The sequence below is a fragment of the Macrotis lagotis genome, chromosome 6 (genome assembly GCF_037893015.1).
Source record: "Macrotis lagotis isolate mMagLag1 chromosome 6, bilby.v1.9.chrom.fasta, whole genome shotgun sequence".
Classification (NCBI taxonomy): Eukaryota; Metazoa; Chordata; class Mammalia; order Peramelemorphia; family Peramelidae; genus Macrotis; species Macrotis lagotis.
In genome coordinates, this window is record NC_133663.1 from 103,710,372 (window position 1) to 103,854,550 (window position 144,179).

Below are 144,179 nucleotides of genomic sequence, written 5' to 3' on the forward strand. Positions count from 1 at the left end.
AAGAACCTGAAATAATAATAATAATAAAAAATACTTCTATCTAATAGCCCCTCGAAAGGTAAATCGTCCTGACTTGGCTTACTGCTGCTATTGCTACTCCCTATACCAAGATGTGCAGAAAGACTGTTTAAGCTTGAGACTGCAGAATGAATTAGACCAAATATTAATTTGTATCTGGTTAATCCATCTCCCTTCAAAACAAAACAAAAAGGACATACTTTCTTCGCTTAAAATATTTACCATTTTTATTCATCTCCAAGATTTTTTTTCCCCCTAAATGAAGAGGATTGGGAGGCGGCAGTGCCATTGGAAGGAGATGCTGAATAGAAAGAAAAAAGAAGCACTTGACAGCACAGCCCTGTGAATGCAGAGACTGTTTCCCTTTTAGCCACAGACAGAGTGTATGTATGTGTGTGAGTACTGGGTGGATTTTTTCGCTTTTCCTTCTTTTTTTTTTTGCCTCCCCCAATTCTGAGCATTCAACCATGGGTTGCCTGTTGATTTCCTTTCTATTGGAGAGGAAAGCAAACTGAAATTAAACTGCATCGAGCAAAGTGCTGTTCCCTGAGAGGATGTGGTGGTGGCGGCTGCTACTGGCCTGTCTTAGAGAAATCCAAGAGTGTGTATGCGAATGAACATAGACTGAGATTTTTTTCTCCTTTCCTGTACACATATACGCATACACACTGCTGCTGCTGATCTGGTTGGGGGTTTCCTGGTTTCGAGGGAGCATTTTTCAAGACGAGAGGGCGGAGGCTGGTAAAGGGAGGAAACTACAAACCCGGACACTAGTTCTTTGCTCTGCATTCCGCCCCCCACCCCCCACCCCTTCCCCTCCCTGGGGCTGCCTGGAAAGGAAAGGGAGAACTACGCCTGCCAGCGAGATGCAGTCCGCCGCCGCCGCCGCCGCCGCCGCTGCAAGCAATGCAAGATTAGATCTCTAAATGCAGCAAAATACTCCCTGAAAACCAACAAGCCCGCGGGGCCACCAGACGTTTCTCTGTACACAGGGGAGAGCTTCACTTCTATTTCCGAGACTGGCCTGTTTCCTTTCCCTTATCCCAGTCAATCTCTTCACGGGGGATGAGTAACAAGTAAGGATTTCACTTTACAATCCTTCTTAGAGACACACCTCCCCGCTCTCTTTATCTCTCCCTCCGCCTCTGTTTTTAATAGTATTCCCGAGACTGTGTGCGAGTGGCTTTTCAACGCACTGGTGGAGGGGGAAAAGAAAAGAAGAGAAAAACCTTGCGTATTTTTAAAAAAAAAACCCTATTCTCTCTGCCTCCTCCCCTTTCCTCCTCCCCCCACCCCCACCCCCCGCCCCGGACAATTTTTTTCCCCTTCTTATCATCCACCTCATCACTGAAGTTTGTGAAGCCTGAACTAGAGCTGGGGTTTTCCTCTGGCTCCGAAGCACTTGTTTTACCCCCGCCTTCGGAAGCTGCTTTTCTTTTCACTCAGTGACCCTTAAGCTACGGTCCATTTGCTGCTTCTCTCTCTCCGGGCAGATGCTGTAGCTCAACAGGTTCAAGGAACTTGGAAGAAATCAGAAGAGCCTGAATCCAAGAGCAGCTAGAGAGAGAGAGAAGAGAGACAGAGCCTGTCTCACGCACACGCACACACACTGACACACACAGAGCCCTGTTGTGTTGCACGCTCGCGGCACACACACACACACACACGCACACACGCACACACGCACACACAGACAGGCACAGTTCTGCAGCTCCTGCCCCCACCTCCTTGGGCTGGGATGTACCTTTCCATCTGTTGCTGCTTCTTGCTCTGGGCTCCCGCCCTCACGCTCAAGAACCTCAACTACTCGGTGCCGGAGGAGCAGGGGGCCGGCACGGTGATCGGCAACATCGGGAAGGATGCGAGGCTGCCGCAGCAGGGGCTTCTGCCCCCGGAGCGAGGCGGCGGCGGCGGCGGCGGGGTCAGCATCGGAGCCGGGCGCGGCAAGTCCGGCAGCTACCGGGTGCTGGAGAACTCGGCGCCGCACTTGCTGGACGTGGACGCCGACAGCGGGCTCCTCTACACCAAGCAGCGCATCGACCGCGAGTCCCTGTGCCGCCACAACGCCAAGTGCCAGCTCTCCCTGGAGGTCTTCGCCAACGACAAAGAGATCTGCATGATCAAGGTGGAAATCCAGGACATCAACGACAACTCGCCTTCCTTCCCCTCCGACCAGATCGAGATCGACATCTCGGAGAACGCCGCCCCGGGCACTCGCTTTCCGCTCACCAGCGCCCACGACCCCGACGCCGGTGACAACGGGCTCCGCACTTACCTGCTCACCCGCGACGACCACGGCCTCTTCGCCGTGGACGTCAAGTCCCGCGGAGACGGCACCAAGTTCCCGGAGCTGGTGATCCAGAAGGCGCTGGACCGCGAGCAGCAGAATCACCACACCCTGGTGCTGACCGCCCTCGACGGCGGAGAGCCGCCCCGTTCCGCCACCATGCAGATCAACGTGAAGGTGCTGGACTCCAACGACAACAGCCCGGTCTTCGAGTCCCCCTCCTACCTGGTGGAGGTGCCCGAGAACTCCCCGCTGGGCACCGTGGTCATCGACCTCAACGCCACGGACGCCGATGAGGGCCAGAACAGCGAGGTGATCTACTCCTTCAGCAGCTACGTGTCAGACCGGGTGCGGGACCTCTTCTCCATTGACCCCAAAACTGGCCTGATCCGCGTCAAGGGCAACCTGGACTACGAAGAGAACAACCTGGTGGAGATTGACGTGCAGGCCCGGGACCTGGGGCCCAACCCCATCCCGGCCCACTGCAAGGTCACGGTCAAGCTGATTGACCGCAACGACAACGCGCCCTCCATAGGCTTCGTCTCGGTGCGCCAGGGGGCGCTGAGCGAGGCCGCCCCGCCGGGCACGGTCATCGCCCTGGTGCGGGTCACCGACCGGGACTCGGGCAAGAACGGGCAGCTGCAGTGCCGCGTCCTGGGCGGAGGAGGGGCGGGGGGCGGCCTCGCGGGCAGCGGCGTCGGAGGCCCCGTGCCCTTCAAACTGGAAGAGAACTATGACAACTTCTACACCGTGGTGACCGACCGACCGCTGGACAGGGAGACGCAGGACGAGTACAACGTGACCATCGTGGCCCGGGACGGGGGCTCTCCCTCCCTCAACTCCACCAAGTCGTTCTCCGTGAAAATCCTGGACGAGAATGACAACCCGCCGCGCTTCACCAAGGGACTCTACGTGCTGCAGGTGCACGAGAACAACATCCCCGGTGAGTACCTGGGCTCCGTGCTGGCACACGATCCGGACCTGGGCCAGAACGGCACCGTGTCTTACTCCATAGTCCCCTCGCACATCGGCGACGTGTCCATCTACACCTACGTGTCGGTCAACCCCACGAACGGGGCCATCTATGCGCTGCGCTCCTTCAACTACGAACAGACCAAAGCCTTTGAGTTCAAAGTCCTGGCCAAGGACTCGGGCGCCCCGGCTCACCTGGAGAGCAACGCCACGGTGCGGGTGACTGTCCTGGACGTCAACGACAACGCTCCCGTCATCGTGCTGCCCACCCTGCAAAACGACACGGCCGAGCTGCAGGTGCCCCGCAACGCGGGGCTGGGCTACCTAGTGAGCACCGTGCGGGCCCTGGACAACGACTTCGGGGAGAGCGGGAGGCTCACCTACGAGATCGTGGACGGGAATGAGGACAACCTGTTCGAAATAGACCCGTCCAGCGGCGAGATCCGCACCCTGCACCCCTTCTGGGAAGACGTCACCCCCGTGGTGGAGTTAGTGGTGAAGGTGACGGATCACGGGAAGCCCACCCTCTCGGCCGTGGCGCGGCTCATCATCCGCTCGGTGAGCGGCTCTCTTCCCGAGGGTGTGCCCCGGGTGAACGGCGAGCAGCGCCACTGGGACATGTCCCTGCCGCTGATAGTCACCCTGAGCACCATCTCCATCATCCTCCTAGCGGCGATGATCACCATCGCCGTCAAGTGCAAGCGGGAGAACAAGGAGATCCGGACTTACAACTGCCGCATCGCAGAGTACAGTCACCCCCAGCTGGGCGGGGGCAAGGGCAAAAAGAAGAAGATCAACAAGAACGATATCATGCTGGTGCAGAGCGAGGTGGAAGAGCGAAACGCCATGAATGTCATGAATGTGGTGAGCAGCCCCTCCCTGGCCACCTCCCCCATGTACTTTGACTATCAGACTCGCCTCCCCCTCAGCTCGCCCAGGTCTGAGGTGATGTACCTGAAACCTGCCTCCAACAACCTGACTGTTCCTCAGGGGCATGGGGGCTGCCACACCAGCTTCACTGGCCAAGGGACTAATGCAAGCGAGACTCCCTCCACTCGGATGTCCATTATTCAGGTAGGAGACTTTTAGCATAACCTGGGACTTGACTTTAAAGCTTTGTTTTTGGAGTTGTCCTGACACCTATCGAACAGGATTGAGACACTGCCAGCAGCAGTGAAACCTCTGGTTTACATTCTCAACACTGTGTGTGTACATATTATAAAGATATACACAGAAGTATCCTCCATGTATGTAAATAACAGCACAAAAATTACAAGATGTAAATGTCTTGTTTCTGTTGCTTATTTTAACTTGTTTTGAAAGATAGGATTCATTTAAAAGTCATTGAGCAGTGTTCAGTGGTTGTGGCTTGTTTTGTTTTCATTTTTTTTAAATTAGTAAATATTTCACTTCATAACAAACAACAAAGAACTCTCTCTCCCACCTTTGGGAACTTTTGTTTGATTTTAAGTGGTTCTTTGTTAACACTGCAAAAAAAATTTTTTTTTTAAGTGTCATGCTACAAATTGAAAAGGTTGTCATAATGGAATAACAAAAACAACAGTCAGATTTCCAGTAGCCTTGAATCAGTGTGAACTGTTGTTTACGCTAATGTATTTAAATATAGTTTTGCCAAAGCACATTTTAAAAATACATGGATCTGATTTAATATTCAGCTTGAACTACATCTTAATTCACGATGGTAGTTTAAGCGTTCAAATCACAGTTATGCTTTAAAACTACTTTTTTAAAAGTTTGGATTAAAAAAGGCTCTGGATAATGACTATCACTATTTGAAATCTCTTACGTTGTCCAGTTGTTTTTCTAATATTCTTTTCTGAGTCTCTGGAGAAGTGAACTGAGTATAACAGAAAGAAGTGGCAGACTCATTTTGTGTTCCCTGAAAATGGGAGGAAAAGTTGCACTATAGTCACTTGATGTACCAAAAAGAAAAAAATTAGAATGCATTTAAATTTATGAACTGTATATTTGATATGAACAGAGAATTTCAAATTCCCAAGTACTTTAAACAGATATGTGTATATAAATACATATATATATATATATATATATATATATATATATATATATATATTACACTTTAAATTAAAGGCAATTGACACATGGCAAAGGGAAAAATCCTGACCTTTGATCCAGCATAGGTATGTATTTTGAGGACTGCAGGAAAACTCCCTCTGCACCAATCAATTGGAGCTATTCCTTAAAGCCATTGTGGAGTTGTATCACAGCAGTAACTTCATTTTATGCTTATCGTGCATTTGCATTGCTACCAATTACTTTAGTGGAGAAATACTTGAAATCTAAAATTGAATTTATAAGAAAGTGACATTTAGGGAAAATGAACAATGTGGGGAAAGAAGCAAGATAATTTGATTTACACTTATGTGCTTTAAAAATCAAATAACTTTTAATGGCACTGGTTTTGGGTAGTTTTATTTATTGTTAAACTTGAGTGCTCAAAATGCTAAGTCCACTCCTTTTTTGTTTTTGTTTTTGAATATAACTGTAATAGTTACTAAAAAGAAGCAAATTATATTTTCCCACAATCATGTAATGTCTCCGTAAAGTAAAGTAACTGATACATGTACTGATTAATGCTACTGAATACAAAACTATCATTTGTAGTGTTAAATCCCAATGATTGGAGATTTTTTTTACAGTGTTTACTGTATGATTAATCATGATTTTTTTTTGGAGATCTATATAAAACTGAAAGAGGAAATTCCTCCCTTAAAAAGGTGTTTTGTGGTTTCTATGAAAGTCTTTCTGTGGCTATTAAATATGCTTTTCATGGTCATCTACATCTCTAAGAGAAAGAGTTTCATGCTAAAAAAAAAAATATATATATATATGTAGTCACCAGAAAAATGATACATTGCCTTCATTTTTGAAAACTTCCCTGTAGAAAAGTCATAACATGGTGGATAAATGCCTGGTCTCTCACCATCTATTTCTAAGAGTCAAATTTTAGTGGAGTTCCACTGGAAATGAAACTGAAGTAACAGATAAAATATCTAGCCTAGCCAGTCTGAGGAATTAGAATGGGCAGGATACACCTGGGATGGAATCAGTCAGATCATTTTGAGGGGACAAACACTTGGGAAGACTTTGATATGTCCTAAATTACAACCCAGTCAATAGTTCCTTTTTTTTTAAAAAATCAATTCCAACACAGAAAATTTCATATCTGGTTTGAAGAAAACAGACTATCTTAATTCTTTCATCCTTCCCCTCTCACCCATTATAATACATTTCAGCAAAACATATAACAGACAGTGTTCAGGGTATTAGTTTTAGTTTTAGAACTTGAAACAAGTTTTGTTCCAGATATATCATCCATTGGTGTGGGACCTCCATTAAAGCAGATCAGCAATTTATTGACCCTTATCTGGGATGAAAAAGAGGTACTGAGAGGTTGTATGATTTGCCCAGTCATACAGAAAGTCAGATCCTGTGTAAGACTTGAACTCAGTCTTTCAGAACTCTGAGACATATCCTCTATCCTCTCATACTATTTTTGTCAACATAATCTTCATCTTCCTTATTTTTTGCAAAGTGTTCCTCCTTCTGTTGCATCTATAAATTGTCAGGAATGCCTTCAGACACCATTGGCAACTTGCCTCTTTTTATTGCTCACCTGATCTGTATTGGACACTTTGGCTCATTTTGCAAACCTATATTCAATTACCTTTTAGGTGTACATGGTTTAACCCTCAAGATGATGTATATGATGCAATAAATTTAGGACAATGAGTGATATAATTAATTAATTTATTGTTTTGCAAACGCTCTAAAATGGAGCATAATGCTTTACATGCTTAGGGACACCATTTTATTTCAAGTCTATGAGTGGATTATATGCTCTTAAACTGACCTAGCAGAAATACACAAGCCTGAATAAAAACTTGATATGAAGATCTGGAGAGATATTATAACTATGTAATGTGTGTTTGATTTACTTAAGAAAGCAAAGGAAGTTCAATGCTTGCACTGAGGGCATGCATCTGAGTAAGTTAAGAACAGAACTATTAAATCTCACATCTTATGTCTGTACAAAGTAGAGTCATATATAAAACTATTAGGAGAGCTTTGGCAAAGCTATAGTTAATTAAATTCAGATGTAATATTAAGAATTCTATTCATGCCACACCCAAAATAATGCACTTTTACATTCACTGTTAACATTAGAATGAATTCCAATACACTATTTGTCAGCTAGAGAAGTAGAAAATCAGACTGCACAGTAGCATGATGATGGAAAAGAAGATAAATTGAAATGCACTTTTCATATTTTCTAATTATAGTCCAAAGATTAGCCAATATACATAAGAAGTAAAAATATCTTTTAATATGTTTAATATGTTATTTCATTAATTAAATAGATGATTAGGAAGCATATTATGACCACTTCATTTGGGAAGCTTTGATGGGACCTTAGGAATTTGGGTCAAAGTTAACTATTTTACTAGAAAAGATCAAATGGAACTTTAAGTGTCTTCTTTCTACATCTGACAAATATATACACCTTAGGGAATCCTCTTATGGCATGCTAAAATGAAGTATCAATCATTTTTGATACTTCAAAGCAGCCACTATTCATACTTTGTCAATAAAGGCAATAAATCTCAAAATAACTCTATCAGGAGCTGATTTGAAGCGAAGATAGTGCTGGAGTAGCTGGGAGAATCCCAGATTTTCTTGCTGTTTTAATGTTTTCAGGCTTTCTGTAATATTACTACAAGTAGCTTTTATGAGCACCCAGAGAAGGAAATGTGCTGAGTCACATTTTTAGTACAACTGAAATAACTTAAATGAAAAAAAGTTTCCTCTTCCAGTATTTTAAAACTCCCATTTCAAACAACTCTCATTAACTTTAACTTTATAGACTTTGCAGAAAGAGAATAACATCTTCTTGATCTATATTCATGAACTTTTCAGTCATAGAAAGTGAACTTCATGTTTTCTGAGAAAAAATGCATACTTGAAATTTAATCTCTAATGCTTGCACAAAATCTAAATGAAAGAAACTGATTGAGGATTAGATAAATGAACTGTGGAAAGAAGAGGCTTATAAATAGCTTTTGCACTTTTGAGTGAATGGAGGTAAAGGGAAACTTCTGTAAGGTTTAATGATTCCACTGGACAATGTTTAATGTAACACACAAAGTGAATAAATGATTTTGAGTTGCTAGATGCTAACCTGAGGATGTGGTACAGCTAATTCTGTTGGGCATAGGTACCTATTCACTCCTTTCAAATCCTCAGGAGCCATAAATGTTAAGTTTGGAGATTCACTGGATTCATACTGTATTAATTATATAGAGTTCATCTAAAATATTTTTCACTTTTTTAATATAGTAAACTAATCTTTCTGATCTTTTGCTCATAAAAGATAAGTTAGCTGGCAGATTTACTCACTGATTGCATAGAATTGTACAACCTGGCTTTTTACTTTCTCATAGCAGTTATGGGATTATGCAATGAACCTTAAAGGTAATATATATATAGTCCAGTCTCCTCATTTTACCTTAAAACAAATAAATGGGGGAAAAAAAAACCCCTGAGACTGAGCCAAAGATTGCAGTGATAGTTGTTGCTATTGCTCAGATCAGATCTTGAATTTATTCACTCCTTGTCCTGTGCTTTTTTAGACTAAAACCCTGAGGCATCAGATCCATTCTTATTTTGGATGTCTGAGGCTTGTTTGGGTTTTGAAAATCCTTTGATAAATCTCCACATAGACCCTAGCTTGGTTGTTGGTATAATTAAATGCTTGAAACAAGTTCTTAAATATAGATGGAGTTAAAATGGCACTGAGAGAAAAGGCTAGTTATCAGGCTTAAAAAAAATTGACAAAGTGCTGTATTATCCTCAAAAGTTTTTAAGGAACTTTTTTAGAGTGAATATAAATTATTATTTTATAATTATTATTAATCATTTTAGAAACAGAACTCTGCATCAGTGTTTTTCAAATTTTATACTTTCAGCACATAATAAAGTATGAAATATTAGAAATAAATGATTATTCAAAAGGAGTAAAAAATTCATAGAATTATTTGATTTTCAAATATTTAATTTGATAAGTGGACAGCCTTCAATAACATTAGCAAAATGGTATCTATATATCTATTATATGTATATATATTTAAATATGAACCATATGTAACCCTCTTGTAAAAATTCCACAATTTTTTTGAACTGCTTTCAATCTCACCTAAAGAATTTTGAAATTCCATTGAAAATTAAGATGTATTAGATTTTTAACCCAAAGAATCTTAAAGTTTTATGAGGCAAAATCTGATGAATAAATATAATTTCATTTGGGAAAGGTCATAGAAACATATAATTTATCTTCTCCACAATCTGAATGTAGTGAGCACATAAAATTATTTTTATATATTATTCTTAAAGCCATCTTAACTATCAAGTAGACCAAAGGATTAAATCAATTTCAGATATTCAAGGAAAAAAATCTGAAATTAACCTTTAAGATTTTATCAATTTCCCATTTAAAACTAAATTCTGCCATTTATTATTCCTACAGATTAATCTGGACTATCAGTTTTTGTTTTTTAGCAATGCATAAATTATATAATAAAGCATTACACTTTTCATAAGTAAATAGGTACATGAAAACATTTGATCAAAATATATTATGGACAAGATCAAAACTATTGATCGCTTGTATGATTGGTGAAAAAGAAAAGTCATCCTGAAATATAATGTAAGACATCAAAATGTTTGTTTTTCCATTTTTTAAGGAAATGAAACCTATATATGTATTTGCATGTGTATATAGAGTGCATACACATTTACTTATTTCAGCACAAATACACTCCTATGCTTATTACTCATTATATAAATAATTTCATTATATCACCAGTTACTAGCATAGTTTTCCACTCCAGAGGTCAAAGTCCCTCAAGAAATAGTTTGGGAACTTAATATTACTATTATATTTGAGTCCTAAAAAAATTCTAAATTTAAATAAGTTAGAAAAAAGGGAGATAGCTTTAAAGATCAGAGAATCCTTTATGTAATGATATTTATAGATATGCTTTTAAAGATAAATATATCAAGAAGACTATAAGATATATATGCATAAATATACATTGTATACATTCCCATTTACACAAGCTTTGGAAATTAAAGTTCTTGTTAGAATAATAAGTAGAGAAGAAATAAACTACTTAATTTGGGCTCCTAACAATTCTAAATGAAAACTTAACTCTTTAAAAAGTTGGCAACTTATGCAAAATACTCAATAGCAGGGAAATTCTTACTACTCCCCAGCTAATCATATTAGTCATTGCTTTAGAATGTTCCCTACAGTCATGCTGTTCTTTAAGAAACCCCATAGAGCACTACCTCCAAGTTAGATTTTGCAAGACACTTGATTATACACATACATGGTGTGCATAATATATACATGTATATGTTATTATACCAACACAGACATAAAAACATATAAGAAAATAACAGACATGCAGACACAGATGGAAATACACATAGGTGTGGATACATGCATATATGTTTGCAAGCACTTACTTTAAATAATTCCTTCACTCATTTTAGTGTAACACAAATTACTAGTAACTTGTCACTGTTACTGAAGATAGGATGGTTTTTACCCTTCCCCCAGTTAAAGTTAATCAGTCCTTCCCTCATCTACTGATAATCCACTTTAGCTATGATGATACAGACATTTATGTCTTTCCAGTGAATATAGTATTTTGTGGTTAGGTACAATCCTCATTGGTGATTTTGACACTGACATATCACGCTTCTTTGGTTACTTAAAATAAATCACCTTTAATAGGTAAGATTATAATGGTATCAACAGTCTCTGCTATGACTAAGCAAAAGTGTACTAGAGTTTCTTCTGCCTTCTGCAAAACTGCAAATCCAGTATTTTCAAGGTAAAATAAAAAAATGATCAAAATTAAATGCACCATTTTTCTGTGTGGGTGGCATCATTTCTTGATGTACTGTTAGTTGTTTCAGTGATAGACATATGAAATGAGTTTCAGACTGCGTTTGAGAAAATCTATTGATATATGTGTTACATAGTTTTATTTGTCTGTTCCAGTCTTAGTGACACTGTGATTACTGGTATTTGCAGTCCTTGCCCTGGAATTCTTCCAGGCAGTTTTATTGTATTGAAATGGCTCTTACAGTTCATTGAGCATCCAGCATAACATTGCTGAATATGATTGGCGCGTTTGCATATATTTATTCGAAAAAAATCAGGCAGTTAAACTGCATAATTATGGGAAAACGAATCATAACAATAAAAGACCATTTAAGTTAACAAGCTTTGTGATCAAAGGATAAATACAGGTTGGATAAATGAGACTCTAGATGTAACTAATCTACATAAATAGGCTTTGGTCTGATTAGAGGAAAGGAATATATTAAAATAATTTAGTGGTATTAAAAAAATTTTGCTTCAGTCATTTTTATAACATCAAGACTTACACCATCTTATTTTTTTTCTTCTTCTTAAATTTCTATTCAATTCAATAGCCAGGAACACTATTGATGGTGGAAGGACGATGTGAAGCAGCTCAGGTAAACAAAAATACCATTTCATAAGTTTTCATTTAGTTTTTGAACACACTGTGTGTCCAAAACGTGTAAGGTTTTAAAAACTTGAAATGGCTTTTTGATTGATTTTTAATTAAAGAAAAACATTAAAGGGACAATTTCTTGTTTACTGTCTTTATCAGCTAAAAGCAGCCTTTGTACTGTTTGAAAGCTGAAGCATTAAAAATCAATTTCAAGTCTTCAAAGCTATAAACTCTTACTTGCTTTGTAGATATATATTGTTTTCAAAACCATTGCATGCATGCTTGTCAAAGAAGTTAAAATACACAGTAAATAATGGCTTTGTCATAATTGTGAAAGATTTAAGTGTTTTCTTAATGATAGCTAATGACATCTTCAAAAGTAACTTAGGAATCATACTGTGAAGTCTTCAAACTATTTCTTACAACAGTGTTCCCTTTTCTTAACTTTTCTTGGCAGTAATTAAAAAATAAACATGGTAATTCAAAGCTAAGACATATTAATCAATATTGATACTTATAATATTTCTACCTGCATCATTACAGATTACTAAGCATCCATTTAAACATAAAAGTGTAGCTTGCTGTTCAATAAAACATGCTGAAGTACACAAAATTGAATTAGGAATCATCCCAAGTGCCAATATTTTAACTCAGTAAAATAGTCAAGCCACAAATCTTTTAATGTATATAGATGTGAACTTCCACAAGGTACAAAGAATCTTTCTTATTAAATGATTCCAACATGCTTCTGTAAAAATTACATAGAAGTCTACCCATTTAGCATAAAAAGAGTTGCTCTCAGAGCCTACACAGATTCAAAGTATATATATATATATATATATATATATATATATATAGTTTTGTTTCACTTAAACAGTTAACTCTCCATTTTCTACAAATGGACAAACAAATATATTCCCCTCAAATCTGTTATTTTCATTTAACTTCATAGTGAATCTGATAGTAGTCTATTAAGCTAATTTTGATGATTGAATATTTGATAGATTTGCTGTTTTGCATAACACTTGTATAATTTGATATGCAGATATGAAGATCATAAAAACAATTCAGCTTTAATGATCATGAGCAGGATAATCTAGCCATAGTTGTATAGTATCTAGTCAGTATGCTTTTTACTTTGATCTCAGCATTTCATTAGATCAAAAATAATAAGAATAGGCATGTCATTTAGAAAAGTTTAAAAACCTAAAATATTTCTAAAAAAAACTTCAAATCAAATAATTAGAATGGATTTGTTTGTTTTTTAAAGAGAAATCTTCAGTACTTCAGTATTTAACCATATGCTCCTAATTGGTTTCATTGAATGCATGCATATGTGTATATACACACACACATATATGTGTGTATATATTTATGTCTGTGTGTGTATTATATACACACATACATACACAGCAATTCATAGAGTTTTTAAATGGGCTTTAAAACATTATCAGATGTTTAGTAGGTTACCAACAGGTAATAAAAGAAGCCACCTAAATACAGATGAATTCTGCTGTCATATTTTCTTGGGATAGAAGTAGAGCAGAAAAGCTTCAGTTTCTACCATGGAGCTATGGATATACATCTTCCTTAAACTTACATGTCCTACTGTCAACCCTTAGTATTGAGAATAATGATGAAGAAAAAGTGTAAGTCATGAATAGTGCAGAGTAATCAACCCTCCATCATTTTTATTAATGGCGGTGGGTATTAAAAAGTACACTTTAACTTGAATTCATGTAGCATTAAGGTAAGGGACTAATCAGTCAACTGTTTAGCCAGTAGGTATGAGATGGTAATTGTTTGCTTTCTGATTGCTCTTTCCCGGTCTGCCCAATTCTATCTGTTTTACAAATGGGCTATTTTAGTTTTAAGCCAACTTCTGATCTCTTGCTGTTATGATTGCATCAAAATCATGGACTTAAGAAATTGCATCTCACTTTTTTTTTTAACGAAGGAGTTTAGAAAGAAATGATACTGAGACAAAGTATCATTTTCTGTTCTATGGACTATTGCCCAGGTGGATAAAATAGATTTTTTTAATTGACCAAAATATTATTTTTTATATGTCTTCAATGTAAACATCAAATAATAACAGTATGCTGGCATTTGTGTGGTGGAAATATGTATACATATCTGGATCAGTTCATAAACTAAAAGGGCACATTTCTGTCAAACAGACTTAAAAATGACCAAGTAGGATTTAAAGTATGGAACTTTTATATTTTGAATTTTGGCATTTGCATTCATGATAATTATTAGCTAAATTTCCAGATCTTGACCTTCTTAGTGAAGCTACTGTTTATCCCCAGATGAGAGTAAGAGAGGAAATAGAGAATTTATGCTGTTAAACAAATATAAACCACAGGAATTTGGGATAGCTATTGGTGCAAATCTATTGTAAATTGCTTGCACTGGTATTAGATGTGGCTATACCAACAAATGAGGCAATAGGTCCACATATTGAGAAGCTTGGGGAAGAGAGGAAAGCATTTAAAAGATACTTTTTCTGTTCTGATTTAAATTTTGAGCAATAGGCTTTCCACAGTATTTTATAATCAAGACAATTACATAGTAATTTGGGTTAGAATGCATGCCCAGTTTCCCATCTCAAAACCCAATTTGTTACCACCTGTGGCTATTTCTATTAAAAAAAGAAACATAATTACTATGAGTCTCAGCAGTCTAAGAGTAAATTTTTGCAATTACAATACCTCCCTTGGGCAGATGTGTGAAAATGGCAGATTAATTCCTGCCAGGATCTGTCTGTTCCTTGTGTAGTTTTCAGTTTGCAAGTGGTTTGGTATAGCCTACTCATTAGAGTGGCACTGTTTGCTATGGTTAAAGGTTATGTCAGTGTTTCCATAGTAAATCTCTAGAAATAGAGATCCACAAATCTCCTATTAAATTTTGCTCTAGGCAAAAGTTGACATGTAAAGAAGGTCTTAGAAGGGAGTAAAAATTCACTCCTAACTCCCTCAGCCCCCCCAACCTTTCCTACTGCCCTCTTCAAGATTGAAGAAAAGGAAATTGGGCTAACTGCCAGTGTTGAGGCAGTCAGAATTGTTTAGCAGGCAAGTGCTAAGAAGCCCTTTGGATCTTAAAAACACCCCTACAGAGAATATGTTAAGGGCTATCTGTGATCTGATTTTTACCCAAAGAATATTATGTTACTTAATATTTCTGATTTTAAATAAAAGGAAGCCTCTTTATCTCTGTTTATCTATTTCTTTTATAAATAAGTATGTATTTGAGGAACTGAAGTGCACTGGAAATACTTCTTCAAGGGCTCTGTAAATTATTACTGTGTCAAATGGTACCTGATTTGTAGTGTAAAATTTTAGTGTGTGATCTTAGAGAAAGAGAGAAAAGAAAAAAAAAGAGAAAGAAATGATTTATGTTTCTTTATCAATTGAAGGGCATTTCTAACACTCCATCCTAGTAATGAAAAGAGGTACCAATTGTCTAATATCATGGAGGTATTAAAAGAAAAGGCAACATTGCTATAATTTGTGAATACTAGAGTAGTTTAAGAAAAATGGAATTAAAATCGATATTTTATTAGAGGGTGGTTTCCATAAAAATATTAAAATATTGGCTATTGAGTTAAAATTTATGAGTATTTTCCATGGAAAACACATTGAATGTAATTTTGAACATTGTATATTAGACAGCAATGAAAGATGTATCTTGTAGTTTGGAGTAAAAAAAAATCACATTTAAAAATTGACATAGCTTACTATTGTAATTTCAAAGTATATTTGTGAATACGTTTTTCAAAATAAACACAAATATCCCAGTATAAATTTAATCGCAATTATACATGTAAATCATTGAATAATCAAAGTCATCTGTTAGATGACTATTGATCTATAATTCTCAACTTCAAGTCAGAAAAATCCAATACCTTGCAAACGGTCTATCCACGAGATATATTACTGTATTTGGCATAATAATCATCCTTTCTTACTGGGGGTTATAAAATGATTTTTTTTAAAATTAGGCATAATTCTCTTCCTACATAATGTGATTCTTTGTGAGGAGGCTTTATTTAGTGCACAATCAAAGAAACAAAGTGTTAGTTCTATAGATATCATTGATTTTATTCTATATTATTTAAACCTTATTCCTGAATGCATTAAAGGGTGATTCTATGTACCTTTTATGAAATGAATTGAGATTATTTTTAATGAATAATTTGAAGAACTTTGAACTCATAAATTACAGATGAATAAGTTCTATAAGATTTTATTTCATATTAAATACTGATGCAATCTGGTGATAAGAACACCAAAAGCCTCATCATTTGCCATCGTGCTACTGGATATTTAAACTTCAGCAATATCACTCCATCATTATTCAGATATATTCATCAGGTTTTTTTATTCAGTCATTTCAGTCAGGTCTGACTCATTTTGATCCTATTTGAGGTTCTCTTGGTAAAGGTACTGAAGCAGTTTTCCATTTCCTCTTATAGCTCATTTTACATATGAGTAAGCTGAGGCAAATAAGATTAAATGACTTGTCCAGGGTCCACATGGTTAGTAAGGGTCTGAGAGTGGATTCGAATCTTCCTGACTTCAGGTCTGGTACTCTATCCATTGTGACACTTACCTACCACCATTAATCAGTTTACATTCAGGTTTAGGAAAAAATCCATATATGTACTGAATGACCACAGGGCATAATAACCATGTACTAAAGATGGCTCCCAGAAAACTCAATTCATTAAAATAATATAAGAACACAAAAATAAATGATTAAAACCATGACCGGAAAAAGCTCAGCTTATAGAAAGCTAAAAGAGAAATTTTATTGTATTTACTCTTCAAATTTCAACTGGACTTTGAATATAGTACAATCTTAAAGTTAACTTTGGGGAGGGAGCAGAGAATATGATTTTATGTAAAGATAGAACCAGAATTATAATTTATATTGAGCTAGAGAAGAATGATCACACTTGAATTTCATTTATTTTCCTAAAAGTTTGGGGGCTTACACATCAAAAGTGATGTATAGCAGAGATAATAAATTTCAAAAGGTTTGGAGTCAAAAGTTAAAGAATTGTAAAAAAATCAGAAAAAAAGATTGTCTAAAAATAAATGGAAGGGAAAATGAGATGTTTGAGTAACTTTGCCTCTTTCCCATCTCTGCTCCCCCAATTTCACTTTTACTTGTAGTATTGTCAGCATACCAATAATCACTGCAATTCAGTGCTAATCATAATTTTACTCCAAAATATTTGAATGTTTGAAAGAGAGGTAATACTAGTTATCAGGAATAAGGTTGATGCTAGATGCTGTCTTTTAACATTGCTTCAGTAAAGAAGTAAGAATCTACTGTAGTCTGAGCAAGAACTATCTTAGCGTCTGCTATGTACATGCTTCCCTGCTGACACTTCTTTCAATATATTCTCTGATTCTGTTAGTCACCATTGGTGTCATCCACACATAAAAACCTTTATGACTGCAAGACCAAAACTCATGTTCAGCATAGCACCATACTTCTTCCCCTAGGGACAGAACAGAGACTAAGACTGTGATTTCCTTGATAAAGGGAAAGTGCCTCTTATACCTGTCCATGTCAATAGCTTCTATGTAACTTAAAGCATTGGAGAACTACCTAGGACATTGAAAAATTAAATAACTTGCCTGATTAAATATGTATATATATATATATATATATATATATATATATCAGAAATTAGACTTAGACTTTAACCCGAGTATTCTGGTTTCATAATACCACCCCCCCTCTTTAGTTAGATATGTACAATACACACACACATTCTATCTTTCTAGACATATCGTATATGGATGCTTACAGATCATAGGTTGGATTGTCCATTCAACTACAAATCATGATCTAGACATGATTTTTTTCCTTTGTGGATAGTTAGAGTGAACTTTTGAGTGATTGTGGATTTCATTTTTGTGATTTTGCAGCATTCTAGAGTTTGATACAATCAGCATGATATTATTATCTGTGAATAAGAATATTTGGAGCATCTCACTTTTCTTTAAGCAAGAGATTTTCCTTTGCCATGAACTTTTCCCTCTATCTATGTCATTGCAAGGAAGAAACTGTTTGTTGAGAACACATCTACCTGATTTTTATTTTATTTAAGTTTTTGCAAGGCACTGGGGTTAAGTGGCTTGCCCAAGGCCACACAGCTAGGTAATTATTAAGTGTCTGAGGTCAGATTTGAACTCAGGTACTCCTGACTCCTTGGCTGGTGCTCTATCCACTGTGCCACCTAGCCTTCCCTACCTGATTTATTTCTCATTTGGTATTGATTATCAAAAGTCATCTTTTGCTATATCTTTTGAAGAGTCTAAATTTAATTTTGACATATGAAGATGTGATTTGTTGGAGTTTTGTTTCTATGTATATAATTTTAGGGAATAAAAATGCTGAAAATATACCATTGTTGATTCTTTTGAATCACATACCCAATAGGATTACTATGAGGCTCAAATAAGATAATGTAAAAAAAAAAGCACTTTTAAAAAACCAGTGCATATTATAATTGTTAGGGAGTGATAAGAAGAGCAATAATAATGCTTAGTATTACACTTATTATCTTGTTCCCTTCATCTTTTTTGATATAGTTCAGATAAAAACTGTCCTAGGACAAGATTGTATTCTGAAATTGTTGTTATATTTAATGACCTATGGAATATTGAGCAAGAAAATAGAATGACAGCTCTTTATAATTGAATAAAAGTATTAAAATGCAGTCTTAATTTCTTTAGATTCACTAAAAGCATGATAGTACATGATGATAGCTAATATGCTCTTTATCTTGTTCCAACATGATTTTATTTATTATTATATTTATTTTTAGGCCTAGTTATTCCATGGATTTGAAAGGGAGGATTCCTGTGTTATTGGTGATTTGTAGAGCACTGGAAAAAAAGTGTGTTTTATAAAAAATGAAAATTTTGCCTTTTTATCAATTTTTGGGGCAGAAATCTTTATCTCATAGCAGCCTAAATGTAATTATAAGAAGTAAATAAAATACTGACAGTTTGATTCACCTAAGAAGCAATAAAATAAACTCCTCAGACTGATTTTCCTTTTCCTGTTTATTCTGCAGGGCATAACAATGTGCATTCTTAAGATGCTTTAGGGAATACAAACTTCCATCTGCTGCTCCTTAAAGGGAGGGTTGAGTTCTCTTATTCTCTCAAAAAAACCTCTTTTTACAGGTTTATGCCACCTGGACCTTTAATCTGAAGTAAGAGAATAAAGCACATTCTCTTTGATCAAAGGTAGAATAAAAAAGGGCCAAGTTTTGAGTTTGTGAAGCACAGGCCTTAATATAAGGGAAGTCAAGTTGAAAACAGTTTACTGCTTGGACAATCATGTTGAAAGATATTATTTCATTTCTAATTTCTTAGGATTTATGTTTAGTTTCATTTCAATTTGATGGATTTATGTTGATCACCCCTTTATGTGCAATAAGTGCTTAATTCTCATCTATTGCAATGTTTTTATTCAGGCACCAGAAGTTTTGTATTAGTATTAGTAACTTCTATCATTTCCACTGATTAAAAGTCACTGCATATTTTTGGAAGTCATGATCACAAGTAAAGAAATGTATAGTAAGACAGAATAATTTTATTTGATTTTTTTTTTTTTGGAATTGATGGGGTAGAATGGCTGAAGGAAGAGAAGGGAAGTGGTAGGTCTGTTACAAAGTAATGTGATATGAGTGACGGAAGACTGGTGATAACCATTCCGGTCAGCTAATTGCAATAAACATAATATCTTGTTAGGAATACTAAGGCAGAATCAACATGGTGAGAAACATAGATAAAAGGTGCATTAAAGCATTTCAAATTCAATCATTAGATTTCATTGCACCCATCTGCTACCAGGGAATATAATTGGTAACTTGATTCATTGACCTTTAGCTGTCATTTTCTACCAGTTTTTAAAATCTGCATTTTCAAGTTAGGCTCCTAGAGTTAATTTGATTGGAGCAAAACCCAGTACATTTTAAATGAAGTTACTTCTTTTAACCATACACACACACACATACACACACACACACTCACACACAAAACACACACACAAACACACATACACACATATACACACATTCAGACTTAATGGGCTGTTGTATATTCTACTAATCCAGTCAATGTAGTTATTTAATACTGGATGTGGTTAAAAGCAACTAATGTTCAACTTCATTAAGGCTTCTATTAACTAGAAGGATTGCTGAACTTTTTACTCTTATTTTATGCATGAACTGCTACCTCTCATTAATTATTTCCAGGGGTCCCTATGACACTAAAATTATACTTACAAGCTACAATTACACCAAGATTATATAGCATGACAGAGGAACTAAATATGTACGAAATTATGGAGTACTTCAAGTATTTTTCCTAATTAAAAAAAATTCTATATCTCATTTCTTTTCTGGCATAGATATTATGTCTTACATGTAGTAGATCAGAGACTCGTCCCCTAGGAGAGCTTTTTTTTTTTTAAAAAACTCTTTGGTACATGTTTGGGATATCCAGAATAATGACAGAATTCCTTGGATAAAAAGGAAATGAGCTAAGAAAAAGAAGTTTGATTTTCTCTAAGTCTTGGTTTGCTGCTCTGTTGTATGAAATTTGTATAATGGGAAAAGGAAAGTGATTAGACAGGTGTTTCTTCAGCCTGTGGGATCAAATTTCTTGAAATATTTATATAGTGAACAACTAGATGTACACAACATAACCTTATAATCCCATTTCACAGCTTTTCCAAATACTGCAAAGCTCAATAAATAGGAAGCCGATTATATTGGCAGCATAACTCCATTAATAGGATTCAGATCTGCCTTATTGACAAGCTAGTGCTGTTAATATGATTCAGTATATTAAATTGACAGGGGAAAACACAATGATAGAATCCATCTGCAGGCTAATTGACAGGGAAGCTCTTTCAAAAGGTTTTTAATGTGGTTTTTATTGACAATATTGTGTCAGTAGGTACATGCCTTTGGTGAATGATGTAAATGTAATAGATACTGTGCTGCTACTATGTGAGAATGAAGGGGTTATTGTTGTATATCCCAGATTTCATTTTCACTTTTCTATAGGGCACAAAAGGCCTATACACATGATCTTCACCAACCTGCACTCTTAGTAGCATCTCAAAAACAAAGGCTTCCTGCAATTTGATATGCTGTGGAATTATTTTAAATGTGTTCATCAGTTCTTTAAACCAATAGAGGCAATTCAGAGTAATGTAATAATGTGTCATGATTTTCATTATGTTTATTTATTGATGCTACAATAACAGGAAGAACTATTGTTAGGCTTTCAATAAGAGCTAACGTTGCACTATGGTATTGGGGCCCCTTTTGAATATGGGAGGTATTCTGATAGTTTAAGAAAAAAAGAACCAGGGGCGGCTAGGCAGCATAGTGAATAGAGCACTGGCCTTGGAGTCAGGAGTACTCTGGGTTCAAATCTGACCTCAGACACTTAATAATTCCCTAGCCCTGTGGCCTTGGGTAAGCCACTTAACCCCATTGCCTTGAAAAAATAAAAAAAAGAAGAACCATGTTCTGTTAGACTTTTAAAACTTTATATCATCTGTTCCTTTTCTTGCCTTCCCTTATATATTACACTCCCTAGTCCCCCTCGTCCCAAGTACTCTGTAGTCCAGCGACACTGATGTCCTTCCTGTTCTTTACACAAGACCCTTTATCTCCTGACTCAGCAGTTTCACTGGCTATTTCCCACCCCTAGAATACTCTCATTCCTTATTTCCTCCTCTTAGCTTCCTTCAGATTTCAGCTAAAATCTCATCTTTTTTTCCTGAAAAGCTTTTCCTGATCTCTTGTAAGGCTAATGCATTCCCTCTATAAATTAACTCCAGTTTATCCTGTCTGTATCTGATTTTTACATAGTTTTTTACATGTATTCTTCTCTATTAGAATTTGAACTTCTTAAAAGCAGGGACTATCTGGCACAAAATAGGCACTTAATAAATGCTTGTTGACTGACTGATGTCTAAATTTAAAATAAATAAATAAATAGAAAGAAAAAAGAAAATAGAATCTTGTATATACAAATCAGTTTTTTAAAAAGTTATTCTTTGGACTTTGTGGAGCAAATACTTAAAATTTTGAGTTACTTGAAATTTGTTGGAATAAGCTTTCAAGAACAAGAAGAGGAAAAATAGGGGATAATGTTCTTTTTTTTCAAAATGCAAGGCAAGATGGTAAAATAGTCTTGGTTGAAGAAGTGGTGGAAAGATTATTATTCTATATTTGTCATTAATTTTCTTTTGGGAGAACTACTGTTTGTTGTTTGTTAATATATTCAGAAAAAGCTAATTCATAGATTGGTTAGCAAATAGAAGACAGACATCAGTATTGTCCATTGATAATATCATCAATAATAGTTTATCAAAGAGAGACCAGATGGGAGAATTAACCTTTGGACCACAAGTCTGTTAGGCTATCACTGATATTTCAGAGATAATGCCACTCTCAAAAACTCTCTGCTTCCAGTACTATTAGTTGAGAATATTCTGTTGTTTGTTGTTTGCTTGTTTCAGTTATGTCTGACTCTGTGTGACCACATTTTGGGTTTTCATGGCAAAGATACTTCTAGAGTGTGTTGTCATTTCCTACTCCAGCTCATTTTATAGAAAGGAAAAATTAGGAAAACAGGTTTAAGAAATTTTCCCAGTGTCACATAGCTAGGAAGTAAGTATCGGAGGTCATATTTGAACTCAGAGAGCTGAATTTTCCTGACATTATGTCTAGCACTCTATTCACTAGGCCAGAAAGTCTTTTTTTTTTAAATTAATAGTTATAGAGGTCAGCAGGAAAGTCATAGCCATCATAGGGAGCATATACTTTTATATGGTAGATGGCTCCCTCAAAACTGATTATTGCTTCTCCTAATTGTTTTGTTTGGTTTTGTTGTGAGGTAGGCAGGGGGAATTTGGCAAATCCTTATTGCCATTATGAAGTCACATTTCCTTCTGGCAAAAACAAAAGCTAGAAAAAAAATTTCAACATGTCAAATCTCATGGTATTTTGCACCCAAAGGAAGCTACTTTTATTTTAAGTATACTTTACTTAACAGAATTTAGATTTAGAGCAATTGAAAGTTGAAATTATGTGATAATGTAATACTTATTTTGCTGTTGTCATTCATTGTTTCAGTCATACTTGACTCTTTGTGACACCATTTGAGGTTTTCTTGGCAAAGATAAGGGAATATGAAGAACTAAGGCAAATAGAATTAAGTGACTTGCCCATGGTCACATAGCTTGTATGTGTCTGGGGATATTAAACTCAGGAAGATGAATCTTCTTGACTTCCAGGCCCAACTCTCTATCTATTGCTCCACACAGTACTCAACATAATCTTTAAGATCTCAAAATGTAGACCTCCATCATAGGTAAAAAATATTTTCCAAAGGAAAGAAATATTGAGGAAATTATTTGGTCATGCCATCCTTATTATTTGCATAGGGGCAGCTAGATGGCACAACGGATAGTGTTGGCCCTGAAGACAGGAGGACCTGAGTTCAAATTTGACCTCAGACATTAACTAACTGAATGACATTGGACAAGTCACTGAACCCAGATTGCCTCCCATCTAGGGCTATTTCAACTAATCTTTATATATGACCACTGGAGTCAGATGGTTCCAGAGGAGAAAGTGAGGCTGGTGATTTAGCACAGCACCCCCTCACTCGAATCAAACTCATGTGCTTGTCATGGCATTGCTCTCCTAATGCTATGGGCTTCTTTGAGAAGGCAAGAATCATCATCATTTTGTTTGAATAAGCAGACTACACTGTCTTGACTATAGTTGATCACTCTCACTAGAACTAATTGGGCAGGATACAAAGAAGACAAGGTAGATAATGGTCTGTACTCAACAGTGATATCTCCTCATTTATTGATTTCAGGAAGCCTAGAGACCTTCTAATATCACTAATGTTTTAAAAAATAATGAAACACTCCTGATTTTATACTTTACTATAAGGTATTTGGGCTTCATGCTGGCAAGTACACTTAAAGAAAACATGAGTCAATGAAGAAAGATAGGTTAATTGAGAAAAGAGGAATAAAGCAGGAATGAAATAAAGAGTAAATCCTTAACTAGTTAGTGCTTTAAAGGACCTTAGATGTGATCTTTGTCTAATCTTTTCATTTTACATATGAAAAAATTGCTAACTATAGAGAAATACAAGACTACTGTAGAAATTGCTGATGGGAAGTTACTTTTGCCTTAAAATTATTCTTTAGCCAGGACCTGGATCCTGAGTAGATTTTTTAAGCTGAAGAGACTTATAGAATTTGCACTATGATGATATCCTTGAAAATTCCCTGGATAGATTTGCATATCATTTCAGAACCAAACCAATATGCCCATTTTGTCCTCTTCTCTTGTTCCTCCCCTCAAAGAGGTGCACAGAAGACTGCGAGAAACTTGGAATTGGTACATGTAAGTTGATTTGAATACCTTGAATGAATTTGCTTTATTCCCCCAATATACAAATTTAATCCAGAGTAAGGGCAGGTACCTCAGAAGGAGAATATTAAATAAAACCACAATGAAAACTGGGTCATGCACAAGTGCAAGTTATTCCTTGTGTCACCTGCTGAGCCTGTGGGTATTTATATGTCACAGTGATACTATATTGTGAAAATAGTTAAGACAACAGAGGGAAGATCAACACGTAAATTCTGTATGATTAAGGCCAGTCTCTAGGTCAGTACCAAAACGATGTCTCTCTGGACAAGACTGGGTCACTGAAAATCTTTTTAAATATACTCAATTATAAATACTAGAACACCAGGGTACTTAATGTCTCTAAGCACATTTTGCTTGCAGGTGTTTTCTCTGGGAGTACTGAACTTTCTTATAGTTTAAATGGTGTGGGATAGAATATAAACATGTTACAGACTGTTTAACAGTAAACCCTTTTTAAAAGTATGTTCACATAGATTTTTAACCCAGGCACTCATTACATAAGGGACACTTTAGAACCTTGCAGAAGAGGAAAATTCCAGCATGAAAAATAAACGAATCATTAAATATATATATTTTAAGTCCTGGAATTGTTTTCCCCCTAAACTGTTAGCTGATTTAGCTTTCTAAATAGGCAAAACATTCATTAATAATTTATTTAAAATATATATTCCTTTATAGAAAACTAATTGTGTATTTCTCATCTAGGTTTATGAAATAGAATTGAAAGTTGTATGATAAAGTCGTTAACAGAAGCATTCTTTTCAAGAAATCTGCTACCTCTTAAAATGTTCATTTTTTCTTTTTAGACAAAAATGTATAATGTAGGTTATAAACAGTTTCCAACAAAATCAAGACCATTGTCTGTTCTTTCAAAACTAGATTTGGAAAGATATAGGTCTATTGTTTTGTAAAGTGCCATTATATAAGATCACTCATTTCACAAGAGCAGAGAAATAATTAGGATTAAGATCTTCAGGAAAAGAAAAATGTAGATGCTTGAATTACATATTAAGTGACTGTCAGATAAAGAGAAGAGATGTTTCATTTTATTTTCTACTAATGTTTAATTTATTAGATGTTAAAGTCAGTAAAGATATTTTACTTCATTTTAATTTCAGGTAAAAATTCCTATGTATAATAGATTTGCACTGATTTATACTCTTAAGCTCTTATTCTTATAATTCAGAGGGAAAAATTATTGTTTTTGTAGCCATAACACTTGTAGATGTGACAATTATATCCCAGAATAATTTATCCAAATGTTTGTGTTTTATTTTTCCAAATTTCTGTGATTTTCTACTTAACATTTTCCCCCTGCACAGGTTATGAAAAAGGGAATGCTGTAAATCTTCTCCTTCATTTTTGTTAGAATTTACAAATTATTTCAACAAGTTCACAAAACTGTCTAGCTAAAACTTTGTTCTAAATAGGATGTTTTGGGGGGTCTAAAGCTCTTCACATTTGTCAATTGTCAGGGTTCTCTCAAATGACTTACAAATGATTTTAAATATCTATTAAAAACTGTAAATTTATAAATGCTGGATGAATAAATAATTCATCATCTAGTAGAAGGGCTTTCATTCCTCCATATCCAGAAAGCAGTAGATTATCAGTCATTTAATCAGTCAACAAGCATTTATTAAATTCTTTGTGCCAAATATATAAACGGAGTCTCCTCCCTCTCTCATGCCCTCCCCCAAAATCTCTGCATTCAAAGAATACATCTTCTAATTAGGAAGATAGCATGTTTCATACATATATACATATAATATAAATAGTATATTAAGGTAATCTGAAAGAGAATGGCATTAACAACTGGGGCAGAAGGAAAAGACACTTGAAGAAGGTTGGATCTGACATGACAAATGAGAAAAATCTCAAAAGAAGTAAATAAGAAATTCATCTCTAACCCATTTCAGTGTTAAATCCTTTTATTTCTTTTCTTTTTGCAGGACAATTTTCTTGATTTACTATTGATATATGGTAACTTATACACAATAAAAGATATATGCTGAAAAGCAATTTATTTAATAACCATTGATTAGTATAATTTAATTTACACAATTTAAGATAAGAACAAAATAAAATACACAATTTACATAAATAAGTTTGTAATTTAATTAATTTACAGTTCAGATCAATGATAGACAGCTGATAAGATAGATCCATCAATCAATAGATAATGAAAGGGTCAGCACTGCATAGTTGGCTTTGAAGCAAGTAAAGAAGGAAGTCAAGAATCAAGCATTTATTAGGTTTCTACTATATTGCAGACACTGTGCTAAATATTAAATAACTCATTTATTCTCATAGCAATTCTATAATATATGAGTAATACTTTACCCAGGGTCACACATCAGTCTGAGACCAGGTTGATCTTAGGTCTTCTGGATTCCAGGCTCTGCTATCTATCTATCTATCTATCTATCTATCTATCTATCTATCTATCTATCTGTCTGTCTGTCTGTCTATCTATCTATTTAGTTTTTGTAAGGCAGTGGGCTTAAGTGGCTTGCCCAAGGCCACACAGCTAGGTAATTATTAAGTGTCTGAGGCCAGATTTGAACTCAGGTCCTCCTGACTCCAGGGCCGGGGCTCCATCTACTGGGCCACCTAGCCTCCCTCTGCTATCTATTTAGTGCATCATCTAGTTGCCCAAGTTCAGTCTGTGACAGATAATAGCTGTGTGATTTTGGACTAATCAGTTAACCACTTTGTACTCTAATTAGCTTTCTAAGACTGTATATAAGGGGCTGACCTCTCTTAGATGATAGAAGAGTTTCTTATTCCAATGAAGTTGTATAGTTCTTATTCATGCATTCATCTATTGAAATGTTTATTAAATATCAATAGCTATTTACACAATTTTATCCTATCTGGCCAAAAGATTATTCTACTTTTCAATTGTAATAAATTTAAAAGTTTTAATTAAAAAGGAAACACAAATGCTCTGGACTATCTTGGACTTTGACTACAATCGAAAATATAACCTTTATTTTGCCTCGAAAATTTTGAAATTTCTAAATTTTCATCTTTACAGTGTGATTGTAATCATCAGAGTGATGATTATTAGGTAGTTTTCAGCAGTCTTCAGGGTGGCTCAACACTGCTGACCATTTCTAATGAATAAACAGCATGGCAGTAGATGTCAAGATACTGGACAATGTTATTTTTTTTTCCTGTTGTGAACTGGCTTTGAGGTGGGCCACTTTTTTTCCATTAAAGATTTTATTTATTTTGAGTTTTACAACTTTCCCAGATCTTACTTCCCTCCCCACCCCACCCCCACAGAAGGCAATTTATCATTCTTTACATTGTTTCCATGTTATACAACGATCCAAATTGAGTGTGATGAGAGAGAAATCATATCCTTAAGGAAGAAACAAAGTGTAAGAGATAACAAGACCAGACAATAAGATATCAATTTTTTTATTCTAAATTAAAGGAAATAGTCCTTGGACTTTGTTCAAACTCCATGGTTCTTTATCTGGATACAGATAGTATTCTCCATTGCAGACAGACCAAAATTGTCCCTGATTGTTGCACTGATGGAATGAGTGAGTCCATCGAGGTTGATCATTGCAAGGTGGGCCATTTTTGTAAAGTGTTTTAAACCTCTGAGTTTTCATTTAAAATTAGACAATAATTCACAGAAGTGAAGAACTGCAAAGTGGGAAGAGAACAAGAAGACCATCCAGTCCTACTTGTATGTGAGCATGAAACCTATGTCTAAAATTTCCAATAAACAGTCATTCATGTTTTTGCATTTCTTTAGTGAGGGGAACTCATCACCTCCTGAAGCAGCTTTCTATGCTTTTAGATGACTCATTTTTAAGAATTATCTTTGAATCCAAAGGTGTGCTGACAAAAATTTAACAACTGACTCTGGGAGGAGAAAGATGGGTACACTCTTAAATTTAATCTGCATCATTAATATTTTCTTTGTCCTCTTCTTAAGGCTACCTAAACAGCAACACAATAAATCGAATCCAGATTTGTATCATTTATTGATTTCCAAGGTGTAAATGTTCACACTCCAAGATACCTCTACTTGGATCAATCTGTCTCTCAGTAATTTTCCACTTTTGTTCCTAATTCTTCCCTGTGGGACTCTCAAAGACACCCTTATTCTACATGATAGCCCTTCAAATGGTTGTGATGACTTTTATTTATATCGCAATCCTACTTTCCCCCTTAAAAGTTCCTCATAAATCATGACCTCTAGGACCTTATATCTTCCTGTTCACTCCCACTCTAGATACTGTCCTTTTCATCAGTGTTCTTGTCTTTTCCAAAATCTGAGGCTGTGAATTTAAGAGCAAACTCTGTATTCAATTTGATCAGGGTGGTGTGCACTGGGACAATCACATACTGTAAACTGGATTATTATTTCTTCTTTTAAAAAATAAGTTTCACATTGCCTAATTTTTTCTTTCTTTTTGCTGCTATGTAATATTGTTAATTTTTTATGCTTGTAATCAATTAAAATTCAAAGTTCTTTTTCAAGCAAATTGCTCTCTAATCTCACTCCCCATATTAAACTTGTGAAGTTTTTTGTTTTCTCCCCAAGTAGAAAATGTTATACTTTTTCTAACTAAATTTCATCTTAATAGAATCAACTCAAAGTTAGTCTTTCATGACATTTCATGACATGATTTTGTTTTACTATATTTTAGTTATCTTGCTTAATTTTGTTTCAATCCATATATTTGAAAAGTATTTCATCTATGCCTTTAGCCAAGACAGTGATAAAAATATTAAATAGTATAGGACGAAGAACATATACTTGACTAGAAACTTTATTTCAGTTTTAAAAAGAACAGTTAATTGATACAGGACACTTTTGCCCTTTCAACTATTTTTTTTTAAATCTATTTTATTGGTCTATTATTCTAGGTCAACTAGGTGGTATAGTAGATAAAGCACCAAGCCTGTAATCAGGAAGATAAGTCTTTCTGAGTTCAAATCTGACCTGAAATAATTTACTAGCTGTGTGAACTTGTGTTAATCCTCTTTGTTTCAGTTCCTCATTAGTAAAATGAACTGGAGTAGAAAATGGCAAACCATTGCAGTATCATTGTCAAGAAAATCTCAAGGCCACAAAAAGTCAATATTGAGATGACTCAACAAGAATAAATTGTTCTATTTTCTTAAGAGATTTCTAAGAGACTGTCTATGATTCACAACACCCTTGGGATGAGATCAAAATTTAATTGAAAACTATTTAATAGAATAAATAAAAGTGCAATAAAACATAATATTTAATAAAATATAGACAATATTAATATGTGGTTTTCTAAGTCAATATGCACCTTCTGGGGTCCATAGATACAATCTGGTGACCCCCTTTTCTATTTGAGTTTGACTCTGATGTTCTGGATACTTCTTCAGGGATCATGCCACATTTTTACTTTCATCTTTTGATAACTACCCTTGTTTAGATCTTGGTATACATGTATATTATTTTTAAAAATAAATTTTCATTTATATCTTTTGGGTTTTTTTTTTTTTTTTTTGCAAGGCAAATGGGGTTAAGTGGCTTGCCCAAGGCCACACAGCTAGATAATTACTAAGTGTTTGAGACTGGATTTGAACCCAGGTACTCCTGACTCCAAGGCTGGTGCTTAATCCATTACACCACCTAGCCGCCCCTATATCTTTTGTTTTAGTATCACCCATATTTTCCAATATATTCTTCCACTTTGCCCTTACCAGAGATCAGAAATACTAAGATATTTCTTATAGCAAAGATAAAAACATTCAGGAAAGTTATGCAACACAATGAAAAAAATGAAGCTGAAGATGTCTTTTTAATAATTGGTTTGTCATTAAGTTATCTATACCTCCATATTGGTCTCTTTAAATAGTTCAATTTCACCCTGCCTTTTTTTTTTTTGATGAGTGGGACAGAGGGCTTTGGAATTAAATTCTTTGGAATTTACCATTTTTCTGGGATGACTTCCTATTTTGAACTTTAAGAAATAGGATAATGGACATTATTTCTTTGAACCATTTGAAATTTGCTGTTACAAATTTATGAAACTTATGACACAATACCCGATACAATACCTTTCTCTCTTCTATCACAAAGATAGCAATCACTTTTTTTCAGTCCCTAGATTCTCATCATCTCTACTTCATTAACCAGTTGCTCTTTGCTTGTGAGATTCAAGTCCATAGTATTCCTTTTAATGACTTTCTTTATCTTCTTAAAAATGAAATTATCACTAAATCAAGCCCAAGATTTATTTGGTGCTTTGTATTTCCAGGAGATAGCAACATAATTGAAATTTCTTTTATATCATGATTCTATATAAAACTTCTGAATTGATTCTTTAATTTATCTATTTTTAGTTATTTTTGCTATTTTTCTTTCTACATTTTTCTCACTCTCTTTACTATCCAGCTTGATTAGGATTTGCATGTAGTTGTGTCACTGTCCCCATCCAAATTCATTTTGAACAAATTTGTGAGCGTAGAGGCTTCTCACTAATCCTTGTTAGGTATACTCAATCTCTGTACAAAAACACAAAACATATTTTCAGATACTATCTTGTTTGTTTGTTTGTTTTTTTGCAAGGCATTGGGGTTAAGTGACTTGCCCAAGGTCACATAGCTAGGTAATAATATTAAGTGTCTGAGTCTGGATTTGAACTCAGGTCCTACTAAATCCAGGGCTGGTGCTCTATCCAGAGCACCATACTATTTTTTTAATAAAATATTTGCTACCCAACAAAATCTCAAATTTTAGAAGCCCTTTGAGGGCTTAACAAGCACTTTTGTGATGGATTGTGCCTAGAACTTCTTCTAAGTCCATCTTAAAAAATGATTCCTAATATGGTCACATTCCAAGAACTGAGAACCTGGAACATGAAATAATCCACTTTTGATCATTCTGTTGGAAGTACAACTTTGGCATTGCTATTGATGGAAATATATGACTGGAGGAAGATTCATATGCATAAGCCTGGAAGGGTTGAAAGGATCTGGAATGGGATGTAGGACATGTGGACTCTTAAGAATAATACTTATAAATAGATCAGATTCTATATTGAAGATGTGAAACATTAGGTACGGGAATTTTTTTTTCATAACATTGATAATTCAACTCTTCAAAGACATGTGATTTTAGTCATATGTACTCTCTCTTCCAACAAAGTTTACAGCCATAGGTGGTCATCATTCTTTTACTGATACCTTTCTAAACACAATTAGTCAGGTCTTTGGAGGATAGAAAAATATTCTTATATTTGTAGAATCCATATCCAAGATTCTTCTAGTTTGGAAATGTGTCAGATTCTTCAAAACCAAAGTTATTCCCCTGATATGAATGAATATGAAAGTAGGGATTTAGTGGAGGACAATGAAGTAGCATTAAAAAAAGTCATTTTAGAATCCCAGACAATGCCATTTGTCCTATATGCCAAAGGCAGCATAGTAAAACACTTTTCAATGCATTCTCCCAGACTCCCAGCTATTCCCTAAGCAAAATTTCAAATGAATCTTTGACTCTTCCCATTTTTCTATTAGAATAAATTTCCTCATTTTTTTAATACAGTGTCTTCATATTGCTTTACCCAAATAACTCATGTTTGAATTCCTTTAAAATTTCCCAGCACTCCTCATCTCTCTAAGGGCTAGTCCCTCCCATTTGACTTGGATTGACTTTATATATGCTTTATGGATTTTTTTTGTTTTTGTTTTTTGCAAGGCAATGGGGGTGTTAAGTGACTTGTCCAAGGTCACACAGCCAGGCATTTATTCATTGTCTGAGGCCGGATTTGAACTCGGGTCCTCCAGATTGCAGAGCCTGTGTTCTATTCACTGCGCCACCTAGTTGCCCCTGTTTTATAGATTTTCAATTCATTTTTTTTGATTGGTTAATCTGTTCATACTTTCTCTTCCCCAGTCAAAACTCCATGCTCTCATTTTCCAATGAATAAACAGTGATAACTGTAAAGTTTGTGTCAGAAATAAGATTAGAGATACTTTTGTCCAGAAAGAGTGAATCTTTTTCCCCTTCCACTTTTTTCCATCCACACTTGTCTCTGGAAGTAAAATGTGTGTCAATCTACTAATCAAATGACAAACTTTTATTAAGTATTATAATATGCTAGGCCCTGGCATAGACATACAAAAAAATAGCATTGAGCAAGTTCCTTCCTACAACGAATTTGCATGGTTTGAGAGGGGAAAGAGAAGCACAATATTTATTAAGTACTTAATACATTTAAAGAAAGGCAAAAATATAGCCCCCAAATTCTAGGTGATCACATTACAATGGAGAAAGCAGCATGCAAAGATTGTTCATGCAGGGTATATACAATGTAGAAGCAAGATAATATCAGAGGCAACATAAGCAAATACATTTGATTGTAAATTATAGCAATAATCTAGTTTCTTCACCATTCTAAAAATTAAAATACTCAGAAATTTTTTGAGTAATTTAAAAACAAGGACTTAATCTCTATGGGATAGTGTTCATTGGTCTGGGGGACACTGAATAATTGGAAGTGTTTGATCAGAATTCCTGCATTTATCTCTTTTACATATAATAAACTTATTTCATATCTTTGATTTTCTTAATTTCTTTCATATTTGTAAAGTGATCTTTTCTCTGTGATTCATAAATCACAGAATTAAATTGCAATGAAGATGTTAACAGTATAAATAATCGCATATAGAACTGATTTTTCAACTTGGTAGAGCTTTCAGTCTTTCACCAACTTTCTTAAAATTCATGATCTATTAATTAACCCCATGCTTTCTCTAAATATGTTGGGTTCTTACGTACAAATTTTAGATTAGAGGAAACTTTATTTTTCTATTATGAATGAGGAAAGAATTTTTCAGATTTTTATCTATTCTTTTTGTAAAAATAAACAACCCCCCCACAAATGTTTACTACACTATATTTGTGCAAAATGTATTATTTTAGAAATCACTGATAAATATAGTTATTGCCACACTTCATGTTGTATTAAAATATATTTCCAGAACCATAGTTGCTGTCAGATACCTTTATAAGTGGTGTCTTACAAAACTATTGTTTACTCTTGCTGTGTAGAGAGAAGCATACCATATATTCCATGGAAGGCAAAGCCATCAGGAGCTATGTCAGTATGAAAAGGCTTAAAGTGAATTATTCACCTCTTAACACTCCCTTGTGTTTGCTCCCTGGCAAAAAGAATACTTGTTATCAATGTAGAAGTCAGTACCTGTAAATTACAGGAAAAGTTCACTCCAATTTTCTACGCAATGCTACCTGTGAATACAATCGAAGCTCTCCATAATCATTGGCATTTTTCCTCTTTCTTTTCTTTCTTTCATTCTTCCTCCCCTCCCCCATTACATGTAGAGATAGTTTTCAACATTCATTTTTAAATAAGATTTTTAAATAAGATTTAAATAAGATTTTTCTCTTCTTCACTTTCCTTCCCCAGCAATCTGGTATAGGTTGAACATGTGCAGTTATATAAACATACTTTAGTCATGTTGACAAAGAAAAAAACAGAATAAAAGAGAAAATCTGTCAGAAAAAAAGAAATTGAGAAATGCCTCTTCACCTATTTTTTCCAAATAGTTTACATAGAATTATTCTTTATATTTAGAAAAATTCACTTGTAGTCTTGGAGTCTGGGAGATTTTTCCTTAGGAAGCTCATTGATGACTTGTTCAATTTATTTTTTTTAAATGCTATTATTTAAATATTTTATTTCCCTTCTATTAATCTGCACAGTTTACATTTTTATAAATATTCATCCATTTCACTTGGGTTTTCAGATTTATTGGCATGCAGTTGAGCAAAATAGCTTTTAATTATTGCTTTAATTTCCTTTTCATTGATGGTGAATTAACCCTTTTCATTTTTGATATTAATAATTTGATTTTGTTCTTTCTTTTTTAATCCAATTTACTAAGGGTTTATCTTGTTTTTCCATATTCTATATTTTTCCATATAACTAGAATAGTTTACTAGAATATAACTAGAATAATTTACTTACTTTCAATTTTATTTTAAATTTTTTAAAAATTTTATTTATTTAAGGCAATGGGGTCAAGAGTGATTTACCCAAGTCAGGTCCTCCTGATTCCAGGGTCAGTGTTCTATCCACTGTGCCACCTAGCTGTCCCTAATTTTATTAATTTAGCAAAGATTTTTCAGAAATTCCAATTTGGCACTTAATGTGGATTTTAATTTGGTCTTTTTCTAGTTTTTTTAAAAATTGCATGCCAAATTTATTGATTTACTCTTTATTTTATTTATATTAACATTTAAAGAAAAAAATTCCTCTAAGTATTTTCATCCCATAAGTTCTGGTATGTTGTCTCATGATTGTCACTCTCTTTGATGAAATTATTGTTTCCACTTTTGGTATTTGACCCACTCATTTTTTAGGTGTTTTTTTGCAAGGCAATGGGATTAAGTGACTTGCCTAAGGCCACACAGCTAGATAATTATTAAGTATCTGAGGCCAAATTTGCACTCAGGTACTCCTGACTCCAGGGTTGGTGCTCCATCCACTGCACCACCTAGCCACCCCTTGACCCACTCATTCTATAAAAATTATATTATTTGGTTTCCAATTAGTTTGTAGCATAATTTTCCATGGTCCCTTTATCACATGTAATTTTTACTGCTTCATGATCTGAAAGAATAGATTTAATTTTTCTGCCTTTCTGTATTTGATTGTGAGGTTTTTATGCCCTAATTAATACATGATCAATTTTTGTATAGATGTCATGTACAGCTGAGACAAAGTTTTATATATATATAATATAATATATGTATACACACATATATTTTATATATATATATATATATATAATTATCCCCATTTTATTTTCTCTAGAGGTCTAGCTTTTCTAAAATTCTATTTATCTCCTTAACTTTTATCTTATTTATTTAGTTCCAAGAGGGGGAGGTTGAGATCCCCCCCTCAATTAATGTAGTTTTACTATCTATTTCTTTCTGTTACTAACTGCTCTAAGAATTTGATTGCTATATCACTTGTTGAATGTATATTTGGTAGTATTATTTCTTCCTTGTCTACAGTACCTTTTAGCAAGATATGGTTTCCTTCTTTCCTTGTTTTTTTAATTAGACCTGTTTTTTTCCTTTTGCTTTGTCTGAGATCAGAATTGCTACTCCTGCTTTTTTTTTTTTTCTTAAGTGGTAGCTTAATATATTCTACTCCATTTTATTGCCTTTACTCTGGGTGTGTGTCTCTCTACATTGGTATGCTTTCAAAGGACTCTGCTTCTCCCTTCTCCCCCACCCCGCATTGTAGGAACTGTCTGAACCTCTTTTTAAGCATAATTACACCTGAGTATGTGGTGAGACTATTATCACACATAATAATACAGTCTGGTATTGTCATTAGAAGCATTTATTAAGTCACCATCAGAATAAAACCAGTTACAAAACTAAAAACAAACAAAAACAGCATTTAGGAATATTAGAATTGTTTTGGCTCACATAAAGACTTGATCTCATACTAGAGACTGTTAGAAAGAGTAATAGAAAGAGAAAGTGGAAAAGAGTGAAGTGGAACAACAGAGAGATACAGACAGACACATAGAGACCGGGACAGAGATAGAAAGAGAAAGACAAAAAGACAGAGACATAGAGAGATTCAGAGAGAGATAGTAGTGAAAGAGAAGACAAGGTGATAGCCTCCTAGGTTTCTGCTTCAATTCATTTATATTTACCATTTACAAGATAGCTAGCTAAACTTCTGGGTGACAACTGTCATTGCACATAGTGAAAATGCTCTGAAAACAGCCCGATCTTTTTGAAAGTAGTTTTGTATTTCAATTTCATTGTCAGTTTTACCTTGACTTAATTTTTTATTGTTATTTATTTATTTATTTATTCATTCTCTTTTAAAATTTTTATAGTTCTGTTCTTATATTCTCTTTCCTTTTGCTCCTTTTAGTCATTTTTGTTTAAATTTTCTCCTTCCTTCCAATTTTTTCTGCGTGCCAATTTTGTTTCCCAAGTCTTTTTTATAAGAGACTTTTCTTTATTCTCTTGAATACTTGAAGATCATGAATGGTATCATCTTAAAAAGCATAAAACAGTTGAGTAAAAAGAGGTATAAAAAGAACATGACATGAGTTCATTTTTTCCCTTTTCTTATATTCTAATTCAAGCAGAAGATGGGAAGATACATATAGATTTATATACATACATACATATACACATTTGCATATAAAAAGTTATAATCATTTAAAACTTATTTAAAATTGAACTAATTTTCTTTTTTGTTTTGAATTATGAATTTAAGATTTTCATTTTATTAGTTATACTTTCAACTTTTATTATGAAGATCATGAATTATACCCCTTACTAATATAATAAATAAATGTTTGAAAACATTTCAGACCAGAAGAAAGTTTGGGATCCTATAGTATAGATTCAAATATAATTGAAGTTCTTTAAAATTCTAGAGCTCCAGTCACCTGGAATATTCTAAGGCTAGCCTAAACCTTCAACATACAGTATGTAGCTATTGCTTGAATTTTGATTCTTCCTAAATGTACACTTGTGGCTAGCATTCAATTTTAGAGTTCTTTTTCCCATTGATAACAGTAATGTGTTGGCCTGTGTACATGGTCAAAAAGATCTGTGAAAAACCTTCAAATTAAGGAGTTTTACAGAGCTAATTATAAAAATGAAATGTTTGTTGCACTCTATATACAGATAGTTTTACCTTTGGCATTGGTTTCCACCTTTTGGCATTGCTTTTCACACATCAAGTTTACCTTAAAAGCATCTATTTCCCCATTATGGAGCCCAGGCGAATAATGCAGCTCTGAAATTAGAACTCAGTGTAGTATGTTAATGAAAACATGCCTGAAATTTCAAAGATTGGTGCCAACAGAGTAAAGTGTGAGAAAAAAATTAAACAGGACATTCTTCATTACCTTCTTCTTTGTGTATAGCTTGCAACAGGTAATTGGAAAAAAGAGAAAAATTGCCTAGCTCAGCTTAGCCCATTGGGTGATTTCATTACATTACCCAAACTTCCAAGCAGGAATAAACTGTACAAATACCTTAAAACTTTTTTTTTCTAGAGAACTTTTCTATTCAGCAGAGTAATTCAAGGAAGTCAAATACTACAGAAGTTTGTGGAGAGGTAAAAAGTACCATTATATTTTGAATTAATGGTGTATTAAAATATTTAGAATAGGAAATTTAGCCTTACCTTGGGTCTTTTGCTTTAGTAATTGTACATTTTCCAAATTACTGGTACTAATTTGCTGGGGGAGATTTTTAAAAAGCCATAGCTGCTCCCAGCATAATGACATGATATGAAGTGATGCAGAAAACAAGAGATGCTTTGTCTCTAAGTCAGCTGCAAGGAGAAATGATGTGTATGAATGTACAGTATAGGGAGTTCAGTGAAAGATCTAGTCTCTTTCTCCAAAAGGACTCTGGTAGACGATACAAGGAGAATTCAGTTCTTTTTGGCAGATCTCCACCTTAGCCTGGGTACTGTTAAAAAAAAAGATGAATAGAAAAAAATAGTAGTAGCACCACTATTTGGTCATTTGAAGTGTGAGTTATACTTTAGAAATAACATGTATTCTCCCCTTATTTTTGCATTATGATCATTAATCAAATTAATATATATGCATATTTATTGTATAGAAGAAATTAACAGGAATAAGAATTCCAATGACATCATTCAGGTGTCATTTTTATACTTTTGACATGTCTATTAATAAGGATGAGAAATAATTAGAGACATGTGATCAAACATATGTGCAGAGCTTGTACTTGTTATGGGTATATTTTGACAAAAAGACTCCTGGAAGATCACCCTATTTTTCTTCAGTGAAGACCAATGCAGTAGATTACTTCAAATTATGTTACCTCAATAAGGGCATCAGAATCCCCACAGATGATATAATTATGATTAAAACCAGCATTATTAAACAACTCACTTTTTAATATGCAAAAATCAGGTCATTTTCCCACTCCTCCCACAAACATTCAATCTTAATATCTGACTAATGAAACAACATAAACAGTGTCATCCATCAGGTTCCTAACAGAGAATGCCAGTTATGACAGCCTCATTGTTTACTTTAGCAGGTAATTTGTGGACCGGAATCATTTAATTGTTCCGAGTACATAATTACATGCCAGCATTTTCCAATTTAATTAAAATGTACAAATCTGAAGATTAAGGGAATTTTTGAATTATTAATCATTTCTCCACTAGGAAATCTTGTTGCTCTGCAGGAGATTTGTCCAGTGTACAACTATATGTATTTTTTTCCTTCTTTTTCACAGACAGACAATTTTCCCGCAGAGCCCAATTACATGGGCAGCAGGCAGCAGTTTGTTCAAAGGTAAGGCCTATTAAATAACTTTCTCAGCTTCCCCATTTGCATTCTTGTCAAAATTGCTTTGCTAGACACTACACTTCAGATTGAAACTAGTGGAAGCAACACTTTGTCATCTTTTCTTCTGTGTATTACAGTAGCTCCACGTTCAAGGACCCAGAAAGAGCCAGTCTAAGAGACAGTGGGCATGGGGACAGTGATCAGGCTGACAGTGACCAAGATACTAACAAAGGCTCCTGCTGTGATATGTCTGTTAGGGAGGCACTCAAGATGAAGACTGCTTCAACTAAAAGCCAACCACTTGAACAAGGTGAGTGAAGTCTCCTAAAGTCTATAAAATGTAAAGAAAACTTAAGCAATCATTATAAACCTATGAGTCCTTCTGTCACTATTTATCAGAGTGGAGTGACTTATTGATACTATATCAAGGGAAATAGTCGATTTTGCAATTGTCTCAGAAAAAATCCCAAAGTTATTAATATTTTAGTAACAACATAATATATGACTCCAAGGGCCTTAGCCTTTCATCTTCTCCAGAATTCTTCTTTAAAACAACAACGAAGACTCAAGAAATTAGTACTTATACAAGGTATCCATGCTGTATTGAGTTGGGTAAAATTTGTGCCATGTTTCTCTTGAGGCAAACATGGAATAGACTAAATAGATATTTTATACTATGTATAAATGTATTTTTGAAAAATAAATAGGCATACATATGACAAAACTTGCTAATATTGCAAAATTTGATATGGGGAAAAAATAAAACCCATGTTGTATCAGAATTTCCTTGTCCGAAATGTTTAATAATTCAAGAAATACAGTATATAGTAATCATATTCTGATGACCAATAAAACATCCATTTACAATTAATGGAAGTTTCTATAAACTCCATAAATTATGAATTAAAGTATTCATTGGACAAAGATGATGATCTTTATTATAAATGTGTTTTATTTCTAAAAGAGTCAATATTATTTATTTTCCTAGCATTGTTTTATTGATTTTAATGCATTTTATTTTTAAAAGAAGTAAATATTTGCTTATAATGTCACCTAAATATAATTAAGCCATTAAGATTAATTAAGATGATTTGGGTGCGGGTGGTTATGGCTTTCTTGTCACCAGGGGGAAAAAAGAAGAGCATAGTATTGTTTTTCTGACTTAGCCTTTGGAATGTTAATGATTGACATAAGATATTATCTAGAAAGTGATTTGTAGTAGGAAAGACTATTTAAAATTGAGACTTTATACTTACAAGCAATATTTATTAGTTGGAACTAGGTTCTTTTTAGTAGCGTCTGATTTGTAATCTTAATCATAAGCAAATATACCATTTCTTTTTTATTATCAAGTTAAAGAGATAATTTATTTATTTTTTTTGCTGTGTAGCATATTTAGAATGGGGCAGTAAAATTATCCTGTATGGCTAACTTCACAAAAGACCATGCTTTCCAAGTAATAAGAATGAGAAAGATTATTTTTTTTCTGCCTCTTTACAGCAGTGGCTTTAATTATAATTGGATACTGATTTGTATAGTGTAATTGTTTAGAAACAATTTAAGTATTGAGGAGTTTCCTAAGTTTCTTCATAAGTGATTTATAATAGGATCTGCAGATGTTGATATGAAAAAAAGACATATATGAAATGAAAGATTGTGCTTTCACTAAATTAAATATATGGCTTCCATGGAAAAGAACAAAATTATGGCCTCATAGCATATGAATACATATACATATTTCACATGAATAAATGCATATATATTATATATATCTGCAATGTTGTCTTCAGGTACTACACATAAATATATTTCACCAAATATTCCTATTACTTATATTTTAAAAATTGCAAAACCAGTAAAAGGTTTGCATTCATCAAAAAGCAGTTCATGTTTATTCACAGGAATTTCTCATTTTTTTGTCATATATAATTTGAACTCTGGGTCTTAAGAGAGAGGAGCTAGCAAATATCAGAAAAAAATCACTATGGCTAGAGAGCAGAGTATCTTTGCTACTTGACAATACAATTTTAGCATAGGAACTGAAATTCTGCTTCCAGCATTGATATGGAGATGTAATGATACTTAGGCAGTTTATTGATTTTTTTTTCCAAGACTCAATTGTGCAAAAACAAGGTCTTACAGAATCAACCGAGGATGAAATGGACCTGGACAATGTTTTCCTTTTAAGAATAAAGACATCCTTCTTTATGTGAAAAAGAGGAAACATCAATAGAAATGGATTCCTTAAAACAAATAGTAATTTCAGGGACTAAACTACAAATATGACAGAAAACTTATAAATTGGAGTCCAGTGAAGTTTTCAAAATATAATACACACAGAAAAAGGAAACTTGCCAGTTCTTAGGAACCACTGCTCTTAGTACATTTTGGCTATGAAAAATGAGTGACTTTGTGTTATTACACAAATCTGCAAAATGGGAAAACATTTTACAAATAGCTTTAAATCTGTGCCACTGTCCACTGATCAGGCTGAATGACTAAGCTGAACCCCGGGAGGGGGGGAGTCACAATTTCTTCCACAGAATAGACAATTAATGTTTATTAACTGCTAAATGAAGTGATATCACACTTATTAATTGACCTCACTTTACCTAAAATTGCATGTTTCTATGATGTTGATTTATATGGCATTATGCAGTTCCCCAAGGTTATTTTAAAGGCAATAAGAACTGCTGTGCTATTTTAAATAATATTTTTAAATGTCATATTTAATTGATTTAGCATTTTTATATGTTAGGTATTAATTAAGAGAAATGTTTTGTAGATGAATAAAATGATGATAAATTTAGAACCTAATTTATATATGTAGATATATATGTCTGCATACCTACACACACATATATAGTCTACATATCTACATCTATATCTATATCTATATCTATATCTATATCTATATCTATATCTATATCTATATCTATGTCAGGTAGAAGACAATATAAATCTATGCATTTTAATCCTGTTTTTAATCTTCTAGAAATTAAGATAAACTTTCTCTCATATCTCAAGAAATCTTTGGCATTTTTCCCTATGTTATATTAGTATTTAAAAGTTTTTAGTAAGGTCCCATTCCCCCTACCCCCCCTTGAACTTGACCAATTGGCTTATTGTTCTTGATTAAATGTCATTATTTATGAATGATTCTTAAAATTGTGCCTTGAACATTTTTATACATTTAGGAAAATTTTTCTTTAGTTTATATTAAAGCATGGAATCAGACTCGTTACACTTATTAAATTTTGTGCTAAAATAAGATATTTCTCTTGAAATGTCAATATGTAAAATGCCTGGAAGTTCTATAGGTAGAGTCTTGACTTATAAGAGAAGCATCATATAGTTTGAATTTGTGTTATCTTTAGTTTATTTACTTATTAATATTCCTCATTTTTTCATAGTGTTTAGTTTTGGTCATCTTGGCCGAGTCATAAAAACAGAAATTTTTGTAACTTCATTATTACTACCAAATTGAGGATGGGGTATGAATGAAATACTATTGATGTTGATAGATCAGTGTATATTGCTAAGATGGTTCATCAATAATCACCATAATTCTGTAGCTGGAATGGGAACTGTTAGGGGTTATTAATTTTTGCTTATTTATTTTGTAAAGTAATTCAATTTCATTTCTTTAGAAATTGTGCTTGGTTGCATTATTTTAAATGGTCAGGGTGGAAGTTCTACCCCTCCCCCCAATTTGTAATTGGAATGTCTACTTAATGACTATTTTTATATTTTATTTTATTTTTCCAATTATTAATCACTAAATAATAATAATATAACTCTATTATCTGGATAATGTTTCCTTAAAATCATCATTTTAAGTCTTTTTAATAAGTAACAGAAATGAAGACTTATTTTTAAGAAATTATACATTTAAAAATTCATATTTTAATAAAAAAGAGAGAATAGAGGATTGCAGGAAATGGAGCAAAAATATTCCCCCCCTATATATTTATATATGCATTTATTTTGGGGTCAGTGAACATTTCTTGATCAAATAAATCAAAATATATAAAATATATATATATGAAATGTTATTTTTATGAAGAATAAAATCTTTAAAAAATGGAGAATAAAAATGTATTCAGTTTACATGGTTGATTTACCTTTGAACATTATTGTGGATTTCATTTCTTTAGGGAAACTCCTTACATTTGAGCCATTTCCTAATCATGCCCTGTAAATTATAGGCTTTTGACTGCCAGATGATACTTTTTACCCTCTAAGCAAGATTTCAATAATCACTGACTGAAAGTCAGCACTCTTCATTGATTCTCCAATAATAAATGTGCAGTCTTCAGAAATGTTGACTGGCTAGTCCTTTGAGCTCCTCATTGATAACCTAGTCTTAGTCTCAATTTCCCCACGGATAATCAGTCCTCTAATCTCTGCATAATTGACTGAAATCAGGGCCTTGAAGTCTGAAGTCAGTGGAAAAGAATTCTAAGTTGTTATTTTTGTTATCCTTTAATGCCGGAAAGGACAAGGGCTGCTGCTCTCAGCTTTCCACTACTATGATGGGCTGTTATTAGTTTTTTTTTCCTTCTGGGAGTATTTATGGAACTATCCTATTCCTTGGAAGATCCTTCCTTCAGCTCTTGGTTTCATTATCATTTCATTTCATTTACTTTTCTATTCTGTCATCCTCCTGGCTCTATCTTTTGTTACTCGACAGTAATGTGGCATAGTAGATGGAGTTTAGATTTAAAATGAGTAAATCTGAGTTCAGATTTTGTTTCAGTCACTTGCTAGCTGTGGCACCCTGGGAAAGTAATTTAATCTCTCTTTGCCCCCATTTTCTCAATTTTAAAATGTAGATAATAAGAGTTGTAAATGAGATATCATATGTAAAGCATTTTTGAACCTTAAATTCCTTTACAAATGTCAGCTATTATTATTATTATTATTATTATTATTATTATTATTATTGTAAAATTTTGAGAATGGGATCACTAATAAAAACCCAATAAGACAAAAATAGACAAAAATATAAATATGCAAGTAATCTACAGAATTGCAGGACAAAATTTATATATGTGTATATGCTTATTTAAATTGTTTGATTCTGTTTCTAAATATGCACCATATTTCTCTATCTTTTTCACAGATCACATTTTAGATACTGAAATAAAAGTATATATATATATAGTGTATAAGATGTGTTATGTATATATAGATATGTATATGCATGTCTATACACATGCACACATGCCACACACATGTGTATATTATATATATATATATATGTACACCCACATATAAACACACCCAGCAGATGCACACACATTCACTTTATAGTCAAGCAACAGTTAATTAATACACAAAAACTACAAGGCCTGTGATCCTTCATATCTGTAATAAGACTTGGTGGTACAGTGGATGGAGCACTGGCCCTGCAGTCAGTAGGACCTGAATACAAATATGGCTTCAGATACTCAATAGCTTACTAGCTTTGTGATCTTGGCCAAGTCACTTCACCCTAATTTCCTCACATCCAGGGCCATTTCCAGATGTCTAGATTCACATCTGACATCTGGATCCAGAGGAAGAAATTGAAGTTGGTGACTTTATACAATGCCCTGTCACTCAAATCCAATTCACTTGCTTGTCATGACATCACCTCCCTTTGAGAATCAAACAAGACAGGATTATTGCAGGCAAAAAAGTATTTATACCTCATGATATAATTTTAGTAGGATCGGAAATACTTGATATCCTCTATCTTCATACTTTCCTCCCAAATGCTTACTTAGTCAACTACAATATTATAATTGGCATTACATAAATTCAAATGCCCTTTTGAAGAGATGGCACTATGAAAGATGAATTTAAGAATACAATTTAGATGAAAAAGGCCAAAGATGTTGCTTTGGTGAGTACTGGGAAGACAGCATTTCTGAGTGTGGAAGATAATACAAAGTAAGGAAATTTAGAGCAATCGCTAATACCTATTTCACAATTTTGTCTAGCACTAGTCAACCTAGAAAAAACAATCTTTTCATAGGTCTCCCATGTCCTAATCCATTTTCTATGGTGGTGGTGGTCTTATACAGCACATAGAATATATTTGCGGTGGAAGAGTGCACAACAATCAAAGGAATTAGGAAAGATTTTATGGAGGAAGTTACCCAATGAACCATGAAAGAAGGCAAGTATTTTTAGGGTTTAAGATGAGGCCCAAGTTAGTTAAAAGGATGAGGGATAATGTAGTTGAGATGGAGGATCAAATTTGAGGAAAGGTTTTAGTAAAATTTGACTGGAACTTAGAGTTTACAAGGGGATAATAGTATGAGGCAAATCTCAAAAGATAGGTTGAAACTAAAATAATTTATTAGGGTTTTAAATAGAACTTTAAAAATTAGATAGGAATTTGTAATTTATTCCATGAGCAATAGAGAGTCTTTAAAAGTTGTTTTCTTTCTTTTCTTTTTTTTTTTGGTTAGAGAAGAGACATGGTTATATCTGTAGAGCATAGGGAGAAGATTTAAACAGTTGTATTTTAGAAGAGTTTCAATTTCCTTTTTCTTCACCTATAAAATGGGGAACAGTATGAGTCTATTACCTATCTCAAGGTTTTATGAGAAAAATAAAAATGTTATTTCAATCTTAATGAATTATGTAAATGATTCTTCATTTTCCTCTTTTACCTCATCCTCTTTCTTCTGCTTTTTTCCCTCCTTCCCATTCCTTCTCTTCCTTCTTCTTATTATTATTGTAGTAGTAGTAGTAGTAGTAGTAGTAGTAGTAGTAGTAGTAGTAGTAGTAGTAGTAGTGGTAGTAAGAGCAATAATATTAAATATTTATGTAACAATTATTATGCACCAGATACTTTGCTAAGTGCTTTACTATATCTCATTTGTCCCTTACAGTTAGGTATTCTCCCCATTTTATAGCTGAGAAAACTGAGGAAGACAGCCGTTAAGTGACTTACCAACTGAACTCCAGTCTTATAGATTCTAGACCTTTCATTCAAGGAGAAGGAGGAAGAAGAGGAGGAGAGGGTTGCTATGATAACTCTACAAAATGGATTTTTAAGGTCATGGTGGATATCAACTTTAATATTTATCTGCATTAAAACACTCTCCCTTATTTCCTCATTGAAGAAATTGAAAATTACTCCTACAGGAAGTGAACAAATTTTTAACTCAATAGTTTGCTTCTTTTAAAATGATTCCTAGGAGCTTCAGAGAAAATTTTATTATATTATTATTATTATTATTATTCCCATTATTTTATTTAGATATCCAGGAAAAAGTGATTACTACTGAATTTATCTGATGTTTCAACTCTTCTGCATTTGTTGAATTTCGACTCAGATTCTTACCTAGCTGAGTATTATCATTCTAATTTCTAAGGAACTCCGAGTCTCCATCTTTCTCCATATTAGATTCTTGGTTAATGACTATGAAATTTTAGAACTCTCTCGTGGGTGCCCCATTTGAAAAGTTTGAAAGACACACTCTCATTTGACTAAGAACATCTCTTTGTAGAATTCAGTAGTCAGCAACATCAAAATCTCACTTATTCCTTACTATGCAGGGTTTTGTAAAGTATTTCATGATTTTACAGTAGACTTAAAGCGGTTTTCAAATTTTTTTATTTTAGAAAACAAAGTAGTGTTATTTAAAAAAATAGTTTTAAGGCTTCCAGTGACTGAAAATATTTAGAACTTTGATGTAATATCCCAGGGTTTTCCACCTAATTACCAAATTTTAGGGTTCAGTTTAGTAGTGTCATCTTCTTGTAATCAATATTTCAGAGAGTGCTGATGCAGATTTTCAAATATGGTCAAATTATGACTAAAATATTTAACTTTGGGATCTGGACTAAAGGACTAAAGGAGCTTGTGCACCTTTTAATTGTTGTAATGAGAATACCAGACTAGCTTCAATTCATTGTCAGGTTCAAGAATCTTAGAGAGATGACTAATTCTGTGGATTTGTATTTTTCAATGGAAGCTCTAAAGATATAATTTTCCAGAAAAATCTCACATTAAATACAGAGTACCTAGTCTGACAAGGCTTCCCAGTTCCTCTGAAATGCTAGGAAGATTTTTTTTAATTTTGTATTTGTTATCAATATCATCATTATGGTGATTTTCTTAGTTTTCTTTTACATGGAGAAGTGGATAAGGAGAGTATTGGCAAATAATTTATCTAAAGTCAAATAATTGTTCTTATGGACGTTTTGGAGGAAATGTCTATCGCATCTTTCAGCGTTAATATAAAAACCTATGATACTTTCTGATTCTTTTTTTTTCTATTCATTCCTTAAAGTACAGCAGGGAATTAGATAAACTGAATGAAAGAAAACTAGAGTACTTTTAGTTCAATATATTTAGATGATGGATTTCATATGAAATGAATATGGACTTTCTCTATCAGCAGAGCTACAGTAAATGAATTTAGTTCAGCCAAAATCCTCAAAGATCAGTCCATTCTCATTAAGTGAAATTTGTAGTTAGCTGAGTGTTAAGCAGGAAATTCTTTGGGTGTTAACAGCTTATTGTTGAAAATCTTTACAAGATAAATGATTCCTTGGCTTAAGTATAGGTTGATAAATAGAATTAAATCTTTCTTTAGTAAATAAGTTATTACAGTATTATATTATAGACTGTAATCTATATCTATATTAGTGATTGATATTCATTAAGTAATTTAATTAATATTAATTAATGATTTTGGTTTTTTCTGTGTTTTTTGGTAGAGAAATATGTGGAGATCAATGAAGCATAGGTAGAAATTGGGGGGTACAAGAGACAGATATTTAATTATATTAAAAACAAATGTGCAAAGTTATCCAGGTTCCACTAAAGGCAGTTTTATTTCATCTCAGTTGCCTTTTTTTAAAACTATGAGTGAGGGCCATGCTTTGTTTCATGAATTTCCTCTATAGTCTCAATAAAATAAGTTGCCTATATATCTTCATTTTGCACTCTTGTCATGAAGGAGAAGGTTGGGCATACCGTATTATATACCACCAAGTCACAACTCCTAAAACTTGCAATTCTTTAGAAAAGCAGCTATAACATTTGGAAAGTCCCTTTGAAACATGCCTTTTTGTTTTATTCAGTTGTTTTAAAGTCATATCTAACTCTGTCATTCTATTTTTTTGGCAAAGATACTGGAATGGTTTATAGATGAGAAAGTGAGGTTAACAAGGTTAAGTTACTTGTGTCTGAGGTTAAATTTGAACTCATGAGGATGAGTCTTTCTAACTTCAGATTTGGCACTCTATTTACTGAGCCACCTAGCTGCTTTTTTGTTTATTTTCACACAGTTATAAAATCAGAGTTGCAAGAAGTAGTACTAATACAATTGATTCTTGTTTAATTCAGGATTCTTTGGAACATGATCTCCAGGCACTGGTAATTAATTTTCTTTCCATATTCACCCTAGGAAGGATATGAGGAGGGAATACTTTAGCAATATCAACTCTGAACACATCTATTGAGATCCTCTTAAAGACTTTTTAAACAAAACGCTCCCTTCTATGAATTTGGATTTTTTAAATTTCATTTTATTTTTGGTAAATTGTAAACCTATGGAATGGTACTAAATTCAAAAGCTGTATTAAGATTGAAAGAGTGGGATACACATGATAAGAAGAGCTAGCAAAAATCCACTATTCCTGAATCCTTTCTAAATATATAGCAAAAACAATTATCAGGTATCTTGATCAAGAGATAGTACATTTCAAGTGCAAACCTAAAAGTGATATATAAATGTGTTATCATCAGTCACAAATCTTACTAATAATCAAATATCTATATTGTAGAACTTTTGTGAGGAGTTGAGCTGGTGGTATAGAAACTCATTTCATTGATATAGATCAACATTTATGATATTTAGAGTAATAGTTCTTAAGCTACAGAGAGTTCAAAATATTTGCTCAGGGTTACATAGCTGTTCTGTATTTGATGCAGGCCACAAGCCCAGGTCTTTGTAACTTCAAGTTTTACTTTCTCTACCATGTTATGCTTTTTTTCTGTATAGCAAATGTCTATTATTATCATTATTGTAATTACTTTTGCAATCTTATATATATGAATATATACGATATTTCTCCTTCTTCATGAATTTATGATCAAATGGTCAACATAATCCTACAGTTTAGATATCAAGGTATTATATCACCTCAATTTACTGAATTAATTTGTTACTCTTCCCTAACTCAGAAGATTTTTTTAGGTTTTTGCAAGGCAGTGGGTTTAAGTGACTTGCCCAAGGTCACACAGCTAGGTAATTATGAATTGTCTGAGGTCAGATTAAGTGTCTGAGGTCAGATTTGAACTCAGGTCCTCCTGACTCCATGGCCAGTGCTCTATTCCCTGGGCCACCTAGCTGCCTCTTAGAAGTTTTTATTTTATACTATTTAATTAATAATCATAAGAAGAAACTAATGTTTTAAAGGGTACAATATTTATATCATATTATGCCAAGTCAATTTTCAAATACAAGATTTGAAAGCATTTTAGGGAGAAATCTCCAGTGAAAATGAAATACTAAACTATTGTACTATACTACGTACTTCCCATCATCATTAAATAATGAAGGGTATATTTTTTTTCCTGTAAAAGTAGTTGTTTTGTTTCTGATTTCCTAGAAAATTCTAATATGGGAAAAGTTCAGTCTATATAAACAAGAATCAATTGAAGTTGCAACTCAACATTTTCATCTGTGCTGTGCTGTGTCAAAGAACAAATTATTTCAAAACTTTATCTCGGTTCTTAAGATATGGAGTCTTATTTCACATTTGCTATGTGGTCAACAGTTGTGGTATCTGATGCAGTATCTGGGCTTTCATTCAGAGGGTTTCAAATTCTGAGAAATATAGCCAATGTTTGTATTTTTTGTTCTGAGCTCAGAGAGCCTAACATTGCTCCATGAGATTAAATCACTCATATTAGAGGACTATGTCTGCCTTCTAAATGTGGCAAGCTCAAGTCACCCATTTGCATCTTAGAGGGAATTAACAATTTGCCCTACTCAGGCCAGACAGGAAAAATAAAAGAAATCCTTTTGTGCTTTAAAAAGTCTCCTTGAACAGCTAGCAGCTTCCCACAGAGATGAAAACTTAACAGTGCTGGACAACATTAATGACTTTGCTAATTCAGAAGAATAGTAATATTCACTACCTCTGACTGAGTTTATTGAACTTGTTCATATATGAGGCAGTGAGTTCCTTAAGGAATTTTATTAAGTAAATTCTTTAAGGAATAATTTTAATAACAGTTAATATTTGAATAATGTTTTATGATTTTAAAAGTGATTTATAAATATTATTTCAATTATCTCTACAACCCTGGGAATTAGTTTATTAAGCCCATTTTATAGACGAAAAAACTGAGGCAGACAAAAATTAAGATTTGCCTAGGGTTACATAATAAGAATAGCCTTTATTTATTTTTATACAGTATTTGTTAATTATCAAGTATTAGGCTAAGTGTTTTCTTTTCAAATATTATCTCATTTGAGTCTCACAACAACTCCAGAAAACAGTTGCAAATTTATCCTCATTTTTTTAAGTTGAGAAAATGGAGGTTAAATATTCTTTAAAGACTTACCCCAAGTCACATAACTAGGAAGTGTCTGAAGTCTGATTTGAATTCGAATCTTTCTGACTCCAGGCTCAACACTCTAACCACTGCCGGAATTACCTGACTTAATTAAAATGATTTGTTCTGTTTAGTTAGACATATAGGTGAAGAAACTATAAAATGGAATCTATATAACTTGAATATGGTAAATCTTTGCCTAGTCAGAAGAAGATGAATATTTTTATTTTAGGCTTGAAATAAAAATAAAGTATGAGAAATCCTTTACAACAATCTGAGTCAAACCTACAAACATAGGTGATGACTTAGGAACATTGGATTTTCCATTCATACACAGCAGCCAATAAAATTAGCTTTAGGACTTGCAATTATTTGTTCCTCAAACTAAAAGATTAATTAAATTACATTTAATTTTGTAATTTTTGCTTACTTTCCTTTTGTTAAGAATCTTTGTTAGCTACAGGAGAGTTAACTCTTTTGCTAAAAAGTGCCAAAAGAAACCCAATCCTTGAGTAAAAACAGCAATTTTAAAAATTCAGTGTCTATATTTTGAAGTGTTTTTTGTATTTTTTTACTTTTAATTTATATTTGTGTATATAAAACATTTTAAATTTGGGAAATGCATATTATACTATGAAATACTCCCCCCACCCCTTATCTCCTTTGCCTAGGTTATTTTTTTTAATTTTAATGATCTTTTGTTTTTCTGGTCCTACAGAATGTTTTGTTTTTGTGCTGTTCTTTTGGCTAGCCCACAAAGATTGTTAAAAGATAACACTAAATAGGTAAGAAATTCGTGTTGTACCAGTAGTGTCTTTATGACATACTGAAAAATCAAGGTACTATGTTGAGAAAACTTCTTCTAATCCAATAGAAATCAATTAAGTTTAGAAAAAGCAATTGCTCAGTTTGCTCAGTTGTTGCTACTATTGATGATGTTCCAAATGTTAATACCAGGAACATTTTACCAATGTCTGCATATTAATTTTAGGTGTGCCAACAAGGTACCATCCATTTTCAAGAGTGAATGGATGTCACCTTCACTGAATCATTGAATTAAAGCTAAATGGAGTCTTAGGGGCAGCTGGATAAAATGTTAGTCTTGGATCAGGAATACATCTTCCTCAGCTCAAATCTGGTCTCATAAATTTATAAGCTATGTGAACTTGGGCAAGTCATTTAACATTACTTGTTTCAGTTTCCTGATTGGTAAAATGAATTGGAGAAGGAAAAGGAAAAGTCCTCCATTATTTTTACCAAGAAAACCCTAAAGTGTCACAGAGAGTTGACAAGACTGAACAATGAATTTTATAGACTATTTAGTTCAACCTCACTTTATAGCTGACAATGTGGTTTAGGAAGATAAAAGCAAAATTACAAGGTCACACAGATTGTGAGAGGAGTATGTGGAATGAGAACCCAGGTTCTTTCGAATTCATTTTTAGTGCTCGTGTGTATGAGATGATATAGGTTAACTGATCCCACTGCTTTTGACTTTATTTTTAGAGGTGACCTCCAAATTAGTATATGACTCAGGGAAGAGTATCTATTTTTTTTTATTTATTTGTATAACACTTTGTGTGAAGAAAATACTTTTCATCTATTATCTAATTTTTTTTTCCTTCACAAACAATTCAAAGGCAAATATAATTTGCCTATTTTGTAGATTTTGAAAAAAGAGAGACTTAGGAAGATTAAATACCTTGTCCAAAGTCAATATTTAGTCAGTGGCAGAGATTCATGTTTTGTGGCTTCAAATTTGTTGAATTTCTTCCATTAATATTGTTATGAAGGACAATTATTTTTATTGGTGTAAGCAAAAACTATCAATAGATCCAACTGTTCATGGTTCATTTGAATAGATTTAAAAAAAGGTAAAAAAGCAAAATAAAAAACCCTAAAGTGAAGAAGAGTGCTTTAATATGAAAATATCCAAAAAAGTGCTTCTTTGAGCCAGTCAACAAGCAAATCAGTCAATATGTATATATTAAGTGTTTACAATGTGCCAGACTTTGTTCTAAGTTCTGACAATAAAACAAAAATAAAGTACAATATTTATTCATTAGGTTCATGAAGCCTTATGGGAGAGATAAGACATAAATAACTAGGTAGATCCAAAATCTATAGAGAGCACAAAGAAGGTAATTTGAAAGGGGAGGAAATTAGTGCTAAGGAGACTGAGAAAAATCACCTGTAGAATGGGGTTTTCAAATTGAGACTACATAGAAGAAACTAAAGAGCTTATCAAGTTCTCACCCACCTTACAACTCTCGTATAGTGCAGCTGGTTCCTAAATTTCAATACACTGAAATAAAAAAAAATGAAATTTACACCCAAAATAAAATATATACACCTAAAATATGTATAGCAAATTCGACTATCAATGTACCCACTCAGATACCCACAAATGTATTGGTTTTATATGCCATGATAGTAATAATGTTAAAGGATTACTAATATTTATTCTATTGACATGTTTCTAATTATGCAGTGAACTGTAATTTTTCTAAAAATTGTGTTTAACATAGAGATGCATGTGCTCACATATAGACTTACTCTCTGTTTTAGTTTCCCTTCCTTCCTTCCTTCCTTCCTTCCTTCCTTCCTTCCTTCCTTCCTTCCTTCCTTCCTTCCTGAAAGAGTGGTGCTAAGAGAGGCTGGGCATTTATTTGATTCTTCTCCAAAGTAGTTAACTTTGCTCAATGAACAACTAGGTTTATGACTAGGGACTAACCCTATTCAGTGAACAAAAATATTTAACATTTTTGAGTACAGTCTATGTGGCTTAGTATAAAATCATCGCCATTTTAAAGGAAAAACTCCATAGTCATATATTATCCTATAGTAGTTCATTTATAAGCAATAGGATTGCATAATCACATGATCAGGCAGGGATAAACATAAAAATTATCCAATATTTTGCTCCTTTTCCAAATGCTACAGAGGTAGCTCCTCTGATTATGAACATCCCAAATGCCTTCCATTTAGAAACGGCTACATATTTTCATTTTAGTATTTGTCATGATTGATCCATTTGTTACATGCAAAGTTAAAATGATCTTTCCGGAGATCACAAACTAAGTCATGCGGAAGAACGATTTAATAAATCCTGAGAAAGGAATATTAAGGTGCTGGCAATCCCTTATGTTTTAAGTGCCAGATTCAATGCTAAGCCATTCTTGTGGATCATTGGACATTGCTGGCAGCCCTAAGACATAGACAAGCAAAGAAGAAAGCAAAAGAAAGATGATAAAAAATCATTGACTTATTTTGAGAATAGAATCAGAGAAATGAAAAAAGAAAGAGAATAAAAAAATTAACAGAGCATGGAGAAGGATGTCACCAAAATTTTTAGTCTTGGTTCCACTCTGTGTCACTAGTATCATGAAACAAATATCCCTGAAAGGAGACGTCAGGGAGAGATGGATGATCATGTAGTAATGCAATTTTGAATGACTATAACTAATAAGGGATTTAAAAAGGATTAGTGCGTAGTATTAAATGCATGTATAGGCAAATGTTTCAGGGAATATGTACATTATAGAAAAAGTAATTAAATTGATATTGCGAATCGAGTGAGAAATGAACAAAATTAGAAATTTTTCTATGGGGAGCTAGCAGGTAGAAAAGTAGATGCAAATTTTTCCAGCCTGAAGAGAAGCTGTTGCTATTTTTAGTTGTGTATGTAAAGGATTCACAGAACTGGGAAGTGATAGTTCATTTTTACCTGACTGAGAAGACTTACATCTGCAATACATTAATCAGTTTTGGATAATCAGACGATATGCATTCATTTGAATGAAATACACAAATGATACTGGGAATAGGAAAGTAATTGATTTAGGAAGAGCCTTCAAGTAAGTTAAGAATATGTATATGAGATGACAAAGGGATTGAGATGTGAGCTTCAAATGTTTATTAGAAATAAAGGGTTAGGCATAGGAATGTGAGGAGATCAACTCAAGACCTGAAAGGGCAGCAAATTACTTTTAACTGTGGAATTATTTTCAAAAGAATGATATCAGTAATTATTGCTTTTTGATAATGGGGAGCTATTGGAATAGGTTTCAATAGGAAAAAATGAAGAGGTCACTAGGTTGGTCAATGGATAGATAAATTACTGGGCTTGCAGTCAGGGAAGACCAATTCAAATTTGGTTTCAGACACTTATTAGATGTGTAATTCTGAGTAAGCCATTTAACCTTTTATTGCCTTAATCCACTGGAGAAGGAAATCGTAAACCATGCCAGTATATTTGCCAATGAAATTTCATGGACAAAGTGGTCCATGGGATCCTGAGGAGTCAGCAATAATAATTACCTCTGTATTCATGGTACTTACTATTTAAAAGGAATAAACCAAGTGAAATAAATTTAGCCAGAGCTTTTTTTGAAATATTAAATAAGCAATGTTCCCAAGTTCTTCTCAAAGACTGAGATTGCTTCAAATTCTGAGTGGGTAAAAAATGTAAAAGTTTTAAATAGGTTTCCAGAGCCTAAGGTAGCTTCTAGATAACACTTGCTTTTCCTAGTCTCTTAATTTGCAAAATTTGCCATTACTAAATCTATAGAGTTTATTTAAAGGTCAGGGGAATCTGCATTTAAGTACTGACTATTATTTGTATGGATCCTGTGACCCAGAGCACATGACAATTGCTGTAAGACTAAAATTGCAGAAAAGTTGCTGATCTGTGTAAGAAAAGGTAGCCTCCTTACCAGGATGGCTATAAATTCACAAATTTGTAAGTCTAACAATTTTTTTTTTAAAAGTCATTTAGGGGAGGCTAGGTGGTGAAGTAGATAAAGTACCGGCCTTGGAGTCAGGAGTACCTGGGTTCAAATCTGATCTCAGACACTTAATAATGACCTAGCTGTGTGGCCTTGGGCAAGCCACTTAACCCCGTTTTCCTTGCAAAAACCTAAAAAAAAAGTCATTTAAAAGTAGGCTAGATAAAATCCTAGAAATTAGGTACCTATGTCCATAATGAAAGTGTTTTTATAAGATAACTGATTTCTAAACTTATTTTTTCTAGTGTTTAAGTTAAAATTGTAAAGAATTTTGAATACATATCTAGTTAAAATTCTCTGAAACTTAATAAAAACTCCAAATTTATCATAATTATGGCCAAATTATTTAAAAATGATCCCCTTTAGACTTGATCTTGAAATCATGAAATCAAGATATAAGCATTGTGTAAGATATGTAATTATTGAAGTTGAAAACTTGTATTTATACAATGATGTTTTGCAAGCAATTGTATTATTAGGTCTATTTTGAAGAGTAATTGATGAGAACAGAAACACTCTAAAGAAAGTCATTTGGGAAAATCTTTTAGATTCCAAAGAATCTTTTTTTCACTTAAAATAAAAATACTGAGGCATTTTTTTGGGGGGGGAATTTGGGGACCACACATTTTTGAAACATTTAAACATTTCATTTTAAATTTATGTTTGATTCAATACTTTTGGGATCTATAAGTGTTTTGATATAGTATTTTTTTGCTAATATAAGTCCAACCCCCCCCCCCCATAACCTAGTGGATGTTTTTTCTGATTACCTGACTGAAAACTCAATCACTCTGCTATCAACCTCATGATGATCTTTCCTAATTGGAGATAGGCTCTTGGTATTATAGATAAGGTCTCTCATCAGATTTATGCTTGAAGTTGGTAGGAATCAAATAGTCCTTGAGAAACTGCAGAACCTATTAAATTGTGAGGCATCAAAGGAAGACTTTAATAGGAATACAGTAAAGGTAAAAGTTTATGTAATTTTTGAGAGGGGGATTCTCTGAGATCAGAAAAAGACTTTGTGGAGGAATCATCATTTGAATTGGACTTCAGTAGAAATAGAAAGAAGGGAAAAGTAAATGATTCAAGTATAAAAAGAATGTAAATTAAAACCTGAAGGCAAAAACATATGATTGCTGTGTTCAGGGAAGTTAGCAAGAAGTAATGGACTTTACCAAGGATCAGGAATGCAAAGGAAGGCAAAATTAGACCAGGTCCTCAAAGTGCTTACATTCCAATGAGGGAGAAAAAAATGTAAAAACTAGGACAATGTGGGGTCTCATTTGAACAGAGCAGGGGATCATATGAAAAGAAGAAAAATGAGATAAAAATGGAAAGAGGAGAATGTTTATTGTCTTTGGGTAAAGTTTGACTTTTAATTAGTAGAAAACAAAGTCAATGAAGATTTTTGAGCAGAATTATAGGACCATGTACAAGGAGGACTGGATTTTAGTATAAAGGAAACAAAGGTATAATGAGGAAAATTTTAATCTGTCAATCAAACATTTAGCCAAAGCCTTCGTTATCAGGCATTATAAAAGCAGAAGCCGAGCATTACCGCTGAGTCTAATGGAAGGAGATAATAATATGTGTATGGCCAATTCTTTGTGACTCCATTTGGGGTTCTTGTGGCAAAGATGCTGGAGTGATTTGGCATTTTCTTCTCTAACTCATTTTGCAGATGAGGAAATTGAAGCAAATGGGGTTAAGTGATGTACCCAGCTAGTAAATGTGTGGTACCAGACTTGAACTCAGGAATATAAGCCTTGACCCCAGGCCTGGTATTCTATTCTTTGAACAACCTAGCTGCCTGTATATGTACATATGTATATACATATTTACATATATGCATGTATTTAAGAAGGGAACTCCTATTAGAAGGTAACTTCAATAGATGATGTGGGCAGGTTGTGGAGCAGGAGAAGGTGTTACTTGTCAGAATGTGGAGAAGGACAATATACATTTTGTTATTTCACTTGCATAGCAGTTGATAAATTTAATAGTACATTAGATAAATTTTACCAAAGTTTTAAACATAGGAGACAAAGTAAACGTTGGTCTCATTGGGCAGGGGTGGGGTGGGGGTGGAGAATGTTGTGGGATAAAGATGTTTGAGAGAAAAAGGAATATTCCTTCTTGACATGTTGACTTGGAGGCACAAGTGAGACACCAAGATAGAAATAGTCATATTTTGTTCTTGGCACCGATCTGAATATCTTGAAACAATTCTCAGGTCCTTTGTATTTGTGAATCACCTATATAGATATACCACCTCTCACCTATAGGAATGAATAAGATTGTCCTAGGGTGAAGTGGAGAGAAAGAACAGAATAGTATCAAGCAAGGAATCTTGAAGTTTTTCTACTTTAGAGTTGGCTATTGCAAAACAATAACAAAATTTTAGAGATAGAAGGAACCCCAGAGAAACTCCACCTCATTTTACTCAAAAGGAAACTGAAAAATTCAGAAGTGAAGTAAGTTTCCTCATTCTCAGTCAAGTGTTATTTGTGTTACAACAGGTTGCTGTCTCATCTATACACAAAAATTAAGCTAGAATTGTATTATAATATTACGGAAGCCCAGGACAACTTTATAAAAGGGGAACTTTTTTCCTGTAGCATTGAACAAAAATAATATTAAACAATATTTTTCTTGTGACTCTTAAATAAATGAGTGACTCTTAAAACAGTGACTCTTAAATACATGAGAAGGAAGGCCATCAGAGTAATAGAATATTTACAAAGAAGCACATAATATTTTGTTTTTTGTGATTTAATAATTTTATTTCACTTTTTTCCCCTATGTTTGGCAAATCATATATTGGGTACTTGCAAAATAGTTAGAAAGTAAGTGCTAATATTATTCTGATATTATAGGGAAGAAATTGAAGTAGAGAGAAGTTATGTAATTTTCTCAGGGATATACAGCTAGCAGGATTCAAATTGAAGTGTTTCCTCAAAATCATCCCCAGTTAGTAGTAGTAAAAATTCTCAGGGTGTTTTCCTCAATGTCAATATGAAATTTGCCTCTACAAGTTTTTTTTCCTGTTGCCTTTAATTTGACTCTCTTGATCCAAGAATAATCTGTCATTTTCTTCTTCTGTATGAGCATCTTTATAACACTTAAAGAAAACTATTACATCCTTTCTTGTCTTCACTCTTCTTTAGGTTAAACATCTTATCTTGTGAGTAACCCTTGAATGGAATAATTTCCAGACACTCACCATAACAACTCAGCTCACATTTATATATTTAAGGTTTACAAATTGTAGTATTATTACAGTTCTGATTTGGCAAACTATGTTCAAACAATGTTTCTTGGAAAAATATTTCTACATAATAATACAAAATAGAGCACATATTAAAAGACAATAAGTAAACATAACTACACTAAAGCCAGGAAAACATGGGTTCCATCCTAATATGTTCTAGCTCTTTTAACTCCTGTCAATTCACTTACACTCACAGTGTTCCTAGGCAACACTCTAATATAGCTGCTGAAGAATAGATTTCCATTATTCCCCATAGAGCTCCATTCTCCAAAGAAATTGCAGAAAAAATGTTTGTGTTAGGAGTGTCATTGGGTTTTCTTTAAGAAAAGGGTTTGATATAAAGTGTTAGATAAGTGTGATCTATTCCTTCATAGGAGACCAAAAATAATACTTTTGATCAGTTCTAGTGAATATAAATATAGTGAAAATATATATTATCCCAACATAAACTTATAAAACTGTTTTCAAAAGGAAATACTTGGGTTCTTTGTTTGCTATTAAAAATTCATATTATTTGAACTTTGGGAAAGTAAAAATGTTTAAAAATATTAAATTTGAAATAACATGAATTTGAATTTATTCTTCAGAAGAAAGGTGGAATTTTTTATTTATATGTAAAATGTCTTGATATCAGTGGAAAATTTTGAGGATTGAATTTTAATATAATGATAATAAAAATTGTATATAGTGCATTAAGATTTATAAAATACTGTTTATAAACTCAGTCAATGGTCAAATAAACATTTGCTAGATTATTTGTTTAGGATTATTCTTTCTAACATAACCAATTTAAAATTTCATAGTAAAAATTGTTGCTTTAACAAAGTTAGATTTCAATTCTTTCACGTGCTGTGTAAACTTAAATAACTTAATATAATTAATATAAATAACTTAAATAACTTAAATAAACCTCTCTGGACATGAATTTTGTCTATAAATCATAAGAGGTTGAAACCTTAATGTCCCTCCAGCTTTAGATCTATGACTTTATTCATATGTGAACTCTTAGGGAAAAAATCATACATACATATATATATATGTATATATACATATATATATATATATATACTATGTATAGTTTATTTTGTTAGAATTCCATAAAATATAAATAATGAATTAAATATTAAATTTTACAAAACAGTTCAAATTCTATCAATATTAATATGCATACATAGTACTATGAAATCTTTATAGTGGAAGGAATTTTAGGCTATATGGTATGTACCAAAATCTTTGAGCTATTAAGCTTCAAACTGAACTAATATTTTGGGACACCCTGTAGAGTACATTTCTCTCTTACTAGATTAAAAATACTGCATCTAAATTTTTTAAAGTTATCAATTATTTAACAAAATATTAAAAGTCTAACAATAAATATTACTGAACTTCTTTTTGTTTTGTGATGATCTGAAAGTGAAGATTCTTTATTTAAACTGCTATTTCAACCAAGTTCATTATTTTTATTAGTGGTCTCTCTATTAACATGGAAATCATCTCTAATTATTTTCCAACTCATTCTTAATTATTGAAAATATGTATCAATTCTTTCCTCAACTAATGTCAGCCAATTAAGTGTTGCTTTTGGGTCCTCGATTCTATTATTTTATTTATATTTCATGCTTGTTCTATTCCATAATATTTTTAAATCTATATCTTTCTTTAAAAAGAAGGTATTCAAACTAGACACAATTGGGTCATCAAGGCACAGTTAATACTGTTATACAGAAATACCTTGGTTAGAATACTGCATTAGAGATTTAGCAGCTGAATAACTCTAGGCAAATCATTTAAACCTGAATGACCCTCAGTTTTTTCATCTGTAAAACTGGGTTTAGGTAATAATAACCACATACCTAACAAGATTTCGAAGATGAAATTAAATAAAATATTTAAAAGACTTCACAAATCTTCAGTTGTTAAAGAATTGCGAGCTATTATTGCTAATATAACTGATAGTATTTTTGACAATTTTAGTCCATGAGAATTTTCAGACTATATTTAGATGGACAGTCTGTTTGCTTCTATCATTAAATTAGGGTAGATGAGTAGAGACAGCCAACAAATAAGTTCAATACCTACATCCTAAGTATTGTGACCGTGTGTCTCTACTCACAAGGGAACAGTGGTAATAGACTTCTGTATGGTAAAAATGCATTTCCACATCACCTCATAGATATCTAAGGACTCCAGCTCCAAAGTGATTTCCCTGAGGACAAAGAAGTCCCTAGAACATGATAGAATTTTTTCCATCAGGTGCGAATACATTAGGGACAATCAAAAATCCTATGAGAGTTCTTAGTAAATAGTAATACCTGCAGGGGTAGACAAAAGAAGAGGTATGAGAGAGATAGAGATAGAGAATGAACCATTTGAATATTCATGATGATATTAAATTCTCTGGAGAATTTTCTCACTGTAAAATTCTGCAGTCTTTTTTTTTTTTTCTTCTCTGATATCCCTGAAGGAAAAGTGAATTCTCTATTTAAATAGATTGGGATAGATTAATAATCTCTGGAGAGTTTACGCATCCTTTGGAGAATAATGGTGATGTCCAGATGGCCTATCCAACAATGTCTGAGTTTTCCATGTAGAAACAAGGATGTGAGGAAAGATAATTTGAGAAGGAAGAAAGCAATAACAACTGGGAGATTAGGAAATCAATTAATTACCAGGCATCTATTAATCACTGATTTTAACCCAGACTGTACTGGGAAGAAAAAAAAGAACTTTAAATGGTGGCATGTGAGCTAAACCTTGTAGAAAACTAGAGTTCTACCAAAAAAATAAAGAAAAGAAACAGTGACTGGGACAATCCGTGCAAAGGTAAAAAAGCAAGAGATGTATTGCCAATTCTGGGGAACAGGAAGTGCCATTTGAACTTGGGATACATAGCATGCAAAGATAGTTGAAGTGAAACAAAGTAGACTGGAGTCTAACTTTCACGACCTTTCTTAGCATCTGAAAGGTCACAATTCTGAAAGCACTAGGGAACCACTGAAGATCACAAAACAAAGTCAGATCTGTGATTTTTGGAAAATTATTTTGACAGTTGTTTGGAAGATAAGGAGAGGAAGAGAGGAGAGAGATTGGAAGTTGAAAGCAGTCAGAAAACTTTTGTACCAGAGGTGATGAGGTTTTTAATTGACTTTATTTTGCTTTTTTTCCTCATCAGAGTTGACTTGTGAAAATATAAACAAATACATCTCTAAATAGAGAGATTTTTGCTCTTCTTTAGTTCTTTTTTTTTGCAAGGCAAATGAGGTTAAGTGGCTTGCCCAAGGTCACATAGCTAGGTAATTATTAAGTGTCTGAGACTGGATTTGAACCCAGGTACTCCTGACTCCAGGGGCAGTGCCTTATCCCTTGTGCCACCTAGCCACCTCGATTTTTGCTCTTCTTAACATATCAAAGACACCCTTAGAAATCTGATAGAACCCTATGTCATTCTCAGAATAATGTTATTAAATTTATTGTTGTTGTTCAGTCCTATCCAATTCACTGTGACCTCATTCTCTGACTCATTTTACATATGAGCAACTGAGGTAAACAGAGTTAAGTGAAGTGACTTGCCCAGGCTTTAGACAGTGTTTGAGACCAGATTTAAACTCATGAAAATGAGTCCTCCTAACTCCAAGTGGTGCTAACAAAGTAATACATAAAGGAACCTTTATATTGAAATACAGTTGTCAAATTATGTAAAAAAGTTTACTGACTCCAAGGGTAAAAGCCCCTATATGGACTATTTTCACTTTTTTTCTCACAGTACAGTTATAAACTGAAGAAAAAAAGATCCATTTACAAAAATCAAATTTGTTTGTTTTGGTCCTTTATCTTCCAGCATTGATATTTATCTATATCTATCTATCTATCTATCTATCTATCTATCTATCTATCTATCTATCTAGGGAAAAGGGGCTAGTCTTTTTCCTACTTTTTTTATCCTAATGGGATACTCTTTTGCACAAATTGCCTTTTGAGATCAAGAAAGTCATTCATCTACTATAGTTGGAAAAATCAAAATAGACTTACATAAATTTTTTTAAAGAAAAATACTAATCATTTTCCTTCCCTAGTGAAGAAGACTTTTATATTCGATAAGATAAATTCACTAATTAAATCTCACCTTTTTATTAAAAAGTGTATTAGTCTCAAGGCTAACCACTTCATAAAACGTGTATTTATTTTAGTGTTAATTCTTAATAAAGACATTTTATCATCAGTTGACTTGAAATAATTCCCAATACTATTAAATCTGACTCCTCAAATTTAATAAGACAGTTATCATATGTTCATTAAAGATCAACTGACTTGGAAGCAGCTGTTAATCTTTAACAAGCACGGTTGACTTATAAAGCTATTTTTAAATACCTACACAGTAAATATCCCTTTTCATCAAAGAAAGGCTGTATTGAGAACATTTTATGAACATTAGAGGGTTTCATATATTTTTCATCTTGCATACTTTTACAAATTTATTTTTTCCAAAACAATTTAAAACTAATTTCAACCTCCTACTTTCTGTTTTTAAGAAGCACTTGGTGGTTATTAAAAACTTTCCAGGTATATAAAAAAGGGATTTGGGAAAATTTTGCCATATAATAGCAATAATATATAACTCATAGTCTTCTCCCCATGGAATATGAATATCAAAATAAAAGCTTAACTATAGGATCTTGTTTCAGATTCTGATTTTACCACTTATTTTATGTGATATCTTGCAGAAGTACCTCAACTTCTTTACAATGAGAAAGTTGACCTAGATAAATTCTAAGGTCCATTCCATTGCTAAATTTATGTTTCTTTGAAATACCCTAACATCACTGGAGTCCATGTTCTCATCTGAAAAATAGGAGACCTTGGCTAGATGATTTTTAAAATAAGTGATAATTTAAAAATCCTATAATTCAACTAACCATCAAATATCTATGAAGTGTTTACAATATTCCAAGCACTCTGTTTGGCCTTGAGGATATGACATGGTAGCTCTAATCATAGTAAAGCTTTGTCAGTCAGACTAATTTATTTATTAGATTAGAAATTTACTATTTATCTTTAATGTACTATTTGGTTGAATTAAAATTTGACCAAATTTTGCATCAATGACTTTTTATATGTTTTTTCTTATTGGGAAATGGGGTTAGATCTATTAGTGTAGGAAATGAAAACATTAACTCCTCAGAAATCATTAGCACAAGAAATATTCATTATCTACCTATGTTTTCAACACTGCTGCTATTAATGAAGAAATGATAATAGCATTCATTCATAAAGCTTGTTAAGAACCATTAATTGTTTTATATCTTATTTCTTTTGAACCACACAACTAACTAACTACGAAGTTGATACAGGAATTATTATCCTCATTTTACAAAGGAGAAAAATAGAAAATCAGAAAAGTTAAATGATTTGCCCAGAGCCACATGGTTAATGAATATTGAAGTGATTTTCATATTTGGCCAATACACTTATTCTGAGACCAATACACTTATTTTTCTACCATACTATCTATTTTGTGGAGGGTTAAAGCTGATATGTTTATAGTTGACAGAAAATAATAATATAGTGCAAAATAGTCCTTTTCATACAGAATACAAATAAAATTTATGCTATGATTTTTAAATTTGAAGTTATGACCTTGAAAATTATGAATTTTTGTTTAGTTTTGTTTAGTAATGTAGACTTTTGTTTGGTCTAAGATTGCTTGGTCAACTCTTGTAGGTTTCCTATCGGTGATCCTTTGCTTGAAACTAGAATTAGATCTTGAATCATGAAAGCAATTCTTCTGCCCCCTTGATGATTTCAACTTGCATAGTCTTTCACCACTGCAGTATTCATGTCAAACCAAAGTCTTCTTTTATGATGGTCACTTAAGAGTTGATAGAAGGGCTACATCATTATCACTGCCCTTGCATGTTCAGTGATATCAAAATTTCTCAAGAAATTGAATTAATCTCCATGTTAGGTATGTCTTCCAAATACAGAGAAGATTTGGGACTTTTTTTTCTCTTTCCAAGTTTAGTCTAGGGCTTTGTTGAAGTCTGAAGTTACAGTTGCATAGATAGCATTGTCTGTGGCAACCTCCTAGATGGCATGCTGCCCTTGTAAATTCAATTCTTGACTTGTTGGAGGTGTTCAGAATTAGAATATGTATGAAATGTCTTACTCACTGATCATATAAGGCCTGCAAAATCATGTGGTTGATTCTGCCATGACAAGTGCAGGAAGGATTCAAAATTCAATAAATCTAGGAATTTTTAGGGTTGAATTAATTAAATGTTTGACCAATAATAGCAAGTTAATTTTTAAATTGATAATTTTGTAAAGTCCATGAATGATGTTATAAATATCCAAAGGGTCTTTGGCTAAAAAAAAAGGTTCCACAACCCTGGCTTAAGGAAAGGGACAGCTTTCTATTTTACACTGAGAATGGAAAACTTAACCTGTGTGGTAGGTGTTTCTGGTTCAGGCTGGTTTGTAAACCAAATATTTTTAATCTGAGCCTAATGCCTACTCTGCAGAAAAGTTGGTGACCCATTTCCCCGTCTTAGTTTGTGTGTTTTTTGTGCACATACTCTCTCTCTCTCTCTCTCTCTCTCTCTCTCACACACACACACACACACACACACACATACAAATACACTTCCAGAATATAGGAATCTCTGGTTTAGAATACTCATGAGCCTGTTTTAAAGACTTCTGAATGCTCCAAGTTCATTTCATGTTTACTTGGAAGAATCTTCTAAATATTTCAAAATGTAGTGATCTCAAAGGGTCCTGGGAATTTACTGAATTGTGAATTCTCTGTCTCCTGATTATAATATGCTATCCTATTGAGTATTTGACAAAAGATAATATATGAATAATATAGATTCAATTTAGAGGAAAGGAATGGAAGAACAAGTGATTATTTAGTACAGAGTATGTACCAGGCTCTATGCTAAGCACTTTGAAAATATTATCTAATTTGATTCTCACAACTGTCCTGGAGTTAGTAGCTATTTTTATTCTCATTTTACAGTTGAAGAAACTGAGGTAGACAGAGGTTAAGTGATTTTCCTATGGTCACAGAGTTCATAAGTGTCTGAGGACAGATTTGAATTCAAGTCTCCCTAACTGCAGATTCAGAACACTAGTTTTTACACTTCATAATTTCTCTGCTACTGGAATGATAGTAAACATGGGATGGGATGCAGAGTCAGGATTTCAAAAGATATTTTATTCAAAAGAGAGTAGAGGTAACTCATCAAGGAGGAAATCTAATAACGAAAACGTGATGAGGCAAGTCCATAGGAAAGTAATTCTTACTATAGAGAATATACTTTAAAACACTTTATATTTTCTGATCTGTGTACCCCTCATATCATTCCTTGAGTGTAAGATTGAAATTTTATCTTTGTATTCCAATTACTTAGTAGTTTGCACTTAATAAATGAATTGAACTTTTAATATATATAAACACACACATATAGAAGGGGGTGGGAGAGAGAGAGAGAGAGAGAGAGAGAGAGAGAGAGAGAGAGAGAGAGAGAGAGAGAGAGAAAGAGAATATATTTCAATGCCCTGAAAATGAATGAAGGAACTAGAAGTTAAGCAAAACAAAATTAAACAAAATTAAAAAATAAACCAAATTAAACAAACAGACTTGAGGCAGAGGAGTGGGGATGAGCTTCTTGTAGTTGGTGCTTAAAGGACAATCAAATGTCAAGGTATGGGTACAAGTTGAAGAAGGGAAGATTGCAACATTTAGAAAACTTGCAAAACATTACAGCTTTCATAGAGAAAAATGAGGTACTTTGGGAGTGAATATGTTCCCTGTCATGGAGGTGGTGGTGGTTGCGGGGAGGGCTTTAAATTTGTGATTAGATGTCCACTTTCCAGGTATGCTTTTGTATAGTTATATAATGTACACTCTCACTCCCAAGATGTGTTCCATTTCTAAGATTTGTTTGGGTGAGGGGGGCTTGTCCAAGAAAGGATAATATGACACTGAGATTTTAATTTATTTGATATCACAAAAAACTCACTAAAATAGGTTCTCTATTTTTAGATATATATTCTGTAGTCTAGCAAGAATACAAATTACTCTTAGGATTTTTGTAACTATTTTGAATACAGTAATTTGGGGGAAAAGCAAGCAAGAGGTATAAATGAAGTACAGTTTTAATTAAAGTCATAAACACAATAATCTTTGGGTTACGGCCCCCCCAAAACTGTATTGCACATTTAAATTCATATGGAAATATTGTATAGGTTATCTCAATTTTTCTAGTTGCCACTGGCCAATCTATTTTTAACATCCTTAAGTAAGAAGGAACTATATTTTAACACATATTGACATATGCAAACCTATGGTTGATAAAATTAGCTGATAGAAATATAGTCCATTGCATTTGGTAAAAAAAAATAAACAATTTTCTCTGTGTGTGCTTTAATGAGGTTTATGAAACTACTGAGGTCCTGATTAATGTGAATAATGAATCCTGTGAAAGGGTCACATTATTTGGATTCATGTTGCATGTTTCCATTGGACTGGAAACACTGTCTGTATTTGACATAATTATAACTTCAAATAGTGCACATTAAAATGCATGCAAATATACAGAACTTCCATGTCAGAGTTCTTCATGTTAGAGATATATATTTTGGTGGTGCCTTTTTAAGACACTCCTAAGTTTTGTAGTTTTTTTATTTTTGTTTTATTTTGTTTCAATCAGTGGTAAGTTGAATTTTATTTCAAGAGACATAAAAACCACAATGAACTGTTGATCAGATATGTTTACAATACAATATTATAGTGATATTCAAAAGCAACAAAATCAATCATAACAAATGCAGGAATTAAAAAAGAAATCAAAATTTTCTATTATCAATACAGTTACATGGCACAGTGGGAAAAGTGCTGAGTCTAGAATTAAGTAGATTCAAATCTGAATTCAAATATGTTCACTGACACAAATTATGTTAACAAATCATTTACCATTTGTCTCAGTTTCTTTATCTGTTAAATGAACTGGAGAAAAACATGGCAAAACACAACATTATTTGCCATGGTCATGAAGAGTTGAACACAACTGTAACCAACTGATCAAAAAACAGTATGGAACAGTATGGTTACTATTTAATTACAATATTGTTTTCAATTGTACAAATGTATTTTGCATATACAATGGCTTCACATGAAGATTTCCACAAAGTAAAAAGTTTATAAATGATAGAAATATGTGCAAATATATTGAGTATATTTCTTGTTATAAACCTTAAGACTTCTAACAAGTTTTACCATTCCTGTTTATTAATTTTCTTCATATTTTACATATGTAGATTTCTACTTAACTCTGCAGATCTTAAAATTCAGGAAGCCTACTGATAACCAAATTAAAATTGTTAAATAGTTAGTTATGAATAATGTGAGATTAGGATCAATATCTCATTTAGTTATGTAGATATAACCCATCAAATATAAACCATTAAATATCTATAATTATACATAGTTTGTATTTAGGCCTAGAAGTCTATTGAATAAATCATATGGTCTTTATCTAATGTCAGGTCTAATTTTCCAAAATAATCCAATATAATTTATTCACTATGCATTTATTATTTTTATTAACAATAATTTATGCATTTCATTTAACAACTGATCATATGACCTTTGAAAATATGATCCCCTGTCATTTGATAATTTTCAGCATGTAATTTTTGAACTTAGAGGAGTTTGTTTCTTTCTGAGTAATGATATAACACTAATTAAAGCCTTTAACTTGAAACCATATATCCAATAATTTGCACCAAAATTCTAAAATATCTGCTTAGTAAAATGTAAGCATGTTCACATTTATTTGCATCTATCTATCTATCTATCTATCTATCTATCTATCTATCTATCTATCTATCTATCTTTCTATCTATACATGCATATAAGGACCTGCAGTTTGAAGACAGTTTTGATCCCCAGTTTTTCCAGGTCCCAATTGTATAACATTGGGCAAATCTTTTCATTTTAATGCTTGTTCCTTATGTTCAAGAAAAGGTTACTTTTTCATATAATATTGTTTAACATTGTAGGCACTTTTAATTGTTTCCTAAATTTTCAAGTGAATTGACAGTTTTTAGTAAATCTCATTACTTCATTTCTCAATTTTTTTATTTTCATTGCATCCCTGGTCCTATCTAGGGATTTTACAAACTGGGATATGTATAGTAAATTAAACTGAAAAAGAAAAGATGAAAAAACTCTGGAGTAAAAACTTCAGGTAATATTTGAACCTTGTATACTATATCTGTGACCTATTTTTTTTAAAGCTATACTTTTGTAGTTTACCCATTAATTCAAATAGCATATGGAGACTATTTTTAGTCATTCCTAGATGTAATAATATCAGTGTATGTCAATTCCAAACCCAAGATCTTTACAAGTAAACATATATCTCTCCTGTGTATTGAGAAGTGGAAGTGGTTAGGATACAAGGGAATTCATGGGAATGAAAGCCATTTGGAATGTAATTCAATGTTAATGCATAATAACAAGAATAAATAATTTCTATGCCTACTGGTTCTAATATCATCCTTAAAAAATTCTCCTTAGCATTCTCCATAGATTTGTATGCACTATACAGTCTGATAAATGTTGTCTTGTTTGAATTAATATGAAATTTTCATTTGAATAATTATCATTTCATACTTTAATATTTTGGAACCATATTGAAGTTTATTAAAATTTAATAGAAATTCACCAATTTAAAGGAATATGCTTTCATAAATACCAATGAAAGTTAGATGGTTTGAGGATTATAAAATTTGGAAGGAGTACTTCAATTTGAAATGATTATCTTTAAATGGATCTCAGTTTTGAAAATTTCTAACTTTTTCTTTTTTCTTCTCTTCTTTTGGATTCTGACATAGATATTTAGTATTTTCATGTCTTTTAATAACAACCCCGTATGGCTATTATAAAACTGTTAGTTCTTTTCTATGCCCATGTAGTAAATGACTCTCCAGTACATTTTACTAGAAAGAATAAGACCATTCTTCAGCAAAATGCCTGCTGTGTGTTAAAGCAGACTTACTTGCATATAGGTTTAGCCATTATTATTTAAAGTTAATATTCAGTTTTCTTTTATTTTTTCATTGTACATATTTTAATTTCTCCTTTGAGGTTATCTGGGCCAATACTAGCAAAAGCTTACTAAAGTTCAAAGTAATGGATGTGAAAGCCTATGTAATAAAAAGTTAGCAAGATGCTGCGTAAGCCCTCATTCACCTACTTCCATAGTAATTGAAATGTTTTACTTAATATAAAAGACCTACATCAAGGAACATTAAAAAAAGCTGTATGAATTTTATATCATTTTTATGCAGTGCATTTTTGGAAAGTGGCAGTGAAATAAAGTAATGTTAGCTGAACTGATGGAGTTGGGGTGTCTAGAAAAGAAAGGTAGAAAGCATATTATATTGTATTCAACATTTCCTCATGCCACATTCTTCTTTCCTTTTTTATTTTTGTAGTAGTTATCCCTCTTACGTTTCTGTAGTATATTGATAGTTGGCCTCAGGGCCAAGAAGAATGTAATTTGAGTTCTGTCTTTAACATTTACTGGCAATATGTTCCTGGACAAGTCACACCCTCTCAGTACTCTAGGAAAAACTCTTGACTTCAAATTGAAGAGGAGGTTTTGACCTGCATTAGTAAAAGAAGTTTCCTTACTTAGAATTTCCTTAGAAAAAAGAAATTAAAAGTCTAGGGCCTAAGGCAGCTAGGTACTATAGTGGATAGAGCACTGGCCATAGAGTTAGGAGGACCCGAGTTCAAATCCAGCCTCAGATACTTACTTAATAATTACCTAGCTGTGTGACCCTGGGCAAGTCACTTAACCCCATTGCCTTGCCCCACCAAAAATATCTAGGGTCTATCTTCCTTTTCTTTTAAAAATCCATAATTTTCATACTTGAATTAAAAAAGAATTTCATTTTTTTTTGGAATAGGGTCAATGTATTCAAATAGATGGTCTAGGTTGATATGAAAGCAAATTTTGAATTTATATAGATCTTTGCATTTTCAGAGTGTTTTCTATCTACTTTACTAATTAACCTATGTCTGGTACTTAAGGGATGGATGAAGAAGCATAAATTTCTCAGCTTACCCAAGGCCAAAAAGTTAGCTTGTAGCAGAGCTTGGATTAGAGGTTCCAGTTTCTGACTGCTTATCACTAGAATTGGGAAGTGTTGGCAAGACTCTCTAATACATTATCACAACTCTTAGACTTTTTAAGGTTTGAGCAGAAAGTGAGATTTGTGTCTGAACTCAAATCAAACTATGTCTTTATTTAAATGTCTGCACTATAGATGGAGGAGACTTGGAATTTTTTTTGTTTTGTTTTGTTTTGTTTTTAAATGCAAAAACACTATGGCTAATGTCCATTACTATGACAGCAGCATCCAGTGTGTCTTTCCAGTGACCCATTTCTTCTCCTCTCAGCCAGAATAAATGTTCACATTCTAAGGCTCCAATCTATTCAAACTCTCTTCTTCCTCTTTTCAAAGTCCTTTGTGAGAAGGTCACACTGTTCTTAGGGAATTGCAGGTGGGTCATGGAGCACATGAATCCTCCCTAGCTTTGGTGGCAAAATTGGACAAAGGCAAATCAATTGAAAATTTTTGTGCCATACTATTTCAAAGACTTTATGTTTGAGAAGACAATAATTTAAAAACTGAGACCATCTAAACATCTCAGATTTACAAGGAATTACCTTTCAAATAGAGATTTTAAAACTGTTATTCTCAAAACATTTCTACTTTTCATATAATGATGTATTTGACTACTCAGAATTTCTTCCTTCCCTTATGTTTTAGTAATTTCCCCTCTTTTTTTAACCTCAGTTGACACTTTTATGGTATATATTCTGAAAGTTCATATTTTGTTTAAAAACTCTCAGTGCAATTATACAAGATCAAAGTCCTTATTTGATTTATTTTTTTGAAACAATTTTAAGTATTTAGCGTCTTTTTCTCCATGGAAAGCACATCTTTACCAGACATATAATTTAAATCTGATTTATAAAATATTCTCCCTTCTCATATTTTAATTTAAAACTTCTTCCTAAAGTGTGAATATTATCACAACCTGAACAAAGTGAAAAATACCCTTAGAAGGATACCTGAGGAAAAAGCAAGTACTATAAAGGCTTAGATACTTAGGGTTAATGATTTGAAACAGGTATTAGATTAATGAGAGTGAGAAATGAATCTATTTACTTGATGGTACCAAGATATTCTAGTGCTGCACAGCCTTAGTACTTCCTGCTATTCAATTTGAGATCAGGAAATAAGAACAATAATAAGTACCTTCTATTTCCAGAGAATTTAAAATTACTCCTTTTAATATAGGGAGAATAGTTCACGTATGAAGAAAGTTTTTTTTGGGGGGGAGGGGAAGGTCAACTTGGTTTCTAGAAGAAATTAGATTGCAATAAGCTTTTTATATATAACCAGGGAAATATAAATAACTTAGAAATATTTGTTTTCAGTAGACTATATACATCTTATGTCTAAAAATTAATACTTTTAAAATTATGCTTCCAGTACTTAACCACAGTGTTTAGAGCAGGATAGTAAATTCTTGTTTATAGAATCATGATTAGACATTTAAAACTGTAAGGGCTTTTGAACGTCATTTAGTCTAACCTTTCATGTTATAGACAAGAACTGATGACAGTGATAGAGACCAATAAGGTTGAGATACTCTTCAATTAAATTTTAGGGATAACACTTTACCTACATCATCATGAAATTGTTTCTGGGCTCAAATCTGTTAAAGTATACACATTTGAAATCTATAAACAAGACTGTAATCCTAAGATATTCATATTTATATCCATCAAGACTAGAAAACGTGGAAAATGTGCAACCAATGTAGGTCGGGAGAATGCTATTTTTATGGAAAAGATATTGAAGCAAGAAGTAATTTTCAGAGATCTTGATTTTATATCTTTCAGAAGGAAAGCTACATGAGTTCTGTGGATACTAAGTAAATAAGTACTCTATAGATTCTGAATTAAGAGACTATGATGCAACTTTTCTTTTCCATTATCCTGCCTTAAATTGACATTATCTTTCCTTTAGATCGGCATTTGGTTAATTTTTAAAATTATTTTTCATATTGTATGTGCTTTAGTTTGCCTAAACTGCAAAGATCTCCTGTTGTGTATTTGAGACTGCATGCTGTATATGATATTGTAATTGTTCAGGTTTAATACAGTATGTTCTTCCACTCTCCACCCCATGAATCCTCCGAGGCATCAGATGTAGGCCATTGCAGATGTATTATCCTAGAGTAGATTAATCAAGGGTCTGAATCTGTATAGCAAATCCTATGTGTCCAAGGAGCTAGGTTATAAAGTTTGCGTAATTCTCACAAGAGGAGTGCAAATATATTGTTCCTTTTGTGTCATATAAAATTTGTTACATTCTCTGTTATTAACCACTTGATTGCTGTCCTCTGCAATTACTAAGTAGGACACACTTCTGCTCCTCTGTGGCTGCCAGACTTTAAGGTGTCTGCCTTCCAAGTGAATAGTATTTCAAAGTACATGACTTCATGCTTTTCAGAATCAAAGTCAAACAGGCAAGGCCCCCTTTTATGGTTTCCAAGTAAATTAAAACCTAATGAAGCTGGGAATAGAAGTTGCAGGGCACAAAAGTGCATTTTTTTCTATACTATAGAATTCTCATATAGGGCTAAGGCTGGATGTATTTTGACACAATATTCTAACATATAAATATGAAATAAGAAAGGGGGGGTGAGTCCTTTTGGTTATTTTCCTGGGAGATCAGAATAGAGAGTTTTGGTGATGAGCTATTAATGTTCTATGAAAACTTTAAAAAGAGAATATGATTAAACATTATGAGTTTGTTCTTGGTCATCATCATCAACTGTGGAACCCTCAAAAAACATGCTCTGTCATTTGTTCCATGTATTAAAAGTCAGAACAGCAGTCAAAGTAGCCATCTCTTTGCTCCTGGGTGAGGATGCAAAAGTTCTGACTTTGAATAGAGAACAGGGAAGATAAAATCCAAACATGGGCAAAATAATCTCAGAAATATGGAGCCAGAAATCAATATATGTTTTTAGAATTATATCAAATTCTTTATGGGGAGGATAACTTACTTTACTCACTTGCCCTGACACTCTTTTGAAGTTTAAGTGATATCATTATATAATTTTTTTGTTTAAATTTCCAGGGATTTTTATTGTTATTAATATACATATATATAAAATTATTTTGAACTTATTTTTCTTAACTTTTTAATGATCATTCATCTCATTCTTTAATAATGGAGTTCTACATTGTACACTTTGGGGACTGATAATCAATCTTAATGGACTTGCTCATTTCATCAGGGCAATAATCAGGGACAATTTTAGGGTATCTGCAATGGAGAATAGCATTTGTATCCAAAGACTACTACCTTTAATTTTTAAAAAAGTTATCTTATTATATAGTTTTACTATCTCTTATATTTTATTTTTTCCTTAAGGATATGATTTTTTTCCTCTCAACACATTCAATTTTGATCACTGTATAGCATGGAAGCAATGTAAAGACTATCACTACCTTCTGTGGGGGGTGGGGGAAAGGGAAGCAAGATTAGGGGAAAAAAATTGTAAAATAAAAAAAATAATGGTTTTTTCATAGAATTAGTACTAAAGCAAATTGCCATCTAGCTATTATTTTATGTTTAACAGATAGGTAGATAAATACTTTTTTTCTGGTAATTGAATCAAAATATTGAAATATGAGTTCATCTTCTTTAGCTCATCTTCACTCAAAATAAATTCAAGGTAACTCCAGGGGTATGGATAGCATGACAGAGAAAATATACTATATTTTGTTCTCACATAGTTTTGATTTTTTCCCCATTGAGTCTCTATAGTTTGAAAGTTTTGCATTTCCAGTAGTTTGGAAATTATGAGCATTTTCCAAGGTGACGTCATTATCTTCAGCAGTATCACCATCATTACTATTATTATTTTAATGGTAGTGGTGGTGGTAGATTTAAAATTATAATATAGAGTACTGAAAAGAATACTGAAGAAAAAACTAGGTTCTTATTCCAACACTGTCACTTCCTGTGAGATCTCTGGAGAATCATTTAAGCTATATGGCCCTTACTTTATTTTTCTCTATAAATAAAATTTAAAAAAAATGGGAATTAGGATTTCTATAGGGTTATTTTGAAGGTCAAAGGAAATTGTGTATATGAGAGTATTCTGAACATTACAAAACAGTACAATATTCTTATCTCTAATGTAACAACACTCTGAAGCTGATCTATAAATCTGTTTTTTTATGTTCATTAAGAAAAGAAAAAAAAATTATCATGATTTTCTAATCGGTAAGCAATCAGAAAGAAAATTCTCCCATCCTTTGTTCTTTTAGAAATGAATTCCTCTTCTCAAACTGCAAATGACTTAAAATGGTCTTTTCCTTATCTCAAAAGAAGTATTTTTTTTTAGCGGTTCAAGTACCCTGGACGGAGGTAAATAGATATTATTTCACTTGAAACAATGTCTTTTTACCCCTCATATTTTAATTAGAATAGCCATGTTAAGTGGTTTGTAAGGGAGCATAAGCATAAAATTTATCTTACAAACTGTGAATATTGCTGCAAAATGGTTCCTTCCCTAATAAAAGATATAGACTGGTGCTGATGACAAACCAATATGCGGATATGGGGAAGTTAAGATAATTTTGAATGCAGTGCATCTGTAGCTTATCATACAAAACAGAAAAGGTTCTCACAGCTCACTGAAATGGCCATTGTAGACTATCCTGAGTAAAATGTATTAAATATTCCAAAGCTGTAATAGTGGGATTGAATTTTATTTTTATCAATTACCCTGGATAAAGGATGGCAGTAGTTCTCATTTTCAAGGTATAAGATTCTTCGAATCTTGGGTATTAAAAAATGTAGTTTCCAAAAGAATTATAAATAGAAGCCCACAAAGGAAGAAAGTTTTTTTTTTTAACTTCTATAAGACAGATAAAATAATGCTGGATTTTTTTCCTTCTGTTTAATAGAAGAAAGGAGTCAAACATGCAGGTTGGCAGTACTTTCCTCCACTTTAATTCCACCCACATCTCCAGTTGATTGACATCTTCAACAAGCCGTTAATTGCCCACTTGGTTTGTTATAAATGATCCTTAAAATTTTAAGAATTTTGGTGCCGATTTGAAGAAATTGTTGAATTAAATAGATTTAATTGCTTGTTTTTTTTGTCCACCATTCATGGAGACAATCTTCTCCACCAATGGAGCACTTAGTGAACTTTTCTGTTACTCCTTTTTCCTTGGCTAGAGTTGCATGCATTTGTTTTCATTAGATGGATAACTGTGCTATTTAGCCTGGTATTTGTTCTTCATGAGTATACAAAGTAGCTTTTATTTATTCATAAAATAAAATTGTTTTTATGCAGATTAGCAGTGTTGCAGAACAGCAATTTAGCAGCCTTTCTTGCATGAGAGCTCCGTGTTAGAAATCTAAGATTTTTTTCATTTTCCAGAAGAGTTGATACTACTCTTCTGTTTATTTTTTTGAAGTCATCTTCTTTGAGCTGTACTTTAATAGGTTTAGTCTCTAGAGGATACAAATAATAGATAGGAATGCAACAATGATGCTAAATAAGCAACAGGATCATGATGATACACTCAGTACCCCTTGCATCCCCCCAATACAAATCTAAGTCTGCTGGTAGTAGGGTATTTTCAGTACAACTGTGATGATGGTGATAATGAATAGTATTTGTATGATGTTCTTGGTTTTGTTTTATATATATTTATATATGCATGTGTGTATTTTATATATATGTATGTGTATACATATGCATATAAATATGTGTACACACAAAATAAACATATATCTTCCTGTTAAAGAGTATCATAGATTATATTATATCAATTAACCAATAAACAAGTTGCTTTTGATCAAGTAACCAATAAGTGAGAGGAGATTTGAAAATAGGTGTTTGAAATTCTATTCCAGTAATTGATGCACTTTACAATACTGCATACACATGCAGGTCTATATGCACTGTTTAATCACATATAAATATGCATGTGCAAGCAATACGTATTTGAACTTGCATATATATTCACCTGTATGGAAATGTTTTGCCCAACTTTGGACTCAGAATAGCATTTAAATATATACAAATATATATGTATAGGTGAAATAGTTGCTAGTTGTATAGTAACAGCATGCAGAGTATGATTGTTTCTGGACAATAGCGTTTAGATATATATTTATTTTAGAATGGCAGTATAACATTTTTTTCTCATTTTAAATTATTGCAAGATTCTGAGGTTTTGTAAAACTTAAGTAAATGCATATTTTAAAAAATGCCTCTAATCTTCATTTCTCACTTAGTTGATGTTGTACCTGCATTCAGTGACAACAAACAAACAAATAATTATTTGATAAAGAAATATAACTGAGGTCACATTTCCAAATCCATTTAAAAATCTTATTGTACTGATGCATGATTTAGTTTTAAAATTTTTATTTATTTTCATCCATATGCATATGTATATTTCCAAGTTACAAAATTTCCCTCCATCCCCCATTCCCACCCCCCTCCCCTTAGCAGGGAACAATTAAGTTAGTATTTCACATACATATTTTGTTAAACGTTTAAAAATTAGTAATTTTTGGCATGAGGTATTAGGATTAAGGGAAAGAGACAAAAAAGAGATCATTTTTATAAATGTTCATCAGCTTCAGAAGGGTTTTTTGTATGTTTTGTTTTGTTTTTCTTCTTCTGGTTGGGGATAATATAGTTCATAACCAGTCAAATACAGTTGTCCTAGCTCTCTAGAATGCCGAGAAGAGATGCTTCCATCAAGATTCATCATCTCACAATGTTGTTTTTGATGTGTACATTGTTTTCTTAGTTCTACTCCTTTCACTCAGCCTCAGGTCCTGTAAGTCATTCCATGCTTTTCTAGAATCTGATATATGATTTCTTTTTAAACTTGACCTGGTTTTTCAAATCTATATCTATGTCTACGTCTACGTCTACGTCTATGTCTACATCTATGTCTATGTCTATGTCTACGTCTACGTCTACGTCTACGTCTACAACTATACCTATACCTATACCTATACCTATACCTATACCTATACCTATACCTATACCTATACCTATACCTATACCTATACCTATACCTATACCTATACTTATACCTATACCTATACCTATCTATCTGTATCTATATCTGTTTCTATATCTATATCTATATATCTATATCTATTATCTATATCTATCTATATCTATATATCATAGATCTATCATAGATCCATGAAATTATTGTAATTTGAATGGAAGACATATATATATATATATACATAGATATACAGATAGATAGATAGATAGAGAGATAGATAGATAGACGGATAGATAGATAGATCCTAACCTCCAAAGAGCTTCAAGGTTGTATGCATATTATGCTAATATAATTAAGCAAAATTCCTTTGGCTCATTTTGATGTTACATAACTCTGCCACTTGTTAGTCATGTTACCTTACAGAATTATGTAGAATATTATTCAATGAGACTTTTGAATATTAGGCCAACAACCCTAAGTATCTTCCTATTACTTCTTATTAGGTTTCACGTACCTTCACGAGAATTTCTATATGATCTTTCATCTGTCTTTTACACCTCCCACAAAGGCAGAAGAAAACACTAGCTAACCTTTTCAGTTCAATTACTGAGAGAACAATTTGTTTTTATAATTAGAGCTCAGCAGTGCTTTCTGTTTATTTCACCATTATCCAGTTCGATGTAAACAGAGCTCAATTTTGACAACTGTTTAGCTCACAGCACAGAGTTAAAGTATTAAGGGATAATGGAAGACTTATTAGATTAGCTTTTGCCATGATCTTTTACTGTCCCAGATAATTATTATCTGAGGTATAGCTGAGTAGTTTAGACATAAAGTATTTGAATACACGAGTCCTGTTAATATATAAAAATAGAGGCATTGTCCTGTCTATGTCCAGATGGATTGCATGAATGTCACTAGCATTTTGGAGTTAACTCTGATGAGAATTAATTTTCATTTCTATGTTGCTCTTTTTGTTTCTGCCAAAAATCAAAAGGTGAAAGGTTGTAACAAGTTCTTGACTTCTTCAGAAATCATTTGCTCAGCCATCTTTGTAATTCTAATTACCAGTCTGTCATTCTTCCTAGGACTCATTTGAACTTTGCTGCAATCCCTTAATCAAAGTTATACATCACATTTCTCCACCTTTTTTTCATTTTTAGCTCTTATTGTCACTTGAAGCACTTGGATTTTTATTCCTACTTGAGTTTCTAATTTTGATTTCCTTTTACTCTTTCATGATTATGTTTTATTATTTTGTGATATATCAAAGAAATGTTTTGATTTTAAAAATTTTCCTTTTTTTTTATCTAAGATAACTTTGAGCACACTCATTTCTTTTTCCAAAAAGTACCTGTTTATTTTTTAATTCATGAAAAGCATTAGAGATGATACAGTTTTGCAGCTTTGCAGTTGAAGGACCTGGATTTGAATTGTGGTCTACCGTTTATTCTATGTACAACCTTGGCAAGTCATGTGCTTCTTTGAATTGGACTAAATCATTTTTAAGCTCTCTTTACATTTTAAATCTCATATCAATGATTTCCCCATTTTTATACATATACCATATAAATTTCTTTGTCATAATTTCCTATTTGAAGAATTAAATTATTTATCCTGTTTAAAGTTTATATATTTCGAAAAATTTGTAAAATTTCATCGGTTTATATATTATGATGGTTGATTGACTTTATCTAGAATAAGCTGATTGGGGTGGCTAGGTGGCGAAGTGGATAGAGCATTGGCCCTGGAATCAGGAGTACCTGACTTCAAATCCGACCTCAGACACAATAATTACCTAGCTGTGTGGCCTTGGGCAAGCCACTTAACCCCATTTGCCTTACCAAAAATCCCCCCTAGAATAAGCTGATTACAGTCTGAGACATTTAGTCTGTCCCTGTGACTTAATGACAAGAGAGGAATGAAAAGGAAAAATATGTATCATGTAGGTTGAATTTTTTCTTTTTTTTTTGCTGTGAACAAAGAGACTAGTGTTATAATTTTGACTTTTCAAAGTAAATATATATGTAGCCATTAGCAAATAATTTAGTCTTTTGCAGACTTACATTCATTATCTATAAAATGAAGCATTTGGATTATATGATGGACATAGATATTTTTCAATGCTGAAATTCTTTTTTAATCTGCATTTCTAGACCTTTGTTCATGATTTATTTTATAGTATTACAATAAATTTGTTATTAGAGTAAACATACCCCCCCCAGGAAGATGAGAAACCTCAATAATGGTGAGAGAGAGAGGAAAAAAATGTACTTCAGACTGTGTTCAGATTCTAATGGCTCTATCTCTGGGTTGAGTTGTTTTCTTTATCATAAGTCCACCAGAGAAGTTGCTTCACTATTTTTCCCACAGTTGCTATTACTAGTTGTATTTCCCTCCACTCTATTCCTTCCCACTCTCATTTATTCTCTTCTCTCTCTCCTTTCATCCTGGCCCTGTCCCAAAGTGTGTTGTTTCTGAGTACCCTTTCCCACAATCTTTCCTGTCTTCTATTTCCTATTTCTTCCTTCCTTCCCCATCCCCCCTTATCCCATCCCTTTAGTCTCATTTTTTCCTAGGGTAAGATAGATTTCTATACCCTATTAAATGTTTATGTTATTTCCTCTCTGAGTCAATTCTGATAGGAATGAAGGGTCACTCATTCCCCCTTGCCTTCCCCTATTCCACTCCATTGAAAAAACTTTTTCTTGACTCTTATATGAAGTTTCTTAGCTTCTTTGTCATCTCCTTTTCCTTCCTTCCAGTACTTTCATTTATCTCTCATTGATTCCATCTTTTTACCATATTATACCATTATATTCCACTCCTTCTGGTGCCCTATCTATGTATGCTTCTTTTAACAGCTTTTATAAATGAGAAAGTTCATATGAGTTATCAATATCTTCTTCCCATGGAGGAATACAAACAGTTCAATAGCATTAAGTTCCTCATAGTTAGTCCTTCTCATTCACCTCCTCTATAGTTCACCAGAGTCCTGTACTTGGAGATCAAACTTTCTGTTCAGCTCTGGTTATTTCAATAGGAAAGTTTGAAAGTGCCCTGTTTCATTTAAAGTCCATCTTTTCCCCTGAAAGAGGACATTCAGTTTTGCTGGGTGGTTGATTCTTGGTTGTAAACCAAGATCTTTTTCCTTCCAGAATATCATATTCCAATCCCTACGAGCCCTTAATGTAGGTACTGTTAGATCCTGTGTAATCCTGACTATGGAGCCTTGGTAGTTGAATTGTTTGTTTCTGGAAGCTTTTAGAATTTTCTCTTTGATTTGGGAGTTTTGGAATTTGATTATAATATTCCTGGAAGTTTTTCTTTTGGGATCTCTTTCAGGAGGTAACCAGTGTATTCCCTCAATTTCTATTTTACCCTCTGCTTCTAGGATCTCAGGGTTATTTTGCTGTATTATTTTTTGAAAAATGAATTCTAGGCTCCTTTCCTGGCCATGACTTTTGGGCAGCCCAATAATTTTCAAATTATTTTTTCTGGATCTGTTTTTGAGGTCAGTTGTTTTTTTTTCAAATGAGATATTTCACATTTCCTTCTAATTTGGGGCTTTTTTGGAAGAGTTTTATTTCTTCCTGATTTCTTTCAAAGTCATCAATTTCTTTTAGTTCCATTCTGCATTTGAAGGGGTTATTTTATTCAGAGAGCTTTTTTATCTTTTACAGGTTGCCAATTCTGCTTTTTAAGGCATTGTCCTCCTCATTTGCCTTTTGTCTTGCTTTTTTTTCCATTAGGCCTAAACTGGTTTTTAACATATTATTTTCTTCAGTATTTTTTGTATTTCTTTCACCAAGCTGTTGATTTTGTTTTCATGATTCTTCTTCAATGCTCTCATTTCTCCTTCTAATTTTTCCTCCAGCACCCTTAATTGTTTTTTTTTGAGCTCATCCATAGTCTGAGCCCATTTTCTATTTATCTTGGAGGTTTTAGATATGGAAGGTTTGATTTTGTCATCAACTGAGTATGTGTTTTGTTCTCCCATGGGACTAAAGTAATTCTCTATGGTGAGAGTCTTCTTTTTTTGTTGTTGTTGTTGTTTACTCATTTCCTCTGCCCAAGACTTCCAAGGCTTTTGGTATTTGTTTTTGTACACCCCACTGGGACCTGTATTCCTCCAAGGTCTTATGTTTTCTTGCCTGTGCTTTGATATGTAGATGACCCCAGCACTACCCTCTGCCCTGGAACTGTAAGGAGGAGCCCTGCTGGGCTGTCTTAGTATGGAAGCTGAGTGTGGGCAGACAACAGAGTCCTTGCCCCCAAGGAGAGGAGATATGTCTGCCTTCTCCCCTGGCCCCCTTACTGTCTGTGAACTGTGTTCTGGAGATGCAGGCTGGTTTCTCTCAATTCTTGCTGCAGGTTCTGCAGCCGGTATTCTTCACTCCACACTCATTCTGGTCTAGTCAAATTCTCTCCCTGCCCCTTCAAGCTGTTTCCCGTCTGCACTGCAACCTGGGCTTTTCCAACTCCCAGTCCTGGTGAAACAAAGCTTTCCTGTGGAACTTCTAAGTTATCTTGGACTGGGAAAATGTATGACTCAGTCTTTCTGTGTGTTCTGCCCCTCTAAATTTTGGCTAGAGTCATAATTTGATGGCTTTTGGAGTTCACTGGTGAAGGAGTTCCCAGGAAATGCTGCCTTCATGCCACCATCTTGGCTCCGCCTCAATGCTGAAATTCTTAAAAAGAAATGTATCCATATGTATGCATTACACTTGACTTAAGATAAATCACATTTAGCTTCTATTACAAAATCAGAGGAGGAGTGGAGAAATGTTTAGGCCTCACTGTTCACCTTACTTGAAGCATCACCTGAATAGAAGTGTAATTTGCAATAATTTTGGAATACTCATTAAATTTCTGCTTGGAAATCTCCATTTAAAGAGACCTATTAATTTTTGGGACCATACCATTCTACAATAGAGTAGCTTAAAAATTAAATAGCTTTTTCTCCTTTAATTAAACTGGAAATTATCAACAATTGTCATTCTTCCCACACCACACCTCCTCCCTACTCCTGGCATTGTAATCTTCTCCCCCCCACTCCAGTTCAGTTCTGTCCTCTGGGACCAAGTCCAAAAAAAATTAAAGCATTTTTCCCTCTTTTGCCTAAGAGTTCTCCAGTGTTGGTATAGGGGAAGGAATATTGACTCAGGAATTAGAAAATATGTGTTCAAATCCTTCCCTGATACTCCTTCTTTCATTTTGATCAATTCAGTTACCCCCTCTGTGCCTCAGTTTCTTTTTCTGCAAAATGAAAGAATAAGATTAAAGTAACCAAACAGGCAGATTCTAGTTTTTTGTAATACTCAGAAATATTTTGACAGCTTTTATGTCTTATGATGTTTCTACTTCTCCAGATACTTATTTCTTTCACTGCTGTTTATCTTATGTAGGCTTCAGTCTCTTTGCTATCTTTGTCCAGTAAGGAGGGGGAAAAATAAAAAGCAAGGAGTAGCAACACAGGATTAAAAAGTTGTACTTTTTCCTCTAAGAGTTGCATCAGAAATTGCTAGTTCTCAGAATGAGCTGAAGATGCTGAGTAAGGCTAAGGCTGATTTTTTTTTTCACTTTTTCTTTCTTCTCAAGTCACATGAGTAAAAAAAGAAAAAGTCTCAAAGAAGAGATAGGAACAGTTTGCACAGCAAATGGGGCTAGTAAAACATGATAGAAAGCATGCAAATCTGCTCACTTATTGTCTGGTTTTAGGTTAAGGAGAATAATCTTGTACTCTCAAGAAGGTCAAATAAATAATGACTGACAGGGACTCAATGTCCAAGAAGCGTAGATAGATAGGAGGTAGATACTGTGAGAGTACCTAAACATCCTTATTGAGGTTGAAATCCAATTCAGGTGAAATTTATCCTAAGGTATTAAAGCAACTGGTCAGAATGATTTTAGAATCATTGTCAGTTATCTCTGAGAGATCATGGATGATACTGGGAGAGATGGCACAGGTTTACATAAAGATAAATACTCTTACAATTTGGGATGGAAAAGAGGAAAATGAAGTCTTCAAACAATAGGTAATAGAATTGGATTCAATTCCTTTTAAAATGTTACCAATAATATTGTAAAGATATTTAGTGGAATATTAGAAAAAATGATGATAATAAAAAGCTATCATAGAATCAAGTATAATTCATGTTAAAATTTCATTTCAACAATTTTACTGTCTCTACTAGATTAGAATGCTATACAGACATATATATATAATATAATGTTATATACACATATATTCACATACATGTATTATATTCACATACATATTTTAGCTATATATTTAATGATATATACATATATGCCCTAAGTATATATAGTTTTATATGCTGTTATGTGCACATATAAATCTGTTTTATATACACATATTATATATGTATTTATACTCATGCACATTATATGTTAAATGCATCAGACAAGATTTTAGTAAAGTACATGGAAAATATTTTCTGATTTTTTTGGGGGAAAGAGATTGATGCTTCAATGTACTTAATGAACAAACTGAGCTGAGAGTAGTCATTTATGCTTACATTTTTCAATAAGATTTACTTATAGAAAATCTATTACTTTTGACTCTAACCTCTTTAATGTTTTTATTAAAGACCTATAAAGGCAGAAATGACATATGTATCCCAGATGTAAGACACATCTGTGTTATATAACTAACACTAAATTTGGGATTCAAAAAGATCTTTATAGGTTAAAACATTGTGTTAAATAAAATAGATTTAGTGATGATTAAAAATTAAATCTTACACTTGGATTTTTAAAAAAACTGAATCATTCCCACATAGGAAAGGCACAGGACTTAACATACGGTAGGGACTTAATAGGTACTAGATGTTTGGTTTTAGTGGACTATAAGCTCATGAATCAGTAGTGTTATATGACAGTTAAAATGCTTATAACCATCTTAACCTACAAAAATATAGTTCTATATTCAGAGCTGGAAATTCAAGAACACCTAGCATAGGAAAACTTGCGGGGTGAAGGATTTTTGAGATCATCAATTAATCAATTCACAAGCATTTAATAAGAACATACCATGGTTTTATCATTATAGAAGGTGCTACAGAGACAAAGACAAAAACAGAAAAAAACCAGACCAAAAACAGATGGTTCCTTTTCTTTCCATCTGGAATATATTGACTCAATGAAGTCAAATACATTTGTAGATGTAGACACATACAAAATATGAGGCAATTTAGTATGTCAAGAAAGACCCCATGTAGATAGTAGCTTATTTTTGAGTCTTGGAGGAAACTAGGGATTTTAAGTTTGAGTTGGTGAAGAGTTGAATGAGCAGGTAATACTTTGTAGGCATGAGAAACAACTTATGCAAAGATACAGAGAAAAGAAATGGACAGTCATAAATGAATAACCCGGAAAAAAGATTTATTTGGTTAGACCAGAAAGTGCATGAGGGGGACTAAGGACAATAAAATCCAAACAGGAAATTGGACCAAGTTGTGAAGAGTTTTGAATACCAAATCCAAGAAGTGAGAGGGAGTAACTGGAGTTTATTGAATAGGTAAATGACAAGACCAGACCTTTGCTTTAGGGAAATCACCTTCTATTTGAGATAGTTATGTGGAGAATAGATTAGGTTGGAGAGAAACATGAAGCAGGGAGGACAATTTGGAAGATTTTGTAGTAATATCAAGATATGATGAATAATGAAATATTGCTGTGATCATGTAAAGAGCATCAAGGGACATATGTGAGAAATGCTGTGGAAGTAGAGATGACAAGATTTGGGAATTGACTAGTTATGTGGAGTAGGTGAGAGGGAGAAGTTGAAGATGAAACAAAAACTGCAAATCTTGGTGACTGGAAATATGATGCTGCCTTCAATATAAATAGAAAAATTCAGAAGAGGAGTAGTATGGGGGGGAAGAATAGTGAGCTTTTGATATGTTGAACAGAACATCCACTTTAAAATGTTCAATAAGTAGTTTATTATATGGCATTAAATCTCAGGAGAGAGACTTTGGCTGCATATATTGATTTAGGAATAATCTGCTGGAGATAATGATTAAACTAAAAGCAGTTGAGATAACTGAAAAGAAGAGAGAGAGAAAGAGAGAGAGAGAGAGAGAGAGAGAGAGAGAGAGAGAGAGAGAGAGAAATGGGCCCAATCAAAAACCTTTCCTGTAAGGCATCACCTATCCAGGTAACTCCTTCCACTTTTGAACAACTTTCAAAAATTAAATAGTTCATGCCCTTAAGAAACTTTAAAAATTAGTCTTTTGTGGACCAATCTGGGAATGCTTCTCTCTTCACATGTAGATTTAAATGACATTCTCCTTATAACAGCCCTGCCTTAGCATTGTTTCCATTCACAGATGAGGAAAACAAGGATCAGAAAAGATTTACTTACCAAAGTCACACAACTCATAAGAAATGACAGAACTAGGTTGCAAAATCATTCTTCAAAAACTAATCTCTCCATAGTAGTGTTTCTATTGGATAATATAGTCTAGTATACAAATAACAGATTTTCAAACAAACTTTTGGAACCTAACCCTATTTGTAAAATGTGAATAATCAGTAAGATTGTATTTGTGCTTATATCATCTATTAAACTTTGTAAAGTGCATCTACAGTCTATTGCATGTAGTAAGTACAATATAAATGTTGTTACTGCTATTATTATTAGTAGTAGTAATAATAATGGCAGTATTATTTCTGTTTGGATATATAAGGTTCTCTTTAAGAAAGAACAATGTTATGAGAATCAAATCTGAATTTGAGACCTGACTGCCAATTTACTAAACTTTTGTCTGGGGAAATTCCTGTCACCTTTTTTAGGTTTTGGACTTTTTGTTTTTTTGTTATTTTTTTTAATCTGGAAAATGAGAGTGTTAGACTACATATGATTGCTAAAAGGTCCTTTTCTCTTCTACATCAAATAGGAAGAAGATTTGCCATTTAATTCTTCTCCTTTAACTGTTTTAAAGATGGGAAAACCTAGATAGAAATTGTCAAACAATCATTATGCTTGAGTTAGGTAGATATTTTTATACTCGTGGATACCTGTCCTCTGATTTCATACCTAAAATCTGAATAGTCTCTGTGATTTAATCACAACGTAGTCTGTAGCTGTCAGTGTGCCATTTTGTTTTGACATTAAAATGAAAAGGTTTAAATTCTTTTTTTCACCCTTCCCTGTAGCCATAGTCAAAGATAATGATGATTACATGGCTTATTATGCCTTCACCATGTTTTTTCTTTTTTTTTTGCAGGCATTACAAAGTCTGCTCAACAAAGTGCTCTAATACGAAAGAAATTTTGCAGAAAACCTAATACAGATCATGGCTCTCTCTCTCTTTGATCATAATTTTGATAATGTGAATCATTAAAAAAATCAAATTCGGCATCTTTTTCCAGGTCAACATAATGAGTAATGGGCTAAATGTCATGAAAAATTAAATTAAATAGCTGTGTAATTCTCTGTAGAGGAGTCTGCTTAGTTGAATAGAATTCCCACCAGGAAACCTTGAAACCTAAGATGTGTGCACAGGGCTTGGAAGAGGTTATTTGAAGCTAAGTGAGCAGGGTGTAATTTGCCATGCTACCATACAGTATGCATTGCTTTCTCATTCAAAGAAACTGCAATAATGGGGCAGAAAAATTCTACCATAAACAATATCACAGTTGTATCCAATAGTTTCATGCATTCATATTGAAGATACCATTGTCATTTTTTACACACCGTTAGGTTCAATAGCCTTGCTGCAACTTATAACCTGGTTGGATCAACTCCAAAGCTCCACATTTTCTGGGCACACATGAGTGCTCAATAACTACCTGTGTACTGACATGTGGCAGCTTGTACAATGTAGATTTCTTTCAGTCTTTTCGGGTAGGTTCAAAATAAGCCTCCTGTATGGATTTGTTTCAGATCCTTTTAATGTTTTTGACATTTCCACTCTGCTCCTTCTGCTGTTTTTTTTTCTATCTCAAAATCGGAAAGGTGGCTTAGAAAAATAGGGTATTGAATATTCAAATTTTAGACATGAAATTCAAAAGAGCTATATCACATATTAAAGAATCCAAACACAATAATATTGTTTTTCCATAGAATTTAAATTTACATTTCAAAAGAAATGTCTATATTAATAATGCACATACTCACTGCCAACTTCGCAGTTTTATTTGGCAAAACAATGTTAAGGTCTTAAGGAAAGATTTTTCTCTCCAAGTTGTTCTCTTTCATTTATATAAAGGAAGTCAGATACTTTACTATAACTTTATTGGAGGAGAAGATGTATTAGAAACATTTTTGTTGTCCATTATTCTAAGAAAAGACAAAATTCAATAATTCAAGACTCTTTCATAAGTATTATTTTTAGTACACTGACATCAAGCTTTTGAAATACAATGATATTCCTTTTTTAATGCAAGTGCTGAGAGATAGGACAGTAACTTGCACTTTTAAATTAAACATGTTGACTAAGATTTTACTGTGTTTTTTGGAAAATTATATTTATTCAGATAAATATAATTGTTACTGGGACAGTTTTATTATATTATCTAGTTATAATCCACTACCTTTTTCTTTTTAAAATAATTTTGCTGATTCCAGTAATTCAGCATAATGCTTTCTTTTTCCTTTGAAAGAAATAAAAATCATATATTTTTGAGACATGGCAAATGGTCATATAATAATGAGGGAAATAGGAAATGTTTGAGAATTAAATTTTCATTCAACTTTTTTTAGTTACAAAAATCAGAAGAAAATATTTATATAGCATGTTGTACCTATAAAAATGATTTCTATTAACTTAAACAAGGAAGAAGACTTACAAAATAATGAATCTATATTTCTATTCTTATAGCTACCCAACTGTTTTATAAGAGGTATATATTTCACAAGAATATATAGCAAATAAATACTGTTATATAATGAAAATTGTTAGGGAGCACATCTTACTTGAGCTATTGCTTATACTTTTCCTGAAAATAAGGCATTTGTGTAAAATCTCTAAATATCTCTTATATTTGAAATTCCCTGATTCTGTGGAATGATGGTAACATGTAAATATGATTGTTTTCTACTAACATTCACTGCCTCCCTTTATATTCCTCATTCTTTAACCAATCTTCCCCATGTCCTTTATTTTTCATATCTTATTACTGTTTTCATTAGTCCCTTTTCCTTCAGTATTTTCACTTTTGCTATTGAAATAATGATCTTTCTTCTAAGCATAGCTTAAATGTTTCTTTTTTACCAAGCTTACCTTACTCCTCCCCAGAAGAAAGTGATTCTACCCTCTTTCCAATGTTCATAGCACTGATCACATCTCTCTTGTATTTTGTGGGCATGTGAATGTATCGTCCCATCTAATAAATTCTCCTTGAATGAAAAGCTAATTCTTATTCATAATCTTAAATACTTCAGTACCTAGTATAGTTTTACACATTCTAGATGTTGAGTAAGTTTTATTTAATTGCATTAAATTTAATAATAACTTTACTCAAAAGTGAAACGGATGCATGAATTGAATCAAAACAAGAATTTAATATTTTTCTAGTTAATCTATCCACATTTTCCCATTTACTTTCTGTCCCAGGATGTCCAAATGGGTGACAGAATGACTGAGCTAAACTGAATCCAAATAAATGATTTTCTATCTTTCCCCTCCCCCGATTTAGCTATTGACTTTTTAATCTTTAACTATTACACACACTTATATAATATAAAATATTCATTAGTGTTTGTGTATACATACATAAACATGCATGCCATACCTATTACCTAGCCCATATAAAAATCTATTTCAACTATAAAATAAACAATCAGTATATAAGTAAACCTCACTTTAGGAATAACTGTAAAGATTAAAATCTTTATTTTCTATAAGTGACTGATAGTTTATAGTGAGCGATTGCATGAACTGAAACTGCATATTGCATTTAAAGTATGATTTTATACAAAACAAACCTATTTCAAGATGAAAAGAGAACCCCTATTGGTCTTCAGATCATAAGCTTGAAGAGCTATTAATTTATAACCCTATGAAGCAAATACTCCATTTTAAATTATTCAATGATTTGAATCCGTATTGCATAAAATAATTTGTGTTCCACTGCCCGATCTTACTCAAGGTATTTACTAAGCTTTGTAGTCAGCAACATCTATCTTGCTAGCATATGTTCTTATCAAGCCATACCAGGCTTTCTTCATTTAAGATCCATGAAAAGGAAGGCTGGATTTGTATTATCCATTTCATCTAGAATCTCCTTTTCAGCATCAACTTTCTAATACCCCTTTTTTGCCCTTCCTAGGTTTCTTTTACGGTTCTATGGGATTTTTGAGTTTAAGTTTTCTTGTATGACAGTTTATGTTGTTTCAATGAGACTCCCTCTGTGCCTGGAGATTAAAGAGTAATAGGTATCACAAGCCTCTAGATCTATTGTGGGGAAAGGAAGCATTTAAAACTCTTACATTTGTTTGAAACATGTACTTTTAGATCTAGTACTAGGGGGGGAATTAAAGGTCAATTTGCCAGCCCCCCTCCCCCCATTTTACAGTTGTTGGACCATAGATTTTGGACTGAAAGGTACTTGGACATTATGTAGTTCATTCACCTATTTTTTTTATTTTTAACCTGCAAAAACTGAGGCCCAGAGAGGTTTAAGGGACTTCTGGAAGGTCACTCAGCTAGAAAATAACAAAGCAGTGTTTCAAGCATAGGTCCCATGATTTTAACTTCAGTCCTACTTTTTGAATCTGAATATGAAATTTCGTTTAAAAATGAAATATTTCAAAAAGAGAAGTATTTAATATGGAAGTATAGCAAGGGATTCCTCCAAATATAGCAAAATCACAGAGATTCCACTTGAAAGAAAGTCTAAATACTGAAGACTAGGGGTACCTATGCTAAATGTCTTTAGCAAGAACTGCCATACCACTTTTGAATATTTATCTAAATGTGACAACAATGTGCCCCATAGTTTAATTCTTTTGCTTCAATTTGACAAATATTCTGTATTTTTCACTTTTTTTCCAATGTGTTGAATATCACAATAGGTGTCTTATAAACATGTGCATAAGCCAGACTTATTTTCAGGTATTTCCATCTGTTGTGGGAGTGCACTTTAAGAATGGGAGAAAAACAGACACAAATTAAACAGGAAGCCAGGAAAAAAGAAAATGACAGAAACCTCTGCAGGGCAACAGTATGAAAAAATGTTTAAGCTGCCTGTTATTAAATATTCAACCTGTTTTACATTGAAATTTTACATAATTACATTTAAAGGGAGGGGGAACAACAGGTGTTGAATAAAAATTGGAAATAAGAAAATTAATCTTCAAAAGGAAAACATCACTTGTTTATTTCTGCAATTTTTTATTGGGATGGACAAAACAAGAATGTTAGATTGCCATCTTTTTTAAAACAAATTTTTTTTCAGGGTGGCTAGGTGGCGCAGTGGATAGAGCACTGGTCCTGGAGTCAGGAATACCTGAGTTCAAATTTGGCCTTAGACACTTAATAATTACCTAGCTGTGTGGCCTTAAGCAAGTCACTTAACCCCATTGCCTTGCAAAATAAAATCTAAAAAATTTTTCTTACACATTCATTGGCCATTTCAGGAAGATTAATGCAAATGGAAGTGTGTGTGTGTGTGTGTGTGGGGAGGTTTCTCTGTGTGTAAATCTGATCACTTGGATAATTATTAAATTCGGATAATCCCTAAATCAGCCTTTCAGCAAACATCATAATACTGCCATCCATATTTTAATCAATTTTTAAAATGTATTAAATATTCTCTTCCTATATTTTCATGAGTAAAGGAAATAAGAGCTGGGTATATAAGAAGAGGAGAAAGACAGTTCCTATCTTCAAGGAGTTCACAGTCTAGATTTCCACAGGGTCACACTTCTAGGAGGTGTTCTAGTTAGTAATTACATCCTTATCTTCCCAATTTAGAGATCTGGTTACTGTCCACTATGCCATATAGCTTCTGTCTGAATGAAATAAATCAAAAATGGATCCAAAATGTCACAAAATGTTATAAGAATTGCTTTATTTTTGTTTTTTTTTCCTCCTAAAACCTCTAAAGTGCACTTTTGGTATCTAACCTGTGCAAAGGTACAAAAAAATTTAAGTAGTAGACTGAACACATGATTTAAATTTAATGAATCTCTAAAATACATTAAGAGTAAGCATGAATAGTGGTTACAGAAAAATCCTTGATCTTGGTTAGAAACCAGGCTCTAACAGATACTAGTGAACATGAGCAAGATACCTCTTGGTATCTTAGGCAACTAAATCCAATGCTTTAAGATTTCAGAGGAGTGTCTGCTCTCTGTTGGCAGAGAAAATTTCCATGACTGGAGCTCCTCTTATCATCCAGTTTCAAACAAACAAACAGAACTTCAACGGCCCTTTTGTTGAAAGCCTTACTGATTTCAATTATTTAACCATGGACTATTAATTACTTTAGTTTTAATGTTATATGATCTGAGAGGCAATTTGGCATAGGGGAGAGATTCTTGGAACCTGGAATCAGCAGGATTTGAATTTTAATCTTATTGCTTACTCTTATCATGTACCTTACCCAGCATTAAAACAATAGATAATTTCTTAAACTAAGGAAAAATATTTATTTCTTTTTTTAATTTAAGGTAATGGTGTTAATAGTGACTTGCCCAAGGTTGCACAGCTAGGCAATTATTAAGTGTCTGAGACCATATTTGAACTCAGGCTGGTGCTCTATCCACTGTGCCACCTAACTGCCCCCAAATTAAGGAAAAATAAAATGAACTCATTATCATTCTAAAAAAACCAGCATCTTATCATTGGTAATATTAAATAATGAGGCTGCTTATCTTAAATGCCTTTACCAACAACTACTGTACCATATGAATTTCAGTGTGGTAGCAATGTAGAATTACAAATGAATTGTTCTCATATACTTTGTGTTGAAGTTTCCCAGAAAGGAGTCATTCAGCTTATAAGAATAGGTCTTAGGATTCTTTGAAATAAGATTGAGTGTTCTATATTTTGGGATCTATAAAAATAGTAATACTAAAATGGAGATCAAGTTAAAGGAAGACCTTGTAATTGGGCTGGACCCTTTTTTCCACCTTGATTTTTTTCCTATTTGTTAACTAAAAATATTTTATTTTTCAAGCATTCCCGACTTTGCTTTCCTTTGCTATCCTCACCCTACACACCATCACAAGTAGACTTCAGTCTGTTGATCTCCTTCTGCCAGGTGAGCAAATACTTCATCTGCTAGCTAACTTCTCATAGTCAGAATATTACATTTTAGATGTTACAGCTCATATATATGTATGAATTATATATATGTGTGTACATACATACTCATGCATATATATATATATATATATACATATATATTTACAAATATATTTTAAATCCATGACTGGTAGATGATTATTTCTCTGTGGTGTTATAAGTTACAATATATTTTTGGAAAAAATAAAAGAACAAGTTCAAAATGCATTTTTTATTCAGATGAGGTTATCATAAATTTCAGCTGAAAATATTGAAATTAAATTAGTTTATTATATTTGCATGGGGACCATTATTGGTTTTCAAAATGTCAACTTCAGAATAGAGGTTGGGCAGGAAAGAGAAGGGAAAAGTCCTATGCAAACTGTTGTGTGCAGTTTTATCAAAGTGTATTTATTCTAGTGTTTCTAATTAATCAACTGCCAGAGAGTATGAGTGATTCTAACAATTACACTAGGTATACTTGCAAACCTACCCTACCAATTATCTTACACCAATCTTTGTTTTACAAGCATTAAGAATATGGTGGAATTGGGGGAAAGTTATTTTATCCCTATGGAAAAGTAATTAAACTTGGCAGGAAAGGTATTATTCATTTTTTCCCTTCCTTTCTGTTAAAGCTGTAGATGTAGAGTAGTTCCATTATTTTAGAATCTGAACCATCAACATGACCTAGTATGCCTGAGAATCCACTTTTCTCCATTTTGCAGAACCAATTATCCTTTGCAAAATATCCATTATCCTGTAACTTTAATCAAAATAGTAGTTTGTGGGACTGTATTTTCTATACCTGCTTCCAAGTTCCAAATGGAGATATCATCAATATGTTTGCCCTCCAATGATACAAATTACAAACCCAGAAGAAATTATCATCATGCTACTTTAAAACTTTACATATAACTTTGAAATAATTTTAAAAAAGAAGAAAAACTCCTTACTTGGAAATAAGGAAAGTATTGTTGTAAGATATAGAAAACCAAAGAGTTATAAATAGTTCAATCAATTGAATATAATAACTGAATACATGAAGCAACTTTGGGAACTACTATTAAGACTTTGGCACCACTAAGTTATTGGTGTTGTGAATTATGATAGTAACATGAAATGGTTGAATATTCTTTTTATTTTCTTTCTCTATGCTTCTATATAAAGGCCAATGTTTGGGAGACATATGGGAAGTATATTTACTTTCTTATTTGCTTGATTTATCCTCAAAAAAGTTTCAATGATAATTTTATGCTGAAGAAAAATTGACTTCATTTTAGTATCCTTGAAATTCATTTCTGTATACAAATCCAGAACTCTAAAAATCCTTGTATATCCTGTAATCTAGTAAATGTCAGAGAAAAAAAGAGAAAGTAGAACTGAATACCTGTTTGGACAGAGAAAAAGGGAAAGATCTATGATTTCATTGGTATCAGCAATTCAGAGTGAGAATATTTCCACTAACAATGCTAGTTGGCACCTTCTCTGAAACTTACGTCTTAGAGAATTGCTTAGAGCAATGAGCTCAAGTGATTTGTCAAGGTCACAAAGCTAATGTGCATCATTTGGAAGTTGATAAATATAAATGGAAATGAAACAACCCCCCCACATGAAGCATTACTTAAAATTACTTTAAGCCCTCTAACCTAGTGGACATTAGCTTTGAAGGAGGGAGTAATCATTGTTTATGATCTTTTAAAATGATTTAGGATGATAAGTTTGGTATTTTAAAAATATCATTTAAAATATTTTTACCATGCTAACCTTAAGTAGGGATGATTATAAAGTAAAAAAAACTCATTTAAAATATTTGAAGGTATATGGTTGAAAAAATGAAGAAAATCATATGAATAGAGAACAAATTTATTATCTTATTTTAAAAAGATCAGTTTCCCCAGTATGAAATTTTGTTAGTCTCTATACTCTACAAGTTTTGTCAGTTTGTTTGACATCTGTTTCACATGCATACACACACATACACTCATGCACACACACACACATTCATGCTTATATACACAATCACACCTGCTCTTAACTGAAAGTGTTTATAAACATGATAAACTGTGATAGTAGGGATCTGTGATTGAACATAGGGAAAACCAAAGGGTGTTGAAAGGTGGTTTAAGCTTTTATTGTTACCTGTAAATATTTTTAGATCTTATTACCCTTGAGCAGGGCAGGTATATGTCAAACATTTCCATTTACCATGCATCTCTCTGTTCATCATATATATCTAAATCTATCTATCTATCTATCTATCTATCTATCTATCTATCTATCTATCTATTAAAATTAAGAAAAATAGTTTCCTTCTTCCTTTATCAGGCTATGGAAAAAAATCTGTCATCCTCAGAAAATCCTTGTTTTCTGTCCATTTAAAAGACATTTGTAGCATCATGGTTATGAAATTTAAAAATCACTTTGCATTGATATAAACTTATCCTAAAGCTCTCCATTTCAGAATTCCCTCGTGTGTTTTTTCATTGGTTAATTCATCAGAGCTTTCCCTCCAATGTGTAGGGGTTTTATTTTTTTATTTTTCAAAGCAGCAGTTGAATTACTGTATGAGCTATAAATAAGCCTGCATACTAAATTATCAGTAAGTTGAAAGAGAAGCTACCTCTTTGTTTAGGTGCTTATTTATGTAATATATTTTTTATATTGTCATAAACCTTAGTGTATAGATATAAATATTTTAATAATAAAATAAGAGAATTGAGTTCTAACTATAAGTTTATGTCTTACTTAGACCAGTTATTAATTTGAGAATTTTTCTGGGTCTCCAGCAATCAAAATAGCTAGATTCACTGCTGCTAGTCCAAAAGTTAGCTAGACTATTTTTCAAGGTTGAGGATTTACTAAGAACTCATCAATTCATATAGCAAATCAATAATTTTTTTTTATCAAGTTCTCTTTTAAGTCAGAGTGATCTTAAGATTTAAATAATAAATACTGAATAATGAATTTCAATAGTTATATGTAATTGTAAGTCAGTGACGATACAAGGGATGAAGACAAATTAACATGTCACATGAAATTTTAGATTAGTTTAGGTTTTTAATTTATTTTTTTATTCTTGAAAAAAGTGATTCTGATACAGTTAGCTCCTCAGGGCTGAGACCTCATTATCTCAATTAGAAATACATAGGTAGTGCCATATATATTTAGCTCTCCATGTATAATTATGGTATGACAAAAGAAATCTCAGGATATAGTCATCAAATCTCTGCTATTATTCTGAAGATTAAAATATTGTACAGTTTCCCAAAACACATATATACTGAATATGGGCTCTATTGTTTCAGAATATAATTGTCAAGTTTTTCTTTTCTAGGTGGAGACAGTTATGTCTTCCTCTCTCCCTATTCTCCCCCACAAGACTCAAGGGATTTCACTCCTTGCTCCCTCCAACATTAAAGTTTGGTTAGTCACTTCTGTTTATCTGTAGTGATAAGTATGACTATACCATTTTTCAAATAAAGTATAGGGGAATTAACAGCAAAAGAAAAAATTAAAATGAGAGGGAAAGGAGTTTAGAATTACCTAAATAGACTGATGTCCCCAAAGTCATAAAACAATCTTGAATTTCCTAAAAGAAATATATAGAAGATAAAAACAAGGGTGAGGAATAGTAAGAAAGGCAAAAAGTAACATGGACCTAAAGGAAGTGTCAAATCATGATTTGATTTGACTTATCAGGGGAATGATTTATCAGAAAAAAGGAGAAATAGAGATAGAACTATGGCTAAGGGTGGTCAGGCTGAAGAGAATGCACATCAGATGGAAGGCAGAACTACTCATCTCTTTTTCCATCTGTTTTCTCTTCCAATGAGACTGATATTTGGAAAGGAATTTTTAAGCCAATCTAATTAGATAGAACATACTTGCCTTAGTTGAATAGTCACCAGGACCAGGTAAACAAATCCCAGGATACTAAAACGATTGGCAGATGGGATTCCTGGGCCCCTATCCAATGATCCCTGAAAGATCATGGGTGAAAAAAGGAACTGTAAGGGGAATGAATAAGAGTAAATGTAATGATGTTTAAAAAGTGATAGGCTCAGATTAGATACAATTCCTTGTAAAATTCCAGATACTATTTTTAAAGGAAGTTAGTGAATATCAGGAAATAGGAAATAGCTCGACTTCACTGAAAATAGGTCATACCAAATTAAACTCATTTCCTTTATTGACAGGTTAGTAGATGTCTAAGAGAGAGGAATACTGTAGTTAGGTTACCTAGATTATAAGGAAATCTTTGATACTATTCTTGTAAACATCATGGACTGAAATGGGCTATACCATTTGAGGAATAGCTAGATACAAAAAATACAATGTTTAGTTGTAAAGGACTCTGAATTGTAGTTCCAAGGCTCTGTTATTTTCATTCAACACATAAAACATTGATGGCACTCTTATCAAAATTTTAGATTAGACAAACCTGGAAAACCTCACAAGTTAAACTACATGGCTTAATCTAATAAGGTCAATGATAATAGGGATAATATAAAACCATATTTTCGTTTCAAAACTGAAACTTCACAAATATACAATGAGAGATATGATTAGATAGCAATTATAAAAAATTGTGGTTTCATTGTGATGCATATTAAAATGAGTCTGCAATAAAATAAAACAACAAAAAAGCTAATATAACATTGAATGTCTTTGAGATACATGGTTAAAAAGCCAGGAAGGCAATAGTCTTGCCAGACTCTGCCATGATAACATCCAGAGATTTATGTTCAATTCCAGAAGCTAAATTTGAAGGACATCAATAAACTAGAACGTTTTTCAGAGGAAGGGAACCAATATTGAGAATGTCTTTTATAGTATGCATAAGATTTAGTTGAAGAAACTGTCACTATTTTCATAAAGAAGAAAAGTCTTAGAAAAATCATGATACTTATCTTAAAGTACTTTAAGGGGAATAAACATTTATCTAACACTTATTATGTAGCATACACTATGCTGTTGTTTATAAATATTATCTCATTTGATCTTCCTCACAACCCTGTTATGCATGTGATACTATTTTTCCAATTTTAAATTGAGGAAACGAGCAGAAATGTAATGTCTTTCCAGTCGTCACACACTTAGAAAGTGCTGAGTTTGGATTTGAATTCAACTCTTTCTGCCTCTAGGTCTAGACCTCTGTTCATAGTGTGACTTAAGCTGTTTCCAGGGCTGACAAGAAGAAAAGGTTGTTATCAGAGGGAGTTCTTAGGTGAAATAGATTTAAGTTGTAGAGAGGTGGATTTAGGGTCACTTTAATAGAAAACTCCTTAATAATTATTACTGTTCTCAAATCAAAAAGGCTCTCTTTTAAAAAGTCAGAGAGACATTTTTAACAAATTTTTTTGGAGAGCTAAATAAATTTCACATAGTTGATTTTTGATGTAATATTGCTACATAAAAAAAGTATTTTTCACAGTGGCTTATTCATAGTAGGCTTAAAAACATTCAAATTTGCATTTAAAAAATAAGCAGTATAAGCTTTATATATGGAAGTGATTTTACTTCTTACTTGGGTTATTCAGTGACTAGGTAGACTAGAATTAGAATTTATATCTTTTTGTTCCTGAGGCATTAAATTGAGAAAATTCCAAGAATGACAAAATTATTTTACAGTTTTTTAATGATTCACTCAATGGATATTTTTGAACTGCTACTATAAATAACATTATATTCCAAGAAAAGTTATGAGGAATAGAATAAGGCATCAATTCCATAAACAAATCATAGTTGGAAATATAAAACATATAGCTTAACAGATGATTACCAGTTTTGTTGGAGATTTAAAACATTCCATGTTCATTTATAATTGTCAAGTCAAATGAGTAGTACAGATCACACGACTGCAAGTTTGACCAATCAGGATTCATAATGGATCTTCATAGAGACTCTTCTAAGCAAAATTTTAATTTCACCTGACCCTTGAAGTCTCAGTAGAAATTAAACTTAGAGGAAGATGTCATTTTAGGTTAGAAAAAATTATGATGAAAGATCCAGGTCTAGAAATACATGGAGCATTGATTGTTCAAATTTTGCTGAAATAAAAGTTTGATATTGGAAAGAAATGGGTTAAAGAAAAGGTTAGAAAGATCATTGGAAAAGGACTGTGGAAAGCCATGGATACCAGTGAAGGACTTTAGACTGAATATTAGAAGCATTCAGTAACCTTCAAATATTTGTTAATATGGGAATAAAAGTTATAGAAATATAGACTCATCATTCAACTTTCCAATCTTAATATGAATCTGCAAAGTAACTGGATAGAAAAGAGTTTAAAAATGGAATCCTCCGATATTAAAACTCCTAGTCTTACCACTCTCTGTGAAATCTTCTGACATAGGTCATGTTTTTGATCTAAAATGAGGAATGGCATTAAATTATTTATACTTATATTCATGCTTTTTTTGTTCTCTTCACATTTTAATACTTTATTTTCTGTTTTGTTTAACATCCCTAGTAATGTGGAAACTTCTGTAATAAAAAAAAATATTGTTTTAAACTCTGCAGCAGTTTGCAATGTATTTTCTATTTTTATGTAGGGCTGTTCAAACCTCTTAAAAACACATTGTCATTGTAACTTTGGTTTTGTGCTTTGCCTTCATTAGTGGCTTGTTGGCCCAAGCTTTGAATATGTAGCAAATGATTTCCAAAGGGTCATATTTCTTGTTTGTTTGCATGTCACTTCCTTCATCTATTCTCACATTTTCTTCACTGGTTCAATGTACTCTAATGGCTACAGAATATGAGAACAGGAAAATGGCATTTCACTGTTACTAATACACATGCCAAAAAATAATCTATATAGTCAATAAAGGGCATATACATACACACAGATGCATATATCCTCAAGAGTTGTGGGTACATTTTTTTCGACTTCACTTGTAATTCTTTCTTAGAGAAAGACAAATATGTAGTAGGAAAAAAAAAGATAATTTGTGTTTTGCTAGTTGCCTAAGATAGGGAAAAGGATAGAATCTGTGATTTCATTGATCCAGGCCTCTCCCAGATTAGTAAATTCCCTCTATTTGTTCAGGTGAACAGATTCTCTGCAGTTTTTGCTTAGAGTATGGAGAGGTTATGTGATTTACCTTGGATTACCGAGCCTTCAAATTTTAAAGGTGGGGCAGAATCAAGGTCTTCCTGTCTCTAGAATGAGTCCACTCTCATTCTGAGTCTATATCTCATATACTAGGTCATGCAAACTCTAGGAATTAGGGGTAAAAAGAAAAAAAGACAATTTTTGTACAAGGGGTTTATGTTTTGCTGAGAGTATGGTGTGTGAATAAGTATACAACACATAGAGAAACATTTGAATATGATAAATGCAAAATTATTTGGGGGAAAGGACACTTAATATCTTTTAGTTATAAGTGGCAGCTAAGTAGACTGTACAAGTAGGAGGTTTCAAAAAAGTGCACTCCATCTCATATAATCAAGATAGCAATGGTAGGAACACAGATAGAAAGAGTGCCTAGTTCAAGATGGATTATAGACTAATATGTTTACAGTAAAATTTCACTTTCTGAATTTGTTTCATGGATTTCCCTTTACAGACACTAAGTAAACATATCTGGCTTTTCCTCCTCAAAGACAGTGCTTTCATGATAGGCAGATGATAAAACTCAATTGCAAAATAATTACCATCCACTGATTTTGGATTGTTTACTTTTTTTTGTGGGAGTCTGTTGCAATCACTAAGTTTATTTTTCCCCATACTACTGAAGTTGGAATGAATTGTAAGAGAACATCACTTTAAATGTCATGCTCTCCCACTCACTCCTCCTTGCGACTCTCTCCACAGCTCACAAGAAGACTTGGCTAAAGCACAACTATCTAGAGATTTTTTTTTTGACAATTTGAACTTTGCAATAAAGAACATTGCTTTAGAGCACTGCTTTGATACATGTCCATCTAGTTTAAAGGAGCTCAATGTGAAATTACAGATATTTTTGAAGAACTTGGTTTCTATACATTTAGTCAATATTCTCTGCAGCAGAAATACTATTAAAAGATTAAAATTTAACCCTTTAGATTAAAATATATCTATATATCTTCTGGGACTCCCAAATCCTATTGAAAGCTACTGATTACTGCATTACAGGAGAGGATTAGCTACATCTGCATTAACTCTGTAGAGAATGCTAACAATGACACTGATTCTGTTTACCCACCTCTAGCAATTGAACAAAGAACATGTGTTAGTAACAGAATATGAACAACAAGATTTATGCTGGTAAATAGATGCATGTCCCCATAGAAATCAGATAGTAAAGCAGAGAGAAAAATCCTAATATGAATATCCTGCTTGTTACTTACAACAAGTTAGGCTTAATAGATGTGCTTTCATTGACCTTCCTTACAGGATTAGGGCTTTGCCAGAAGGATGACTTGAATTTTAGATGTGTTCATCCATATCATCAAAGATTCATGTCATCAACCCGAGATAGAACTAGAAAACAGAGACACTGAAAACATAAGGGAAATTCTCCACTTCTAAAAGATGAAAAAACAGTAATAGAGTTAACATCCTTTTTATGTCTGAATTTCATTGCAGTGTTTCAATGGCTAGAATTTAAAATTTGGCCTTGTAAGCCAAATAGCATCTTTGTGAACTGTGAGCCAAAGCATTAGTTCCTCCCTGCATGTAAATCAGACACTTTTGGCAGCTGTGTTAACCCTTTGGAATATACAGTGAAAATGCTCTAGGAGTAAATTACTAAGATGAAAGCTCACAGTCTCACAGAGAGAGTTATTGAAACTTTCAGGGGTTTCTGAATAATAATCACCGAAGAAGATGTCCTGAATGAAAAAATCTTAGACTTTCAATAAAGAGTAGAAAACCAGGATGAGAGCATAATTATGATGATGTGTTGATTTTTTTATTTTTTTAAAATTATTTTAAATGGCTAACTCATAGTTTTTAATAATTTGAAATCATAAATTAGGCATTACTTAAATGCTGGTTTTGATTTAACTAACATTAGTTATTACCAATAACTAATATACTTATACACTAATAGAGCTAAACAAAACCTAAGTTATATATCTAAATACCTAAAAGGTAAACCTTTCTACCTCTGTCAAATGTAATGCAGGAGTTATATTCTAGCTCATAAAAATAAAAAAAGCAAGAATTTTAGAAGTCTTCTAGTCTAGTCTAGTTTGGCTTATTTAGATAAGGAGACAGAAACAGAATAGTTAAGTGATTTGTTGAAATCACTTATACAATTAGGGGCAGGCGAGAGGTGAAGATAGAAACTAGTCCTCCTGATTCCTGGTCCAGAGTTCTTTCCACTATGCCATGCAATTATTAATTATCCACAATTGCAATAGTTTAGAGAAATGGGAGAATGGAATAGCTTACAAAATGTTACTTTTCTTTTTTTATGTTAGAGTAGTCTGGAATTGAACAGATTTGATATAATATTGTTGAATGCAGGCAGCTTTCTGCAGCAATAATAAATAACAACAAATATTGTAATAATTTTTATGTAATTCTTTATGTTTACTAAAATTTGTATATCCAGAATTTCATTTAAATCTCATATCAGCAGATAGTGTACATGATAGATACAAAGAAAGGGAAGATATAATATTAATACTAATTTTCTTATTTCATAAATGACAAAACTAAGTTTTAGAGAGTTGACATCTACAATTCCACTACTTTTAAATTCCACAAATTGAGTGCTCAGACTCAAATACAGTCACATTTGAAAGGGACTTCATGGTTCATGTTATATAGTATATTATTGATGAACTTTGAGTTTCCAAGAGCAGGGATTTGAGTTTTTGTTTTATTTGGAGGGCAGGCCCATTTCTTTGTATCTCTAGTACTTAGCACAGAGCCTTACATGTAGTAGATGACTAATAAAAGCTTATTGACTTGAGCAAAACAAACAAATAAAAATCCAGCAACTCTACTTTCATTTTCAGCATGTGATCATCCTGATCTTGGAGAATTTCACTGATAGAAATCCAATCTTCTAAGAAAGGCTATTCTACTTTTAGACAGTACTAAATCTTGGAATCTTTTTCCCCTCTTTAATCAAGAATAAATTTGTATCTGCAACTTGCATACATCACTACTAGCTCTACCTTTCACCCCCTTGAGACTCTTGATTGCATGTCCAGCTTTGTTTCCATTCTATAGAATAATTTTTAAAATTGAAATTGAACAGGTTTCATCAGTCTTTTTGCTAAGACATAACTCCTCCTACTGACATCACTCATTAACATTTCCCATCTCATTCAAATCAGATTTCATTTTGTTCATATCTATATTATAGGAGAAAGAATGAAATTTATTTATTGTCTTCAATTATTTACCTGTTTTTAGGACAATGAGGTAAGTATTACAAACCTGAAACAACATGCACAATAAAGTAAAATCAAGAGAAAAATCATGTTCTTTCACTGTTTTTTGTTTTCCACACTTGATATATTAGTTCGTATTCATTTTCTCCTTTTATATCTCACAATCTCTATCAACAATGCTTATTTTCTTAGGAAATTCTCTCAGATTCACCTCTTTTTGTTCTCAGAACCTATTTGATAAATGAACCTGCTCTGGTCCACCCTCATCTTACAATGAAGGCCATCAAAACTGTTATTTTCACCAGTCTGTTCATGCTCGCAAAGCTGAAATGTAATTTTTTAATCAAGCATCAACTCTCTTTGACTTCTTAATTAAGTCACTGTTTATCTTCCTGGTGTTAGTGTGTGCACATACACACATATCTGTAGACTTCTCTATATATTTGTCTACATATATGTGTATATATGCATATTGTTTGTTAGGCTTTTGCTTTTCTTGAGATGGTGTCTCCCTGTGTCACCCATACTGGAAAGAGCCACTCCTGGCTGATCCCAGTTATCAATTTGAAAGCTGTGATTTGTTCTCTTTTTCTGAGTTGGTTTGGGGGTTGATTGACACTTCCTTAAGTATACTGGTAGTCATCTAATTTTGACTAACTATAGGTGTTCCAAGTCCAAGAAATATATTAGTTTTGGGATCATACAGGTCTGTAGCATTATATGAAGGTTCTCTCCCTGATTTTCAAAAACATTTAATATTTTAAATTCGTCTTATATTTGTCTGTTTTTTACCAATACTAAGTAAAAACTTTCTACTCTAATTAGACTTCCTTTATTGTTCCACCTTTGTCTATGATATTTTTCTTTGATTCTTGTGGCTTCCTTTATTGTCTCTTTCACATGTAATTCTCTACATCCTACAAGGCCCAGTTCAAATTAGGTCAACTAATCAAACTCTTCCTGATCTCTCCTTCAGAATTCCTCTTATAGTTTAGTAATTATCATATATTTTAATGGCCAATTTTTCTCAAGTTTTTCTCATTTTGAAATTCTCTGTGTAGTCTAGGCTCCTTGGGGACAATGACAGAATTTAACATTTATTATTGTTGTTAATGTGGTTATTGTTTCTTTCATATCCCCTTCTGGTATCTAAAGCAATACTTGTGTTGATGGACACATAGAATGTGATTTGAGGAAAACATTAGATCCACAGACATTTTTCCCACTGAATTGCAATAGTTCATTCTCTTGTGGATTTGACTTGGCTGAATCTCTTCCTGCCAAAAGATACTATCAAGTATCAGTCCCAAGTAGTAAAGTCATTCCTATCTCAATATAATAATAAAAACACTTCAAGATTCTCTTCACTTCCAGGATTGTGTATTTCATGGGTTGCCAATATTTAGTTTCGATTCCATGTTTTCTCTTTATTCAATTTTTTTCTTCTGTTTTTTATCTTTAAATTTTCTCAATGCTTTTACTGCTTAGTTTTCTTTCACAGCAAAGATATACTGTTCATTGTCAATAAAATTTCAAATTATTTCATGGATCTTAGTCCCTGTACTCTGTCCATAGGATTGTCAGAGGCTCATGAATGTTCCCTGAAACCATGCAGGGTTTACTCAAGCAATGGTTGCAAATGTTTGAGGCAGTTTAGATCATCCATATGCTCCTGGATTCTCTCCAATAGAAGGTAGACCAGTGGGTTCTAGCATTTGAATACAGTCATGCTAATGTATTAAGAGCAAAATCTTACAGTACAGGTGCATTCCTCAGAACTGACATTTCAAAACCGCCCATGTTTTTTCCAACTTAATCATGTTTTAAGAAATTTCTCACACATACCCACATCTGAGATGATAGACAATTGACAATTACAGTAAATGACACTCTGAGAGTTTAACTCCAAACTATAACCTTATATTTTATTAATTTCTTTTTTATGTAAATCATTTAAACATTGATCAGTATGTGGCTATTAATTTTAGAAGAAAAAGAATCAAATCTCAGGACTCATAATAATTATTATCTGTGACATGGCAATAGGTCATTATTAGAGAGATATACAAGATAAACTGCTTGTAACAGCTTCCATTTTCTTCATATATTTCAGAAAGGAGTAAAAAACAAACTGCTACATCTGTAATTCACCTACTTAATTAGTTAACCAACTGTTGGTCCCCATGCACAGCTGAGAATCATGGGTAATACAATGCAATATATGAAAGATCATTCAGCTGAAATAAAGTGATTAATTCCTCCTATGTCACATTTTCCCTCACCCATTCTTCTTCTCCTTTGCCCTAGGGGTAAACCCAGCTTATTAAAAATAATTTTAAAACCTACTCAGGTGAATACTGAATATGTGGATGGTGGGGATATAGGAAAAAGGCTGCATAGATGAAGAAGAGGACACAATTTATTCTGATTCTAATAACCCTTTCTCTTTTCCTGAGTTCTAAAGGATATTTTATACATAGAGTTCTGTAAGAAGAGTTAACAGATATAGATATTGAAAGTGAAATGCATTTTTCTTTTCTTTTGTAGTTAGGCAGAGGAAAACTTAAAGCCATATCAAGATTAGTATACTTAATAAGTCTAATATCAAAGTCATTCATAGCTGGAAAGTATATAGGCATATAGTTAGGCTATCATGTTATAGGAAGTTATTGTTTATTCCCCTCATCATCAGTGTAGAATATATGGATTAATAATCAATGCCAGTAGAGGAAAGCCTATTTTTCCTGAGGAGGCAGGCTTCCAACACATTTGTAACAAGTTTTTCTTTGTGTATCTCTTTGTATTAGGAAGTATATTGAGAATTCTTACCAGTTCTAATATTCAGTTTTTCCATTTTTCTCTATGTTTATACACTAGCTCAGGTTCATGGAACATGCAATTTGCTCAACTATTACTCCTGAATTTCAGCATTGAAGGCCTTGAGTTTTCATGGTGTTTCTGTCAGGGGGAACACCTGAGATGGAGCACTTTACTTGGGTATAGCATTTATGATACTGGCCATAAATAGAGACAGGTGACTGCTTCGTACTTTTTTTCAGACAGCTAATTAGGCGCTTTGAAAGCTTGTGTTGGTGAAGGAAAGGGAATTGGATATAAAAAAGAAAAATGAGAACAAATAAAAAATGGACTTCCATTTATAGAGTTTTCTACTTGGAAACAACACTGAGTTTCAGATCCTGCTAGAAACAGCACCGACTATGCTAAGAAAAGAGCACTCTTTCTATTTAAAGCTATTCACAAAGCAGAAATAAAACTATTTTGTTGACAGCATGAAGTGGAGAAAATTCCCTCTCCAATTGGGTTCTGCCTTAGCCACCGAGAAACAGAATGCTCCCATTCATGTCCTGTTTTATTTTTGTTTTCAAATTTCCATGACAGAGATTTATATCTTCATAAGAAGACAATTAATTCTGTTCTGCAGAGGCAGATAACATATGTATATGGGAAGTTCTTATGCTCGAAGCATATGTATGGTTGCTGATTTACAAATATGAGTTCCCAGGGCATCAGAAGCTAAGGGAATGGAATCATTTTATGTTCCTCAACATTTCCTGTTAGTGGTTAAAATGAGTTGCTAAGCATCCCTCTCTGGATGGAGTTGCACAGGGGCACAATGACATGGAAGAGAAGGCTAAATCTCCAATTTGTTTCTTTTAAGTAAGTTGTCTGCCTCAGAGCTAAGAGGAAAGGACAGTGATGCAGCAGTGCACTAATATTGAAATAGGAAGGCAGGGGCACCCTAACATTACATGTCAGAGTTCTGCAATACTTTTCCTAAGCTGGGAGTATGGTTGAATACTGGTAGGGAAAAAACAAAGCATAACAAGAAAACCCCCCCCAAAACTCCCACACTTTCCACCCAAAATAGATTCCATTCACTTAACCTCTGCAATATCTCATGATTCTTAGGCAGTTTCCTCTAGGATTAGGGACATTTTTCATATATTAAAGAAGGAGACATCTGATGCATTATTATGTACCAGAAATGGAAATATTGTATTATGGAAATGTTAAGTTTATGGAAAACTTACTGCACTTTGAAACAACATCTTAAAATCTTAAAAATTTCCCCCTTAGAAGGGGGAAATCAATCAATCAATATTTATTACTAATATTATTAATGCCTATTATATACCAAACACTATACTAAGAGATAGAGACACAAGATGTTCTTGATGATGATGATGATGACGATGATGATGATGATCTAATGAATAGAGCATTTTCTCTGGCATCAGGAAAACCTGAATTCAAATTCAACCTCAATTTACTGGATAATTAACTTCACTTCTGTATGTCTCAGTTTCCATTTCAATAAAATGGGGATAATAATAGCATCTACCTGACAAAACTTAGGGTTTTGTGAAAAATCAAATGAAACAGTAATTTTGAAGTTCTTAACACAATGCTTGGTAAATAGTAAGTGTATAAATGTTAGCTATGATGATGATGATTGATAATGATGATAACCTACTTTACAGTTTACAAAGCATGTTATATTGATCTTCATGACAACCCAACAAAATAAGTATTATTTATTATTAGCCATTGTTATCTCTATTTTTAAAGATGAAATTGAGGTGAGAGAGATTAAGTAATTGCCCAGTGTCATACAGATATTAAAGGTCTAAAGCAGTATTAGAACTCAGGTCTTCCTGAATCCATTTATGACATTCTTTCTACCTAGTTGCTAATAAATAAGATATGTTTTAATCAAAAGATGTTAGAAGTCATTTTTTTCCAACCCTTGCCAATGCTAATAATTCTGTTGGCATGAGGTCATCTCTCTCTTTGGCTTAAGAATGGTCACAGACAGAAATTTTACCTGCTTTCTTAATCATCCCATACTAGTTTTGACTTTAATCAATAAGAACTTTATTTTTTTACCCTTATATGGAGCTGATATCTACCTCCTTATGACTTCTATCCCTGGGTCCTTTCTATGCTCTCTGAGACCTTTTAAAAATGCATCTCCTTAAATACCTGAATACTAAGCAATTATTCCATTCCCTACAATGAATTGTCACATAGCATGATTTTTCAAGAATACTAATTATCTTGGCTTCCTTCTTCAGGCTCATAATCTACATGGTCAATACCTTTTTTGAAATGTGCTGACCAAAATAACATAGGACACTTCAAAAATATTCTGCTGAGGGCAGTACACAGGGGACTCATCACTACAATTTTGGTAGCCTTTTGTAAAATTGCCAAAATTACCTGTTATCATAGTAGCCAATTTGATGAAAGTTCTACTTTCATGCAATTTTCTTTTCCATAGAAGTGGCACAAAATTCTTTTTAGTGATATTTCTTTTGAAGATATGTTTTAACATTAATAAAGGAATATAAATATAACAATTCTTTGATGCATACTAATAATCCTCATACTAGGGGGAAATCAAAGGCTAGCTGAAGCTAAAAAAGAAAAAAAAAAAGCAATCCATTTTGTATTGCTGAGTCCAGTTGTAAGAGTGTCTCAGATAAACAAGACAACATAAATATGCAAATTTCCCACAGGTCTATTTAATCATAACATGTGAAGAGAACTAATGCTTTGGTTCTCCTTATTTCTAGATCAAGAGAATTACATCTAAACTTCTGACCAAATGTATTGTAATTCTTGAGCTAACTAAATATAAGCACCACATAATCCAATAACTAATAGGGTAGAAAACTCCAGTGCTTTCTCAACTCCCTTTTGGAAACAATGACCCTTTTCATTAATAGTATTGTTTAATAAAAATTATCTTCATAGCAAAAGCATTATTATTTTTATTAACATTGAAAGAAACTCTTATGTATTATCAATTGTGCTACTACAAAATACAATGAAATTTTATTTTATACAAAAAAATTAATACCAACTTTGTCCAAGGTACCAGAGATGCTAGTCCCTATCCTCAAGTAGTTTGCATTGTTCTGCTTCACTGAGGAGTCATTGATGTGAATTTCTATAGCTGGATTGGATTTCTCATCTATTTGTAGAACTATATTTGCAAAAAGAGATTCTGTGGAGTTAATTCAAAATTTATCTTGGTTTTTCTATCATTTTAAAAAATATATAAAATAGTTGGAATTCACATATTTTTTGTTAGGGGATATGCTAAAACTGATGAATTCATTTTGAAGAAACTCTTTTTTGACTTTTAAAGATATGTAACTGAAGAAAAAATGAATAATAGTAGAAATAATTAATATGTAATTGAAAAATTAAATAATATTCAGTTATCACATCATTAATAAAGATAGAATAAATCCCAATGTCATAAAATAACCAACAGCATTTTATGAGTTCAACTACTGGCTCAATATACAGCAAACATTTTAGAACCCAGTCTTTCTGGAAGATTAATACACATCCATAAATACATTTGATTTGTGAACTAGGTGAGAGAAGGGCTTATGTCTTCATTTATCATATAATAAGTTAGACAATTTTCATGGGAAGTAAGAATAGATCTTTTTTCTATAAAGGTAAGCTTTTGAAGATTCCACTAATTCCACTATAAAGTCTATCAGAATAGATTTTAAAAATACTTTAATGCTGAAGACATTCTGGAAAAGTTTCATTTCAGTAACATGGAAAGAGTTTTTTTATTATTTGCTTCATAAGATAGGAGAGGGGTTGGACTTGTCCAAAGGCCTTCCTGATTAGAAGTCCAATTTATTTTAGGCTAATGCAAAATGCTTCTTAATTATCAGTTAATTATAATCATTCCTTACATGCATAGGATATTTAAATGCTCTTAAGATAGTTTCATACAAATTATCTTATTGGATCTTCACCCCCCCCCAACATGAAAAAATTATGTGAAAGAAGTAGAGGCAAAAATTATTGAAGCTATTTTATATGATCAACTGAAGCTCAGAAAATACAAGCTATATAGATATTTAGTGGAAGAGAAAAATGCACAAATTCAGGTCTTCTGAATAACTCTATTATACCCTGGTTATCTTTAAGCTTTCCAAAAGGGTCTAACAATGTCTCATTTTAATCGATTCAACCAAAGAATAGATTGGGAATAAAATGTTGGTATTAATTTTTTTGTATAAAAGATCAGAATACATATGTTTCCCCTTTTATTCAGCTATGACTTGTTGTCAGAGTTAAATCACAGTATAAATATATTCCTTTGGGGATTTGGTCATAGACTAAAATGATCATTCCCCACCTCAACAGAAAGTAGTTTTAGTATTCTGCCCTCTTGGGTATGGAGAAGAGATGGAGTATCTTTTATGCTGCTCCTTCCATTTGAAATCAATATCTTTGTCTCTGTCTCTCTGTCTCTCTCTGTGTCTGTCTGTTTGTCTCTCACTCTTACTCTCTCTGTCTCTCTTTCTCTTTTTCTTTCTCATTTTTCATTACATGAACTTCTACCAAAGTGAAATGTATCTTTTTTTGTCCTGTGGTGAATATGAATCTGCTCCTTAGACAGGGCTCTCCAGGATTCCAACAGTTATACAGGGACATGATCTCCATTCTGCTCAATTAACAATGTCTGTCTCCTTACTTCCAACCCTCATCCAAAGTTATTATTCTGCTGTATAGACATGCACTAAAGTATGAATCAAACTCTGTCAAATTTGTGACTGAATGACTGGCATATTATATGAATGCTTAACATATAAATGTTTAGTAAATGAAATCCAATTGAAGGCTATTTGGACCCTGTCATATAGCATGTCAGGCCAGCTCCCTATGTCTCAGGGAAGATGATACTGATGTGTTAATGCTATATAATTCCAAGAAAAAAGCCAATTTTGGATCAAATTTATTTTGCTATAATTCTTCCTAGTTTTTCCTCAATATTTGCTTTTATAAATTCCCAATCTAGACAAATATAAATTTTCCACAGAGCTTACGTTCCTTTTCTTTTTTGCATCTGATAATTTAGCACATCTATTTTAAAATTTGCTCTCCCAAAGGTGCAGAAAGCAGTTTTGATTGTCTACTTGCAAAGCTCCAGAGATTGAGGAGAGTCTCTATGCTATTCTTATTTATTATACACAAATGCATTGTTAAGGGCATATTTTTAACAGGAAGCAGAAAGACTAGAGATAACAAATATGAATGGGGTAAATTGCCATAGAATCTCTTGTTTTTACATGTATGTAAATATATATCTATATGCATTTGTGTAATAAGCATTCCTAAATTTTATCTTTCTATGTATCCTTTATTTGTTTACTTTTACATTGTTTCTACTTTTCCCCCCATAATTACTAATTGGAACCTTAGTTGCGATAGTTCACTTTGGTTTTTGGTCTCTACTAGTTGAACAAAAGTACTTCTTCAATTTACCTCCTTGCCTGCAAACTATAACAGTTCAAATTGCAGTTTAATGGTGAGGTGAGTTGCTTATAATGTATTATAATCAATACTCCAGATTTGCTTCCTAGGACATGACATAAAGTGTTAAATTAAAAAATAAAGCAAAACACCTTTTATTTCCTCCCAGTACTTTCAGTTCAAGATTCCCATACAGTCAGAGTTTATGATTTCACATTCATGGTCAACTTAGAATCTTTTTTAACCATGACATTATTTTTCTTACTTTGATTTTTATTCATATTTAATTCAGCCATTATCAAGCAGGCTACCAAATACAAATGAAGGATTAGTCAAGATTGGAATATAAAATTGTAATACTCAATTTAAAGATGTATATAGGTCTTGAAAAACTAGAAAATGTAAGCTCTGAAGCATATAAATATATTGCTAGGCATAATGAATAATCACTTTTTTCATTGTTGTTTTTTGTGCATGATTGTGGTAGCTGAATATAATTGTAAGTGTAGTTCCGGATAAGATTATTCTCTGGTCAACAAGATTGAGGAGTTACAAGTTCAGCACATTAAACCTTATTAGTTGAAAACTATTGTATACCCTGTTCTTCTTGTACCCTACATTCTAAAAAATAAAGTATTTTAGAAAACATCCAACTAGAAAATAAATGTGGTTGCTGCCAATATAAGCTATAAAATATGAGCAAACACATGATAGGGTATACCTTGGTCCAGATCTAACAAGGCAATAAAGATTTTTTGAGAGTCTGATGAATTCTCAAGATTTGTTTTGTCTGTGTATTTAAGCATAACTTAGAATATGTCAACTTATTTGTTCAAATTAACTATCAGCTAACGCTTACTTTTAAAGTTTGTTGCATATGTTTTTAACATATGCATATATGTGTGTACACTCTAACTCATTCACTGAAAATAAATTTTAAAAATTGACCTAAATGAAAGTGAGACAATGTACCAAAATACTTTTGCCATTTTAGAAGTGTGAATGTTTCATGCTATGAAATATGACATAATTTCTATAATGTCAAAATACTCAGAAACTTCCCTTTATAAAGGAACTTTGTAAAGTTGAATTTTAAAAGACATTTTCTTATATCTGAAAATATGTATATGTTTCAAATGTAAACTCAGATTCAAAATCTACCTTTGTAGTATTTTTTTTCCATTCTGTACAGCCCTTTTCAGGGTAAGGATATGCTTTTTATTTAGAAAAAGCAGGTTATGGAAGCTAATAGGGATTTTCCTCTCATAGGGGTCACTTGAAGCTATTATCTACCATCAACTAAAGAATTATTTTTTAGAATTCTCCAATGAGTAGAAGATTTTAGTTCCCTTTTGTTCACATATATCTTTGCTTCACAAGGAGCTTTAATTGACTTAGAAGGGATCAGTTCCAAGGATTATAAGATCTAGAACTGAAAAGGAACTTGCAAATTTTAGTCTGGCCCCTTCATTTTATAGATGAGGAAACTGAGGTTTGAGAGTGGTAAAGTGGTAAAGATCATTTAGTTTGCAGGTGGATATCAGCTATCCACAACCAAGGATCTTGAGCTACCAAATCAATTATTCTTTCTATGTCAGAGGGGTAATTATTTTGGACAATAGTGCCAATTTAAACACTGGGCCAGAGTTACAGTTCAGAATACTGGGGTCAATTAAATTGCACAGGAGTGAGAAATTTTCCTTCTTATTTTCTTGTTCAGCATCTTTGAAACAACAGTCATTAAAAAAAAGTTTTATTTAGATATTCCATATGCCTATTGGCAAAACAGGGAAGCAACATTTCTTGCAGAAAGCATTATCATTTGAAACAGAATGTCATGATTTGTCATTCATTCTGAGCTCTATCTCTTGAGCAAATCCATTTTCACATACTTGCACTAAAAACAAAAAAACAGGAGTGAAGAAAACTGATTACATGATCCATACGCATATCTAATAAAATACCAGTGTGCACTTTTTGACAAGCTTATTCATAATGCATTCTGAAAGAAAATTCCATTTCTCCATTCTCAGCAGGAAAAGTAGACTTTTTAAGAAAACCTTTTATTTTATGACTGTCACCCAAAATAACAATTACAAGCAAAGTGGAGGTAAAACATGAAAAACCAGCTTGAAGATTTTTATGAAAGTCTGAAAGCCAGTCATTGCCCTGTTATTTGATTTGAAAAATTAATCCTGATAATGCCTTTTGAGTTGCTTAAGTACTGTTCACCGTTTTCTATGATGAGTTTTCCTGAACAAAGACTAACTGATTTCTGCAGCAGATTAGTTTATGGGGAAGCTTTCTCAATTCTGTTGAGAATGATTCTCCAGTGGCAGCCTTTCACTTCCTCTGGGCTATGGGAATTCTTTAATATCAAGAGAATCCTGTTAAATAAAACCAGTGTCTCAGCCTAAAGGTTTATGCAACCCTACTGAAATGTTTTAATTATTGTTTTCTTTATTTTTTTAATTAAAAGACCAGAGGTCAAGCAAGCCCACTGAGAGCCTCAATAGACATTTAAAGGGATATCTAATGACTGGACTTGTTTTCTCATCTGTTTTGCAGAACAAGAAGAGTGTGTTAATTGTACAGATGAATGTCGAGTGCTTGGTCATTCTGACAGGTGTTGGATGCCACAGTTCCCTACAACCAATCAAGCTGAAAACGCCGATTACCGCACAAATCTCTTTGTCCCCACAGTGGAAGCTAATGTTGAGACTGAGACTTATGAAACTGTGAATCCCACTGGGAAAAAGACTTTTTGTACATTTGGAAAAGACAAGAGAGAGCACACTATTCTCATTGCCAATGTTAAACCTTATTTAAAAGCCAAACGTGCCCTGAGCCCTCTTCTCCAAGAGGTCCCCTCAGCATCAAGCAGCCCAACCAAGACAGGCATTGAGCCTTGCACCTCAACTAAAGGACCGATAGATGGTTGTGACGCCAAACCCGAAGCAAGCAACCACCAGTACCTGTCCGCTGACAGCCAGTACCTGTCGCCCAGCAAACAGTCAAGGGACACTGCGTTCATGGCCTCGGATCAGATGGCTAGGGTCTTTGCGGATGTGCATTCCCGAGTGAGTCGAGACTCCAATGAGATGGACTCTGTTCTGGAGCAGTTAGACCATTCAAACCGGGATCTAGGCAGAGAGTCAGTAGATGCGGAGGAAGTGGTGAGAGAAATTGATAAGCTTTTACAAGATTGCCGGGGAAGTGACCCTGTGGCTGTGAGAAAGTGAAAGAAGAAAAAAAAAGCATTGGCATTTTCTTGCCTCTTCTGTTGATTTAGAACCAATCCCCCGCCCTGGTTATTACAGTTTTACAGGGATGAACGAAGACCAATGCTGCTTTAAAGGCTTTTAGTGAACATCTGAAGTGCCCACAAGTATGTTCTTTTCACTGCTGTTTATTTTTCACAGATAACACTGGTTTCATTTTGACCAAACTTACACTAGGACAGAATCGAGTTATGCTTAAAGAAGGACAGGAAAAAAAAAAAGAGAGGAGAAAAAGAGGGAGGGAGAAACATCTTTTGACCATTTGTTAAGAAGGTATAAAGATGAGAGAAATGAAATCTTTCTGATCCTTGTAAGACTGTCCTCCATGGTTAATGCTGACTTTACTGTTTACCTATCACCCTGTGGAAAAAAAAAAGAGAAACAAAACGGGGTTGACAAATTTTGATGTGTGATGGATTTCCAGCTGTCATCACAGGCCTCTACTGAAAGTCCTGAAAAGATCTTTGCAGTAGTCCAAGCTACGCCAAACATTAACACACATTTGTGGTAAACGTTTCTGTATAAAGTTACCTGCCACACATGAACACACAAAGAACATTCCATATCATTAGTCAACAAAGCATATCCTGGTCATTCGTAATACACTTCCTGCCATATAAGAGTTAAGTGTAAAAATGATATAGTCCATTTTGTCCTGCACACACATTTACTATTTCACTTCATTAAAGAAGAAAATTTTTAAAGGTTTAAATGCCTATTTAGCATTTTAGTGTCCAACAAACATATAAATAATGATCAATGTTTTAAACTTGAAATATAGTGAAGTTTTCAGAAAAAATATAGTTACCAATGAATGGTACTATACAGAGAAAATTAACATTATTAACACTTTTTTTATCCATTTGTGGACACTAAAATAGCTCAGGAAAGTGAAAATGTCCTAGACATACATGAATCACATGACCATTTAAATGTGCAAATGTAAGAAGATTCAATGTGTTTACATCAAATGACATATTTTTATTGATTTATTGCAGATTCAGTGCATATGAGCCAAATTGTTGAGTGTATAAGAGCTATATTGTGTATTTTATTAAATTAATATATAGTTGTGTTGCAAAAATATTTGGGCTTATATTGTAAATGGCAAGTGTTGCCTCGGTAGCTGTCGAACTCTATGAGTTTTGTTTTTTCCTGCTTCCTTTTCCCCATGGAGTGTGGGAAGCAGTGCCTCAGAGCAAAGTCTCTTGTTTAATGTATGGTCTAGCAAGTACTACAGTACATAATCTGTTCAAAATGTGTTTGAGTGAGCTGATGGAGCTAACTGAAAAGGTCAGAAAATACATCCATCAGTCATGGTTATGTGCAAGTCCTTGTAGAAGTTTCTTATTGAAAATTCATGTTTAATAACAAAAATTACACTTGAACCAATACCTGGAACTTCCTTGGTTCTTTCTCCCCTTACAACAATACCCTTTGCTTCTGTTTCTGTAGATATAATGCCCCTGATTGATTGCTCTGAGTATCTTAAGGACTTCAAGACTCACGCTGCCATTCTGTTTCCAAAGCATGAGAGTGCTTTTGTGCATGTCTAGGTACCAGCACTGTCATTGCCCATGGTTTCTTCCTATGTGCAATCTTAAGATTACAAGCTTTTAAAAAATAGTATTCTTTCTGATTTGAAGTACTCATTTGCTCTCTTTATTAGAGCAGCTTAAGAGTAACCAGGTCTTCTCTGTGTTTTCTTTCTGCTTTCTGCTGTGGTTTTTGATAAATATCAAAGTTATTTACAAACAATAATGGGAAATGTTCCAATTTCAGGTGGTCAAGAACATGAAATTAGCCCATTTAGAGAAATCAGGAGATGAAAAAGTACTTTGTCTACTTTTTTTCCCTTAGGTTTTTAACATATCTGGCTTTTTACAATTTCATGACAGAATATCAGGACCATACCTTTAAAAGTGTTGTGGAGTTAGATGAAAACTTTTTGTGCACTGGAATAGAGAAATACATTATTGTGAGAATGGTGGAGAACTCCGTGCCTTCCTTTCTGGTCACCAAGCCAGTGTAGAAACAATATAAATGTATTGAAGTCCTTATATTTAAAAAAAATTAATGAGGTGAATTCAGTTTTGCAATTTCAGACCTCACAAAGTTCTATTTAAGCTATTTCCATCAATTTCAGATGTGATTTTGGACAGTACCTCATTGCAAAACTGTTTTCAGAGGGAAGAGTGATCAAATCTCATCAGCCTTACAATCTTACAAAGAATTGTCTTTGGTTCCTGGTAATAGCTTTTCCAAAGCACTGCTCTTGGTTTTTATTATTCTTAAATATTTAAATTAGGGAAAAAAAAACAAGGGATCTTGTACATGTTGAACCTAGCTGCTCTCTGTATTTTGGACAATTATGTATTTGAAATGTGTTGTCTCTGTTATACAATATTATTTTGCCAGGAGACTACAGGTTGATTTAGCTTGATAGCTGAAATTTGATGGAGAAGTGACTCTGCTATTTAATTCTACCAAGCACTGTCTCTCTTTTTACTAGACACAGAGATTTACACAGAAAAGAAAATCAAAGGTGGTGTTTATATGAAATCAACTGAGAGCGAATAGGGTTCATTTTTTTCAACACTCCTAACCCTGAATAACCAGCTACATCATTCATTGTATGTGTCTGAATATGTTCAAAACAAATAAACCGTGAAACATGAGATTTTAAGAATTGGTTGTGCCAATGTAAGAAGAATTTACCTTTAGGCTCTCTGTCACTAGTGATTTACTAGCTTTAGGTGTTTAACACATTATATGTATTTAGTAGTGATTATTTATTTACTTGACTGAGGTAATTCAGCGCCCATGACTCTGAGCTTTTTAGCTGAGTTGAGGGAATCTTGCTTTTATTCATTTGGCCAGCAGCTACCTTTGTCATAGACCTCTGGTGCTTTGCTTCCCATGAAGCCATCTGAGATTGCCAACTTCACAATTTTGAAACAGCCTGTATTAGCAGGCTATGCATGATCAACCAGTGGAATTTGATGGGGCCTCATATCATGTGTAAAATAGGGGAAAAACATCTCACATTTTCAAATTGATCCTCTTACACAAATATACATACATACATACATACATATGAATTTAATGATTAACTGCTTTCTCACCTGCTGAAAAACACCATTCTCGAGGTCAAGCAGAATGAATGGCATTTTGAAAGATAATGTTCCAACAGTTGTTTACTAATAATAAAATTGTATAAATACTGTTACAATGAAAGAGAACCAGTGTTATTTAGATCTTTCTCAAAGTAAATGCTAAAGGGGAATATCCAACAATTTCAAAGAATACTTTTATAACCTTGCTTTGGTGGCTTCAGTGAACCTTATTGTAGATAGTATGTTAAGGTTGACTCACCACACCATAAATTAACTGGATTCAATTGACTTTATCTTGATACCCCCAATTAGCAGAGACCTTTTTAACTATGATGTGCCATTAGAGCCTGTAGATAGTGCCCATTTAGAAATGTGGCCATAAAAAAATCATGTTATGACTAGTAATGGAACAGGATGCTTTATTAAAACCAGCTTTAAAACTGAATGTTGCTTAATGGAGTAGAATTTGCTGAGGTCAACAAGTAGTCTGAGGTCTGGTATAATATACATGCACTCATTATTGTCTAATTACATTCTTTTTGACAACAGACAGCATTTATCAGAGCATTAATTCAGATGAGAGTTTTGGCTATCGAGATCTGTTGATTTGAAACATAATTGAATGAGACCTGATTCAAGTCTTGATTCCCCTGGCCCCATTCTTCCACAGATTGGCAATTCCCATTCATCAGCTTCATCATTCCCATAAAGTTCTGAGCTGCACCAAGCAATTGGTGAACAAGGACAACAAAAGCAGCATACATTGTATGGATTATCTCAACGCTATTGTCTAATGGCTGTGTTTAAATGTGACCTATCTGGAAAATGAGGACTACGAATAAAAAGCAATTACTAATAGTTGTGTTTGCCTCTTCTTGCATTCATTAACACTGGAAGCAATGTGTTAAACACTGCATACCACAGGGAGCTTGGTGGTAATTACTTTGGAAAAGCAACTTGTGGCAATGTAACTGTTATTGCTAGCTCTCTGCTCATCCAAAAAAAAAAGACAAGACTTGGAATCTTCCTTTTTCGTTGATTAGAGGTAATGTTTCAATATTTTTTCAACATGACACTTTGGAAAAAGTAGAGTAAGGGGACCCAAAGTGTCAATCACATAGTGACCATGATTCTTATGGTATACAAAGTAATAAAGATTCCACAACAGCTCAATACTCAAAGAAATCAATGAAAGACAAAAGTACTTTCTAGTGACATAAATGTCAGTGTTAAAATTTTCAAATGACAAAGTCACACTTATTGTTGGAATTTAAAAGACATGCTTCATTGTTCAGGTCAACCTAAGAGTAACTAATGTACTTAAGAAAAGAATAGATATATCTGGTCATTAATCTTTGGAAAGAGAGAAAACCAACTAAGGTTTCCTAAGGTATGAATTATTTGACATACAGCTATGTCTCTTCTGTAATCTCCTGGTAAAAAGTCACTAAAAGAAAGGAATAATTATTTAAAAAATAGAACATTTACCAAGCCATTTCACAATCACTATGACAAAGGTTTAATTTGTATTTGAAATTTTTTTATTTTTATGATGTCTACATTTTATAATAGATCTTCAGGTAAGCCTTTGGTTTCATCTAATAGGAAGAGTTACATTAGTCAGTATTTGCATAGATCATCTGAAATATTATACTTAGAAGTTTTAGACCTGGAAGCAACCTCAGAGGTGATATATTCAAATCACCTTATTTTTCAGGCAGGAAAAGAGTCACATGGAGGGATCAAGTGATGTCCAAGATCACAAGATTGAAACCTAGCAAAAATAAAGCTTTCCTGATTTATTTAACACAAAATTCTGCACTTTATTATATACTGACTTTCTTAGATGTATTTCTTTTTTTATCGCCATTTTTATTTACCTAATTCTTTAGAACACTTTAGAACTTTTATCTCAATCCACAGCTCATATTATCTTCTAACTCATATTTTCGTCAAACCTCCACAATTGTACTATCAGAGTTAATAGCAACAATAAAACTGACAATACTAATAACGAGGAGGAGGAGGAAATATATCTTTCAGAAAAAAATGTTTTTTGTTGTCTGAACTTCATAGTGCAAAAGTTAATTCGTATAAGTCAGAATCTAATAACCAAGGAGATCATTTTAGTGTAGTCCTGCTAGAAGGCATTTATTTTGGTCTCTTGCTGTCACTAATTGCAACTATAACAGAAATGATTTGGCTAGATCCATTATAAAGCTTATGTAAAGGAAAGACCCATTTTATAGCAATCCAGTGGCTGATTTGATGTTTTGATGGAGTTCTTAATTCAACCAACTCATGAATGGCTCTTTGTATATTAAAACCATCTAGTAGGGAGCCCATTGTTATGTAGTAGGTAGCCAATTAACTAGAGGTTCCTAGATCTTCTCTCACTTAGAAATCCCATAGAGACTTACCCACAACACTGTTGTTATCCCAGTTTAATTCCATGTCAATGAAATATGAAAGCCACCTAAAGCATATATTCTCAGCTATAAGTACCCAAAGACTGAATTTCCTTGAAACTAACACAAAATATTCTTTGCAGGAGATATGCAGTCTGAATTGTTAAAGGTCAGGATAGTATCAGCAGTGCACATAGAAATAGATCAGAAAGTTAATGAACCATCTTTAAACCTTTTAAGACACACTTTCCAGGATACTTGTAGCAGACTTCACACAAGGAAAAATATCACCTTCTGTTCATTTTTTACATCTACTAATTCCAAGTAACACTCATTTTATCTTTACTGATTAGATACTGGCCAGTCCAGTATTGGAAGATACAGTTTCCTAGCGTTCCCATTTCAAGGTTGATTTACAACAATAAATATTTCTCTCAGATTTCACAGCACAAAAAGAAAAAAAAAAAGAAGGAATGGTATTTTCTCTTAAAAAGATTAATTAAAGTGAGAAAATTGATTTACATTACTGTCTTCAAGTTGCTCTTTGTAATTTATGTGCTATTAACATCTATTGTCTCAAAATGGATTTTTTTTACCAGGCAAAAAAGAAAATGAATGCTAGAGTTATATAATATTCACTTCCCCAATATGTAATGCTAACAATACGGACAATTTTTTATAAACTTATTTCGTTTTTCACAAATTCTACTCTGGTAGTTAAAATTCAGGTCAATTTTTAGTTTCAAACATTATTTTTAAAATTTAAATTGTAAATATGACTCTTACTTTCTTGAAGATAAGACAAAATGGAACCAATTTTCTACACTTTTTTTTCAATCTAGTCTATATTCTTATCATTACTTGTGAAAACAGATCTTATCCTAGTTATGTTTACATAAAGAAAAAAAATACGGTTGCTTCCCTGAGGGTTTACAGCTAAGCTGTCAGGTAATTTAGGTACAGAAAGTAACAGAAATCTTAAAAGAGAATTTCATATTCTGGTACATATATATTCATACATGCATAGTAACATAATCAAAGGTGTGATCAATCTAACTAAATTTGATTTGAATAAGCCTAAAATATTTAGTTAGTTGGTTTTATCTCAGCTTGTCTCTAACCCAAAGCACTACACTACTTTTTTTTCATGATACATTGAGAAAAAAATGTTTTTGTTTTTTTTTTCAATATGCCTGCCAAACAATGGACTAAATTTTGTTCTAAAAGAAGTTAAAATTTACCCAGGGTAATACATAAATCCATAAGAATGAGAATTTATATACTTTAATGACTTATCACTGATGGCAATAAGATTCAGAAAATTAAGTTCTACATTAACAAGAAGCAATACATATTAATTGATTTATCTTGTTCAACTGCTTTCTAAATTTCTCACTGTGCTTTCTATTTGATTTTTAAATCTTTTCTAACTCACTCTCCATTTTGCTACTAATATTGAGACTAATATTTCTTTGAAAGGATTCGCTTCAACATTTTAGTTCTAGTTTCATCCAAAATATCTCTTTGTTCATGATAGCATTAACTGAATATTTTGAAATATATTATGCATGTTGCCTCCTATGCAACTTATCTTTTCCTTTCATCTTCCCTAATTTTGTTAATGCACTTTCAAGTTCACTAAGAGACATGTGTGCACACTGATGACTACCTAAAATACTTTGGGAAAAAAATTCTTATGATTTATGCTGACTTAAGCTCAGCAAAGGAACTTTCCAAAAATTAGAGACATTCCCATCATTGGTAAAGGAAAACTTGCCCTTAATCCTATCACTAGAAAGAGAGATTCAAGAACAAACTATTAGAGTAAAATTGTAGACACAATTTCTGAAATACTGAGCGAATTGTAAAAAGAATAATGTCCATGGGAAATTATATAATTCTGTTATTCACTCCAAGTGGCAAATCATTTAATAGGCCACAGCTTCAGTTTTTCAGCTATAAAAATATAGATAATAATACTTGCTTTGGTGATTGTCATGATGATCATTTATAGAGTTCCAAAAAACACAACTTAGCCTGATTAGGAGTGGATGTTACAAAAAACACAACTGTAATCTCTTTTGATTAATATTTTGTGTGATGGATCTATAGGGGGTGGTAGGTGGTTAAAAACCAAACTTTATGGTTAAAAACCAAACCTTTGAAGTGACACTGGTTTGAAAATAATTATGATAAACTGTTAAAAGGGTGACAGGCTTATGCAGTGACACTGTTAAAAGCATGCACATCGGCAGCTTAGCACAAATAATAATCATCATCCCCAGTTCATCAATAAAACCATAAAGATTTTATTTGGTATATAATGTTCAAATATATAACAATTAGGTGAAAATGGAAATTATTATGAATACTAATTAACACTTTGTCTTGCCAGTAAATTAGGAGTGCTTTATTTAGTACTCATAGCTCAAACTAAATTCAGTAGTACATATCATAAGCCTTCTGGTTGTTCTTTCTTTGGTGACTCACATTATTAGACCAAACATGTGTGAAAAACTTGTTCAGTTTTTTTGTGCTCCTTTTTTGTAATATTATTAAACAACAAAAAAAACACAAGAAAAACACAACAACGTAATTGCTTGTTTACTGCCATTGTTCAATCTAATTCACTTCTAAATAGTCCCTTTGCATATTGGGATTCACATTTTATTTCCCAAAGAATGTTATGAGTCCACCTGTCTTCCTTCCACAGTACACCACAGCAGAGGAGATCAGATTAGGAGAAGCTAAATCAGAAAAAGAAAGAAGTAAGAGACATCCCTTTCCAAGCTCTACCTGTATTATCCTTATTGCTCATTGGTGAAATCTAATAGAACACCTATGATTTTACATAAAGACAAAGTACTCATTCCAGTATTTTAATTGTATTTTGTTTTTAGACTGCAAAAATTCAGTATTGCCCATTTTCTTAAGTGGCACTAATGCACTCCATCATCATGAGGTGAAATGTGAAAGATAAGTGATATGATATAAACAGATATGACATGACTTTATCAGATCTGAACATCATGCTGACTGAAGAACTATCTTTGCTTGAGTTGGTCCAGATCCAAATTTGTAGATAACAAGTCCCCTTTAATATGGGGCTGATGTCTGTCCATACCAAGTGATCAAAAGAAGGAAAATGTATTTTTGTTCTTTTTAGCTAAACCATATTCATTATATTTTTCTCCTGCTTCAAAGTTCAAATCCTGGGGTGACAGCTGTCATTTTAAAGGTGACTCATTACAGTCATTTAGAGAGTCCCCTAACAGATGGATAGGTCTTTGTTTCCCATGGAACATTGTCAGGTTATGATTTTCAACAGCTTTTAATCATTTTAACAAAACTTATACACATCTGTCAATTACCCTAATCAGTAATACTAATAATACAGCAATCTGAGGGTGACAGAAAGCTTTTTTTAAAAATCCATAACATTTCTTTTTATGGATAAAAACATAGAACAAACATATTTAAAAGTTATTCTCCCTTCCTCAAGCAGCACCTTTAGGTACTTAAAATATATATTTCATTTTTCTGTGGATAGTTATTTAATATTCTTGGCTACATAATAAATAAAAACAAGAAAACCATAGTATAGGACTTTATAAATGGTTCTACTCCCACAAAAACATATTAGTAAAATAGTCATTCCATAAGATAGGTCAGAAGTCTAATGTTAAAAGTGAACTGATGGTCAACTTATAAATCTCTCAGTTTTCAGATGATGAATATGAGGTCTCAAGAGTTTATTACTTGGCAGAAGAGGTAGTCAATTGAGTCTAGAGGAATTCCGTATTTTCTTTATAACAAGTTGCCTTTCTTAGGAGATGGTGTCCTTTGTAGCATTAAGGTTCCGTTAGATGGAATGAATGTTCTTTCAGTACTAAAGTGACTGTATTTCAAGGTTTTAATAGAAAAATATACCCTAAGCTACATATACACACATTTCTTTGAGCACATATGGTTAAAGTTCTCTTTTAAGATGCTTATTAGAAACAAACTTTGCCATCTACAGCAGTATCCAATTTTATTGCTGTTAATAAGATCACCCAGGTCTTTCCTTTCAATACTCTCTGTATTATGGTAGTACTCACCACCATTTTCCCAAGAACCTCCAAGGCTTTTGCCTCAATTGCCACTAGTTCATAGGTATTATACTCTCTCTGGTCAAATGCTCTTCAGTGAAGTTAAACAAGTGGCAGCTGGCACCATACAGCTCTGTTATAATGAAAACATGAGGTGGCTGCCATTACACAGTCCTGCTCTAATGAGAACAGTAGGAGGCTAGCATTACAATGGTCTAATGAAAACAGGAAATGGCTGGCATTAAATTGGTATAATAAAAGCAGGGGGTGGCTGGCATTACATTGGTACAATGAATAAATTAAGAGATGTCTGTTCCTACCAATCTCATCCATATTATATATAACCTTGGTGCAAATAATATGGTGTTTGTCCACTCAAACTCATACTAATGGTATCCACTTCAAAAAGTTGCTCTGGGATGAAATAGCTGAAAGACTATTTTGATTCCATTTATATTTACTTCTTAAAAATGTGACTGTACTAGCAAACAATGACAAAACTTAGACAGAAATCTTTCTCTCTAAAAGCAGGGATAATTCCTGATATGTAATTTGTTTGAATGTGAAGGTTAAAGAAACTTAGCTAGGAATGCAATCCAAAGGGTCTCCTGCCTTCTTGATCCACTCTTTTCAGTTAAAATACAGGGATGACAAACTACTTAAGAGATTTCACAAAAGGAACAGAAAGAGAACAGGAAAGGGAGAACAAAAATAAATGCTGAGGAGGAAAAATAAAAAAGAATTTAAGAACAAAATCAATCATTCAACTAATGGGCTCTCTTGTCTGGACAGAAAGGTCAGAATTTCTTATGTCTTTGTTTTTCAAGTTAGCCTCCTTAGTTGAGAGTTTTTGTTGTGGTTGTTTTTAATTATTACTACAGCAGGGGTCTTGTGTGTGGCTCCCAGACCATAAATATACAAGAGCTGTCTGTTTTATTGTTACTTTTACAGCCATCTGAATCTGATTCATTCTTGTCTCCCTAATCTGGGGTGGATTCACAGACAAGTTCATAGAGTTCAAGGCCAGTACATTAAGACAGTCCATCAATCCTCTGTGTTTCCCTATTGCTCTAACCCTCATTTTTCATTTGGAAAAATCAGCCACATTTTAAAAAAATTGTTAACTCCTCTCTAAACTGGTATATAAGAATGAGAAAGAAAGCATACATTAATTCCCCCCCCCCAAAAAAAAAACAAGGCTCAATATACTACATAGTTCTATTTGAAAGCGTTTTGCTTCCAACAAGCTTACACATTCTCCCAAAAGCCTTTGCTTCTTCTCCTCCCAGATGATTCTAGGGAGAGAAAATATTCCAGTCAGGTACCGCTGTCTAAAACAGTACTATGATGCAAATTAGACACTCATACAGATAATCCAATAAAACTTTCTCATCCATTGTTTGTATACTTAAACTCATTTCTCTCTGGTCTGCAGTTTACATGTTATTTTTTTTAACTCTTCAGAATTAGCTTAAAGAACCAATACTTGAGATATTATGAAAAGCTTTTATGTCTAACATATTGGAGGAATCAAAGGACACAGGAGTATAATCATTTTCATGTATATTCTAATTTTAGTTTCCACAAAAGGATGGGGCAAATTCTTTCCCAATGTATATCTTATTAGAAATTCCCTCAAACAAGTTGTATGAAAATTGAGTATGGAAGGGGTAAGACCTGGGAGACGAACCAAAAAATTTGCTGTTCCCCCCCACTCCTTACACACATATTCACACACACACACACACACACACAGAATCATATTGCTTTATATATTCGGGACTCAAATGGATTTATCTGATGACCAGTACATCAAGACACGTGTTATATAAAGCTGTCACTGAGGTTCTTGCATATAGAAGTACAAATATGGCTTAATTGAGACCAAGCAATGCATGCCACGCATTCAGAATTAGAAACTGGCTCTAGGCCACCAGGCCTGGCAACCCAGAAACTGATTTAATCTTTTGCCAAGTTTCTGTTAGGCCTGCAGCAACTAAATCCGAATTGCAGTGTTAAAACCCCTTCAAGAGAATAAAATCTCTTTGAATTCCTTGGACTGAGTAATGTGAAAGTGAAAGACTGCATTTCATGTAGAATATAGAGACACACAAGGCAGAAGATTTTGGATCAAAGAAATACCAACAGCCTCAGTGGTGTCCAATTAGAGTATAATATGGATTGCTTACTAGTCAGCCCTTCCCCTCCATCAAAGTTGGATATTCTTTGCAAATACAGTGGGCACAATGCATGCTGCCCATGTTGCCAGTCTCTACTAAAATATGTGGTAGCTTATGAATATTGTATACCATAAATTTGCTTGACAGGTCTCATCACTTTGTAAGCAATATTTTTCATTAGCCAACTTAGCAGGCAAATGGCATTTTGCCCTATTTCCAAACTAACAAATTCTGTCAAGGTTGGCATATTTATTACATTATTAAATACATCAGTCAATACCACCTGGTGTAATTGAGTCTTGTTATGTGATTCAGATAGTTGTTAAAACTATGGATTTTTCAAAGTCAAGTCAACTGCAAGAAAAGAATATTGTTTTAATGCAATTTTAGATAAATAAGTATTTCCACAGCTACTATTCTTGATTTAGGATAATGAATTGACCTTTCCTCGGATTCTGTTCAAAATCATTTATAATTATGTTGTGCTGAAAGTAGTGCATTAAGCTTCTGATTATCCTTGATTTTAGCCTTGTGCAAAATCCAGTACCCGCAATTACAAGATCACAAATGAATGAGATGGTGAGAGTGGGGATCATCCAAAAACCTATGTGCATATGAATCTGTCACATTGTCTGGAGGCAGAGGTAGAGTATTTTCTGTTGTTGTTGTTGGGTTTTTTTTTTAAAGGGCATTGCTATAGAGAAAGAAACTGGTAAACTATTTTTAAAGCAAGAAATATTTAAAGTGTTAACAGTGAAAAGAAAACTTATGGTAAGAAAAAATACTGCTGCTTTTCTTGTATATTTTACTAAGCTTGCTATTAAGACTTACGCTAAGCAAGGATGATTAAACTAAGTTTCAACAGAGAAAAATAAAAATATAGAATTTCAAAGTCACTTAGAAACTGAGACAAGTTAGCAACATAGTCTTTAATTTCTAGATCTATCATTCTACCTCCCCATTCTGCCCTTTCCCCAAGTAAAAACAAAACATAACAAAAATAACCCTAAGGTCATACAGCATTTTCTTTAGAGTAAGGAATGTATTCTGTCATTTTGGAATTTTCCTAGTATACTTTCACACAAAAGAATTAAACAATCATTTCAAGAAATTTTATAAAACTTTCAGTATTACACAAACAATATTAAAGACTAATCCTTAATTTGAGGTTTCTAGGTGGTGCAGCAGATAAAGTACCAGGCCTGAAATCAGGAAGATTCATCTTCCTGAGTTCAAATCTGGCCTTAGACATTTACTATATGACCATGGACAAATCACTTAACCTAGATTGCCTCAGTTCTCCATCTGTAAAATGAATTGGAGATGGAAATAGCTTTGTCATTCTAGTATCTTTGTGAAGAAAATCCTAAATGGGGGGGGAGGTCAAGAAGAACAGGACACTACTGAAAAATGACTGGAAAACTCCCAAGAAAACCCTAAATTCAATGGATCATCCTTGAGAACTTCTTATTTTGCTGATAGGGAAAGTAAGGTCCAGGGAAGTAAAATTATTCATCCAAGGGCACAGAATAGACCTGGGAATAGATAGGGCAAAAAATGAAACAATGCTATTGTATGTGTAATAAATTCTCAAAAGAGAGATGAGAAAATTCATATTTCTTTCCATAGGGATTATAATATGGCATTATATATGCCACCAATTTGGTTGATGCATTTTTGTTTCTGAAATGTTTCTCTCTAATTCTGTATATCCCCTATTCTTTTTTTTAATTTTAGAAAGGTTTTATTTATTTTCAGTTTTACAATTTTTGTCCCAATCTTGCTTCCCTCCACCACCCTCCACAGAAGGCAGTTTGTTAGTCTTTACATCATTCCCATAGTATGCATTGATCTAAGTTGAATGTGATAAGAGAGAAATCATATCCTTAAACATATAGTATGAGATATAGCAGAATTACATAATAAGACAATTTAGAAAATTAAATTAAAGGTACATAGAAAGTCTTTAGTCTTTGTTCAAACTCCACAATTCTTTCTCAGGATACAGATGGCATTCTCCATCACAGATATCCCCAAATTGTGCCTGATTGATGCCCTGTTGGTATGAGCAAGTCCATTAAGGTTGATCATCACTCAAATGTTGCTGTTAGGGTGTACAATGTTCTTCTGGTTCTACTAATCTCATCCAGCATCAGTTCATGCAAATCCTTCCAGGCTTTCCTGAATTCCCATCCCTCCTGGTTTCTAATAGAACAATAGTGTTCCATAACATATATATACCACTAAGTTTCCATTTCTTTGCCAACACAAAGAGAACTGCTATGAACATTTTGTACAGGTGATGTTTTTACATTTTTTCATAATCACTTCAAGGTATAGTCCCAGTAATGGTATTGCTGGATAAAAGGGTATGCACATTTTTGTTGCCTTTTGGGTATACCAACAATGTATTAGAGTTTCAGATTTCCCACATCCCTTCCAACATTGATCCTTGTCCTTTCTGGTCATATTGGCCAGTCTGAGAGGTGTGAGGTGGTATCTCAGAAATGTTTTAATCTGCATTTCTCTAATAACTAGTCATTTACAGCAATTTTTCATATGACTATGGATTGCTTTGATTTCCTCATCTGTAAATTGCCTTTGCATATCCTTTGATGATTTGTCAGTTGGGGAATGGCTTGTCTTTTTTTTTTAATTTGACTCAGTTCTCTGTATATTTTAGAGATGAGTCCTTTTGTCAGAAAAACTATTCATAAAAATTGTTTCCCACTTACTACATTTCTTTTGCTCTTGGTTACAGTGGTTTTGTCTATGCAAAAGATTTTTAATTTAATGTAATAAAAATTATCCAATTTGTTTTTAATGATGTTCTCCATCTCTTCCTTGGTCATAAATTGTTTCCCTTTCTATAGATCTGGCAGGTAAACTATTCCTTGATCTTCTAGTTTGCTTATAAAATTGTTTTTTTATGTCTAGATCCTGTATCCATTTTTATCTTATCTTGGTATAGGGTATGAGGTGTTGGTCTAATCTAAGTTTCTTCCATACTAACTTCCAATTTTTCCAACAGTTATTTTCAAAGCGAGATTTTTTTTATCCCAATAGCTAGACTTTTTGGGTTTATTAAACAGCAGATTACTATAGTCATTTCCTACTACTGCAGTCTATTCCAGTGATCCACCACCCTATTTCTTAGCCAATATCAGACAGTTTTTAGAACTGGTAGGACTAAGTCACCTTCTTTTGCACTTTTTCCATTAAATCTCTGGAGATTCTAGACTTTTCTTTCTCTATATGAATTTACTTACAGTTTTTTTCTAACTCATTAAAGTAAATTTTTTGGAATTTTGATTGGTAGGGCACTAAACAAGCAGTTTAATTTTGGTAGAATTGTCATTTGTATAATATTAGCTCCTCCTATCCATGAGCAGTTGATATTTACCCAGTTATTTAAGTCTGATTTTATTTGTGAGTAATGTTATCCCGCATTCTTAAAAAAATCCATACTTCATCTGTCCATTTTCACTATCCAATATCCTATATTTTTCTTTTTCTATTTTTTTCCCTAAACTCTTCAAGAAACTTATCTCCATTCAATACTTTCTCCTTGTTTCCTGTTTTAATCTGTTTATGACTGGTCCTCTGATGTCATCTTTCAACTGAAAGTGGACTTTTCATATTTACCAGTGATCTCATAATTAACAAATCTAATGACTTTTTTTTCAGACCTTATCTTTTTTAATCTAAACCTTTTACACAATCAATCAAGAATGTTCTTCTCTTTCAGTTTTCACCACACTGTTTTCTATTGGTTTGCCTCCTACCTTTCTGAATCCTCATTCTCCTTTGCTTGATATTTGCTCAAGGTGTGCTTGCTTATAATGATCTTTCCAGAAGACTGTCATAGGCCCTCTTCTCTTTCTCTTTCTTTCCCTTCTTTTTCATTTTTATTACTACTTTTCTTGATCTCATAGGTTTCCATTGATTTAACATTCATCTCTGTGAAGATGAATCTCAAGATCTTTTATTCAGCCCTAATTTTTCTCATGGTCTCTGAACTGGTTAAATTAAATTAAGTCTAAATTAAATCTGATTAAATCTAAAACTCAACTTACACAAGGCTGAAATTCTCCTCAACCTATTTTCACTATTAGATGAAGGATGCTATCAATCTTCCTAGACACTCAAGTTCCTCATTCTCATCTCTTTTCTCCTTTTTAATCTGTTGCAAAATTCTGTAGAATCTATCTTCTCAATATCCCTTCTCTACTCTCTATTATCTGACACAACCAACAGCCTGGGGTTGACCCTCATCACTTCCATCCCCAGTCCATCCTTCATTCAGTTATAATAGTAATCTTCTTAAAGGGCAGGTGTCACTTTTGAATATTTCTCTTTTATTTTACTTTTTTTTGCGATTGTTGCAAGGCAATGGGATTTAGTGACTTGCACAAGGTCACACAGCTAGGTAATTATTAAGTGTCTGAGTCTAGATGTGAACTCAGGTACTCCGGACTCCAGGGCCTGTGCTCTATTCACTGCACCACCTAACTGCCCTAATACTTCTCAATAAAATTCGATGACAATATTTTAGCTTTGATGTCAAATATAACATGATCTCCTTGGTTTTAAAGCCTTTCATAGCCATGACCCTCCTTAGCTAAACAATTTTCTTACCATTTGCTCTCATTCACTTAGTTCTTAAACCTTTGACTTCCTTTACATTCACTGAACATGACATTCCATTTCATTTCATTTTGACTGATTGTCTTCTATACCTTATATTCTCCATCTTCTTACCTTCTCCCCACCCTGATTCCTTCAAATCTCAGTTAAAATTCCATTTTCTCCATGAAGTCTTTCTTGATCCCCATTAATGTCCAACTTTATTCAGAATTCCATATATCACATAGTAGTACATACATGCATATTTTGTCTGTACTTAGTCTCCCCAATAGAACATTAGCAACTTGAGAGTTTGGGATTGAATTTATTTTTGTTTATTTTCTTCATAGTTTACTGCGTGCGCACATACACGCACACACACTTATATGTATCTCTATATATTTATATAGAGATACATATAAAATTTTGAGATATAACTCAATTACACCTTTTTGGCTATAACTCAATTCCACCTTCTGACTCAAAGGTCTTATCACAAAGTACTTTCAGTTTGAAAGAGGGAATTTCCCTGAAAATTCCATAATTCCATGAAACCAGTCATTTTCAAGCTCCTATTCCACAAGAGATGGAGTTCAAAGTAAGAAATAGAAGGGAAAGGGGCATATTTGGAAACCATGGTAATATTAAAAAGGTATTATAGCTTAAATATATATATGCATATATACATGTATATCTCTGCATTATATGAATGAACACTAACCCACCTTGTGACAATTTCTATGTAATTCACTTTCAGCAAAACTTACTTTAAAAATTCTGATTCTAACAAAACACAAATTATATGTGATCATTCCCATTAAAAAGCAATTGTTTGCTTAACAAAAGTGCTCCAGTAGGATTCCTTTAAATGGCAAGTTCCTTGAAATACAATATGATTTAAAGTATAATAAGTCACTTTCTTATGAGTACCTATATTACATACAGAAGAGTATATACACGAACATGACAATTTTAATCATTTAGATAGTCTATTTAATAATAAATTATAAATGTTACAGTTGAAGTTCAGGAAAGTTGATATTCCTAACAGTCTTTAAAAATAGATACTATCATTTCCATTTCACAGCTGTGGAAACAGGCTCAGAGAAATAGTAAGACATGTATATTAACACAACTATCAAATACATGGAATGTTATTGAAACCCAGGACACAACTGTGACCCAATCAGTACTTCATTTTTCTACCAAAGGATGCTTTACCAACTGTCAGCATTGAAAATGTCCTTAACTACTTTGTGTCATTATTCAATTAAAAACATATTTTATTCCTGAACTAATCTTCAAATCTTGTTTCTATGATCCAAGCATTCTGCCTTAAAAAATGTCTAGTTCACCAGTATGTAGAAGGGTTCTCTGGGATTGCTATGCAATTTTGCTCTTCATATTTCCATTTATCACTTCATGAATTATCAGTTATCCTGTTTTGACCTTGACTATAATTTCAAGTACATTTGCTTTGAGCTGGAAATTTTGATATCAAGATCCATCAGAGACTAGATTTTTAAGAAATGCAGATTGTTTCTTGTTTTCTATCAGTTATTAGGAATTGGTCTGTAAATTAACATATATATTTATTAATCACCTATTACATGCATGATATTGTTCTGTGTAACAGGGATATAAATGGAAGACAAAGAAATAATCTTTTCTAAGAAGTAGCTTGGATTAGTAATAGAATTGGAGAAACAAAAACTATAAAATATCTAACACTATGTCTCTATGTAGATCTATGCACGTATGTAGATCTAGGTATGTATATCTATCCATATCTAAATATATTTATATCCATATCTATATTTTTTACCTATAATACATCTTTATCTATAGCAACTTTTATATAGTTATCTAAAGAAATCTATTAATAGATAGGAAATTATCTATAGAAATATATTTGTAAAATGACTTACAAAAATAGAGATTAGCCAAATTTATAATGTTAGAAAGATATAGTTGTAGATATTTGTGTAGAAATATAAAGATGGCTATTTTTATAGTTATTTAGTTATCTGCTGATGTAGAAAGAAGTTCTATAAAATAAATTTAAACAAAATGCATGCAAATATAGTGCAAATAGAGTAGATGCAAGAAAGATCAGGAAGTGGTGCTCAACTTTTGTTTTGGATCAGACCATTTTGGAAACAATGAAACTTAAAGGTCCTCAGTCTAGGCTACTGAGATCCTAAAATAACATAACATTCATCACCCCATTTAACCATCTAAAAGGATCCAGGAGGACACAAGTTCAAATAATAAGTTTTTCTTTAAAAATTTGAGAGCATAGCCCTTAAAAAGTCTTAAATTAGGAAGTAGATTGTGTGAATAAATTATCAACCACACATACGCATCCCCTCAGAAAGGACTATTTTCTAACAGTGATGTTCAAAACATAAATAAAAAGAAGAAAAAATTACTCCAAAATATGTATAAACCAAACTTAGAAGAAAAATGCCACTAGGGCAGGAGTTCAAATAAATTTTCTAGAAGAGATTTAGCAATATTTTAAGTGCTAAATACTATTTTAAAAATTAAATGACAGGGACGGCTAGGTGGCGTAGTGGATAAAACACCGGCCTTGGAGTCAGGAGTACCTGGGTTCAAATCTGGTCTCAGACACTTAATAATTACCTAGCTGTGTGGCCTTGGGCAAGCCACTTAACCCCATTTGCCTTGCAAAAACCTAAAAAAAATTAAAAAAATTAAATGACAGCACTAAGGTAAAACTGGAAACAGAAATGGGAATTATGGAAGACAAAACTGGAAAGAGAATTAACAACTGATTACAGGAAGTACAAATGATTATGCAAAAATCAAATTCCCTTAAAGTTAGAATGACTCATATGGAAGATTATAGCTCAACCAGATAGTACAAATGCTAAAGACAAAAAAGAAGAAAATATAAAGTATCTCATAGCAAAAACTTATAAGAAAGTAGATTAAGGAAAATTACACAATAATTAAATTACTTGAAAACTATGAGAAAAAAGTACCAAGTCATCATATTTTAAGAAATTATGAAACTTCCCACATTTTTTAGGATCATCAGGAAAGGTGAAAATAGGAAATAAATTACCAGTTATTTTCTGAACGAAACCACATCCTGAAAACTCCTAGAAGCATTATAGCCCAAATCAATAGATTAAACTCCATAGGTTAAAAAATACTGTAAGCAGCCAGATTACATATAATTTAATTGCAATCACTATAATTGTTGAAAGAACTTAGAATATCATATCCCAGAAGGCAAAGGATATAAATTTTTTATGTTTAGTCATTTGGGGTTTTCTTTTTTAAATTTTTTTTATTAAAGATATCATGTGAGTTTTACAATTTGCCCCCATCTTACTCCCCCATCCCCCATGGAAAGCAATATGTCAGTCTTTACTTTGTTTCTATGTTGTACATTGATTGAAACTGAGTGTGATGAGAGAGAAATCATATCCTTAAGGAAGAGACAAGAAGTCTAAGAGGTAACAAGATCAGACAATAAGATATCTGCTATTTTCTCTAAATTAAAGGGAATAGTCCTTGAACTTTGTTCAAACTCCACAGCTTTTTATCTGGATACACATGGCACTTTCCCTTTGTAGACAGTCCAAAATTGTTCCCGATTATTGCACTGATGGAATGAGTGAGTCCTTCAGGGTTGAACATCACCCCCATGTTGCTGATAGGGTATACAGTGTTTTTCTGGTTTTGCACATGTCACTCAACATCAATTCATGCAAATCTCTCCAGGTTTCCCTGAAATCCCATCCCTCCTGGTTTCTAATAGAACAATAGTGTTCCATGACATACATATACCATAGTTTGCTAAGCCATTACCTAATTGAAGGACATTTACTTGATTTCCAATTCTTTGCCACCACAAACAGGGCTGCTATAAATATTTTTGTACAAGCGATGTTTTTACCCTTTTTCATCATCTCTTCAGGGTATAGACTCAGTAGTGGTATTGCTTGGTCAAAGGGTATGCACATTTTTGTTGTCCTTTGGGCATAGTTCCAAATAGCTCTCTAGAAAGGTTGGCTGAGTTCACAGCTCCACCAACAGTGTAATAGTGTCCCAGATTTCCCACAACCCTTCCAACAATGATCATTATCCTTCTTGGTCATATTGGCCAATCTGAGAGGTATGATTTGGTACCTCAGAGAGGTTTTAATTTGCATTTCTCTAATAATTAATGATTTAGAGCAATTTTTCATATGGCTATGGATTGCTTTGATCTCCTCATCTGTAAATTGCCTTTGCATATCCTTTGACCATTTGTCAATTGGGGAATGGCTTTTTGTTTTAAAAATATGACTCAGTTCTCTGTATATTTTAGAAATGAGTCCTTTGTCAGAATCATTACTTGTAAAGATTGTTTCCCAATTTACTACATTTCTTTTGATCTTGGTTACAGTGGTTTTATCTGTGCAAAAGCTTTTTAATTTGATGTAATCGAAATCATCTAGTTTGTTTTTGGAGATGTTCTCCAACTCTTCCTTAGTCATAAACTGCTCCCCTTTCCATAGATCGACAGGTAAACTATTCCTTGATCTTCCAATTTGCTTATAGTATTGTTTTTATGTCTAAGTCCTGTAACCATTTGGATCTTATCTTGGTAAAGGGTGTGAGGTGTTGGTCTAATCTAAGTTTCTTCCATACTAACTTACAATTATTCCAGCAGATTTTTTTTTATCAAAGAGGGAGTTTTTATCCCAATAACCGGACTCTTTGGGTTTATCAAATAGCAGATTACTATAATCATCTCCTTCTTTTGCACCTAGTCTATTCCACTGTTTGACCACTCTATTTCTTTGCCAGTACCAAACATTTTTGATGACTGGTGCTTTATAGTATAATTTTAGATCAGGTAGGGCTAAGACACCTTCTTTTGCACTTTTTTTCATTAAGCTCCTGGAAATTCTTGACTTTTTATTTCTCCATATGTATTTACTTACAATTTGTTCTAACTCAAAGTAATTTTTCGGAATTTTGATTGGTAGAGCACTAAAGAGGTAATTTAGTTTTGGTAGAACTGTCATTTTTATTACATTAACTCTACCTATCCATGAGCAGTTGATATTTGCCCAGTTATTTAAATCTGATTTAATTTGAGTGAGTATTGTTTTATAATTGTTTTCAAAAAGTTTCTGAGTTTGTCTTGGCAAATAGACTCCCAGGTATTTTATATTTTCTGATGTTACTTTCAATGGGATTTCTCTTTCTAGCTCTTCCTGCCATATCTTTCTAGATGTTTATAGAAGAGTTGAGGATTTATGAGGGTTTATTTTATAACCCGCAACTTTGCTAAAATTGCTAATTGTTTCCAGTAGTTTTTTGGATGATTTCTTGGGATTCTCTAGATAGACCATCATGTCATCTGCAAAGAGTGAGAGTTTTGTCTCTTCCTTCCCAGTTCTAATTCCTTCAGTTTATTTTTCTTCTCAAATTGCTGAAGCTAATATCTCTAATACAATATTGAATAGTAGTGGTGATAATGGGCACCATTGTTTCACCCCTGATCTTACTGGGAATGCCTCTAGCCTCTCCCCATTGAATATAATGCTTGTTGATGATTTCAGATAGATATTGCTAATTATTCTAAGGAACAGTCCATTTATTCCTACACTCTCTTTAGTGTTTTTAGTAGGAATGGATGCTGTATTTTGTCAAAAGCTTTTTCAGCATCTATTGATATGATCATATAATTTCTGACAGGTTTGTTGTTGATATGATTGAGTATACTAACAGTTTTTCCTAATATTGAACCAACCCTGCATTCCTGGGTTAAATCCTACTTGATCATAATGTATTATCTGAGCGATAACTTGCTGTAATCATTTTGCTAAGATTTTATTTAAGATTTTTGCATCTATATTCATCAGGGAGATAGGTCTATAATTTTCCTTTTCTGTTTTAACACTTCCTGGTTTAGGTAACAGCACCATATTGGTTTCATAGAAAGAGTTAGGCAGAGTTCCATCTTTCCCTATTTTTCCAAAGAGTTTATATAGAATTGCAACCAATTGTTCTTTAATGTTTGGTAGAAGTCACTTGTGAAATCATCAGGCCCTGGTGATTTTTTCTTGGGGAGTTCAATGATGGCTTGTTGAATTACTTTTTCTGAGATAGGGTTGTTTAGGTATTTCATCTCAACTTCATTTAACCTGGGCAATTTATATTTTTGCAAATATTCATTCATTTCACTTAGATTATCAAATTTATTGGAATAGAGTTGGGCAAAATAATTTCAGATTATTAATTTAATTTACTCCTCATTGGTGGTGAGTTCAACTTTTTTCATTTACGATACTAGCAATTTGGTTTTCTTCTTTCTTTTTTTTTAATCAAATTGACCAGGGGTTTATCAATTTTATTGGTTTTTCATAATACCAAATTTTGGCTTTATTTATTAATTCAATATTTTGTTTTGCTTTCAGTTTTATTAATTTCTCCTTTAATTTTTAGAATTTCTAATTTGGTATTTAATTGGGGATTTTTAATTTGTTCTTTTTCTATTTTTTTTACTTGTATGTTTAGTTCATTGATTTCTTCTTTCTCCAATTTATTCATGTAAGCATTTAAAGCTATAATATATCCCCTGAGAGCCGCTTTTAGTGAATCCCATGGGTTTTGGTATGTTGTTTCATTATCATTATTATCTAGGATAAAATGATTAATTCTTCCTATAATTTGTTTTTTGGTCCACTCATTCTTGAAAATGAGGTTATTCAGTTTCCAATTTGTTCTGAGTCTATATCTCCTTGGCCCAATATTGCATATGACTTTTATTGAACTGTGATCTGAGAAAGATGTATTCACTATTTCTGCCTTTCTGTAGTTGATCATTAGGTTTTTATGTCCTAGTACATGGTCAATTTTTGTATAAGTTCCATGTACTGCACAGAAAAAGGTATATCCCTTTCTATTCCCATTCAGTTTCCTCCATAAGTCTACCATATCTAGTTTTTATAACAGTTTATTTACCTCCTTAACTCCTTTCTTGTTTATTTTATGATTCGATTTATCTAGATCTGATAGTGGGAGGCTGAGGTCTCCCACTAGTAGAGTTTGCTGTCTATGTCTTCTTGTACTTCTTTCAGCTTCTCCTCTAAGAATTTGGATGCTGTCCCATTGGGTGCATATATATTCAATATTGAAATAGTTTTATTGTCTATGGTACCTTTTAGGAGGATAAAGTTTCCTTCCTTATCTCTATTAATTCTATCTATTTTTCCTGCTGCTTTATCTGAGATAAGAATTGCTACCCCTGCTTTTTTTACTTCAGCTGAAGCAAAATATATTTTGCTCCAACCTTTTACCTTTACTCTATGTGTATCTCTCTGCTTCAAATGAGTTTCTTGTAAGCAGCATATTGTCAGATTCTGGTTTTTAATCCACTTTGCTATTCACTTATGTTTTAAGGGAGAGTTTATCCCATTCACCTTCAAGGTTATGATTACTAATTCTTTATTGCCATCCATACTTTCTTCCCTCTGTATCTTTGCCCCTTCCCCTTCCCTTTTTCTGTATTCCCCAGTATTCTGTTTCTGAATACCACCCCCTTCAGTGTGTTTGCCCTCCTACATCACCCCTCCCCTTTCTTTCCCTTTTCTCTTTTTCCCTTTTCCATTCCTTTTGTTAGTTCCCCTTTTTCCCCCACTCCCCCTTCCTTTCTCTGTCCCCCCTACCCTTTTCCCCTTTTAATTCTTTAAAGGTTAGATGTTTTTTAACTAAGTATGTGTAAGTTGATTTTAAGCCAAGTCTGATGAGAAGATGATTCAGGTGTTTCTCATCTCCTCCCTTCTTCCCCTCTATTACCATAGGCATTTTGTACCTCTTAGTGTAATGAGATTTATCCCATTCAATCCCTTCTCTCCTCCTGTCTCCTTCTTGTCCCCCTTTTTAAGGAGGTAGTGTTTTTTAGATCATTCTTTCTGAGTCATAGAAAATTCTGAGTATCTGTCACTTCTAGCTATGTACATTCTGTCTAATAAAGTTAAAATTCTTGAAAGTTATTAGAATCTTTCTCCCAAGTGGGATTAAAGCCAGTTATATCCCACTGGATAGCAGTCTCATGGATAGGTCATGAATGTCTATCACTTCTGGCTAGGTATATTCTCTCTGTTAGAGTTACAATTCTCAAGATTTGTGAGAATCTTTTCCCCCATGCTGGAATATAGCCAGTTTCAACTTATTGGATAGCAATTTTTTTAACTGCCCCCCCATTTTTACCTTTACATGTGTCTCTTGAACCTCCTGTTTGATGACCAAATTTTCTGTTTAGCTCTGGTCTTTTCATCAGGAATTTTTGGAATTCTTCCATTTCGTTAAATGTCCATCTTTTTCCCTGGAAGAGAAGGCTTAGCTTTGTGGGATAGTGGATTCTTGGCTGCATTCCAAGCTCCCTTGCTCTTCAAAATATCTCCTTCCAGGCCCTTTGATCCCTTAATGTTGATGCAGTCAGATCTTGTGTAGTCCTTACTGTGGTTCCTTGATGTTTAAATTGTTTCTTTCTGGCTGCTTGCAGGGTTTTCTCTTTTATCTGATAGTTTTGGAATTTGGCCACAACATTCCTTGGTGTTTTCATTTTAGGATCTTTTTCTGGAGGGGAACGATGTAGCTTTCAATATCTACTTTTCCCTCTGGTTCCATAATATCAGGGCAGTTTTCCATCACTAGATCCTGTAATATTACGTCCAGGCTTTTGTTCTCTTCAATGTTCTCAGGAAGTCTAATAATTTTCAGGTTGCCCCTCCTCGACCTATTCTCAAGGTCAGTGGTTTTGCTGTTGAGGTATTTACATTTTCTTCTATGTTTTCCAGTTTTTGGTTTTGTTTAACTGGCTCTTGCTGTCTCATGGAGTCATTAGTTTCTGCAGACTCCAATGTTTTTTTTTTTTTAGAGAGGAGTTTTCTTCATTAACCTTTTTGCAACTCCTTTTCCAATTGGTCCATTCTACTTTTGAAAGAGCTTTCCACTTGACCAATTGAGGTTCTGAGGGAATGATTCTCATTTTGTATTTGTCCAATTGATCTGAGAGATTTATTGTCATTTTGTATTTATTCAATTGTATTTTTGAAGGATTTCTTTTCTTTTTGCAAGGTATTAATTGTCTCTCCCAAATTTTTCAGTTGATTTTTTAAACTCCTTCCTTATTTCTTCAAGGAAGTCTTTCCGTGTTGAAGACCAGGTCATATTCTCCTCAGAGGTTCTAGGTCTCTCTGAATTAGGGTCGTTCCCTTCCAAGAATTTTTCTATGGACTCACCTTTCTGCTGACCCTTCTTCATTTTGCTAAGACCTTGAGTTGATGAAGGGCTGGTTCACAGGCGCTTGGTATCACTAGAGGCTTTACTCACTGAGTGCAATTTCTCTGGCTGGTCAGTAGGAGGTGCTGGTTGCTTTCTCTGTAGTGTCTGCGACCTTGATTGAGGCCTTCTCCCTTAGCTTGAAGGGAGAAGTTGGAGTTAATGAATCCTTTTGATTTCAATCAATGATGGGCTTTGCCCTGGCCTGAGATCATCCCTCTCCCTATTGTCAGCTGGGCTGGTTCTTCTGCTCACACACCTGTGCCTGAGGCAGAAGTAGTTTGCTATTGTTTCTTCTAGGAAGAGGCCTCAGTAGCAATGGAGGCATGGACTCACAGTTCCTCAGACCAGAGGAGCCTAGGGATAGTGTGTCCACAGCTCTCCTGCACGGGAGCTCTCACTCCAGCCCTTGTGGCAAGCTGGAGTTGTGGCAAGTTGACTCAAGCCCCCACCTTCTAGCCCCACCACTGATCCAGCAGGTCCAGCTCAAGGGCCCTCAGACTCCCTGGCTCCAATTCAGCTGCTAATCTGGCTGATCCAGGCTGATCTGCCCTCTGGGCCGACACTCATCCACTGGAATTCATCCAGTGCTGCTGAGGGAGACAAATCCTGAGGTAGAAATTCTTTCTCCTGGCTTTTCTTTCTGCATTTTGTGGGTCAGATTTCTTTTTAGAGGTTTGTTTCATATGATATATGGGGAAAGATCAGGAGACTTTAGAACTGTGCCTGTCTTCTCTCTACCATCTTGGCCAGAAGTCCATTTGGGGTTTTCTTGACAAAAATATCAGAGTGGTTTGTCATTTCCTCCTCCCATACATTTTTACAGACAAAGAAACTGAGACAAATAGGGTTAAATGACTTATCCAGGATTTCACAGCTAATAAAATTTTTGAGGCTAAATGTCAACTAATATCTTCCTGACTCTTGGTCTAGTTCTCTGTCCACTGTATCACCTAGTTTCCCCCAAACTTTTCCCAAAACATGGTCTTGTCCAGAATGGAATGCCTCCATCAGAAGACCAGTAAACTGGACACATAAGAAATTCCAATTTGATGGATCCCTTGAACTATCTTGAGTACACTTTAGAGGGAAAAAAAAAATGAGAGCCACTATTCCCTCAAATGTGTGTTGTTGTTGATATTATACTAGGTGTTTCACTGGTCTTGTTTACCTTACTATTGTAAAGAGCTCCCAATGTATTTACTGTATTTTTTTTTCATTTTTTACCTTTAAAACACAAATCTTGTATTTCAATTATGCTCCAAATTGTAATGCAAGTTCTTTGAGTTTTTAAACCACATTGCAAAATAAGTGATGCGACTTCATTAGAAGTTAAAGATGTTTCTTTTTTTTGGAATGTCTGAAACCAATGTTTACTTAATTGACTGACAACAGCTACTGAGGTTGTAAATACCTTTATACATCTCAGTCTCAAGGTTAAATCTCCCATATTTGGAGTTTTACAAATATCAAACAGCACAGTAAGCAGATATTACTGCTCAATTATTTCAATCTGGTGTGTCCTGCATTATCTCAATTCTATCTACCAACCTCTGTGTCCTTCATGATCTTCACTGCTTTCTAATAACTAATAAAGACAGAATGTTGGAGGTGATATTAAGAATTTGCTTGTTTTCACATCTTCCTACAACAATAAATCTTAGCAATCTCTGCTTTGGTCTTCAAAAGGTGGCCAAGGTAAGGAGGTTGACAGCAGTATAGTATACAATACAATGCCCTCACACTATCATCTGACATATTGGAAAGTGATAATTGGGTTAAAATGTTTTGGTTTTAATAATTTTATTTCTTGGATAGTATTTCTGGTACTGTAGATTTCATTGAGATATTAGTATAAATATTCACATAATTCTAAGGAATTATTAGTGAAAATATTTTACATGTTGCTAATTTTATTTTGTATACTACATTTTATAGTGATTTCATGGAAAAGTGCATGTTATCAGAAACAATATTTTATTATAAAGAATTGGATGGAGGGGGTTTTTTCATTAATCTCTCAAAATTTTACAGATTTTGATAGTTACAGGAATCTAATTCACTACTGTCTATAGACTTAATGTTCAGTATTCACATAGTATTTACTTTTATAGTATATTCTAGGAATGTTAACAAGACAAAAATTAAGGATTGAATGTTTATTTTTCACAAGCAACATACCTGAAACAGAAACATATTTGTCACATAATTAATATAAAGAGTTGGAACAAAATTTATTGTGATTCAGTGGTATAAAATAAAGGGTTAGTAATTATGGTTTCATACAAAAATATCAAAAGAGATTTAATTAAAAATGTATAAAAGGAAATTATTTTGCTGAAAGATAGCATAGACAATGAATTAATATAAATATTAAACATAAATGTACCAAATCATATAACATCTAAATACAGAATGGAAAAATTAAATGAATTATAGGGAGAAATAAATAGTTAAACTAGTAGGGGAAAATCAATTTACTCCACTCAGAATCATATTAAAGATTTAAAAAAAAAAGGAAAAGTAGAAAGAAGTAAAAGATTAATAGAATTTAGAAAAGTTAGATATCAAAGATCTTTGGAGATTATCAAATATTTGGATGGGAATAGAAAATAGTAAACTTATACTTATAAATATACATATGTATATGACATAAATATAGATATATTTATACATATATAAATATATTAGTTTATACATGTATCCATATATTTGTATATAAATATGCACATTATATATAATGGACTCTTTATAATATCTGACCACATGCTATAGCAAAAAAGTAAAGAAATGCAGTTAAGCAAAAATATTATACATATATTATCCAAACTACAATGTGATAAAAGTTATATTCAGTAAATGTATACTAAAAATGGTTAACTGTCTTGAGGCTGAAACAAATTTTTACTTTCATCCAAGCACTGAATATTTTGTGCCAAATTTGGGCAAAAAATTTGAATTTCACAAGGGATCAATCATATTTGAAGTTTATGTTAGTTCCTAACTACCCTTTAAATGAACTTAAAACATCTACATAACAAAAAACTTGCCAAAAGCATGCATTTTTTTCAACATAACATGCTCCTGCACCAAAAGAGTTAAAATGAACTAAAAACTATATACATTAATTGTAATAAATGGGTGGGCCTACTAATTTTAGAAGCATTTAATAATTTCATTAAAAATAATGGCAATGAGACAGTATATCAATTTTTTTAGGATGTAGCAAAAATAATTCTTAGGGGAAACTTTATATTTCTGAATTCATTCATCAATGAAGCTTAGAATGATTAAATCAATGATCTGGGCATTTAAATAAAAAACAACCACTAGAAAATATATTGAACCTCTACAAATTAAACATCTAAGTATAAATACTAAAAATAAGGAAATTCAAAAATTGAAAACAAATATCTAATTGAAAGATAAATCTAAACTTTCCTTTTAAAATAGAAAAAAAACCATAGAATTTTGATTTTTTAGAAAGAAAAAAATTAAATTACCAGTATCAAAACACATAGCAAATTCACAGTCAGTGAACATAAAATAAATTATTAGAAAATATTTTACCTAAATATATGTAGTTATAACTGAATCTAAATTAAATGGATGAATATTAACAAAAATCTAGATCTATCAAATTAACAGAGTGGGAAATGTTTGTTTTAAATAACACATTCTTGATTATGCCCAAAGGGCAACAAAATATGTGCATACC

At 33.2% G+C, this 144,179-nt stretch overlaps 1 protein-coding gene across 1 annotated transcript; it reads left to right on the top strand.

Annotated features, from left to right (window-relative positions):
• Window positions 1-1,325: 1,325 nt before the first annotated feature.
• Window positions 1,326-118,697, top strand: PCDH17 (protocadherin 17). Its single transcript, XM_074191773.1, has 4 exons — window positions 1,326-4,351; window positions 38,685-38,743; window positions 38,875-39,047; window positions 114,013-118,697. Exons 1-4 carry the CDS (start codon window positions 1,757-1,759, stop codon window positions 114,684-114,686), a joined length of 3,501 nt encoding a protein of 1,166 aa, XP_074047874.1. The 5' UTR covers window positions 1,326-1,756; the 3' UTR covers window positions 114,687-118,697.
• The last annotated feature ends 25,482 nt before the right edge of the window (window positions 118,698-144,179 follow it).

Coding starts and splice junctions, on each gene's coding strand:
- PCDH17 (XM_074191773.1), top strand. CDS start 1,757: ATGTACCTTTCCATCTGTTGCTGCTTCTTGCTCTGGGCTCCCGCCCTC. Junction 4,352..38,684: donor CTCGGATGTCCATTATTCAG/GTAGGAGACTTT, acceptor TCTTTTTCACAG/ACAGACAATTTTCCCGCAGA. Junction 38,744..38,874: donor AGGCAGCAGTTTGTTCAAAG/GTAAGGCCTATT, acceptor TGTGTATTACAG/TAGCTCCACGTTCAAGGACC.